Raw genomic sequence first — 129,924 nt, 5'->3', positions numbered from 1 at the left:
AAGCCAAAACCTAATCCAGAGCAAGGCCCTAACTCTCTTTAATTCTATGAAGGCTGAGAAAGGTAAGTAAGCTGCAGGAGAAAATTTTGAAGCTAGGAGCTTGGTTCATGAGGTTTAAGTAAAGAAGCTGTCTTCATAATATATTAGTGCAACCAGGAAGTGGTAATATAGAAGCTGCAACAAATTATCCAGCTAAGATAATTGATAAAGTGGCCACACTAAATAGATTTTCAGTGTAGATGAAATAGTCATATGTTGGAAGATTTCATCTGGGACTCTCATAACTAGAGAGAAGTCAGTGTCTAGCTTCAAAGCTGTGAAGGACAGACTGACTCTCTTGTTAGGGGCTAATGCAGCTGGTGACTTTAAGTGGAAACCCAAGCTCATTTACCATTCCAAAAATCCTAGGGCTCTTAAGAATTATCTTATATCTATGCTACCTGTGCCCTATAAATTGAACAAGAAAGCCTGGATGACAGTACATTTGTTCACAGCATGGATTAATAAATATTTTAAGTCCACTGTTGAGACCTACTGCTCAGAAAAAAGGATTCCTTTCAAAATATTACTGCTCATTGACAATGCACCTAGTCACCCAAGAGCTCTGATGGAGATGCTCAAGGAGATGAATATTGTTTTCAGGCCCACTAAACATCCATTCTCCAGTTCATGGATCAAGAGTAATTTTAAAGTCTTATTATTTAAAAAATACATTTTGTAAGGCTATAGCTGCTATTGATAGTGGTTTCTCTTATGGATGTGGGCAAAGTAAATTGAAAATTTTCTGGAAAAGATTCACCATTTTAGATGTCATGGGAGGAGGTCAAAATAACAATAATAGGAGTTTGGAAGAAGTTGATTCCAACCCTCATAGATGACTTTGAGGCCTTCAAGACTTCAGTAGAGGGAGTATCTGCAGATGTGGTAGATATAGCAAGAAAGCTAGAATTAGAAGTGAAGCCTGAACATGTGATGAAATTGCTGAAATCTCATAATAAAACTTGAACAGATGAGGTGTTGCTTTTTATGGATGAGCAAAGAAAGTGGTTTCTTGAGATGAAAACTACTTCTGGCAAAGATGCTGTGAAGATTGTTGAAATGAGAGCAAAGGATTTAGAATATTATATGAACTTAGTTGAAAAAGCAGCAGCTGGGTTTGAGAGTACTGATTCTAGTTCTGACATAAGTTCTACTGTGGGTAAAATGCTATCAAATAGCATCACATGTTACAGAGGAGTCTTTTGTGAAAGATCCAATCTATATGATAAACGTAATTGCTGTCTTACTTTAAGAAATTGTCACAGCCACTTCAACCTTCAGCAACAACCTCATTGATCAGTCAGCAGCCATTAACAGCAGGCAAGACTCTCTACCAGCAAAAAGAAAACGACTCACTGAAGGCTCAGGTGATCATTAGAATTTTTTAGCAATAAAGTATTTTAAAATTAAGGTATGTGTATGTTTTAGGCGTAATATATTGCACACAAAATAGATTACTGTTTAATGTAAACATAACTTTTGTACGCATTGGGAAACAAAAAAATTCATGTGACTCACTTTACTGAGATATTCACTTTATTGGGGTGGTCCGGAACTAAACCTGCAATATCTCCAAAGTATACCTGCATTTAGTCTGAGATAGTAAAAACTAGCTATTAAAACATCATAATTCTTGCAAATCTATTACATAGCTTAGGGACTGTAATACATCATAAGTTAGGTTTCTGAAATGCAGGCATGTACAACTCAAAAGCATTCAACTCTAATATTGAATTTTATTTTCTTCTGTTTTCTTTTCTGTAGCAGTTTTCCTCCCTTGAGGCAAGAAATATCTAAGGTCTGGTTTGAAGGGAGGAAGAAAAACAGGGAAAGAAGACACTACCAAGAGCAAAAAGCACATAGATAATATACCAAAAATTATCTTGAAACATAGAAAATTTATTGGAAGAACAAAGATAATTATCAGATTAACATTCATAAAAGGGGAATTAAGACATCTTTTTAAAGAAATTAAAAGATTGGGTAGATAAAAAATGAATAAGAACATAGAGTACATGGACAACACAATTAAGACTGATGAAACATTCACATATATGTACAACACTGTATTCAACATAGAATAGTTCTGTCAGCCTCTGAGCCCAAGCTAAGCCATCATATCTCCTGTGACCTGCAAGTATACATCCAGATGACCTGAAGCAACTGTAGAATCACAAAAGAAGTGAAAATGGCTGGTTCCTGCCTTAACTGATGACATCACCTTGTGAAATTCCTTCTCCTGGCTCAGAAGCTCTCCCACTGAATACCTTGTGACTCCCGCCCCTGCCCGCCAGAGAACAACCCCTTTGACTGTAATTTTCCATTACCTACCCAAATCCTATAAAACTGCCCCACCCCTATCTCCCTTTGCTGACTCTGTTTTTGGACTCAGCCCACCTGCACCCAGGTGATTAAAAAGCTTTATTGCTCACACAAAGCCTGTTTGGTGATCTCTTCACACAGATGCGCGTGACAAGTTCTTTTTTGATCACCTCTAGAATGTATTTTTTAAATTGTCCATGTATTACAAAAAACCAAACACCGCATGTTCTCACTCACAAGTGGGAATTGAACAATGAGAACACATGGACACAGGAAGGGGAACATCACACACCGGGGCCTGTTGTGGGGTGGGGGAAGGGGGAAGGGATAGCATTAGGAGATATACCTAATGTTAAATGACGAGTTAATGGGTGCAGCACACCAACATGGCACATGTATACATATGTAACAAACGTGCATGTTGTGCACATGTACCCTAAAACTTAAGGTATAATAAAAATAAATAAATGAATAAATTGTCCATGTATTAGACTACATAGAAGACAACACATTCTCCAAAGTAGACCTCATAAAAGCCACATTTTAAAAATTATTTGTTCTAATTACAATAACTAATTATAAGTATGTGCACACCACAATTTAAAATCTCTACACTTGAATGTTAACAAAAAGTATTCTAAATAATTCCTATATTAAAGAAGAAGAAATCAAATTGACATTATAGATGATCTAGCAATAAGCACATATAAAAACCTGTTGAATTTAGCCAAAGCATTATTCAAAGAAAATTTGTAGTCTTAAATTTACTCCTTGGAAAAAAATAAGTACTACATAAAGTAAGTAAATATTTAAGTCAAAAAAAGAACAATACATAAGCCTAAAAACGTAGAAGACAGAAATCAATAGAAGTTAAAGACTGAAATTAATAAAATAAAAACATATAAAAAAATCCAGTGCTTCAATAAACAACTAGTATTCTTCCAAGAAAACAATAAAATGGAAAAATTTTGCCAAGTCAAAAAACACGAGAAGAGATAAGTCACAAATGTCATTAGAAACAAAAAAGTACACATAATTATATTAATAGAAGAAATAAAATTCATTATGTTAATATATTTGGCAATGTAAAGTGGAAAAATCAATAGAAAAATATAAATAATCAAAATTTAATCACGAACTTGACTTCTGGGGAGGAGGAGCAAATGGCAAAATGGAAGCCTCCACTGATCATCCTCCCTGCAAGAACACTCAATTGAACTGTTGCAGGCTGAAGGAGTGAGGATCGTGATCAACTCAGTATACCACTGGAGGTTATATGAGTAAACAGCAAACTGTTCTCGTGAAAGCAGGATGTTGGAAAACTGACAAACTGTGTCTGTCACCCAGAAGGAATGATGAGGGCAGTCACGCCCCAGGCACAAGTGTTGCTTGTGATTAAGCACATCTGAAGCCTGTTAGCAACAATGTGAACCTCTGATCAATTAAGCAGCTGATCAGTCATTATTTCCTCCTCCCTACTCTTTCTACCCAATAAATACGAAGGGCTGTAGAGATTCAGGTGGCTGCCTTTGCTCACTAGAAGCAGGGAGCCCTCTTCTTCTCTCTTCTTCTTCCACATGTTACCTTTCCTTTAAAATAGTTACTTTTGTCTTAAGTTTTCATTTCTGCATACATCCCCCTTCATTCAGTCTTGTAATGATGGTCTTAAGTAGTAACAGTAGTAACTGTCATAGTGATGGTCTCAAGTAGTAACTGTGGCAGTCAGCCACATTCAACAACTACCTACACATTCAACAACTACCTACACTAAAATATCACCTTCATAAGAACTAAACATCATGTGAACAATCACAGTACCTGGTATTAACTTCATGTCACTGAAAGAGGCACTGAGGAGGGTAGGATAGACAGTCTTGAATTGCTGATGTCACCCTTCCCCCATCCTCACAGTGGCTGTGTACCATGAAGACTCTGTGCACTTGGAGGAGGGAGAGTGCAGCAATTATGGGACTTTGCATTGGAACTCAGTAGTACCCAGTCACAGTGGAAAGCAACACAGGGCAGAACTTAGCTGGTGCCCATGGAGGGAGCATTTAAACCAGTCGTAGCCAGATGGGAACCACTCATCTGAGTGGTTGGAACTTGAGTTCCAGCAAGCCTCACCACTCTGGACTAAAGTGCTCTGGGGTTCTAAATAAACTTGAAAGGCAGTCCAGGCCACAAGGACTGCAACTCCTAGGCAAGTCTTAATGCTGTGTTAGGCTCAGAGCCAGTGGACTTCGGGGACACAGGACCTAGTGAAACACCAGTCAGGGTGGCTAAGGAAGTGCTTGTGCTACCCTTCACTGAACCCCAGGCAGTGCAGCTCACAGCACCAAAAGACTTCTTCCTTCCACATGAGGAGAGGGAAGCATAAATAAAACTTTGTCTTGTATCTTGGTTACCAGCTAAGCCACAGTAGGCTAGGGCACTGGGCAGAGTTGTAAGTCTCCTATGCTTGGCCCTAGCACCTGGACAATGCTTCTGGACACACTCTGGGCCCAAGAAATCTTGCTGCCATGAAGAAAAGGACCCAGTCTTGCCAGGATTCATCATGTGCTGACTAAAGAGCCCTTGTGCCCTGAATAATCAGGGGCAGTAGCTGGGTAGCACATGCCATGGTCCTTGGGTGAGATGCTGAGATGTGCTGGCTTTAGGTATGACCTGCTACATTCCAACATGGCTATGAGGAGAGACTCCTTCTGCTTGAGAAAAGCAGGGGTAAGAGTAAAGGGGACTTTGCCTGTAATCCCAGAACTTTGGGAGGCTGAGGTGGGTGGATCACCTGAGGTCAGAAGTTTGAGACCAGCCTGGCCAACATGGTGAAACCCCATCTCCACGAAAAATATGAAAATTAGTCAGACGTGGTGGTAGGTGCTTGTAGTCTCAGCTACTCGGGAGGCTGAGGCAGGAGAATTGCTGGAACCTGGGAGGCGGAGGTTGCAGTGAGCCGAGATCACACCATTGCACTCCAGCCCAGTGGACAAAAGCAAGACTCCTCAAAAAAAAAAAAAAAAAAAAAAAAAAAAGAATAAAGGGGACTTTGTCTTGTGCTTCAGGTACCAGCTCAGCCACAGTGGGGTGGAGAACCAAGCAGGCTCTTGGGGGTCCCCAATTCCAGACCTTGCCTCTTGGATGCCATTTCTGAGCCTGCCCTGGGCAATCTACAAAAATAACACTTCACCTACATAGACACACATAGACTGAAAGTGAATCTACCCCAGGGGAAGACCAGTGCCTTGAAGGGCGAGTCCTAGACCTGGCAGCATTCACCACAAGCTGACTGAGGAGGCTTGGGCTTTAAGTGAACATTGGCGGTGGCCCGTCAGAACGCCTACTGGACCAGTGGTGGTGGTAGCCACTGGGAGAGGCTCCTCTGACTGTGGAAAGTTAAGGGTGCAAGGGGAAGGGCCTTGTCTTGTGGTTTGAGGGACAGCTTAGATGCAGTAGAATAGAATACCAGATAGATTTCTGAAGTTTTTGATTCAAATCCTGGGCTCCCAACTGCATTTCTAGACCTGCCCAGGGCCTGGGAGAATTTGCTGTGCTTAAGGGAAGAACACAAGCCTGGTTGGCTTCTTCATCTGCTGATTGCAGAGCCCTAGGGCATTGAGGAAACATAGACAGTAGCCAGGCAGTGGTTACATCAGGCCTTGGGCAAGACAAAGTGCTGTGCTGGCTTCAGGTCTGACCCAGCACAGTCCCAATGGTGGTGGCCACAAGGGTGCTTGTGTCATCCCTTCCTCAGCTCCAGGCAGCTCAGCCAAGAGAGAGACTGCATTTGTTTGGGGGGAAGTAAGGGACAAGAACAGGGTCTCTGCCTGGTAATTCAGATAATTCTGGATCTTAATCAAGACCATCAATACTGTACCTCTACGAGTCTCCAAGAGCACTACTGAGTTCTGGGTGCTCACTAATGCAGATATGGCTGTAGTGACACAAAAACATAGATCACAACACTCAGGTCCCTGCAAATACTTGGGAAACCTTCCCAAGAAGGATGGGTACAAACAAGCACAAACTACAGAGACTACAATAGATACCTAACTCTTTAATGCCCAGACACTGACAAACATCCACAAGCATTAAGACCATCCAGTAAAACATGACCTTACTAAATGAACTAAATAAGGCGCCAAGGACCAATCCTGGAGACACAGGAAAATGTGGCCTTTCAGACAGAGAATTTAAAATACTTGATTTGAGGAAACTCAATGAAATTTAAGACACACAGAGAAGGAAACTAGAATTTTATCAGATAAATTTAGCAAAGAGATTGAAATTAAAAAGAATCAGGCAGAAATTCTGGAGCTGAAAAATGCAGTTGACATACTGAAGAATGCAACAGAGTCTCTTAACAGCAAAATTGATTGAGCAGAAGACTTAGTGAGCCTGAAGATAGACTATTTTAAAATACATGGTCAAAGGAGACACAAGAAAAAAGAATAAAAAGGAATGAAGTACATCTATAATATCTAGAAAATAGCCCCAAATGAGCAAATCTCAGAGTTATGGCCTTAAAGAAGAGATAGAGAGGGAGACAGGAGTGGAAAGTTTATTCAGAGGAACAATAACAGAGAACATCCTAATCCTAGAGAAAGATATCAATATTAAAGTACAAGAATGTGACAGAACACCAAGCAGATTTAATCCAAAGAAGACTACCTCAAGGCATTTGATAATCGAACTCCCAAAAGTCAAGGATAAAGAAAGAATCCTAAAAGCAGTAAGAGAAAAGAAACAAATAATGGCTTACTTTGGGAGGCTGAGGCACATGGATCACTTGAGGTCAGGAGTTTGAGACCAGCCTGGCCAACATGGTGAAACCCCATCTCTACCAAAAATACAAAAAATGACCAGGAGTGGTGGTGCACTCCTGTAGTCCCAGCTACTTGGGAGTCTGAGACAGGGGAATTGCTTGAACCCGGGAGGTGGAGGTTGCAGTGATCCGAGATTGCACCACTGCACTCCAGCCTGGGCGACAAAGAAGACTCCATCTCAAACAAAACAAAACAAAACAAAAACACACACACAAAAAATCATACAATGGAGCTTCAATATGTCTGGCAGCAGACTTATCAGTGGAAACCTTATAAGCCAGGGGAGAGTGGGATGACATATTTAAAGTGCTAAAGGGGCCAGGTGCAGTGGCTCACGCCTGTAATACCAGCACTTTGGGGGCTGAGGTGGGTGAATCGCTTGAGGCCAGGAGTTCAAGACCAGACTGGGCAACATGGCGAAACCCCATCTCTACTAAAAATACAAAAATTAGCCAGGTGTGGTGGTGTGTGCCTGTGGTCCCACCTACTTGGGAGGCTGAGGCACAATAATCACTGGAACCCAGGAGGTGGAGGTTGCAATGAGCCAAGATCGTGCCACTGCACTCCAGCCTGGGCAACAGAGTGAGACTCTGTCTCAAAAATAAATAAATAAATAAATACATAAATAAAATAAACAAATAGTGCTAAAGGAAGATGTTTTTTAAACCCTAGAATAGAATACCTGATGAAAACATCCTTTAAACATGAAGGATAAATAAAGACTTTCGAGACACACAAAAGCTATGGGATTTCATCAACACCAGAACAAGAAATGCTAAAGAGAGGTTTAAATCTGAAAGAAATTGATGTTAATGAGCAAAAATAAATCATCTGAAGGTACAAAACTCACTGGTAATAGTAAGTACTCAAAGAAACACAGAATATTATAACACCATAATTGTGGTGCATAACCTACTCATATCTTGTGTAGAAAGACTAAAAGATGAACTGATCAAAAATAATTACTACAACAACTTTTCAAGACATACATAGTACAGCAAGATATAAATAGAAACAACAAAAATTTAAAATGCAGGGGGATAAAGATAAAGTGTAGAGTTTTTTATTAGTTTTATCTTTGCTTGTTTGCTAGCTGCTGTGTTTGTTTATGTGATTAGTGTTAAGTTGTCATCAGTTTAAAATAATAGATTATAAGATATTATTTTAAGCCTCACAATAACCTCAAATCAAAAAGCATACAATGAATGCACAAAACATAAAAAGCAAGAAATTAAAGCATACCACCAGAGAAAATTGCCTTTGTTTAAAGGATGATAAGAACAAAAGGAAGAAGGAAGTGAAGACTGCAACCAGAAAACAAATAAGAAAATGGCAGGAGTAAGTTTTTATTTTCAATAATAACATTGAATGTAGTTGGACTAAACTCACCAATCAAAGACATAAAATGACCAAATGGATAAAAAATAAGACTGAACAATCTACAAAAACAACATGTTACCTATATAGACACAAGTAGACTGAAAATAAAGCAATGGAAAAATATTTTATGCTAGTGGAAATCAAAAAAGAGTAGGAGTGGCTATGCTTATATAAGATAAAATAGATTTCAAGACAAAAACTATAAAAAGGGCAGAGGAAGTCATTATATAATGATAAATGGGTCAATTCAGAAAGAAGATATAACAATTTTAAATATCTGTGCACTCAACTATGGAGCACCCAGATGTATAAAGCAAATATTGTTAGAGCTAGAGAGAGAGATAGACCCCAATACAATAATAGCTGGAGACCGCAATATTCCACTTTCAGCATTGGATACATCTTCCAGACAGAAAATTAACAAAGAAAAATCAGAGTTAATCTGCACTACTGACCAAATGAACCTGTAGATATTTGTAGAATATTTCACCCAATGGTTGCAGAATACACATTCTTCTCTGCAGCACATGAATCATTCTCAAGGATAAACCATATGTTAGGCCACAAAATAAGTCTTAAAACATTCAAAAAAATTGAAATAATATCAAGCATCTTCTCTGACCACAATGGAATAAAACTAGAAATCAAAAATGGGAGGAATTTTGGAAACTATACTAACACATAAAAATTAACAATATGCTCCTCAATGACCATTGGGTCAATAAAGAAATTAAAAAGGGAATTTAAAAATTTTGTAAAACAAATGATAGTGGAAACACAACATACCAAATCCTACAGGATACAGAGAAAGCACTGCTGAGAGGGAAGTTTATAGCGATATGAACCTAGATCAAAAAAGTAGAATACTTCAAATAAACAACCTAACAAGGCATCTTAAAGAACTAGAAGAGCAAGAGCTAACCAAACCCAAAATTAGTAGAAGAAAATGAATAATAAAGATTGAGCAGAAATAAAGGAAATTGAGATACAGAGAACAATTTTTAAAATCAATGAAATGAAAAGTTGGTTTTTTGAAAAGATAAACTGAATTGACAAAGCTTTAGCCAGACTAAGAAAAAAAGAGAAAAACCCAAATAAATAAAATCAGACATTAAAAAAGAGATATACAACAACTATAACAGTAATACAAAGGATGTTAATGGCTACCGTGAGCAACTATATGCCAATAAATTGGAAAACATAGAAGAAGCCAATAAATTCTGAGATACATACATTGTACGAGAAAGAAATTCAAAATCTGAACAGGTCAATAACAAGTAATGAGGTCAAAGCCATAATAAAAAGTCTTCCAGCAAAGCCAAGCTCAGGACATGATAGCTTTGCTACTGAATTTTACCAAACATTTAAAGAACTAATGCCATTTCTACTGTAACTATTCCAAAAAATAGAGGAGGAGGGAATACTCCTGAATTCATTCTACAAGGCCAGTGGTACCCTGATACCAAAACCAGACAAAGACATATCAAAAAAAGAAAACTACAGGCCAATATCCATGATAAATATTGATGCAAAAACCCTCAACAAACTACTAGCAATCTGAATTCAACAACACATTAAAAAGATCATTCATCATGACCAAGAGTGATTTATCCCAGGGATGCAAGGATGGTTCAACATATGCAAATCAATTGATATGATCTATCATATCAACAAAATGAAAGACAAAAACTATATGATCATTTCAACTGATGATGAAAAAGAATCTGATAAAATTCAACATCCCTTCATGATAAAAATCCCTCAAAAAATGGATATAAAAGAAATATAACTCAACATAATAAAAGCCATATGTGACAGACCCACAGCTAGCATAATACTGAATGGGAAAAAACTGAAAGTTTTTCCTCTAAGTCATGGAACACAACACAGACGCCCACTTTCACCAATGTTATTCAACATAGTACTGGAAGTCCTAGCTAAAGCAATCAAATAAGAGAAAGAAATAAAGGGCATCCAAATTGGAAAGGAAGAAGTTAAATTACCCTTGTTTGCAGATGATATGATATTATATTTGGAAAAACCTAAAGAGTCTGCCAAAAAGTTATTATAACAGAAAAACAAGTTCAATAAAATTGCAGGATAGAAAATCAACATACAAAATTCAGTAGCATTTCTATATGCCAGCAGTAAATAATCTGAAAAGGAAACAACAAAGTAATCCTATTTACAATAGCTACAAATTAAATAAAATACCTTGGAATTAGCCAAAGAAGTATAAGATCTGTACACTGAAAACTATAAAACACTGATGAAAGAAATTGAAGAGGACACACAAAAAATAGAAAGATACTCTATGTTCATGGATTGGGAGAATCAATATTGTTAAAATGTTTATACTTCCCAAAACAATCTACAGATTCAATGCAATTCCTATCAAAATTCCAATGACATTCTTCACAGAAATAGAAAAAAAAACACTAAAATTTATATGGAACCACGAAAGACTCAGAATAGCCAAAGCTACCCTGAGCAAAAAGAACAAAACTGGAGGAATTACATTACCTGGCTTCAAATTATACTACAGAACTATAGTAACCAAAACAGCATGATACTGGGAAAAAAAAAAACGGACACATAGACCAACGGAATAGAATAAAGAACCCAGAAACAAATCCATACACCCATAGTGAATTCATTTTCCACAAAGGTGCTAAGAACATACTTTGGGGAAAGGGCAGTCTCTTCAATAAGTGGTGCTGGGAAAACTGGATATCCATACGCAGAAGAATGAAACTAGATCCCTATCTCTCACGATGTAAAAAATCAAATAAAAATGGATTAAAGACTTAAATCTAGGATCTCAAACTATGAAAGTACTAAACAACAACATTGAGGAACCTCTCCAGGACATTGGACTGGAAAATGATTTCTTGAGCATATGCCCCACAAGCATAGGCAACCAAAACAAAAATAGATAAATGGGATCACATCAAATTAAAAAGCTTCTGTACAGGAAAGGATGCATCAATAAAGTGAGGAGACAACCCACTGAATGGGAGAAAATATCTGCAAAATACTCATCTGACTAGGGACTAATAAGCAGAATATATAAAGAACTCCAACAACCTTGGCCAGGCGTAGTGGCTCACACCTGCAATCCCAGCACTTTGGGAGGCCAAGGTGGGTGGATTACTTGAGGTAAGGAGTTTGAAACCAGCCTGGCCAACGTGGTGAAACCCTGTCTCTACTAAAAATACAAAAATTAGCCGGGCATGGTGGTGTGTGCCTGTAATCCCAGCTACTAGGGAGGCTGAGGCATGAGAATCACTTCAACCCAGGAGGCAGAGGCTGCAGTGAGCCAAGATCATGCCACTGCATTCCAGCCTGGGTGACAGAGCGAGACTCTGTCTCAAAAAAAAAAAAAAAAGAACTCCAATAACTCTATAAGAAAAATCTAAAATTTGGTTAAAATATGGGAAAAAAAATCTGAATAGACCTTTCTCAAAAGAAGTCATGCAAATGGAAAACAGGTATATGAAAAGGTGCTCAACACCACTGATTATCAGAGAAATGCAATCAAAACTACAGTGAGATATCATCTCACCCTCATTAAAATGACTTTTATCCAAAAGACAACCAATAACATATGCAGGTGAGAATGTGCAGAAAAAGTGACCCTTGTATAGATTTGATGAGAATGTAAATTAGTACAACCACTTTGGAGAACAGTTTGGAGGCTCATCAAAAAACTAAAATTAGAGCTACCATGTGATCCAGTAATCCTACTGCTAGGTATATATACCGAAGAAAGGAAATCAGTATATCAAAGAAATATCTGCACTCCCATGTTTATTTCAGCACTATTCACAATATCCAAGATTTGGAAACAAACTAAGGGTCCATTAGCAGATGAATGGATAAAGAAAATGTGTACATATACACAACAGAGTATTGTTTAGTGATAAAAATGAATGAAAGTCTGTCATTTGCCACAGCGTGGATGGAACTGGAGGTCATTATGCTATGTGAAATAAGCCAGGCACAGAAAGACACATTTCACATCTTTTGACAATTATGAAACTAAGAATTAAAACAACTGAAATCATGGAGATAGAGAGTAGAAGGATGGTTACCAGATACTGGGAAGGGTAGTGGGGGTGCATTGTGGGGAAATGGGAATTGTTAATGGTGACTGAAAACAGTGAGAATGAACAAGATCTAGTATTTGATAGGAGAACAAGGTGACAGGGTGACTACAGTCAATAATAATTTAATTGTACATTTCAAAATAGCTAAAAGTAAATAATTGGATTGTTTGTAACACAAAGAATAAATGTTGAGGTGATGGATACTCCATTTACTCTGATGTGATTATGCATTGTATGCCTGTATCAAAGTATCTCATGTACCCCATAAATATTGCACCTTTTATGTTACTACAAAAAATAAAACTTTTAAAAAGTTCACAACTTAAAAGAAAAACTTGACTTCTGGAATGGCACAGTAAGGACTTCTGCAATAAAAGTAATTCTTCTCTTCTAAAAAAGCAATTTGAATGCTGGCAAAAAACTGTCGGGTGGGAGCAATGGCTCACGCCTGTAATCCCAGCACTTTGGAAGGCTGAGGCAGGCGGATCACCTGAGGTCAGGAGTTTGAGACAAGCCTGGCCAATGTGGTGCAACCCTGTCTCTTCTAAAAATACAAAAATTAGCTGGGCATGGTGGTGGGCGCCTGTAATCCCAGCTACTCGGGAGGCTGAGGCAGGAGAATCGCTTGAACCTGGGAGGCGGAAGTTGCAGTCAGCCGAGATCGTGCCATTGCACTCCAGCCTGGGAGACAAGAATGAAACTCCATCTCAAAAACAAACAAACAAACAAACAGTCAAAACCAAGTCTTTTAGAACTCTGGAAATTAGAGGTTTGTAACAATCAGAAAAGTATTTATTCAAGAAAACTGGCTGAACCTCAGTAGAAACTGCAAGCCTTGTGGCATTTCAACTTGCTTTAATTCTATTATAACTTCCTTTTCCCAGTTCTGTGTAAACCTTGAAAGCCAAGAGTCATACAATTATGGTCATTATGAAAACCAGCAGCCTTAGAAATCACTGGAGGAAACAGAAGGACTTTGGAGTTCCCCAAATTTTCATCTCTAGAGAATAATTACTGTTTTATTTCCCAAAACACATTAAAAAACTCCATTCTCATGGTTTGTCTTATTCCACTCGACTCATAGCTCACCTTGAATAACTATACACTAACAAAGTGGACAAATTTCTGGAGACATACAAGCTACCAAGATTGAATCAGGAAGAAATAGAAAACCTGAATAGAACAATGAGTAACGAAATCAAATCAGTAATAAAAAGCCTCCCAAAAAAGAATGTCCAGGACCATATGGCTTCACTGCCAAATTTTACCAAACATTCAAAGAATTAACACCAATTCTAATCAAACTCTTCCAAAAAATTGAAGAAATGAGAATTATTCCTAACTCATTCTTTGAAGCCAACATTACCCTGATACCAAAACAAGACAAGGATACAAGAAAGAAAGAAAACTACAGGCCAATATCCCTGATGAACATTATGCAAAAATTATCAGTAAAATACTAGCAACAGCTTATCAAAAATAATAAGAATACACTATGATCAAGTGGGATTTATTCCAGCGATGTGAGGATCATTCAACATATGCAAGTTGGTAAATGTGATACATCACAATAGAATGAAGGACAAAAATCATATGATCACCTCATAGATGCAGAAAAAAGCACTGGACAAAACTCAATATCTCTTCATGATAAAAACACTAGGCCAGGCGTGGTGGCTCACACCTATAATCCCAGCACTTTTGGAGGCTGAGTTGGGTGGATCACTTGAACTCAGGAGTTCAAGACCTGCCTGGGCAACATAGTGAAACCCTGTCTCTACAAAAAACACAAAAATTAGTGGGGTTCCGTGGTGTGCATCTGTAGTTCCAGCTACTCAGGAGATGGAGGCAGGAGAATCACTTGAGCCCGGGAGGCAGAGGTTGCAAGATCATGCCACTATGCTCCAGCCTGGGCAATGGGAGTGATACCTTGTCTCAAAAACAAAAACGAAAACAAAAACAAAAAAACTCTCAACAAACTAGACATAGAAGAAACACACCTCACGTGGTAGTCCATTTCCATTGCTATTAAAAAAAATACCTGAGCCTTGGTAACTTAAAAAGAAAAGAGGTTTATTTGGCTGATGGTTCTGCAGATTATACATGAAGCATAATGAGGGTCTCAGAAAACTTACAACCATGGCAGAAGGTGAAGGGGAGCCAGCATATCACATGGTGAGAGAGGGGGATTGTATGGTAGCTCTAATTTTAGTTTTTTGATGAGCCTCCAAACTGTTCTCCATAGTGGTTGTATTAATTTATATTCTAGTTTTCCAGTTTGTTAGTGTATAGTTGTTCATAATGTTCTCTAATGATCTATTATATTATTGCATTGGAATCTATTTCTCCCTTTGTAGCTAATAATATTTGCTTTATATATCTAGGTGCTCTGGTATTGGGTACATATATGTTTAGAATAGTTATATCATCTTGCTGAATTGATCCCATTATTATATAATGACCTTATTTGTCTCTTTTTAAGGTCTTTGACTTAAAGTTTATTTTATCTAATATGAGTATAGATACTGATGCTTGCTTTGGTTTTTATTTGCTTGAAATAGAATCTTTTTCAATCCCTTTACTTTCAGTTGTCTGTGTCTTTATAGGTGAGATGAGTTTCTCATAGGCAGCATATAGTTGGGTCATAATTTTTTATCTATTTGGCCAGCCTATATCTTTTATATTATATATGTGAGGGCTTATTCCCATAATTTTAGTAACTGATTTCTAATTGTTCTTTTCTCTTTTATTGTTTATCATTGTGGTTTGGCAGTATTCTGTGGTGGTAACATTTGAGTCTTTCCTTGCTTGTGTATTAGCTCTACCAGTGGTTTTTATTTTTGTGTGTGTTTTTGTGATGGTAGATACCATTCTTTCACTTCTGGGTGTAGGTCTCACTTAAACATTTCTTGTAGGTCTGGTCTAGTAGTGATGCATTTCCTCAGCTTTTGCTTGCCTGGAAAAGACTTTATTTTTTCTTTATTCATGAAGGATAACTTTGCTGGGTATAATATTTGTGCCCGCAGTTTTTTTCTCTTTCTTTCAGTACTTTGGATATATTATTCCATTCTCTCCTGGACTGTAGGATTTCTGCTGAGAAATCTGCTGTTCCTCTGATGAGGATTCCTTTATAAATGCCCAGATGCTTTTCTCTTGCTGATTTTAGAATTCTTCTTTTTGTCTTTGGTTTTGACAGTTTGACTATAATGTGCTGTGGAGAAGACCTTCTTGAATTGTATCTATTTGAGGACCTCTGAGCCTCCTGTATCTGGATATCTGAATCTCTTGCTAGACTTGCAAAGTTTTCATCTATTATTTTATTAAATAGCTTTTCTAATTCTTTTGTTTTTTTTTCTTTGCTTTCTAGGACACAAAAAATCCAAATATTTGGTCACTTTATGGTGTCCCATATGTCACATAGGCTTTGCTCATTCTTTTTTATTCTTTTTCCTTTATTTTCATCTGACTGAGTTATTTCAAAAGACCTATCTTCAATTTCTAAGATTCTTTCTTCTGCTTGATCTAGTTGTTCTGCTTGATCTATTGTTGAAGCTTTCATATGTATTTTGTATTTCATTATATACATTCTTCATTTCCAGAATTTCTATGTGGTTCTTTTTTACTATATCTATCTCTTTGGTAAATTTTCCATTCATATCCTGAATTGTTTTTCTGATTCCATTGTATTTTTTTCTCTTGTCTGTCACTGAGTTTCTTTAAAATCAATATTTTGAATTTTGGGGGGGATTTCATAAATTCATAAATTTCTTTTTGATTGAGATCAGTTGTTGGAGAATTATGCTATTCCTTTGGAGGTTTCATATTTCCTTGCTTTTTCATGTTTCTTATATTCTTACATTGATATCTGCACATCTGGTAACAGTCTCCAGATAGCTTCCTGTGTAACAGTTGCTTCTTCCAGTTTTCTGAGTTTGCTTTCAGAGGGAAGGGCATTTTTCTTTCTTTTTTGAGACAGAGTCTCACTCTGTCACCCAGGCTGGAGTGCAGTGGCCTGATCTCGGGTCACTGCAAGCTCTGGGAAGGACATTTTTCTAAAGATGTATCTATAGTGTTGATTGGGTAGGGTGCTTTGGCTTTGATTGTGGGTACATGTGGTAGTCTAGCCTCTGTGTGATTTCTTCAGCTGTAAACAAGGTCAGTGGTATCTATGATTTCCTCTTTGGCTTAGGGTGTGGTTCTTAGTGGAGGTTGTGATGAAGTTTTGCTGGGGACTGGAATGCCATGGCCAGTCCTTTAGCCCCATTGTTGGCAGCAGCAGTCTGAGCATGCCTGTCTTTGGGCACCAGAGCAGCATGTACTCATGCTAGTGTTGGTAAGTCCAGATGGGTTGATTCTTGGACCTCCAGGTGCCTTGCTTGGGTGCCAGGAGTGGCAGCAGCAGTCTGGGTGGTTAGGTAGGTTCTTGGGGCCCCTGGGCAGCAGGAAGTGTGGGTTATGGCAGTAGCAATGGTGGGACAACCCTCTGGGACCCAAGTGTTCTTGGTCTATGTTAAGGTGTGACTGGCTAAGTTGGCCAGTCCCCAGGCCTGCAGGTGGCACATGGGGGTGGGTGCCAGCTGTGGTTGTTGTAGCAGTTAGGGTAGGCCTGACTTCAGAACCTGGGAGGAATGCTCAAGTACCAATGGTAGTGGACAGGGCTGGGCAATTCCCAGGCACCTGAATGGCATGCTTGAGTATTTAGGGGATGAAGCTGGGCTGGGCAGACCTATCCTGAGGCCTCCTACTGGTGCATGCAGGAGCTTGCTCTGCTATGCTGTGGCAGGGTGATCTCCTAGGCACCAGTGGAATGGTTAGGTTGTGGCAGCAGTAGCTATACTGCAGCCCTGCTACTAGGGAGTACAGGATTGCTTTCAGTGAGAACAGCTATAGGCAGCCAGCCAGGGGGCACACACTTTACTTACACTTCAGCCTCACAGCAGCCCGCAGCTACAGAAATTGTGGATTGTGGAATTTGTCCTTGGGGCATGTGAAGATGCTTGGCCACTCCTTTCCTGGGGGTGTGGGGTTGCTGCCAATGGCTCCTGACTCAACCCTGGCAGTAGTGGCTACAGATAGAAAATGTCAACTGGGCTCCGAAGATGTGGAGATGCAAGGGCTGTTGGTCCCCAGGGCAGGAAGCATTCTAATAGATATTGGGCTCCAAAAATGATGCCATGCTACAGCTGCTTAGTACTCAGGGGTTTGTAGGCCTCAGCACGAGCTCCCTCTCTGGAGTAATGCCATTGCAGTCTCCAGACAGCTCCCTGTGTTAGTCTCAGGTCCTGTATGGGTTGAGGTGCTCTCTTGTGGTTAGACTTGTTGGAGTCCACGGTGGGAGTTTGGGCCACTAGGGTCTCTTACTGACCCTTCACGGCATTAGGGAGCCTCTCCAGGCTTCCAGTTGATCCTGGCTGAGTAGGCCGCTGCACTTTCCTCTTCTTCCTTGGATTTGGTGCTTCCCATCAATTCTCTGTTGAATTCCAGTGCTTTCTCCTAAATAAAGTATTCAAAGTGTGATTATCCACTCACCATTTTGGTTTTTCTCCATGGAAGAGGTAAGTAACAGATGCATCTAGTCAGCCATCTTGAGCCCCTTCCTTTTGCACTAACCACTCCTATTCAACATTATTCTGGAGGTTGTAGCAAGGGCAGTTAGGCAAGAAAAGAAATAAAAAGAATTCCAATTGGAAAGAAAAAAATAAAACAATCTCCATGGCATGATCTTATATATACAAAATTCTAATAAATACAAAAAAATTAGAACAAATAAATGAGTTTATCAAGGTTGCAGAATACACAATCAATATACAAAAACCAAGTGACTTATGTACACAAAAAACAATCTGAAAATGAAGTTAAGAAAAATTTTGATTTACGATAGTATCAAAAAGTGAATTACTTAGCAATAAATTGAACAAAACAAGTGCAAGACTTGTATTCTAAAAATGACAAAACATACATGAAAGAAATTAAAGAAACCTGAAATAAGTAAAAAGACATTTCCTGCTCATGAATCAGAAGAGTTAATATTGTTAATATGGCAACACTTCCCAAATTGATCTGCAGATTCAATTCAATCCCTATCAGAAACCCAGCTGAGTTCATTTAGAAATTGAAGAACTGATTAGAAAATTCTTATGAAGTTGCAAGGCACTCAGAATAGTCAAAACAATATTGAAAAAAAAGAACAAATTTGAGAACTCACACTTCTTGATTTCAAAACTTACTACAAAGATATAGTCATCAAGATTATGTAGTACTGGCATAAGGACAGATACATAGATCAATGAAGTAGAATGGAGAGTTCATAAATAAACCTATGCATCTATGATCAACTGATTTTTGACATGGGTACCAAGACCACTCAAGGGGCAGGGGAAGAATCATCTTTTCAATGCATGATACTGGGAAAACAGGATGGCCATATACAAAAAAAAAAAAAAAGATAGACCTCCCACCTCATTCCATATACAAAAATAAATAAATGTAGGTTATAGACATAAATATAAGAGCTAGAACTACAAAGCTCTCAGAAGAAAACATAGAAGTAAATAGTCAACAGGCACCTGAAAAGATGCTCAACATCATTAGTCATTTGGGAAATAAAAATTAAAACCACAATAAGAAATAACTTCATAGTCACTGAGATGGCTGTAATTAAAACAAGAAGTCTTAGTGAAGGTGTGGAGAAATTGGGATCCTCATAAATTGCTGGCGGGAATATGAAATAGTATACCCACTTTGCAAGTTTGGAAAATTTAGCAGTTCCTCAAAATGTTATAGAGTTATCATATGACCCATTACTTCCAGGTATATATAGGAATAGATTTAAGTATGTATATCTATGTCCTACATATATACCCAACAGAACTAAAAACATGGCTAAGAAAAACTTGTACACAAATATTCATAGCAGTATTATTCATAATAACCTAAAAGCAGAAACAACCCAATGTCCATCAACTGAAGAATGGATAAACAAAATGTGACAGTCATAAAATGAAATATTATTTTGCCATAAAAGTAAGTTAAGTTTTAGTAATATTCTACAGCATAGATAAACATTGAAATAATTATGTTAAGTGAAAGAAGCCAGACATAAATGGCCACAGGTATGAATCATGCATAGCAGTATGACTTCATTTATATGAAATCTCCAGGATAGGCAAATTCATAGAGACAGGAAATAGATTAGTAGTTGCCAGAGGCTAGGGCAAGGAGGAAATGGGGAATGATTGCTAATAGATACGTGGTTTCCCTTTGGAGTGATTAAAATCTTCTGGAATTAGATAGCAGTGATCAATGCACATCCCTGTGAATATACTAAATACCATTGAATTATACATTTTTTTAAAAGCGAACTTTATGGTATGTGAATTGTATCCTAATAAAGCTATTATTAAAAATTTAATCAAGATAAGGTGAAAAATTTGAAGATATCAATAAAAATAGAAGAAACAGAAAAGTAGTCCAATAAATCAATAAATGGAGAGTAATGTGATTTTCTTCATAGAAAGATTTAGTATTATAAAGTTACAAAAGCATAATGTGTTCACAAATTAATAGGTAAATTCAGTGTAATCTCAATGAAAATTAATAACTTTGAAAAATAATCCCCTTCAAAATGATTCTAAAGTTCATCTGGAACAATAAATGGACAAGAATAACCAATAAAATTTTGAAACAAGAAAAATAAGAGTAGCTTGCTTCACCAGAATAAAACCTATTATGAAGTTAATGACTAGAGAGTAGAAAATTGGATCCAAGAAGACTATAATTATTTCATGATAAATGAACAATTGCTAAAGTTTTGGGACAAAATCATACCTCACAACATATGCAAAGCTAAATTCCATATAAATTAAATAAATACAAAAAACAAGACTATTAGAACAAAACATTGGAGAATATTTTTATAACCTTGGGATGGTTAAAACCCTCCTAAACTAGATTAAAAACAGGTGTAAAATGGGAAAAACAGATGTATCTAAATATATACAAATTAAAATTTTCTGTCCAATAAAAGGCACTAGAATAAACAAAGAAAATGCGGGAAATATTTGCAATGTACATAATAGGCAATATATTTTGGTAAGAGACCACTTCTTTTCTTTTTCTTTTTCTTTTTTTTTTTTTAAATGGAATTTCGCTCTTGGCACCGAGGCTGGAGTGCAATGGCGTGATCTCGGCTCACCGCAACCTCTGCCTCCTGGGGTCAAGCGATTCTTCTGCCTCAGCCTACTGAGTAGCTGGGATTACAGGCGCCGGCCACCATGGCTGGCTACTGTTTTTTTGTATTTTTAGTACAGATGGGGTTTCACCATGTTGGCCAGGCTGGTCTTGAACTCCTGACCTCAGGTGGTCCACCCGCCTCGACCTCCCAAAGTTCTGGGATTACAGGTGTGAGCCACTGCGCCTGGCCAGCAATAGACCACTTCTACAAATCAGTAAGTAAAATAGGAACAAACTAAGAATAATGAGCAAGATATATGAACAAGCAATTCACAGATAAAAAAACACAGGCGGCTAATAATATGAAAAGACATTTAGCCTCTCTAGGCATTGTGGAAATGCATATTAAAATAATGAGATATTTTTGATATCGGATTGACTAAAAAATGTTATTTTAAGTTTGATACAACCCATGGTTGGAGATAGTGTGGAGGAATGAGTATTTTCATACAAGGTTGATAGAAGTTTAAATGATATAGCCTATTTAGATGGTAATTTGACATTATCTACCAAAAGTTCAAATATGCATACTTTTTGACTTAGTAATTTTACCTTTAAGAATGTAGCCTCTAAAAATACATGTCAATCTTAAGAACATCTCCCTCCAGAGAATAAGTGGTATTTAATAGTTTCCCTTGTGCAGAGAAACTGAGATTCCCAGGTGCAGAGAAACTAGGATCCTTATCAGTATTGATGGAAATGAAAACCATTTTATCACTATTTATCAAAAGTTCAAAAATTTCATGCTATCTAACCCAGTGAACTTCATTGCTGGGAATTCATCATGAGGAAGTTATCCTAACTGTGGTAAAAGCTTTCTGTCTAAAGATGTTCATAACACCATTATCCTTAATAGCTAAACATTTGAATTTATTTAAAAGTCCAAAATAGGGAAACATTAAATAAACCATGGCAAATCTGCTCAATAGACTATTATGACACCACTGAAAATGATGTTTACGATATTATTCACATAGAAAGTGCTTCTGAGATTATATTTTGCAAAATGTCAGCGTATTAGATTACATATGAGTTATCATTGCAGATGTCTTGGGCAAATATTCATTGAATTCAAATGTCTACCACTTGGAAAGCCCTTTTCATATATCAGAACCAAGGCAGTCTACCCCTTTTGGCTGTTTCCCCATTCCCTGCCCCTGTCAGCAAGCTTTCTCCTGTGTCTGCATTTCCGAGTTTGCCCACACTGCCACCTGTTTCTTTGCTGTTTCTTGGCTTCTACCATTTCTTCCAGCATCTGCAGCGGCTCTCCTCTCTCACACCATCTTTGCCTTCATTCCCCAAGGCTTCAGGATACTAGGATACTAGACTTTTACTGAGCATTTAGAGATAATGGAGTGGAGGGTTGAAAATGGCACTGAAAGGAGTATCAGAATGAATGTACATTACTGTTGCTAGAACTCACTGTTCTCTCCCCTCAGTGGGATTCTGGTGCCAACTGTCAAAATAGTAATGTGTTTTTTTCCTCCCAGTGAAAAAAATCATATGCATCTTGAACTGGGGAAGTATATGATGGTTTCAATCAGTCATGCCTTCATGAGTGATTAAACAGCCAACAGCTCTGTTCTCTGAAGTTGGGCCCAGGTTCAGCTAGAAGGATTAGCACTGTTTGCTGTAGCCTGGGGAGCACCTCAAGTCAGCCATCTTAGTCAGATTAGTGTTAACATTCTGTGATTAAATAGGGCTATATGCTGAGCCCATTTCCACAGGCCAGAGAGGAAATCAAATTCTCCAGCCTTAGAATAGGGACAGCTTGTGTTATGCCAGAACCATATTAGACAAAATAAAACAAAATTGTATTCGCTTTTCTGTGAAATGATGCTGCCCTCATATCCACGTGCTAGAAGAAAGATGAGTCTTGTGGCTCTGTGCCCTGGTCAGCCATGTCCACAGGCTGCAGCCAGTGGTCAAGGACAGGACAGGAAATGACCTTAAGATGCCCACCACAGTTTGCTGCTGGAGAGGAGAGCCGCCAGTGTCTTCAGGATATTTAAAGGGGCTGCAATCTTATTAAGCTCCTGTTAATAAGCACAACTTCCTTATTTATTAGGATAAAGTGGCCTGGGATTAGAGAGAGAACCTAGTCTTTAGCACTCAGCAAATAGAAAAATAGAAAAAACATTTTTTTTCTGAATTATCCCACAGCTGTGAACCCAGGATTAACTATTTTACTGTCACAGTATTGACTTCAACTGTGATGTACCAAGCTCATTTCTGAGTGTTTATTTCTGTCTCAATTCTTGATTTTTAAAATTGTTGCCAACTGATTATTGAGAAAACCGTAGTTGCAAATATCAAACTTCCTTTCCAAATTGTGGCTTAGGCACATTTGAGAAGAAAAATTCCACCCTCATTTTTCTTTGTGGTAGAAAGCAAATGTCCTTGGATTTTAGAAGATCTACTGATTGAGTCCATCACATTTTCTAGCCTTTCTAGGATGAAGCTTACCCTTTCAGGTAGAAAAGCCTGAAGAATGTCTCTCTTCTTCCCTGAGAATCCCTGTTTATTCCTTGTCACAGCCTGGTTTGGGACTGAGTGCGAGTCAGAGTGAGACCTCTTTCACCCCAGGGGCCAGGTCCCCGTGAACAGAGTTCCCCTGCAGAGCTTAAATTAGCAGTAAACACTCAGGGAGACAGCCAGAGGTAGTGGCCCTGCAGGCAGGCACCACCCCATCATCGGACAGTTCATGGTTTGGCATATTGTGGCTGGGGAGGTGAAGCAGGTAACAGAATAGAAGAGAGAATTTCTGCAGCTCAATTGGGAGAGGCAAAACATGTGAGCTGACTCAGACCATCAGAGCATGGGATAGAGCTCTGGTCAGGAAAGAGAGCTCCAGATTTGAGTGTGGGGCCTGGTGCCAGGTTGGTGGCCTGCTAGGGAAAGCTAATGCCATGCAAACTTGTGTGCTGAGCAGTTGGTAGTGAAGCCTCTACAGCCAGCATGAGTTTTCCTTTTTGCTGAACATGTCTAAGAAAATACTCATAAGTATTACTTAGTACTTATTTATTTATTTAAACAAAGAATATCCAAATTGCTCTCTACCTAGGAAGGTGGAAGGTCAATAGGTCCAGCAAGGAACTTGGGCCAGGTAAATGGAGGAACTTATTTCCTTTCCATGCCTGGAGGCCTTAGCTGAGCTTGGCTGTCTTGGAATGCCTCCAAGTCCGAGGTGGCAATTTGCAGAACATATTGACAGGCTCAGTGCTGAAAAAATTATACATTATAAAATTATAATGCCCATCATGTGTTAAGCACTCAAAAAGACTCTAGGAGGCCCATTATTTATTCACATTTTACACTTGAGAAAACTGAGGCAGAGACAATGAGGTAAACCACCTGCCTAACATTATACAGCTGGTGGAGCAGAGAGTTAGCTGTAGATGCCAGGCCTCAAGTGCAAGGAAGACAGTGGGAGGCCCGTTCCTGCCTTTTCAGGGTTTCTTCTAAGATCTTGAAACCCTGAGGGTATAATGGCTGATTTTCCAGATGGCAGTGACAGGGAAAATGTGGATTCATTGGCTCCAATATTCTATCTTCTGTTTTTTTCATAGTCCAAATATTATAGTTTGGTTCTGTGACAACATCTCCATTGTTACTATGAGGGCCTTTCTCAAGGTATAGAAGGTATTTACACATCACTCTTTCAAACAGTACTCAAAATGCACTTTTATTTAGTTTGCTATCTGATTGTTCATCCAAGCCCAGAGTATTTATCTGGATCAGGTTCATCTGACAACTCCAGAGTGATTTTTCCACCCCTACGTGCTCCAAATCCCTTACGCTAGGAGTTTTATTTTTCTGTCACCTGTTTGTTGGCTCAGTTTTCTCAGAACTTTGTTTCTCAGAGCAAGAGTGACTCATGCTATGCTAAGTCAGCAGAGCAGCAAGAGAGAGGCAGGCATAGTCAAACCTGGAGTCTGGCCCTGTCAGGGAAGATGGCTCTGGGGAAACTGGTGTCAGACAAACAATGTGTGGGGCCCATGGTATGAAAGCCACAGGGATCGGAAAATTAGAATACAGTATGATGCAAGCTGTCATGGAGGTCAGCTCAGCACAGTGGAAGTTCCAACACCCACTCTCTCATAGCACCCTATGCTTTTCTTTCTTCATACTTGACAGTATGTGATGAGTATACATGTTTAATGATTTGTTAAATGTATGTTGTTTTCATTAGACTGTGAGCTCAATGAGGGCAAAAATCTTGTCTGCTTTATTCACAGCTGTATAACCAAGGCCTAGCACTGTGCCTGGCATATGATAACTAAAGAGTATTAATTGAATAAATAAATGAATGAATGGCAACCATTCTACCCTGTGAAGTCCCAAGGACTGCTTCTCACAGAAGATATGCTAAATGTTGTAGGGTGGATAGTAAAGATCATGTGGATCAGGTGGGAAGAGAGAATCAGTAAGGGATTTATAGGCAAAGGAAGTCACAAGTGGCTTCTGATTTCTGCGCAATAAATTTATGTTTAGTAGAGAGTCTTGTATTTTCAATATAAGATACTAAAATGAAGTAAAGGAAAAGATCAATGAATTTGACTATACCAAAATGAAAAATGTTGGTATTTTACATTGTGCCATAAACAAAAGACACAACACATTGGAAGTAAACGATTACAATGTGTATAATAGGTAAATGACTTGTATTATATATATGTATAAAATAATTCTTAATAAAACAATTCTTACAAGTCAGTAAGTAAGAGACAAACAACTTACTAAAAAAATGGTTGAGAGGCCAGGCATGTTGACAGCACACCTGTAATTCCAGCACTTTGGGAGGCCAAGGCAGGAGGATCACTTGAGGCCAGGAGTTTGAGACTAGCCTGAGAAACATAGCAGGACCCCGTCTCTATAAAAAATTAAAAAATTAGCCAAGCATGATGAAATCAGCTATAAGGCAGGCTAAGGAAGGAAGATCCCTTGAGCTTAGGAATTGAAGGCTGCAGTGAGCTATGATTATGCCACTGCACTCCAGCCTGGGTGACAGAGCATGACTGTGTCTCAAATTTTAAAATAAAATAATAAAATAAAAATAAATTTATTTGAAAACTGAGTGGGAGAGGTAACATTAGTGATCACTGAAAATGGAAAAAAAAAGTGTGTCTTTAGTAATAATCAGGGAATTGCAAATTCAAATAATGAGATACCATTTTCATTTTTTTGGAATAAAAATTGTTAAAAGATTGTTAATGTTCAGTGTTACTGAGGGCCTAAGGAGACAGGTACTGTCATACACTACTTGAAGAAGTGTAAATTGGTGCAATCACTTTAAGAAGTAATTTGGCAGTACCTATTAAAAAATTAAAAGTTCCATCTAGCAATTCCACTTCTCAAAAGCTAATAGTCAAGAAATGCTCCTGTGCCAATGAGGCAGATGCAAAGGTAGTCATTAACAATATTTGTATTAGTAAACAACCTACAGATTCACCTGTGAAAGAAGGAAATAGAGTGAAGTGGATTTATAGGTACTGACATGATTAGAAATCCAATGTACACTGTTGAGTGGGGGAAAAGTGACTAATAGAAATACTGAAATTTTTATATAACGAGCAATTTGTACAAAATAATACTTTATACTAGATATTTTCTATACATACATATGCAAATGCAAAGAAGTAATGAAAGAATGTACCAAATTGCTAACTGTGATCACGTCTGCAGAGGGAAAGAGGACTAGGAATGAAGATGGTAGTCAAAGGAGACTTTTCACTTCTCTATAATGTTTCAGCTTTAAAAAAAATTATATGCATTACTTATGGTATTAAATACTTAAAAATATACTTATCTGCCATCCTGTGTCCATTTGGAAGGGGGATATCCTTACATTAAAGCAGGGGTTTTGATCAGAGTTCTCATCTTTTTAGGAAGATGGCAACATTACTTCCTTTGTTTGGTTGAACATCAAAATATATTCCAGGTTCTTGTGAGAAAATAGAACTTTAAGTTCTTCATCAGCCAATGCTTATTGAAAATTTAATTTTGAGAGATAACAGTCACAGAACATTGCGTAGAAGACATACAAGCCATCTATTCTTCAGATGGTTTGTATTTTATTCTTAGCTCTAGTTTGATTATCAGAGCACTTATCCTGGATCACATTGTTTTTGCCTATGTAAAGTTGCTTCAGTTTTTGTCATTGTTCGGTAGTGAGGTCATGGAATTTATGATTGTATCTACTACTGGGTTGTTATTAAAGACACTATCTGATACACTTCATGATCATCCCCTTTTAAAACCTTGGGAAAATTGTTTTCCTGTCTCAGTAACAAAACCAGAATTTGCTTCCCCAGAGCAGTTGGTTTATGAATATTTTACCTGATTGTGTTCTTAACTTTGCCTTACCAGCTATGAAGCACAGATTTAAATTGTAGCCTTCTTCTGGCACCCAAATTAATTCACATTTGCATGCATTTTGTGAATTATTTTCACTTTTGATTTAAAACTTATTTTGCCTGCCTTGATTTTCCTTTTATTCTAGTTTCATCACCTATAGTAAACTATTCTGTAGACTATTTTAAAAGTGCATTTTTAGAAACTGCTTTAACTGTTTTTGTGTTTTTAAAATTAAACAGAAGGATAAAATGAATAAAATAAAACCTCTCTTTTATTGGAACCATAAAAATAATCTAAAAAATTAGCACATTGCTGTTAGACAAAACACACAACCACAAAAAACACCAATGTGAATAGGAACTGATTTGATAACTTTTCAAAGATCTCACAATTTTGTGTTCATCCACATATACTAGTTATGGGTCTTGGTTTCTGTTGGAAATAGCTCAAATCCAGTAGATGTTCCTCTTCCTCAATACAAGTTTTTTTTTTTTTTTTTTTTTTAAGGAGGCCAATCACTGGAGAAGAACAACGATAAGTGTAGTGGATTGAATGGCAGCCTCCAAAAAGATTGAATGGCTGACATAAATGGAAATGAAGAAGAGACACTAAAACACTGACTCAAGGAGCTTAATAAAGCCCAAACAACATTAATAAAAAGAAATCCATATCTACACACATTATCATGTAACTTTAGAATTTCAAAGACAAAGAGAAGATTTTAAAAGAAGCCAGAGGCCAGGCGCGGTGGCTCACACCTGTAATCCCAACACGTTGGGAGACTGAGGCAGGCAGAACACGAAGTCAGGAGATCAAGATCATCCTGGCCAACATGGTGAAACCCCATCTCTACTAAAAATACAAAAATTAGCTGGGCGTGGTGCGCATGCCTGTAGTCCCAGCTACTTGAGAGGCTGAGGCAGGAGAGTTGCTTGAAATGGGGAGGCAGAGGCTGCAGTGAGCCAAGATTGCACCACTGCATTCCAGCCTGGGTGACAGAGCGAGACTCCATCTCAAAAAAAAAAAAAACAGAGGGTGGAGCCAAGATGGCCGAATAGGAACAGCTCCAGTCTACAGCTCCCAGCTGTGAGCAATGCAGAAGACGGGTGATTTCTGCATTTCCAACTGAGGTACTGGGTTCATCTCACTGGGGAGTGCCGGACAGTCGGTGCAGTGCATCGTGCATGAGCTGAAGCAGGGTGAGGCATTGCCTGTCCCGGGAAGTGCAAGGGGTCAGGGAATTCCCTTTCCTAGTCAAAGAAAGGGGTGACAGACTGCACCTGGAAAATTGGGTCACTCCCACCCTAATACTGGGCTTTTCCAATGGGCTTAACAAACGGCACACCAGGAGATTATATCCCGCACATGGCTCGGAGGGTCCTACACCCACGGAGCCTTGCTCATTGCTAGCACAGCAGTCTGAGATCAAACTGCAAGGTGGCAGCGAGGCTGGGGGAGGGGTGCCCGCCACTGCTTAGTCTTGAGTAGGTAAACAAAGTGGCCAGGAAGCTTGAACTAGGTGGAGCCCACCACAGCTCAAGGAGGCCTGCCTGCCTCTGTAGGCTCCACCTCTGGGGCAGGGCACAGACAAACAAAAAGACAGCAGTAACCTCTGCAGACTTAAATGTCCCTGTCTGACAGCTTTGAAGGGAGTAGTGGTTCTCCCAGCACGCAGCTTGAGATCTGAGAATGGGCAGACTGCCTCCTCAACTGGGTCCCTGACCCCCAAGTAGCCTAACTGGGAGGCACCCCCCAGTAGGGGCGGACTGACACCCCACATGGCCGGGTACTCCTCTGAGACAAAACTTCCAGAGGAACGATCAGGCAGCAGCATTTGCGGTTCACCAATATCCACTGTTCTGCAGCCATCGCTGCTGATACCCAGTCAAACAGGGTCTGGAGTGGACCTCCAGTAAACTCCAACAGACCTGCAGCTGAGAGTCCTGACTGTTAGAAGGAAAACCAGCAAACAGAAAGGACATCCACACCAAAAAACCCATCCCTACGTCACCATCATCAAAGACCAAAAGTAGATAAAATCACAAAGACGGGGAAAAAAACAGAGCAGAAAAACCGGAAACTCTAAAAATCAGAGCACCTCTCCTCCTCCAAAGGAATGCAACTCCTCACCAGCAATGGAACAAGGCTGGACGGAGAATGACTTTGACGAGCTGAGAGAGGAAGGCTTCAGAAGATCAAACTACTCCAAGCTGAAGGAGGAAGTTCGAACCAATGTCAAAGAAGTTAAAAACTTTGAAAAAAAATTAGACGAATGGATAACTAGAATAATTAATGCAGAGAAGTCCTTAAAGGACCTGATGGAGCTGAAAACCACGGCACAAGAACTATGTGACGAATGCACAAGCCTCAGTAACTGATGTGATCAACTGGAAGAAAGGGTATCAGCGATGGAAGATGAAATGAATGAAATGAAGTGTGAAGAGAAGTTTAGAGAAAAAAGAATAAAAAGAAACAAACAAAGCCTCCAAGAAATATGGGACTATGTGAAAAGACCAAATCTACGTCTAATTGGTGTACCTGAAAGTGACGGGGAGAATGGAACCAAGTTGGAAAACACTCTGCAGGATATTATCCAGGAGAACGTCCCCAATCTAGCAAAGCAGGCCAACATTCAAATTCAGGAAATACAGAGAACGCCACAAAGATACTCCTCGAGAAGAGCAACTCCAAGACACATAATTGTCAGATTCACCAAAGTTGAAATGAAGGAAAAAACGTTAAGGGCAGCCAAAGAGAAAGGTCGGGTTACCCACAAAGGGAAGCCCATCAGACTAACAGCTGATCTCTTGGCAGAAACTCTACAAGCCAGAAGAGAGTGGGGGCCAATATTCAACATTCTTAAAGAAAAGAATTTTCAACCCAGAATTTCATATCCAGCCAAACTAGGCTTCATAAGTGAAGGAGAAATAAAATCCTTTACAGACAAGCAAATGCTGAGAGATTTTGTCACCACCAGGCCTGCCCTAAAAGAGCTCCTGAGGGAAGCATTAAACATGGAAAGGAACAACTGGTACCAGCCACTGCAAAAATACGCCAAATTGTAAAGACCATTAAGGCTAGGAAGAAACTGCATCAACTACTGAGCAAAATAACCAGCTAACATCATAATGACAGGATCAAATTCACACATAACAATACTAACCTTAAATGTAAATGGGCTAAGTGCTCCAATTAAAAGGCACAGACTGGCAAATTGGATAAAGAGTCAAGACCCATCAGTGTGCTGTATTCAGGAAACCCATCTCATGTGCAGAGACACACATAGGCTCAAAATAAAGGGATGGAGGAAGATCTACCAAGCAAATGGAAAACAAAAAAAGGCAGGGGTTGCAATCCTAGTCTCTGATAAAACAGACTTTAAACAAACAAAGATCAAAAGAGACAAAGAAGGCTATTACATAATGGTAAAGGGATCAATTCAACAAGAAGAACCAACTATCCTAAATATATATGCACCCAATACAGGAGCACCCAGATTCATAAAGCAAGTCCTTAGTGACCTACCAAGAGACTTAGACTCCCACACAATAATAATGGGAGACTTTAACACCCCACTGTCAACATTAGACAGATCAACGAGACAGAAAGTTAACAAGGATATCCAGGAATTAAACTCAGCTCTGCACCAAGCGGACCTAATAGATATCTACAGAACTCTCCACCCCAAATCAACAGAATATACATTCTTCTCAGCACCACACCACACCTATTCCAAAATTGATCACATAGTTGGAAGTAAAGCACTCCTCAGCAAATGTAAAAGAACAGAAATTATAACAAACTGTCTCTCAGACCATAGTGCAATCAAACTAGAACTCAGGATTAAGAATCTCACTCAAAACCATTCAACTAATGGAAACTGAACAACCTGCTCCTGAATGACTACCGGGTACATAATGAAATGAAGGCAGAAATAAAGATGTTCTTTGAAACCAACAAGAACAAAGACACAACATACCAGAATCTCTGGGACACATTTAAAGCAGTGTGTAGAGGGAAATTTATAGCACTAAATGCCCACAAGAGAAAGCAGGAAAGATCTAAAATTGACACCCTAACATCACAATTAAAAGAACTAGAGAGGCAAGAGCAAACTCATTAAAAAGCTAGCAGAAGGCAAGAAATAACTAAGATCAGAGCATAACTGAAGGAAATAGAGGCACAAAAAACCCTTCAAAGAATCAACGAATCCAGGAGCTGGTTTTTTTTTTTAAAAGATCAACAAAATTGATAGACCACTAGCAAGACTAATAAAGAAGAAAAGAGAGAAGAATCAAATAGATGCAATAAAAAATGACAAAGGGGTTATCACCACCAATCCCACAGAAATACAAACTACCATCAGAGAATATCATAAACACCTCTACGCAAATAAACTAGAAAATCTAGAAGAAATGGATAAATTCCTGGACACATACACTCTCCCAAGACTAAACCAGGAAGAAGTTGAATCTCTGAATAGACCAATAACGGGTTCTGAAATTGAGGCAATAATTAATAGCTTACCAACCAAAAAAAGTCCAGGACCAGACGGATTCACAGCTGAATTCTACCAGAGGTACAAGGAGGAGCTGGTACCATTCCTTCTGAAACTATTCCAATCATTAGAAAAAGAGGGAATCCACCCTAACTCATTTTATGAAGCCAGCATCATCCTGATACCAAAGCCTGGCAGAGACACAACAAAAAAAGAGAATTTTAGACCAATATCCTTGATGAACATTGATGCAAAAATCCTCAATAAAATACTGGCAAACTGAATCCAGCAACACATCAAAAAGCTTATCCACCATAATCACGTGGGCTTCATCCCTGGCATGCAAGGCTGGATCAACATACGAAAATCAATAAATGTAATCCAGCATATAAACAGAACCAAAGACAAAAACTACATGATTATCTCAATAGATGCAGAAAAGGCCTTTGACAAAATTCAACAACTCTTCAAGCTAAAAACTCTCCATAAATTAGGTATTGATGGGATGTATCTCAAAATAATAAGAGCTATCTATGACAAACCCACAGCCAATATCATACTGAATGGACAAAAACTGGAAGCATTCCCTTTGAAAACTGGCACAAGACAGGGATGCCCTCTCTCACCACTCCTATTCAACATAGTGTTGGAAGTTCTGGCCAGGGCAATCAGGCAGGAGAAGGAAATAAAGGGTATTCAATTAGGAAAAGAGGAAGTCAAATAGTCCCTGTTTGCAGATGACATGATTGTATATCTAGAAAACCCCATCGTCTCAGCCCAAAATCTCCTCAACCTGATAAGCAACTTCAGCAAACTCTCAGGATACAAAATCAATGTGCAAAAATCACAAGCATTCTTATACACCAACAACAGACAAACAGCCAAATCAAGAGTGAACTCCCATTCACAATTGCTTCAAAGAGAATAAAATACCTAGGAATACAACTTGCAAGGGATGTGTAGGACCTCTTCAAGGAGAACTACAAACCACTGCTCAATGAAATAAAAGAGGATACAAACAAATGGAAGAACATTCCATGCTCATGGGTAGGAAGAAGCAATATCGTGAAAATGGCCATACTGCCCAAGGTAATTTATAGATTCAATGCTATCCCCATCAAGCTACCAATGACTTTCTTCACAGAATTGGAAAAAACTACTTTAAAGTTCATATGGAACCAAAAAGGAGCCCACATTGCCAAGTCAATCCTAAGCCAAAAGAACAAAGCTGGAGGCATCACACTACCTGACTTCAAACTATACTACAAGGCTACAGTAACCAAAACAGCATGGTGCTGGTACCAAAACAGAGGTATAGACCAATGGAACAGAACAGAGCCCTCAGAAATAATGCTGCATATCTACAACTATCTGATCTTTGACAAACCTGACAAAAACAAGAAATGGGGAAAGGATTTCCTATTAATAAATGGTGCTGGGAAAAGTGGCTAGCCATATGTAGAAAGCTGAAACTGGATCCCTTCCTTACACCTTATACAAAAATTAATTCAAGATGGATTAAAGACTTACATGTTAGACCTAAAACCATAAAAACCCTAGAAGAAAACCTAGGCAATACCATTCAGGACATAGGCATGGATGGGCAAGGACTTCATGTCTAAAACACCAAAAGCAATGGCAACAAAAGCCAAAATTGACAAATGGGATCTAATTAAACTAAAGAGCTTCTGCACAGTGAAAGAAACTACCATCAGAGTGAACAGGCAACCTACAGAATGGGAGAAAATTTTTGCAACCTACTCATCTGACAAAGGGCTAATATCCAGAATCTACAATGAACTCAAACAAATTTACAAGAAAAAAACAAACAACCCCATCAAAAAGTGGGTGAAGGATATGAGCAGACACTTCTCCAAAGAAGACATTTACGCAGCCAAAAGACACATGAAAAAATGCTCATCATCACTGGCCATCAGAGAAATGCAAATCAAAACCACAATGAGATACCATTTCACACCAGTTAGAATGGCAATCATTAAAAAGTCAGGAAACAACAGGTTCTGGAGAGGATGTGAAGAAATAGGAACACTTTTACACTGTTGGTGGGACTGTAAACTAGTTCAACCATTGTGGAAGTCAGTGTGGTGATTCCTCAGGGATCTAGAACTAGAAATACCATTTGACCCAGCCATCCCATTACTGGGTATATACCCGAGGGATTATAAATCATGCTGCTATAAAGACACATGCACACGTATGTTTATTGTGGCATTATTCACAATAGCAAAGACTTGGAACGAACCCAAATGTCCAACAAAGATAGACTGGATTAAGAAAATGTGGCACATATACACCATGGAATACTATACAGCCATGAAAAATGGTGAGTTCATGTCCTTTGTAGGGACATGGATGAAGCTGGAAACCATCATTCTCAGCAAACTATGGCAAGGACAAAAAACCAAACACCGCATGTTCTCACTCATAGGTGGGAATTGAACAATGAGAACACATGGACACAGGAAGGGGAACATCACACACTGGGGCCTGTTGTGGGGTGGGGGGAGGGGGGAGGGGGGAGGGATAGCATGAGGAGATATACCTAATGGTAAATGACGAGTTAATGGGTGCAGCACACCAACATGGCACATGTATACATATGTAACAAACCTGCACGTTGTGCACATGTACCCTAAAACTAAAAGTATAATAATAATAATAAAAAGAAAAAGAAAAAGAAAAAAGACAGATTGCTTTCAAAGAAGTAACAACTTGTCAGTTGGCTTCTTCATAATGAGGAGTTCTAAAAGACAGTGGAATAATAACCTTCAATGCACTGAGAAAATAATTGCCAACATACAATTTTACACCTGTCATGAATAGGGTAAATACAAACTAAGAGATTTTTCCAACAGCAGACCCTCCCTAAAAGAATTTCTAACGTGTATACTCCGTATATAGGCAGAAAATAATCCTACAGAGGAAGGCTGTAATGTAAAAAGAAATAAAGTGCAGTGAAGAGTAAATATGTGGGTAAATCTAAGGGAAATGAATCAAATCAAGGAATAATGATGTTGTTATTGTTAGCAGAAGAAAAGATATTTAAATACAGGAAAAAATAATATGTAAGTTGGAAGGAGTTTAAATGATATTAAAATGTTCTGTGGACCTTGTTCAATAAGAGATAGTGATTAATTGTAGACTTCCATAAGTTAAGCTTGTATGTGGTAATTTCTATAGAAGCCTTTCAAATAATGGAAAGAGCATGTTTAATTTCACACCTAGTGGAGGAAAAAAACTAGTATGTTTTAAAACAATCTAAAAAAAGGCAATAAAAAAAGAGAAAACACACATGGAACAGGTGAGACAAATAAAAAGCACAAAATAAAATGATAGATTTAAGCAGAAATGTATCTGCAATTATAATAAATATAATAATAACTAATAAACAGGTGGTATGGTTTGAATATGTCCTCCAAAGTTTATGTGTTAGAAACTTAATTATCAATGCAACAGTGTTGAGAGGTGGGACCTGAACTTTAAGAGGTGATTAAGTTATGAGGGCTCTGCCCTCATAAATGGATTATGTCATGATTGCAGGAGTGGGTTCATTATTGTGAGAGTGAGTTCTTCATAAAAGCAGATTTGCCCCCTTCTCTCTCTCTCTGTCTCATGCATGTTTGTGCCTGTGTGCTTGTGTGCTCTCTTGCCTTTCCACCTTCCACCATGGGATGACACAGCAAGAAGTCCCTTGCCAGATGAGGGCACCTCGGCCTGGGACTTCCCAGCCTCCAGAACTGGAAGAGATAAATCTCTAATTTTTATGAATTTCCCAGTCTCAGGTATTCTATCAGGTATTCAGTACAAAACAAACTAATACACTTATCCCATTGATACTGTAAAGCCCACTTCTGACATAGAATTTGATACTGTCATTCCTGACTATAGATAACAGATATTACTGGATTTTCAATAACCCTTATTCCCCTCTTACCAGCTCCTACAGCTCCTTTGTCATATTTTCTCTCTCTTCCCTTAGCAAGCCTCATACTTCCTCAATCAGGTTTTGCTGATTTTTTTTTTCCCTTTCTAACTTTTATTTTAGATTTGGGGGTACATGTGCAGGTTTGTTATATGGGTAAATTGCATGTATTGGGGATTTGGTGTACAGATTATTTCATCACTTTTTGCATCATTAATAGAAATGATGCAACTATGTGCATCATTTCTATTAATGCACATAGAACCTGATAGATAGTTTTTTGATTCTCACCCTCTTCCCACCCTCCACCCTTAAAAATGTTTCTGGAGGCCAGATGAAAGGTTAGAGCAGATCCTGAGTAGGGTAAGTATTACCTTATAAATAGGGTTGCCAGATTTAGCAATAAAAATACAGGATACAGGAGATTATGATACTGTAATAATTCATGAAAATTTAATAATTATTCACAGTTTATCTGAAATTAAAATTTAACTGGGCATCTTGCATTTTATCTGGCAACTTTATTTGCAAAGCATTGCCTCGTTTGATACCTCTTAATAGCCTTCAAGGAATAGAAGGTCTCTATCTAACCAGGGAGAGTTGGTCACTTCTGCAGACCAAGGGATTTAGGCAACTAAAAATTCTTATTAAAATCCTCAACCTGATCTTCAGCTGTGCAGCTCTCCTGCTGCAGGAAATGAGTGTCTTTAAATGCTTCCAAGGAGATACTTTGACTCTCACAGTTTGCTTAAACTTTTTTTTTTTAATTATTATACTTTAAGTTTTAGGGTACATGTGCACAATGTGCAGGTTAGTTACATATGTATACATGTGCCATGCTGGTGCGCTGCACCCACTAACTCGTCATCTAGCATTAGATATATCTCCCAATGCTATCCCTCCCCCCTCCCCCCACCCCACAACAGTCCCCAGAGTGTGATGTTCCCCTTCGTGTGTCCATGTGTTCTCATTGTTCAATTCCCACCTATGAGTGAGAATATGTGGTGTTTGGTTTTTCGTTCTTGCAATAGTCTACTGAGAATGATGATTTCCAATTTCATCCATGTCCCTACAAAGGACATGAACTCACCATTTTTTATGGCTGCATAGTATTCCATGGTGTATATGTGCCACATTTTCTTAATCCAGTCTATCTTTGTTGGACATTTGGGTTGGTTCCAAGTCTTTGCTATTGTGAATAATGCCGCAATAAACATATGTGTGCATGTGTCTTTATAGCAGCATGATTTATAGTCCTTTGGGTATATACCCAGTAATGGGATGGCTGGGTCAAATGGTATTTCCACTTCTAGATCCCTGAGGAATCGCCACACCGACTTCCACAATGGTTGAACTAGTTTACAGTCCCACCAACAGTGTAAAAGTGTTCCTATTTCTCCACATCCTCTCTAGCACCTGTTGTTTCCTGACTTTTTAATGATTGCCATTCTAACTGATGTGAGATGGTATCTCATTGTGGTTTTGATTTGCATTTCTCTGATGGCCAGTGATGGTGAGCATTTTTTCATGTGTTTTTGGCTGCATAAATGTCTTCTTTTGAGACTTCAAACTATACTACAAGGCTACAGTAACCAAAACAGCATGGTACTGGTACCAAAACAGAGATATAGATCAATGGAACAGAACAGAGCCCTCAGAAATAACGCTGCATATCTACAACTATCTGATCTTTGACAAACCTGACAAAAACAAGCAATGGGGAAAGGATTCCCTGTTTAATAAATAGTGCTGGGAAAAGTGGCTAGCCATATGTAGAAAGCTGAAACTGGATCCCTTCCTTACACCTTATACAAAAATCAATTCGAGATGGATTAAAGACTTAAACGTTACACCTAAAGCCATAAAAACCCTAGAAGAAAACCTAGACATTACCATTCAGGACATAGGCATGGGCAAGGACTTCATGTCAAACACCAAAAGCAATGGCAACAAAAGCCAAAACTGACAAATGGGATCTAATTAAACTAAAGAGCTTTTGCACAGCAAAAGAAACTACTATCAGAGTGAACAGGCAACCTACAAAATGGGAGAAAATTTTCACAATCTACTCATCTGACAAAGGGCTAATATCCAGAATCTACAATGAACTCAAACAAATTTACAAGAAAAAAACAAACAACCCCATCAAAAAGTGGGCGAAGGACATGAACAACCTTTTTTTTTTTTTTTTGAGACTCACTCTGTGGCCCAGGCTGGCGTACAGTGGCGTGATCTCAGCTCAATGCAACCTCTACCTCCCAGGTTCAAGCGATTCTCCTACCTCAGCCTCCTGAATAGCTGGGATTACAGGCACCTGCCACCACGACAGGCTAATTTTTTGTGTTTTTAGTAGAGATGGGGTCTCACCATGTTGGCCAAGCTGGTCTTCACCTCCTGACCTCAAATGATTCATCCCCCTCGGCCTCCCAAAGTGCTGGAATTACAGGCGTGAGCCACTGCACCTGGCCTTAAAGTTGTTGATTAATAGATCTGAGCCTGAGATTTTTCTTTCTGCCATGAATCAATAATAATTAACAATAGCTATCCAATTCCACAATCCTTTCTTGCAGGTACTATTACCCTACAAGCCCCAACTGCCTGAGGCAGTAGTTTCTAAACTTGTCAGCACATAGGAATAAACTGGGAGTGTCTAAAAATACCGGTGCCAGTGTCCTAAACCCAGAGATTGTAATGTAATTAGTCTTAGGTGTGGTCTGGGCCTAGGAATTTTTAAGTTTCCCAGGTGACTTTAATGTGCAGATAACTGGAACCACTAGCCTAGGATATTGTACCAGTTAGCGCATCCCCTTGCACCTGTATCCCGTTAAAGCTCACTACAGGTAAAAGCCTTAAAAATCCACTTTCACAGTGTCTTAGTCCTTTTCTGTTGCCACAAAAATGCTTTTTGGTGTGTGGCACGCAGCATCCAGGCAGTATCAGCACCTGGTCCTACTGTTATCCAGCTGGTGAGTAATCCAACGACAAAATCCTCCACTTACTGTCTGCTTCCTAGGACCCTTCCTGGTATCAACTTTCTTAGGTAGGCTTCCCTAGAAGCAGAACCTAAGGCAGGTAATCTTATCCAAGTGATATGTGTGGAACACTCTCTAGAAAAGAGAGTGAGGAAGGCAGGACAGGGTAAGGATGAAAGCAAGAATGTGGTCTTAGCTGGTGACTAGCTTTAGTGCCTGATCCTGGGGCAACTCTGGAACACAAATTCTACTACAGAGTTATCCCTACCTTGAGGCAAGGGGGTGACCTTTTGTACCCCTACATCAGTTAATCATTGGCTGAGGTCTGTCCCTAGAGGGGTGATGGAGGGCTGGAGTATAGCTTCTTAGCCAGGGCCAGGACTAGGGTGAAGTGAGCAGGGTAAAATTTGAAAGAAAGTAAAAAAACTCAACAATCAAGATTAATACGATTTTAATGCAATATATTAAATAAATAAAAATGAATTTAAAAATTCATGATGAACACAATAAAGTTTTAAATAAAGATAGAATTAGGGGAAGGGGTTCTTATTTTGTCAAGGACAAGTCTTACAAAGAGAGCAACTGTAGGTTGTTAACAGTCAACACAGCATCTGGGGGATGGATGCCTTGGCCAGGTAAAGGTGGGGAAACAACAATATCTATTATACCACCTTTCCCCCATTCTATTTATTTAATTTTGGGTTAACTCTATTCTCCTAGGATTTGGGGGAGGGAGCAGAAGAGAAAAATACTTGGTCTTTTTAATAAAGTCAAAAATCTCTGGCCATGGTGATTGCTTTAGTGATGAACTTGTGACCCAAATGAGCCCAATCTGCATCCTCCTCAAGGATGTTTTTGCTGGAGGTAACAGAAAAGATGCTGCAGACAACATACACTGGAGCCATCTGTGGTCATTTTTCTCAGCTGCACAGAGGAATCTTCCTATAATAGGAGAGACAGAGATCAACATGAAAAGAAAATCTGAGCCAAGAACAAAACCTGAGAGAGAAAGAGGGTGGGCTGAAAATATTGATTGTGCCTTTGGACTCAGCAAGGTCAACACTTTTCCATTCTATAATTTATCAATTAGGAATTATTTTTTGTATGGAATAGAAAGCTTGAATTGAGGAGCAAAACCAACTTGGGGAATAAAAAGGGGGTTGAAGGAGAGAAGGAGAGAGAGAGCAAGAAGAAAACAGTCTATTGGCTGACATAATGGAAAAGCCCAGGAGTAGATTTGTTTCAAGTGTGGCTGGAAAAAGGTTGTGCATGACATCACAATGATCCATGGATCTTCTTTCTTAGAACTGGCTCCATCTTCAGGTCAAATATGAATCAGACAATAAGCTGAGTGACAGATATTCTGGTTTCCTCAAAACTCTACTTATCCACTTTTGACAATGGTTCCATGATTCCTGAATCAAACATCCATGCCTGGATTCTGCTTTCTTCAGGATGGATTATTTCCTAGCATCCTCCTTTTCCCCACCAGTTTTCTCCTCATGATCACTTATACCTGAATTATAGTAGAGGACAACGTGGGCTCAAATCACACCTCTTCCTCCTGCCACAATACGACAAAACACTAGTTCACTGTTTTGCTGCTCTCATAATTTTTTTCTTCTCTAAATTCTCAGAATATCTCAATTCACTCGTCTTTCCATTTGATTCCCCCTTCTCTTCTTAAAACAACTTTTTAGACTTTTGCAAGATAGCCTTTTTTTTCTTCCCAAGATAATGTATGTAAACTATTTAACACAGTACCTGGCATATGGTATGCTCAATAAACAGCACTGCGGAGGAGAAGGAGGAAGAAGAGGAGGAAGGGGCAAACAATAATGTACCTTACGTAGGTTTAAGAAGATATAAAATTTTTTTTGTCTTTGCAACTTTACTACATTTTCTTTATTCAGTCCACCATTCATGGGCATCTGGGTTGATTCCATGTCTTTGGTAATTGTGAATAGTACTGTCATGAACATATGTGTGCATGTATCTTTATGGTAGAACAATTTGTATTCCTTTGTATTCCAATTTGTATTCCAGTTTTATACCCAATAACAGGATTGCTGAGTCGAATTGTAGCTCTGTTTTAAGTTCTTTGAGAACTCTCCAGACTGCTTTACACAGCAGCTGAACTAATTTACACTCCTACCAGCAGTGTACAAGTGTTCCCTTTTCTCTGCAACCTTGCCAGCATCTGTTATTTTTTGGCTTTTTAATAGTAGCCATTATGAGTGGTATGAGATGGCATCTCACTGTGGTTTTGATTTGCATTTCTGCAATGATTAGTGATACTGAGCATTTTGTCATATGCTTGTTGGCTACATGTATATCTTCTTTTGAAAACTGTCTGTTCGTTAATGTCCTTTGCCCACTTTTAAATGGGGTTGTTTGGTTTTTGCCTGTTGATTTAAGTTCCTTTTATATTCTGAATATTAGACCTTTGTCAGATGCATGGTTTGCAAATATTTTCTCCCATTCTGTAGGTTATCTCTTTTCTATGTTGATAGTTTCTTTTGCTGTGCAGAAGCTTTTTAGTTTAATTAGGACCCACTTACCAGTTTTTGTTTTTGTCGTAATTGCTTTTGGAGTCTTCATAATGAAGTCTTTGCCAGGGCCAATGTCCAGAACAGTATTTCCTAGGTTTTCTTCTAGGGTTTTACAGTTTTAGGTTTTACATTTAAGTCTTTAATCCATCTTGAGTTGATTTTTGTATATGGTGAAACGTAGGAGTCCAGTTTCAATCTTCTGCATATTGGCTAGCCAGCTATCCCAGCACCATTTATTGAATACAGAATCCTTTCCCATTGTTTGTTAATGTTGATTTTGTCAAATATCAGATGGTTGTAGGTGTGTGGCTTTATTTCTGGGTTCTCTAACCTGTTCCATTGGTCTATGTATCTGTTTTTGTAACAGTACCATGCTGTTTGGGTTATGATAGCCTTGTAGTATAGTTTGAAGTCAGGTAATGTGATGCCTCTGGCTTTGTTCTTTTTGCTTAGGATCACTTTGGCTATTTGGGCTCCTTTTTGATTCTGAAGTAGGAGGCAGGATTGGACTCTGGGCTCAGACATCAGACCAAATTGAGGACTAGCTCAATTGAGACACGCCCTAGGGATGGGGCACAAACAGCTTTCCGTAAGACATACCCACCAGTGTGCTGTGTCAGCTTACAATTTCCATGGCAACACCTGCAAGTTACTGCCCCTTTTCATGGCAGTGACCTGACAACCCAGAAGTTACCACTCTTTCTAGAAATTTCTGCATAATCCACCCCTTAATTTGCATGTAATTAAAAGTAGATATGACTGCAGAACTGCCTTTGAGCTACTGCTCTCAGAACACTGCACATGGGGTAGCCCTGCTCTGCAGGAGCAGTCACAGAGCTGTAACACAGCGACCTCAGTAAAGCTGTTTTCTTCCACCACCAACTCACTTTTTTTTTTTTTTGAGACGGAGTCTAGCTCTGTCACCCAGGCTGGAGTGCAGTGGCGTGATCTCAGCTCACTGCAAGCTCTGCCTCCCAGATTCACGCCATTCCCCTGCCTCAGCCTCCCAAGTAGCTGGGACTACAGGTGCCAGCCACCACACCTGGCTAATTTTTTGTATTTTTAGTAGAGACCTGGTTTCACCATAGCCAGGATGGTTTCTGTCTCCTGACCTCGTGATCCGCCCGCCTCGGCCTCCCAAAGTGCTGGGATTACAGGCATGAGCCACCAACTCACTTTTGAATTCTTTACTGAGCAAAGCCAAGGACTCTCCCAGGATAAGCCCCAATTTGAGGCTCATCTGCCTTGCATGAATTCCATCTGAATTTTAGAATAGATATTTCTAATTCTGTGAAAAATGTCATTGGTTGTTTGATAAGAATAGCATTGAATCTGTAAATTGCTTTGGGCAGCATGGCCATTTTAACGATACTGATTCTTCCTATCTATGAGCATGTGATATATTTCCATTTGTTTGTATCTTCTCTGATTTCTTTCAGCAGTATTTTGTAACTCTCATTGTAGAGATTGTTCACTTCCCTGGTTTAGCTGTATTTTATTTTTTTTTGTGGCAATTGTGAATGGGATTGCATTCTTGAGTTGGCACTTATGTACGATGTTACTGGTATATAAAAATGTTACTTTGTACCCTGGATACATTGATTCTGAGTCCTGAAACTTTGCTGAAGTTTTTTATCAGATCCAGAGCCTTTTGGAAGAGACTATGGGGTTTTCTAGATATAGGATCATAGCATCTGAGTGTTTCTAATGCCTAAGACCCTGATGATCAAGAGTTTTCTTATATCATAACGTTATTTTCTGCTGCAAATAAACTACTCCTAATAAGTTCTCCATATAAGTAATTTCTCAGGGAGAATGAAAACTCTTAAAATTCTCATTGCTATGCCATCTTGTTTCTTTAAGTCTTCTACAATATATTTTTTCCCAGCTAAAACACTTTAAACTCTGAGAACAGTCACACACGTTAATATGCATGGCTGGTTTAGACACAGGAACAAGATTTATTGTTTTTTAAAAAAGCATTCCTTCCTTTTCTTTTCTTTTTAAATTGATAACAGGAGTCTCAAAAATACTCCCAGACTGTAACTCCAAGAGAGTTCAATAAACACATTGAAAATTGGAGGAAAGCTAGTAAATGTGTTTTTTAAAAAATGTGTAAAGGAACTTATTTGATTGGATGGGTTGACTTTTTGAAACAAAAAGTGTAATAGACTTGTTTTTCCATCAAGTGGACACAGCTCAACTGTTCTTACAGGGGTTGAGACCTGAAACCTGGGGGCAAATACTTGATGTGTGTAGTTAAAAAGTGGCAGATAGACTGGTGGAAACAGCATGTAACCAGTTTGTGTCACCAGTTAGCATTGTAACTATACCCTAATATGTTCTAATAATAAGCTTCAGGTATATGTTCTGGGTTGCAAAATATGAATTTAAGAAAATGTTTTAATTATTTGGCAGTTAGTGATCTGAAAGCAATCAGCTCCTGCTTCTTGCTCCATACTCTGTGCCTCTGGTCTCTCATGCCAGAAATTAGCCCCTACCTCACCCCTGTGCTGGGTCTATGCTAAAGAAAAGGATCTTTTCAACATGGTGACTAAATAAAAAACTGTGATTCCTAATACTATTTCCAATCTGCTAGCTATGCCTGGGCTATCCAACTTTTCCAACATTATATTTTAGGATTTCTTTTTCCCCATATCATTTGAGTGCAGAAAGCTCCTGTGGTCCATCTCCAATAAAGCAGCTCCTGTTAGTTTCCATTTCCCTCTGATTTGAGTTTACTTTTGTTATGGAGTCTACATTGCCCTGCTCCTGGTCTGATAAGCTTGGGCACCAGGGTCTAATCTAGAAATTTCAGGAGGCTTCTGCTAGTTCAGCTCCTTAGAAATGCCAAACTTGTTGAGGCTAACTATGCCTGTTTCCTAATTGGTTTATCTGCCTCCAATTTGCACGGCCCTCCCTGATACAAACCATCCTCTACATGGCTGCTTCTCAAGACAAGGGCTTTCCGAAATATTAACTGGGAGCCTTTAGTCCTTTTTATTCTCAGCTTAACTGCTTAGAATTTCATGTTATATTTAGTAAGGAATGAGCTTCCTGTTATCTTCACAAAGAAGTAGATATTATTGATTGTCTGGAAATAATCTTGACAAAGGAAAGATAAAGGTCCCAGGAACTTGGCTTTGGTCTCAGAAGGTAAAGTTGGAAAAGTTCCACGTGCATAAGGTGAGAGCATGAATCATCTCAGTCCCTAAGTTGAGTTCCTGAGAGTGGGACTTCATGTGAGGCTGATGCAGGAGGAGTTGTAGGAGCATTTCTGGCTTTCAGCAGGGTGTTTGGAAGACTTCTGGGCTGAGTGTTATATGAAAGAATCCAAGCCCACGCCTGTTAATCCATGTACAGCCCAACCTACAACTCCTCCTACATCAGCCTCACATGAAGTTGCCATCCTCCCACTACTAATTCTCACTCACCATCCTCAAGCCCACCCTGTTGAAACAAGCTACCCAATTGCTTGTTTGTTGTGGCTCTTTTATTTTTCTTTCCTTTCCTTTTTTAAACAGTATAATCCTTATCTTTTGGATTGCCCTTGATCCTGTAAGGTAGGTAGATATTATTATCCCTATTTTACAAATAAGAAAACTGAAAATCAGAGAGATTAAGTAATTAGCCCAAGGTCACACAGTCAAGTGTAGTGGTGTCAGGTCTATCTGACCTAAAGTCCATGATCTTCCTTCATTATGCTCTGTTGACACCCATTTTCCAGCTCTTCCAGTTAACAAGAAGTTTAGAGGGGCACAGTGGGGTGGGAAGAACCCTGGACTGAAAAATCAGGAACCTGAGTTCTGGTCATGGCTCTTTTTGGTGTTGGGTGAATTACTCCCTTCTCTGCCCTCATGTACCACATACAATGGGAAGGTTCTCCTCATTGCTTTCTGAATTTCTTCCATTTCTAATAGACTGTTAGGACAATTCAGTGACTTTTTACTTTGTACTTGGTATATTTAGGAAACTGAGTTCACAATGTTTAATCTGAGTCAATGTTATAATCAGGTCATGGGAAGAGAAACCACTTTGCCACATGCTACAAGTACGATAGGGCTATCGTACTAAAAACACATGGAGTAAGTACATTTATGCATACTGAATAAGGAATGCAGAGATTCCATCACTACTCACACCCACCCCTCTTCTCTCACTTGGCTCCCAAAATACTAGCAGCTATACCTCCACCTTCCAAGCAAGATACTGAAAAATTACCAGCTCAAAAAAGAAGATCTAAAAATGATTTCCTAAAAATGTCTTGCTCCAGATCCCTCTACCATGAAGCTAAATTTGACAAACCCATCCATAAACTCAGATCCTCCGAACTTTTAGTTTTTCACTCTTAATTGTGAACAGACAGTCAAGTATCATCAGACAGCTGGGAATCCTTTAACATGGATGATATAGATCAAAGCAAACAAACAGGAAGAAATAACTTGGAATATAAAACTTTAAAAATAAACAACCTAATCATTAATATCCTAAGAGAGTTAAGAGATAATATTTCAACCATTAGGAACAGGCTCCTTGCAAAAAGAAACATTCAGAAAACAAAAAGGAGCTCTGAAAATAAAACATGATAGCAGAAGTAAAAAGTACAACAGAAAGGCTGGAAGATAAACTTGAGAAAATCTCTAGGAAATGGAACAAAAAACAAAATATGGGCAACAGGAGAGAAAATAACAAAATTGGAGGATCAGTCTAGGAGATTCAACATTCAGGAATCTGACATTCTAAAATGAGAGACTAGTGAAATAGAGGGGAAAAATAATCAATGAAATAATTCAGGAAAATTTCCCTGGAGGGAAGGACATGAGTTTCCAGAAGAAAAGTCCATCTGAGTGTTAATCACAATGGACAAACAGGCATTTCATGACAAAATCTTAGAACACTGAGCAGATTCTAAAAGCTTTCATGTAAAAAGATAAGGAGTCAGAATATTTGTAGATTTCTCAAGAGCAACACTGGAAACTATGGACAATGAAAATAATTTCCAACCCAAATTTTTATACCAAGCAAAATTATTAATAGTTAAGCAGGAAAGTAAGATAAAGACATTTTCAGATACATAAAATTTCATTAAATATATTTCCCACAGATCCTTTCTCAGAAAGCTGCTGGATCAAGCTACTGAAGGATATGCACCACCAAAGTGAGGGAGTAAATCAAGAAAGACAACTATATGGACATAGGAATTGGGAGATCCCTTCAGGGTAACTGTTGCTCACCAGACCTAGGGTGTAACTTGTTCAGATTGGAGCAGGTTTTAAACTTTGTGACTAAGGACAGTGAAGGATTCTATATCTGTAAGTATCTTTTCTTCTGAAGTGAACAGGTAGACATAGTAAAATCCAATGGAATCTCACTTTTATTATAAGATCCACAATGATGCTAGAATATTGGTGAGAATGAAAACTTATACATACAGATGTATGTTTTTAATATGAAGGATTACACTGAAGACTGATGTCAATCATCCTAGCAAGAGTATTCTGATTTCTTTAGACTGTAGTGTAAAGTAAAACCAAATCTGCCTGAATAAGGGGAATATGTGTATGTGTGTGTACACACACTTAAAAATAGGCATACTGTGACTATGAATGGATACCCAGGAAGCTGGAGATCAGAGTTGTGTGGCTAGGGAAAGGGAATGTGAGGGAGACCTTTTCGCTATTTACCTTCTTGTTTCTCTTGGTGTGTTGGACAGAATGCAGGGTAAGAGAGATAGGAGACTGGGATCAGTTGGGAGGTGACTGACATGTTTTTGGTATGAATAAAAAAGGTCCTGAATGAGAAAATAAGAGATGGGTGTGAAAGTGGGAGGAATGCTTTCCTGGCCTAGTGATGACTGATAACAGAATGAGGCAGGAGCGAAGGGGTGAGCAGTGGGTGCTGAGGGAAAGGTTGAATGCAGTCATCAGAGATGACTCTTTGCTTTCAAGCCTGGGTTAATGTATTAGTTCCTTCTCACACTGCTAATAAAGACACACCCAAGACTGGATAATTTATAAAGGAAGGAGGTTTAATTGACTCACAGTTCAGCAGGGCTGATGAGGCCTCAGGAAACTTAAATCATGGTGGAAGGGGAAGCAAATATATCCTCTTTCACAGGATGATAGGAAGGAGAAATGCCAAGCAAAAGGCAGAAAAGCCTCTTATAAAACCATCACATCTCATGAGAACTCACTCACTATCATGAGAACAGCAGCATGGGGGTAACTGCCCACATGATTCAATTACCTCCCACTGGGTCCCTCCCACAACACGTGGAGATTATGGGAACTACAATTCAAGATGAGATTTGGATGGGGACACGCCAAACCATATAATTTCACCCCTGGCTCCTCCCAAATCTCATGTCCTTATATTTCAAAATACAATCATGCCTTTCCAACAGTCCCTCAAAGTCTTAACTCATTCCAGCATTAACCCAAAAGTCCCAAGTCCAAAGTCTCATCTGAGACAAGGCAAGCACCTTCCGCCTATGAGCCTGTAAAATCAAAAGAAAGTTAGTAACTTCCTAGATACAATGGGGGTACAGGCATTGGGTAAATATACCCATTCCAAATGGGAGAAATTTGCCAAAACAAAGGGGCTACAGGCCCCATGCAAGTCCAAAATCCAGTGGGGCAGTGAAATCTTAAAGCTCCAAAATGATCTCTTTTGACTCCATCTCTCACATCCAGGTCATGCTGATGCAAGAGGTAGGCTCCCATGGCCTTGGGCAGCTTGGCCTCTGTGGCTTTGCAGGGTACAGCCCCCTCCTGACTTCCTTCATGGGTTGGCATTGAGTGTCAGTGACTTTTCCAGGCGCATGGTTGGTGGACCTACAATTCTGGGGTCTGGATGATGGTGGCCCTCTTCTCATAGCTCCACTAGGCAGTGCCCCAGTGGGGACTCTGTGTGGGGGCTCCAAACCCACATTTCCCTTCTGCACTGCCCTTGCAGAGGTTCTCCATGAGAGCTCTACCCCTGCAGCAAACTTCTGCCTGGACATCCAGGTGTTCCCATACATCCTCTGAAATCTACGGGGAGGTTCCCAAACCTCAATTCTTGACTTCTGTGCACCTGCAGGCTCACTGTGCTGAAGCTGCCAAGCCTTGGGGCTTGCACCCTCTGAAGCCATGACCTGAACTGTATCTTGGCCTCTTTTAGCCATGGCTGGGATGCAGGGCACCAAGTCCCAAAACTGCACAAAGCAGCAAGGCCTCAGGCCTGGCCAGGAAACCATTTTTCCCTCCTAGGCCTCTTGGCCTGTGATGAGAAGGGCTGCTGTAAAGAGTTCTGACATGGCCTGGAGACATTTTCCCATTATCTTGGCAATTAACATTTGGCTCCTTGTTACTTATGCAAATTTCTGCAGCTGGCTTGAATTTCTCCTCAGAAAATGGGTTTTCTTTTCTATCACATTGTCAGGCTGCAAACTTTCCAAACTTTTAAACATAAGTTCCAATTCCAAACCATATTTTTGGGAATACATAAAACTGAATGCTTTTAACAGCATGAAAGTTACATCTTGAATGCTTTGCTGCTTAGAAATTTCTTCCACCAGATACCCTAAATCATCTCTCTCAAGTTCAAAGTCCCACAAATCTCTAGGGCAGGGGCAAAATGCCACCAGTGTCTTTGCTAAAACATAGCAAGAGTTACCTTTATTCCAGTTCCCAACAAGTTCCTCTTCTCTATCTGAGACCACCTCAGCCTGTATTTCATTGTCCATATTACTATCAGCATTTTGGTCAAAGCCATTCAACAAGTCTCTGGGAAGTTCCAAACTTTCCTACATCTTCCTGTCTTCTTCTGAGCCCTCCAAACTGTTCCAACCTCTGCCTGTTACCAAGCCCTGCCACTTACAAAGTTAACAATGTTGGGTAAATTACTCTGACTTATCTCTGTGTTTAGATTTTCTCATCAGCATAATGGGCATAATATTCCATTACTTACGTCACAGGGTCATTGTGAGGATTAAATAGGATAATGAGTTTAAAGGTTTAGATGAGTGACTGGTATATGGTAAATGTGAAATAATGTTAGCTAGTACTATTCTGCCTAATGACCTCTTTCAACCTTCTTTTTCTTTCCCCTAGTCTTAGAATACAGCAGTTCAGAGAATTTAATATACAAAGGAGGGATGTTCTCACCAAAGGGCATGTTAATATTTCATTCAATCTTTAAACAGATATGTTTTGAGAGAACAAAAAAGAATTCTGAAAAGAATACATGATAGCAGAAATAAAAATACAACAGAAGTTAGAAGATAAAGTTGAGGGAATCTTTAAGAAATATAACAAAAGACAAAAAGATGGACAATAGAATAGACAACTATCTTAGTTGTCTGAGGATCCATTGGTGAGAAATTAAACACATTCCTGCCCTCACAGTGTCTAGGTAATTTTCTTTTTTCCAGAGTTTTCCTGGCTCCTCTCACATGCTGTATGTATATATGCATTTATTTTATAATCATGGTGTTTTCAAGGAATATTTTTACATTAAGCTTTTGTTTAATGTACATGTAAGTACATAATTAAAAATTACACACTACAGGTTACAAACTCAAAAGTAAGCTTCCCTTCCTTATTCCAGATTTCTTAGTTGTCCTCAAAAACAACCATTCTTACTTGATTTTTTATGACTCATTACTGAGATAAACATATAGAAGTATACAAGCCTCCTTTCTCAAATAATGGTAGGGGAAAGGGAGGAGGAGAAGATACAGGATGCGTGAGAGGCTTCTAGCCATAGAGATGTAAAGAGAAAGGAAGTACATTCAGAGGACAGAGCGGGGAACATCAGACCACAAGGGTTGAGTAGTACTCTTGAAGCCAAAGCAGAAAATGTAGACTTTTAAATGAATGTAACAAGCATTTATTAAAAACTGTGCTGCACAAAACATGTTAGAAGCTAGCCAGGTGCTAGGAGTCTAATCAAGGCAGGGGCAGGGTACAAACATGGGAATATTACATGGACAAGCTTGTCTAGCATGGCAGTCTATAACCCTTGAGGGTTTACATAAAATAAAGGAACATTTTTGTGGCTCAGGCTCCCCAGAGTTCTCTTTATGTTTGGGCAGAGACTGCCCCATCCCTTACTGATCCCACCTTAGAGCCAGGTTTTCAAAGTCATTTCTCCCAGTATATCTGTCTCTGTATGCAAGTTTCCTCTGGTTGCCTTGAGCAAAAACAATCATCCAACTCAAATTTGCTAGCCCTATGCTGGGCCAGCCCACGTTCCCGTAGGACATCTGTAGGCTAAGTAAGCCCCTGGGTGATCTGCGTCTTGGTCTTCCTAATTCCGTTGCAGCTCTTCCTCTCTCAGCCAGGAGTGGAAAGTCCTAAGCCTCCTTCCATTCATCCCATTATCAAGGTGATGGCTCTCCCTCCCCAGCTCTGCTTCCAGGAAGATGACATCCCAATAACTTAGGTATCACCAAAACCCCTCCCTGACCACCAGGGAAACTGCTGTCTTATGTCCATTTGGACAGACTATCCATCTGTTGCTTGTTTCAAGACTTGTTGATGGGGTGGACAGACCGGACATTTCATGTATTTCTGTGGATCAAGATCTCTCTTTTTTTTCTCTCTCTCTCTTTTGAGTATTGTGATCTCTTTTGGTTCTTTCACAGCTTCCCCAGGCCATCTCACTAGTCAGTTCTTCAAGAGAAACAGGGTTCACAAGCTCCGGCATTTTCCTGTTTATTCAGTTCTCTCCACTAGGGCTTGTTGGGTGGGGCAAGCCTCCTCAATATTAGCAACAGCCCAGATAGAAGTGGCTCTAGGTTCTATCTCTGCCTCTCCTAATTTCCCCAAATTTAGGTTGGTCTGCTCATTGTTGCCTGTACCCTAGGCCACCGTTTTCCTTACTGACCCTGACAGAGGGATGAGAACTCCTTAGCAGGGGTAGACTTTTCTCTAGAGCATAGTAATCACACTGTTACAGTACATAGATCTCTATGTTTCAAGATATTAACACTATAAGGTCATAAATACATAAGTCCCACCCAGACTGAGGAGGTAGTTGTTTAGTCACAGGTACACAAGATTCAGTGGGGCACCAGCTTAGAATTCTGGGCAGATAAAAGGCAGTTTTCCAGAAATTGAGAGGTCTATTTAAAAAAAACACAATCTATGAAATTAAGAGAAGAATCTGATCTGGAGGAGGTATTGGTCCTAAATTTTATTTCCAGGTCATGAGCCATTAAGCTGGGCTTGGCCCATAAGTGTGCTCTGAAGTGAAAAGAAGCAGTAAGAGAATTAAGGTCTTCTCTTGGCATACGGAACAGAGTCGGAGTTACAGGGAGGCTATTCCACTTAGAGGGAGTCCTGGAGCCCCCTTATTACTCATGGTAATGTCTTTTTGCCTTCTGGAAGAAATCAAAAAGGTTTCCCAGGAACTTACAAAGGAAAGGGTAGAAAAAATGAATACTTGTATGGGCTTTACTCTTTAATTAAAAACATGTATCACTTTTGTCGCATGAAGATGTCTTCGAACTTTTAAAAACACGCTGGGCTTCATCAGATCTTTCAGGTATATGGATTTTTTCTCTGGAGAAATAGAAGAAAAGATTAGGTGATATTTCACATTTGAGCTACTTTCTTTTTCTAGATTTCAATGATAGGGCAGAATAGAGGTTGCCATTGGAACAGCAATGAGGAGAAACAAACTATTGAAGAGAAAGGTGGAGAAGGCAAGAGAAAAGAACCACGGTCTACACTGTCATCTATGCTTCAAGAGCTACCCTTTATTTCTGCCTGGCCCTTCCCATGCCCTCTGCTGGTTCTCTGCTGCCTGCCCTCTGCAGGCTCTTCCAGACCATTTCTGAAACTGAGTGTGACAGGGTAGGCAGGATTTCAGCACCCTTTCTCATTGTCCAAGGGTGCCCGGAATTATTAGTTTTGTTGCTAGAATCACAGTGGCTGGTATATCTGGATTAGTGCTGGGTACTCTCGGTTGTCTCTGCACCCTGGGGGTTATGACCCTATCTCTGAAACCAGGCTTGTGACTGAGGGTTGCTTTGATCCTATGGGTATGCAGTCAGAGCCTTGATATTCCTGAGAGCTTAATTTCTCAGGAGGGATAGAGGTACAGACTATCTGATAGCTTCACGTTGTGAAAGGACTGATCACCATGAACTTTTATGTATTCATCATGCATCAATCATTCTTTCAACATTTATTGAGAACCTGCTATATGCCAGGCACCATGCTAAGTGCTAGCAGCACAATGATGAGCTTAACTGGTATGGTCTCTGCTCTTCATAGGATTTAGTTAAGTCTAGTTTATAGAGTTTAATAAGATAATTACACAAATATGTAAGCATAATCTGGTGTTATTAAGAAAAAGCCAAGGGATCCACATGACACTGTAACAAGTTGACATTTTCTAGTTTGGGAAAGGGTTTTTAAGAAAGTGCTGCTTGAGGCAAGATCTGAAGAATGAGGTAAAGAAGTGGCAGAAGAACATCTAAACAGGGCCATAGCAAATACTAAGATGCTCAGGCTGAAGCAAACATGTTATCATTCCCCACTTCTTCATTTATTCATTCCACACATGTAGGATGCCCACTAATCTAGGCACTGTGCCAGGTACTGGAGTTACTGTGGCAGATCAGATGCAGCCCATGTTCACCACCTCTGAAGTCTTTGGTATTGACTTTTACTTGACCATGACAGAGCTTGTCATGCTTTCTGGGCATTGTGCATTGGATACCCTGTCATCCATTATCAGGTTATTTTCTTCTAGTTCTTAACTAGTTTTATTTTCCTCTCCCTCTCCATTAGTTCAGGTTTGCTGAGGTCTCAACATACGTTAGGCATAAGCCTATTCAAGTAACAGGCACTCTGGGGATTATACCTCTCTCATCAATGTCTCAGGGTCAGGATTTACCTTTTCTTGGTCTGTTCACTCTCTTCCCTCTCCATTGTGTTGGTTCCTGAAAGACACCAAGAACAATCTTCAAAAACGTATTCCTCATAGATACCAAAAGAAGGAAAGTTTGAAAAGGCTTCAAAGTTCTGGGACTCAGAGAGAAATTGTTGTGACTTTATATATGGAAGAGATAGTTACTCAAATGATGCAATTTCAGGGGGATTGGGAAGAAGTTTCTTGCATTCAAAAAGTATATGCCTTCCCTTTCTCACTGTGCCTTAAATTCTAACACTGGAAATAGATTTTTCACTTATATCTCTATGCTGGCTAACCAAAAAATACCATTGGGAGGGGTAATATATTTAGTTTTAGCAATCATTTTGTGATTGGAAGAGCTTCTAATCCTTTTCTGAAAGCAAGGTTTATAAGGAGGAGGAGAAGAAGTCTTGAAGATGTTGATGCCTAAATCGGCTAGCCAGATGGTGCTAAGAATATTACACAATGTTGCATGGGCAAGGCCAAGTGGGAAATTTCTAGCCAGCTAGACCTCACAAAGCCTGAGCTGCTATTGATAGGGACTTGCTACTGACACAACTTGGGATGTAAATTTCTCTAGGCTGACTGTTGTGATGATGCTATTGTCCCACGTAAACCCCAACAGGTTGCTAACCTGGGTGTCCATGGAGGTATTTATAGACCACAAGAATCCACTCAATAATATCTCTGATGGTTTTGTGATTCTGTCTTTACTAAATAAAGCATTCTTGAACACTTCCTGTCACTGGAAGTTCTCTTTTATGTGTGTATGTGTGCATTTAAAAGCAATCAGCTTTTATGAGGCCACAAAGTCATAAGAATGATATAATGGACTTGGGTACTTGGGGGGAAGAGTGAGAGGTGGATGAGGGATAAAAGACTACACATTGGATACAGTGGACATTGCTCGGGTGACAGGTGCATCAAAATCTCAGAAATCACCACTAAAGAACTCATCCATGTAACCGAAAACCACCTGTTCCCCAAAAACTATTGAAATAAAATAAAAATAAAAGATAAAAACAATCAGCTTTATGGAGGTATAATTAATAAATAATAAAACCCAATCATTTTCAGTTTAGAGTTTGGTGATTTTAATGAATATATATAGTCACGTAACCACCACCACAATCAAGATCGAGAACATTTTTATAAGCCAAAATAGTTTGCTTTTCAGCTGATTCCTTTCCCCCATCCCATGGATAACCATGAATCTACTTACAATAGTTTTGCTTTTTCTCAAATTTCATATACATGAAATTGTATAATGTGTATTCTTCTTGTGCCTGGATTGTTTCACTTAGCATAATGCTTTTGAAATTTATCTATGTTCTTGTGTATTATTAGTAGTCCATTCCTTTCTATAGCTTTGCAGTATTTCATTGTATAAATATACCACCGCCAACTGATGAAAATTTAGGATGCCAGGTTTGGTATTATGAAGCAAGCTGCTATGAACATTTGTGTATGAGTCTTTATATATTTTTAAATTTTTTAAAATTTCTGTTTGGTAAATGTCTAGGATTTCTGGGTTGTATAGCAGTACATGAGAGTTTCAGTTGCTTCATATCCTCTCCAACACTTGATGTTTATCAGACCTTTTAAATTTTAGCCATTCTAGAGGTTGTGCAGTGGTATCTCATTATCGTTTTAATTTGTACTTCCCTGATGAGTAATGATGTTGTGACTGTGCTCATCGACCATTTGTATATCTTCTTCTGTTATGTATCTGTTCAAGTCTCTTCTTCCTGCCTTCTATTAAATGGATTGTCTTCTTACTAATGAGTAGCAATATGTAATTATATACTGGATACAAGTCCTTTATCAGATATATATTTTGCAAACGTTTTCTCCCTGTCTGTGGTTTGACTTTTCGTTTTTTAAACAAAGTCAAAGAACAAAAGTTTTCCGTATTGATGACATCCATTTTATCTTTTTATGATATGGTTTTTGCTTTCTGTGTCCTATCTAAGAAGACTTGCCTTACTTAAGGTTACAAAGATTTTCTCTTCTGTTTTCTTTTGGAAGTCCTTTCATTTTAATTCTTAATATATAAGTTACTTTGTGTGTGTCTAGGTTCATACTTTTTCCATGTGCATATCTAATTGTCCCAACACTATTTGTTGAAAATACTATCCTTTCTACATGGAATTACCTTGGTACCTTTGTCAACAGTGTGAATCTATTTTTGACTCTCTATTTTGTTCCATTGACTGATATGTCTGTCCTTTTACCAATATCACACTGTATTAATTATTATAACTATATAGTAAATATTGAAATTAGGTAGGTTAAGTCCACCTTTGTTCTTTTTTTTTTTTTTTTTTTTTTTGAGAGGGAGTTTCGCTCTTGTTGCCCAGGCTGGAGTGCAATGGCACGATCTCAGCTCACAGTAACCTCTGCCTCCCGGGTTCAAGCAATTCTCCTGCCTCAGCCTCCAGAGTAGCTGGGATTACAGGCATGCGCCACCATGCCTGGCTAATTTTGTATTTTTAACCTTTGTTCTTATTTTTCAGAATTGTTTTGGCAATTGTAGATTCTTTGCATTTCCCTATAACTTTTCGAGTAAGATTTTTAGTATCTATTAGAGAGCTTACCAGGATTTTGATTGTGATTACATTTAATCCATAGATCAACTTGGAGAGAATGGATATCTTAACATCTAGTCTTCTGATTCATAAACATGGCCTATGTCTCCATTTATTTTGGTTTACTTTAATTTCTCCAGTCGTAATATTGTATAGTTTTCAGTATATAGACCTTGTACTTGTTTCGTTAAATTTATTTCCAAGTTTTTAATATTATTTGAGGCTATTATAAATGCTATTAATTTTTTTCAATGTACAATTGCTTTTGTTAGTATATAGAAATAATTGATTTTGTGTATTGACTTTGCATCCTGTGTCTTTGCTACACTCACTTATCAGTTTTAATAGGTTTTTGATAGATTCCTCAGGATTTTCTACAAGCATGAACATTATCTGTGAAAAAAGACAGTTTTACTTCCTTTCCAATCTGTATGTCTTTTATTTCTTTTTCTAGTCTTGTTTCTCTGGCTATGACCTCCAGTACAATGTGGAACAAAAGTAGAGAGAGTGGACATCCTCCCCACATTCGCCATCTTAAGGTAAAAGCAATCAGTCTTCTATCATGAAATATTATGCTAACAGAAGAATTTTTGGTAGATGTCCTTTGTCAGGTTGAGGAAGTCATCTCGTATTCCTATTTTTATGAGAGCTTTTCTTTCCATTTAAAACTATGAATGGGTATTAATTTTGTCAAAAGTTTTTCCTGTATCCATTGACATGATCATATGTTTTTTTCTTTTTAGTTTATTTATGTAGTAGAGGTTATTGCCTGATTTTTGAATGTTGAGCTTACCTGTGTTTCTTGAATAAACCCCACTTGATCATGATGTATATAGCTAGATTTTAGTTGCTAATTTTGTTAAGCATTTCACGAGAGATGTTTGTAGTTTTCTTTTCTTGCAATGTCTTTTCCTAGTTCAGTATCAGGGCTCCCCTGCCTTCAGAGGGGCCTGGACACTGGCTCCAGGCAGCAAACTAGAGCAATCATAGGGCTTATCTCATTTTTTCTTTCCTTCACTCAGGGACTACAATTTTCTGCTGTCTGTCATCCGATCTCTGAAAACAGTTGTTTCATATATTTTGTCTGCTTTCTAGTTGTTTATGGAAAGAGGGCAATTCCTATAGCAGTTAATCCTTTGTTGGAGGAAGCAGAAGTATACTTCTTCTATACAATTTTAAAGACTATTTATTTATTTATTTATTTAAATTTTTTAAGACGGAATCTTGATCTTCTGTCACCCAGGCTGGAGTGCAGTGGTGTGATCCTGGCTCACTGCAACCTCTGCCTCCCAGGTTCAAGCGATTCTCCTGTCTCAGCCTCCCGAGTAGCTGGGATTACAGGTGCCCACCACCACACCCAGCTAATTTTTGTATGTTTAGTAGAAATGGGGTTTCACCATGTTGGCCAGGCGGGTCTCGAACTCCTGATCTAAGGTGATCTGCCTGCCTCAGCCTCCAAAAGTGCTGGGATTACAGGTGTGAGCCACCACCCCTGGCCTAAAAGACCTTTTAATTGTTAGAAAAGTCTCTCTTAATTCCTTATACCCTCTCATAACCTTCATTCATAGAGATGCCCTTCAGAGTCATACCATCAAGCTCAATCTTTGCATCCCATGGTAGCTCTTCAGATATTTGAAGACAGTATCTCTGTTCTCTCCAGGCCTTCTTTCAGGTGAAGCATCATCAGTTACTTGAGCTATTTCTTAATTGACTGAGTTCCCAGATGCTTTATAAATCTGGTTATGTTCTATTTTTGTAAAGTTTCTTCTTAAAAATAATGGTGTTTATAAAGACATGAATAGACAATTCTGAAAAGAAAATATACAAATGGCCAACAGACATGAAAAAAAGTTCAATATCACTAACTATCAGGGAAATGCAAATTAAAACCACCATGAGATACCACCTTACTCCTGCAAGAATGGCCATTATTAAAAAATCAAAAAATAATAGATGTTGGCATGGATGTGGTGAAAAGGGAACATGTTTACACTGCTGGTGGGAATGTAAACTAGTACAAACACTATGGAAAACAGTATGGAGATTCCTTAAAGAACTAAAAGTAGAACTCTACTATTTAATTCAGCAATCCTACTACTGGGTATATACCCAAAGGAAAATAATTCATTATATGAAAAAGACACATGCACACGCATGTTTATAGCAGCACAATTTGCAATTCCAAAAATAAGGAACCAACCTAAATGTCCATCAACCCATGAGTGGATAAGGAAAATGTGGTAAATATCCCTCATGGAATATTACTCAGCCATAAAAAGAAACAAAATAATGGCATTTGCAGCAACTTGGATGGAACCAGAGACCATTATTCTAAGTGAAGTAACTCAAGAATGGAGAAACAAATATTGTATGTTTTCACTGATAAGTGGGAGCTAAACTATGAGGATGCAAAGACATAAGAATAATATAATGGACTTTGGGGACTCAGACGAAAGGGTGGGATGGGTGAGAGATAAAAGACTACACACTGGTGCAGTGTACACTGCTCGAGTGACAGGTGGCACCAAAGTCTCAGAAATCACCACTAAATAACTTATCCATGTAACCAAAAACCACCTAGTTTAGTTCAGTAGTTCCCAAAAAACTATTCAAATAAAAATTTTGAATAAGAATCTTATAAATGTAAAAAAAAGGTACTTATAGTTGAATACAGTATTTCAGATGTCTTCAGATTAACACAAAATAAATTATCCTTTTATACCCATGACAAAATAGTCACCATATCAAAAAAAGCCACTGTCAAAAAAATGAAAGCAGAAAATTAAAAGGTAGATTCTAAACTTTTAAATTTGCTTACAAATTTAGCATTTTGAAGGGGAAATGTGATATCACTAACTTTCAGTCTTTAAGCCTGTGAATATTTCTGTTTAAATGTTGGTTAAAAACGGATCACGAGGTCAAGAGATTGAGACCATCCTGGCCAACATGGTGAAAACCCATCTCTACTGAAAATACAAAAATTAGCTGGGCTTGGTGGCGCGTGCCTGTAGTCCCAGCTACTTGGGAGGCTGAGGCAGGAGAATCGCTTGAACCTGGGAGGCAGAGGTTGCAGTCAGCTGAGATCGTGCCACTGCACTCCAGCCTGGTGACAGAGTGAGGCTGTGTCTCACACACACACACACACAAAATTTAAAAAAAAAAATTTCTTTTGAAAAAGGTGCTTTACCTTTAAGAAATCATTCCCGAAACAGCTGAGACTCCTAGGTTTGTTCTAGGGAGGCAAGTTGTAAAAACCGTTGTTGCTAGGGCATTGTATACAGATTTCAGTCACACAAGACCCAAATGAGGAAGTAAAATTTCAGGGGGAGCTATTTTAGTTTTTCACCCAATGGGTAACCTGATAGGGTGATTTCTGTTTGGGAAAAGACAGTAATTCATAGTTATAAATTCTCATGCCTTATCTGCCCTATTTGACAAAACAAAAAAAGAGAAGAGAGATTGGAAACCAGCTAGAATAACTATGGCATTTCCTTTTTATTCATTTAAGCAGCCTAAACTGGGTAAATATATACAGTTGAGGCATAGAAAAACTATAATGAGAAAACACTGGATAGGACTTTTGGTGCCAAGTTAGTTAGTTTGAGGACTCTCTCCTCTGAGAAAGGTATTAACACTGGAGTAGGAGGAAGCTCCACTTTTGGAGAAATTCCTACCAGTTATCAGTAAGCTTGTGTCTCTGTAGAGGGATCTGCTGTTTCCACATTGGTCTCTTGGCAGAATTCAGCTCCTTATAGTTGCAGAACTGAGATCCTAATTTCCTTAATGGCTGGCTGTCAACTGAGAGCCACTTCCAGCTTCTAGAAGCTACTTACATTCCTGGGCTCATGGCTTCCTCCTTCCATCTTCAAAGCTAGAAATGCTGGGTTGAGCTTCTCAAGTTTCAGATCTCTCCTTCTTCCAGTTCATTTCTCTATCCCGGCTAGGAAAGGTTCTCTGACTCATGTGATTACATTGGGCCCACCTGGATAATCCAGGTTAATCTCACCATCTCAAGCTTGGTGCCTTAATCACCTATGTGAATTTCCTTTTGCCATGTAAGATAACATATTACAGGTTCTGGAGTATAGGAGGTGGACGTCTTGTGGGGGGCATTATTTTACCTATCACATAGCCAACGCCAGGAGTACCCACAAAGCAACGGTAGATATTGCTGAAGTTACAGAATCCAAATTTACAAATATATCATATCTATAATGGCATAGTTATACCTGTTGCACCTCCCTCCCTACAGTGATAGCAAGGCTTCTCTCTTTGATCAAACTCAGTGGCATGGATGACTGTCTGAATAAATAACTTTTTCTTACCAATATTCTTCATTACATTCTTAGGGGTCATGTATGTGCCACTCAGCCCAATCTGACCATCTCATCTGTACCTACAGAGCTTATTTAACCACCTTCTAACTTCTCTCATGTGAACACACATATCCTCTTTATCTCCCCTATCTAGTCTCCTGATTTTTTTCTGATTGCCTCATGGAGGAAGAAACATCCTTAATCTTTTTCTCCAACCCTTCTTTGTTTCATTTGTAAGCTGATCATTCTAATGTGAAGAAAAATCTAGCAAACAGCTAATTCCCAAGATGTAAGTCACTTCTTCATATTTGACTAATTTTAAATGGCAATGAGGTTGAAAGAAAGTGAAGCTCAAAACTCTCACCTTGAAAAGTCAAAGCCTGGACAAGCATGATATGTCTTTACATCTGTGCTATGAATTTTATACTTTTATATCATAGAAATCTCGCAGCACACTCCATATATTGGCAGTTTGAATGGCTCTGCCACATGCTTTGTGTTAATTTATTTAAATTCGATCATTGCTCCCCAATTTCTTATTTTTAAAGTACAGCAGGATGCATTGAATGACTGCTAATGTCATCCATCTATTTTCTAGATAGATTTTAAAAGCAGTATACTGAAAAACAAGATGCTGGCCAGAGGCAATACTCATCTTGTGCTTTCTACCATAAGTGAGTTAGAAGGTTACCTTAATTATTAGCACCAATCAAACTAATTACTACTGGAGGCAATTACTGAGATAAAGTCCAATCTTAGCTTAGAACCAGACCAAACTACAAAAAGGCATGGCATTATTATAAAGTTAGGGACCACTTTGTCCCCATTAAACATTTTTATAACAGAAGTCAGTGGGGAGGGTGTTTGTAATAACAAAACTATTGGACTAACTCAAGTGTCCAAAAAATGAGGTTGGTTAAATAAATAAATTATGGTGTATCCACAAAAGGGAATATCTTGCAGCCATTTAAAATGATGCTGTAGAATGATATTTATGACATTGAAAATTGTCTTGCTACATTTAGTATAACAAAGTTAGAACACAGTACATATATTATCCAAATTGTGAAAAATAACCCTTATGATAATCCTAATTACGGAAAACAACATAGATTGATACATAGAAAAATCTTAAAGATAGGCATCAAAAATGTTTGTGTAATCATTTTTTCTTATTAGTGGAGTTATAGATGATTTTATTTTTGGTATATATGATAATGGATATGTATTACTTAGAAATTAGTTAAAGTTAATATTGTTTGTTATAAGTCAATGGGCAATAATTCATCTAACTTATTTCATAAGAAACCTAGATTTTTTTAGAGACAAGAAGCTGATTCTTGTGGTCATTTAGCAAATATCCCTGCTTAAACACCACCAGGTCCACAATCTTTAACATTTAGGAGTGGTTTCACCATTTTACTTTATGTATATGTCACAGTAACCTCATGAAGTGAGGTAGATAAAGCAAGTAATAATCAGTTTTCCCTGGAAACCAGAAGTACATTTGTAAACCAGAGGTTAGAAATGTCGCCTTTCTTTGAAGTCCAAGAGCAGCATTATCTGCTACTGCCAGTCTGTATAGGCTCAAAACTCCAAGGGAAAACCTTTTTTCCCAACAACTTCCTGACTTTTTGCCAGTCTAGGCTCAGCCAACAAGCTCCAGAAGGCAGCCAGCCGATTGGGAAGTAGGTGCAAAGTGACAGTCTGTGGGGAGGACAAGGACTCACTCACCACATTTATAAGAGTTGCGAGGCCGCTTCTTCTTCTTCCATTTCCATAGAATTAGACAGAAAACCATCACACATATAATAACTGTTGGAAGTACAGCTGTAATCCAAGGAATGTGGTCTGGGGGAGGCTGAGGGTCCTCAAGCTCTACAAATGACCACAAATTTTCAATCAGCCAGGAGAGTCATTTACAAAAGGTTTCTGCTAGCTGCTCTTCTCTTTATTTACCTGCCAGCCTCTCCCCAGGGCTCTAAGGCCAGAGAAGCCTGAAATCCACAATAGGAGGCCATAGAAAGTCCCAGTCTCAGGGCCTCAGCAGCGACCTAAGAATCGAGCTCATGCCTCTGGCCAAATGCCTGGACTGAGCTGCCATGCCTTCATGGAGGTGGGGATAACACCGACCATGATCAGGAAGAAGAGGGTCAGCCTGGCCCGTGATTCTGGAATCTGGGTGAGGTGTCTGTGCTGAGGCTCTGCACGTGCAGTCATTTGTGCCGTGCCTGCTATCCTGCCCCCCTCTGCAGTCAGTTCCCAAGCCCTGAAGTTCCTCTCGTGATGATTCTTCTGTCCACTATAATCTCCAGACACCTCTCACTTGGACAAATGGAACAGCTTCCACAGGCCCCTAACTCTAGTTTTCATTTGCTTGTTTGTTTAGTTTTTTCCTACTGAGGTCACAGCAGGTTTCCTCTGCATGGCTTTCAGCATATCTCATCTACTGAAAAACCTTTGATGTTTCTTCATGCCTTGAGGAATCTTCACGCCTTCAGGAACTACTTCCTTACATGAGAACTCCTAAGTTTCTGGGGAGTTGGAAAACAGGCTTTGTGGGGAAAACTTAGAATGGAGTCGCCCACTTTAAAGACATTTTTGGGAACAGTTCTGGTAGCTAATCCCAAATTTCAGGAAAATTAGGACCAGCTGATCTATTAGCTTAGCTATAATTTGTAGACACATGCCCTGTTTCTGGGATGTTAAGAAGTTGTTGGCATTGCAGGCCATATTTAATCCCTTTTGAGTCTGTCCCAGTCTATTCCACTTGAGCCAGTTTGGCACTCCCAGTAAAGGGGGTTAGGGGTTATACTTACTAACGTGGAGGCTGCTACCTTTTAACATGCAAAAAAGGCCCCTTGACTCAGGGTCTAACCTATCTCTGATCAAGCGATAGAATGGGAAACCCAGAGAGACAAGCCCCATCTTCCTGAGGCAGCTAGAGCTGAAACATTTCTGAAGATGGGGGTACCTGTTGAAGTTTGGCAGAACAGTAGTTGAGAAGCAGCAGGAAGGTGAGCCATGATGAGGTTATAGTGGTGGCAAGCCCCTGTTAATTTGTAGACTATGGGAGCCGTAACAGAGGGCCCTGGGGCATGTCACATATGGCCATCTTGTGGCCACCAATCAAACTAATTACACATTGAAGGAGGTACTGAACTTCAGGCATAGCTTGGAGAGGCTTCTATCTGGCCAAGAGAGGATACAGGAGAAGCAACTGGGACAGGATGAGTGGCTCCACCATTTACTGGATTCTCAGAGGCTGAAGTGTCTGAATAGGAAGAAGTCAGTAGCAGGAGATGAGACTGGCCCAGTTGTAAAGTTGGTTCATGGGGACTGGCCCCGTGGGCTGTTCACAGACCAAGTTATATCTGAACAACAAGACACTGGGAGAAAGGAGGTGACAAAGCCAGGGTATGGAGCAAGGAGTTGGATGGATGTCACTGGAGGGGGCAAGCCAAGAAATCATCGCTGGAGAAGGGGTCAAGGTAAGAAGAAGGCAGATGTGGGTGTCAAGGTCAGCACAGGCAGTGATGGGACAGGGTAGATGCAGACCACCTTTATTCCAGGAGGGAATCTTGCAGTTACAGCTTCTTAAAAGAGGAGTCAAATATAGACACATGCCCTCCTGGGTAAAGCCAGGACTTTAAAATGTCAGGCTCCTATTAGTGGCTACTGCTTAGTTTCAATCCTTTCCTCCACTGAACTTGTCCCTGAAGAATACTTGTGAACACACAAGCATTTCTGCCTCCAAGGCTTTCTTTGACATACCTCCTGCACTTATGTCAGATACAGCTAATCCACTGTGGTCCTCTCACCTGCTTAGCCCAGATACTGTCTCAAATTTTTTCAGCTACGGAAGTCACCACAGTTTTGGGAACCTGTCATCCAGAATGCCCTCCCCTCCTCACCACATTTATTAACCCCAATAATTTATTTTACATGTTACAAGGTACCCCTTCCTTTAGGAACCATTCCCTGACCCTCAGGGATCTTGCCTACCCCTGAATGCCCATAAAACTCATTACCAGTCACTTTTATTTTAAATTTAGTCAGATATTTCCATGGAATAAAATTTAGATTCCAATTCAACCTTTTAAAAATCCAGTTTTTCATGTGTGCACATTACAGGGTTCTGATTCTATTGGAAGGTCCTCAAGGGCAGAGGGGGTGTCATATCTTTTTGTTTTCACTCCTGTGACCAATAATGTCCCAAATGGTTCTATACTCACAATAAATATCATTTGTATGTCTGCATGTATGCATGGTGTGTGTGTGTGTGTATGTGCAAGCGCATGTATGTGTTGTAATCAAAGAAAGAATTCTAGCCTGGAGGAATCCTGTATTTTTTAATCAAAACTTCAGAATCCTCCATCCAAAGGTAAACCAAGAGACTGAGTCAGTTTCAGGGCTAAAAGCATATTTCTTCAAGTGCAACATAGGCTGGTAGCCTCCTGGACCCTGCATCACTCAGGAGAAGCAGGAGACCTCCATCTGGGTCCTTCCTAACAGCGTCATAAAATGGCCCAGTTGGAGGTTTCCTAGCAAGTCGGGGACACTGGATGATCTGCCTTAAGCATTTGTGTATAATACCTGCTGAAAGAAATAGTCTTGGAAAACAGCTTTACCTATAGAGAAAGGTGAAGATAAAAGCCGCGTCTTGTCAGTTTCCAGAATACAGAAGATGGTCATATTGCTCGTAACATCAGGGAATGAAACAGACAAGCTGATGGAAACGTCGTACAGTTCTGTGACATTATCTTGAGATTTCTGCATAACACCATCATACTCGATAGTTGAATTCTTGGTTCTTAGCAAAACACTCATCTTCTTAGGTTCTGGGTAACCGTGTATAGATGAGCAGGTCAAATTTATGTACACATTTTCTGTTATATTAGAAATTGGTACTATTTCAGGTTGACTGAAGTTAGCTGAAAGCAGAAGAGAGATACAAAAAAAATCAATCTAAGTTTAGATGTATCTAGGAGGGAATAGCAAATAACTGGGTACTTGATCTGGGGCTCATTGGGGCACACCTGGGAGCCTCAGGGTGTCTAAAATGTGACCCTCAGCCCAAGGTGAGTGCCACATAATGACTTCATGTTTATTTTTCAACAATAGAGTTTGCGGCCATGCTTACTTCCTGCTTATCCAAATCAAAGGGGTGCTCTCTAAGTGACAGGAGGGCTGTAATTGAGTCACCAAAGATTTACAATGAAGCCACTGTTTCCAGGGAGTACAGTCTTTGGAAGGAGAAGTGGTCTGACTCTAGGGCCCAGGTGTCCCATGGGGCACATTCCAGCTCCCCAGACTAAGAGAGCAGGAAGGGATTGAGCTGGAGTCTCACCAGGAACTGACAGAGTTCATGGCGCTGAGATGCCCTGCGTCATATCTTTCAGAAACCCAAGCAGGATTGTGGTAAGTGAGTGGGTGGATATTTTGGAATTCGAAATTCAGAACACTGATTTTTGGCATGAGCATCAAAGTGTCTTCATAACATACTCTAAGAAGAAGGCCAAATCCAGCTATTTTAGGGAAAAATACATGATCTTAATAAACACAGTGTTTCTCTTGCCTTTGCCATTCTCACTTTTCTGGCTGTTCGGGATCACTGGCATGGAGTCCCTAGACCTGTGTCATGTGCCTTCTGTCAGAAAAAATCGGTTGTTCTTTTATAGTTACTAGGTAGTTTGCAGGTTCTACAAACTAATTTATAATTTAGTGTATTCTTACTAAAAGGTCTGTCATTTGCATGTCATTTTTATAAGTTTTGCTATATCAGTGTACTATTTGAGCACTCTTCTTGGACTCTATGTGGCCTATACAAGGTGAATTGCCAGACCGTGTTTAGCTTCATTAACAAGATCTGTGAAATCACATGTTGCGTAAGTTAGAGTTTTTCTAATATACATTAAAACAAATACAACATGGCTTTTCAAAATGCTTATCTGTGTCCCACCTAAAACATTTCCAATGGTACCTGACCACATTTTGAAAACACGGATTTAGCACTTGGTTAACTATTCCTAAAGACCTGCAGCCTAGTTTAAATCACACAGGGTTCAAAGGGAGCAGCTCTCCATTCTATTTTTACTTTTGCTTCTGTTTTACTCTATGGTTTTAGAATAGGTGTTGATCTGCCTTTTCAAGTTTCATCAAAAATTAACCTGGATCCAGTAATACCACACCTGGGTATTTCCTCTAGAGAACTGAGAACTTATGTTCACACAAAAACCTGTACATGAACGTTTACAGCAGCCTTATTCATAAGAGCCCCAAACCAGAAACAACCCAATGTCTTTTACTGAGTTGAATGGATAAACAATAAAATGCTACTCAGCAATGAAAAGGGACAAGCTCGATATGTGCAACAACTTGGGTGAATCTCGAAGGCGCGCTAAACGAAAGAAGCCAGGCTTAAAAGGTTACATACTGTGTGGCTTCACTTATGTGACACTGTCAAAAAGACAAAACTATAGGATGCCCAACAAGGGTTATGAGTGCAGACAGGGTATGACTCTATGAAGGGATAGCCTGAGGGAAATTTTTAGGGTGATAGAAATGCTCTATGTCCTGTGGCGGTTACCTAAATCTATACAAGATCTATACAATCAGTAGAACAGTATACCAAAACAAAAAAAAAATTTTACTGTGTGATAGTTTTAAAAAAATCTGTAGTGGCATTTAGGCCTTCCAAGGTCTCGTGAAGCAGAGGAGCTGGTTTGTAAGTTTGTGGGTTATGTTTGTTGGGTTTTTTTCCCTTCTGTCTACCAGGCTCATGGTTGTGGCAGCAAACAACTCATAAGCAACCTAGAGGAGGCTGAAGGGAAAACCCAAATGTGTCAGCTGTCCGCTTTGCTAGGAGCTCCAGGCAAAGATTTAGTAGGTGAAAAATCTTGGACCCAAGGAAAAAATGAATGTAAGACATCTGAGGCCTTTATGGTTATATAAACTTTGTGATGGCCAAATTATCCATGGTTTTTACTATAGGTAATTAGCCATATTATCTTTGTTCAATTAGCTCTATTTTTTCCCCAAAGTAGATTTTTACTGATCCTTCAGAAGCAGACCATAAAAAGTACAAAAGACTTTCAGTTCCCTACTCCCAGACTCTACACTCCCTTCAAATGCACTTCCCAGAAGTGGCTGTCCTCTGCCTTCTCTCTATAGACCCCCCTTTTCCCCTGGGCCCCTCAAGTCCCCCTCCAGTGTTTTTCTAACTCATTTGCAGTCTCATCTGAGAAGGCTAAGAATGTGAACACACACCATTGACCACATACCAAGCACTGACAGTTCAGAATTCATCTGGTGGATGCGAATCATTCCTGTGGGCTTTTTGTGATGGATGATACATTGATACAAGCCCTTGTCCTTGATCTGAAGATTGTGAAGTCTCAGGGTCCAACTGTCCGAATCAAAACTTGTGCGGCCCATATACTTGGAATGAACACTGTCAAATTTCTCTTTGCCTAAGTATACCTCATTCAGAACCAAGTTTTCCTGGTCCTGCCAAAATACTACTAGCTCACTCAGTCTTTGGTTTTGAGAGTTTGCAAATTGGCATGGCAGGTCTGCAGTCTCATTGAAATAAGCTTGAATCTTCAGGGGAGCAGCACCTAAAAAAGAAGGTTAAGGATTAGGGAGGGAGAAACAAGAGGAAAGGGGAAAAAACCTCCATTTCTCTTTATACGATACCCAGATACTATCTTATCAGTAATCATGCTGAAGAATAAGATATTAAGCTCTGGAACTGTGCACATCTGCTTGGCATCTGGAGATTAGGACCTTTGTCCTTGCTTCACTGCTGACTAAATGTGTGGCCTTGTACAAACTGCAATCTTTATGAGCCTCAGTTTCCTCATCTGATTAATGAAGTGGTTGACTAAATGTTCCAAGGGTCTTTCTAGTACTGTGGTTCTGTGAATTTAAATTGCAGGACAGGGAAAAACCAGTAGAGTTAGACAACCCATTCACCCACCAGTTACCTTCCTATAACCTTAATTTTAGTTCTCATCACTGTAGCTGTTACAGGTTCCATAACTTCTACACCATCACGAAAAGCTTTCCCCTCCCCTTCCATCCACATATTCCTTGGTCTGCTATGGTGAAAAGATTGCTGATAATGGTAATAAATTATAGCCCCCCTTTATTATACTTCATTAGTTGGGGAATCACGTTGAGTAACATCTTTGAAGTTCAAATAGCTCCCTTTACAGAACTTCCCCTATGACTGCTGCTCCCATGGCCAGCACTTCCAAGGATGTCAAATGCTTTAGAAATGACTTCGATAGTGAACCAAGGCCTTTATTTTCAGTGACCTCTCTAAGCTCTTTCAGAGATCAGAAAGAGAACTGGGCAAATTTGATGGTTGTTTTCGGATTGTGGTGGTCAATGACCATTTAAGGCACATGAGTGAAATGCTGAAAATGAATCATAGATGGGCAGGTGAGGATGTGCTTTGGGAGTATTGGGGAAACCCCAGGCACCACAAACTTGCTGCTCCCAGTATGCACTGACCCTGGACAATTTTACAACCATAGACATCATGCTGGAAGGGTTGAGAGAAAGGCTTTAGTCCTTGAGGACACTTTGGGGTTTGTGGGAAGGATGTGGGCCACCCAACTACTTAAATGTGGATGATCACAGGGTTTGTGTAGGACCTTTTCTAGGTTACAGAATTACTTGAGACTTGGCAAAAAAAAAAAAAAAAGTAAGCAGTGGTGGGTGAGAAGTGCGGGGGTGGAGAGTGGGAAGGCTGTTTCTTACTTAATATGAAGTTAGATGCCACCTTGGAGAGGAAGTTAGTGTAAGTTCTAAATAAAATTTCATCATTCAGGATTTATGTGAAGGCATGTTGACATTGAGGAGGAAAGGGAGGAGATGGGTTGATGAGAGAGATGAGAGGAGCTTCATTTGAAGAGTTCTTAGTGGGGGAGTAATTAAATTGATGTGGTTTCTCTTGAAAGAGGGAATAGAAGGACAGATAACAGTGACATGCACTTGTCAAACTAAACTGTGTACAGAGTGGCCCAGTGAGAACACATAATCAAGGGGTTGGTGGTGGTCTTGAACTCTTAGGGAAGCAGACAGCAGGCATCAGTGGGAGTTTGCACAAATATGAATCACTGCCTATTTCACTACACTCACTAGGACCCTGTGAAGTACTTGAGGTATAAAATGCACCACCTGTAGAGGATGCGTACCGGTATTGGAGGGAGGAAGGAAAATCTATATGCGTACCCTGACAGTGAAAGGGAGACCTAAGGAACATTTAGTGTGTTTATGAATCACCTTACAAGGCAAACCTGAGGCTTCTGCATCTTCTTTCCTGAGCTCTTAATGTAATGCAAGAGTGCCCCCTACTGTAAAAGCTTCTAGCATTGTCTCTGAGGAAATACTGGTTTTAGTCTAAATTGTCATGTAATATAGGACAGATGACCTGATGGAGAAACCAAACACACAGTTAAAAATTCTGCCAATTAACAGTCAATGTTATGTTATTACTCAGCTGTCAGTTGTGCCTTCTGGACCTGGAAATGACTTCGTCGTTAGCTGCTTCTGTCTTCTTGATTTACATATATATATATATATATATTTCTTTTTTTTTTTTTTTTTCTGTAGAGCCTCACAGTATCTACTTTCCTTCCCATCCATTCTGTCCACTCACAGACCAGTCTAACTCCGCTGACCCAGGCCCCTTCTCCCAAAGATTACAACGGCTTTCTCTTCCACTCATCGAGTGCTCCCTTCTTCACCTAGCAACTGAAAGTGTGATGTATGGACCAATGAGATTCACGTCACATGTGGGCTGGTCTGAAACACGGAATCTCTGGCCCCACCCAAGACTTACTGATTCAGAACCTCCATTTTAACAAGAGCTATAGTTTGAGCAGCTGTTGTAGAGAATCTCTGCCTCTGTCTCCAGAGTGGATCACAGAAAATGACATGAAAATTTTTTTTCCATCCATCCCTCCTCAGACTCCCTCTCCTCCCCATGGGGTGGAAATCACTTTGAAATCCATTCTGAGTGGAACTGAAAGTATTTTGCAATTTATACTCCATAGCACCTCACCAACCACTGGCTTCCATGATCTCACACAGAGCCAGGCATGGGGGATGCTGCTAATCCTTTCTCTGACTAAATGGGGAAAGTTTGGCTCAAGGTCTGTGATCACCAAATGACTTCAGGCCTTCCATTTTATGACCCCAGACCTCAAGCCACCTAGCAACTGGACTTACTGGAACTCCATAGGTGGGTAAGCATTGAGAATCTCTCCCTTCCCCAGCACTTGGGTAAGAGGAATGGTCGAAGTCTAGTTACAATGGGTTGCTATGATGTCAGGAACAAGTCGCTCAAGAATCCAGCTAGATGCCTTCGTAATCAGCTGAAGGAAATTGTTTCAAAGGATAATTAAGGACTTCCTGAGCAATACACTCTACTGTTGGAATGCCACTCAAAAACTGTAATTTGCTAGCCTTACGAAGTCTCTGACCCCACTGGGACTTCAGTGTTCCCTGGCTGCTATCCCCAAATGCATATCTTATATGTTTAAGAATTATCCTTCTTTATATTCCTATGCTTATCTGTACTAAAAAAAAATTCCTTCTTTTACTAAACTTCCTCCAAAGTTTTACTTGGCCCTTTGGAAGCCTCATTCCATTACTTACTACAAGGAAACTCTCCCACATCTTTAACCCCTTCATTGACTGTTTCCCTGAGGTTATTATTTCAGTGAAATCTGGCTTCACCCAAAGGAAGCCACTTGCTCCAGCCCCAGCTACTGTTTGTTTTATCACACTTTGTGGGGACTGTGAGCAACACCCTCCCCTTTTGAGGTGTCTGACTTTCTCATTGCTTGTAGCTACTAAGTCACTACCACCTTGCTAAATGAGGATTTTGGCATTAAATGCAAGGTCTTGCTAACAATTTGGGTGACTTCTTCATGAATGAGTCTAACAACCTTGTCTCAAATTTCTTTGATCTTGTCAACTCCACAGGTCTACACCCGCAGACTATTTCAGCAGCTGCCCCCCACCCTCTTATGACATAACCCTGAAACTTTTCACCTGGAGCAGTTCAGTCCCTAGAATCTTAATCTCAGTATACTAATCTCTGTCCACAACCTCCTATTCATCCAGGTTTTGCTCTTGCTTACTCCTTCTACAACTGTTGTTCAACTTAATCAAGACCTCAGCTTTATCCAGACCCTGTAGTGCAGTGTTTTCCACAAGAACTCTTAGTGATAATGGAAATGCTCTGTCTCTGTGCTGAACAATATGATAGCCACCAGCCCCTGTGGCTATTGAGCAATTGATACATAGCTAGTATGACTGAGATGAATTTTTAATCTTATTTAATTTTAATTAATTGAAATTTAAGTAGTCACATATGGCTAGTGGTTATTATATTGGAAAATGCAACAATAGTATGTCTTTGTAATTATTCCTTTCCACAACTTCAATAAACACACCCCTTTGTCTCTATAAAATTTACCCTGGGGACACTCTACTTTTGGTCTACATATCTGTTCTTACAACTGGGCAATTGAGCAGTTCTGGAGGAAATTATTCAGTTGTGCGGACTGGTGACATTCCAAATCTGCAGTGTCCTGTCTCACTTCACTCGGCCTCCAGGCTATTCACCTGGTTCACCACCATTACTTCAAACACAAACCTTGTGCTACTGCTTTTAGTTTCTCTTTCCCTTGGAGTCAAACTCCCTGAAAGAGTAAGCAGCAATTGCTGCCTTTATTCCCAGCCTCCCACCCCCACCTCTCTACTGAAACTCCCTGACAAAGGTTGTTGGTGACTTCACACCATGGCCAAGGCTTGAGCTCTTTTCAGATCTCAACTCATTTGACCGCTGTGTCAAATGTAAGTGTTGGCATCTCTCCTCATTGAAATGCTCTATTCTTTCCCAATCTCTGATTTCCTTGTTAATTTTCTCAAATCACTCTTTAATTTTGGTAACCTTGAGTGCATGTTCTTGGTCTTCTTATTCTCCATACTTTCCTGGTTTTTCTCCTCTAGCCCCACGGATTCAACTGTCAAGTAAAAGCTAATAACTCCCAGGTGCTTATTGCCAGCCTATAACTTTCACTAGAGTTTCAGATACCTGTATTCAACTTCCTGCTGGATGTCTCTATCTAGATAGCAACAGGTACTGTCTTCCTCCCCTTCAGCCTTCCTCTACTCTATCTCAAGGAATGCTTCCCTGTCTGGGAATGACCAGACAACCCTCTTCTGTCTATAATCATCTAAATCATCTGTATAACCAAGATGAATCATTTGTGTACCCAAAATACCCAACAGAGGCTCTACACAAGTGTGTCTGAGGAGATCTAGAACTACTACAGCCAGAGCTGAACTCCAATATGTTAAGAAAAGGGTGGAGGAGACTAATGTAATTGTCTCCTAACTCATCTGCCTGCTCCGTCCTTGTCCCCGGGTCTAGTTTCTCAAGCCAAAATGATCCCTTAAAAATACAGCTCCAGTCACATAATCCTCCTGTTCAGAAGCCTCTGATGCCTTCCACCAAACTGAAAAATATATCCAGATCCCTTCCCCTCACACTGAGAACTACATCCAAAGTCCTTCCCCTGGCCTTACAAGACCTCATGTAATTGGGTCGCCAGTACCTATCAGGCCTCTTTCCCCTGCTTACTCTCCCCAGCCACACTGCCTCCCTCGACATTCCTGCAAAAGATCACACACTATGTCTCAAATCCTCTTCTCATGTTGTTCCCTCTGTCCAGAAGGTTCTTCCTCCAGACAGTCTCATAGCTTCTCCTTCACTTCATGTAGGTCTTTCATTAAATGCTACCTCCCAGGAAGATTTCTCTAACCATTCTATTGAAGATAGCATCCTTGGCATTCTGTCCCTCATGCTGACTTATATTTATTGTGGTACTTATCATGACATGACATGACACGGTATGTTTGGTTATTGTCTGTCTCTCCTGAGATGTCTGGTTTCTGATAAAAAATCTATGTGTGAATTTTCAGACCTGACCACAGGCAATTAAAGAGGCTTAATCTGACAAGCCTTGCTGAGGAAGTTGCCCTTTCTACAGCAGACTTGGTGCACAGTCAGTGCATGGCAGTCTCTGAAGGGGGCTGCAATCAAGATCTCAGCCTCCCGCCAGTCATGCTTTTTCACATACTTGCAATCTTAGCCCAGGCACCCTCATTCTTAGGTCTCTTTATCTGAGGCTCTGGGTGAAGTCTTCAGGCACCTCTGCTGAAGCCTCCTCATCATAGAGAAGACACTTTTCTCCACTCGGACTCAGTACCTAGCACTTTTCCACTCCCTGCCTTGAAGACACTGTTTTCCACTCTGACTCAGTACCTAGTATTTTTTCCACTCCTAGCCCTAAAGACACTATTCCCCACGCTAACTCAGTACTTTGTACTTTTCCACTCCTAGCCCTCTCACCTCATTTTCCTCATGAATTCTCCCCACCCTTGGATTCCTCCACCCCCAGGTCCATAAAACTGCTAGAGCCTTTTATTTGGGGCTTCTTCAATGGTAAGGCGACCCCCTAAGTCTGCACTGATTACCTGACCCTCGACTGGTATACTCACTCTATGTGGGGAAATGGAACAGGCAGAGTCTGCCCTTCCTCCCATTTTAGCCTCTTGATTATACCGTCGTAGTAAGAGATTAAAAGCTGAACTATTTTATTTTTGTTTTGCTGCTATAATTGGCTCCTCTGACACCTGACAACTCAGCTCTCTCTCTCCCAGCTCAGCTGAGCACCTGACATCTCCCATTAGAATAAGCTCCATGACAGCAGGGGCTTTGTCACTTTTCCTCACTGTGACATTTCCAGTACCTGCAATTGTCCCTTACAAATATGAAGCACTCAATAAGTAATTGTTGAAGAAAGGAAAGGAAAAATCTCAAGAATAACTAGGGAAATGCAATTTAAACCTCAGTGAGAAACCATTCTTTTTGCCCATTTGATTGGCACGTATTAAAAAAAATACTGGTAATACCCAGTGTCCGCAAGAGTGTTAGGAAAATGGGTCCTAATTGCTGAATTTACTGCTGGTAAAATTCTAAATTGGTACAACCTTTTTGGAGGACAGTTGGTAATATGTAAGAAAATTAATTATGGGCTTAAGCATTGACTTAGCAACTCAATTTCTTAAGAACTCATTCTACAAAAAGATACATGTGCACAAAATTAGAGGTACACAGGTATTCATTGTTTATAAGAACAATACACTGGAAATAAGTTAAATGGTTTAACAAATAATGATACATCCATACAAAGTAATGCCATGTAGCTGTGAAACAGAAAGCTATAGGGCAGTACACTATTATAACTAATAGTATGGATTCTGGACAGCGTGAGTTCAATCTCAGCTCAACTACTCACTGCCTGTGTTACCATAGGCAAATTACTTAACTCCCCTGTGTCTCAGTTTCCTCTTGCAAAAAGCAGGAACAATAATGGTACCTACCTCATAGGTTTGTTGTGAGGATTAAAGAAATGAATATTTGAGTTAGTGTTGGATCAAATACTGGCCTGTGGTAAGCATTAATTGATTTACTTGGTTTTTTTTATTTATTTTTAACATTATTGATGATAGAGAACAATGTCTACCGACATAAAATCAATAATTTATAGATAAATTTACTAAAAAAAATTTAAATAAGTATATTTAGGATACTTAAAAGGATATTTGAAGTAACATCAAAAAGTACAAGAAATTATAAAACATAAAAATAGATAGGCCATGCCTATAATCCCAGGACTTTAAGAAGCTGAGAAGAGATAATCACTTAAAAGGAGTTCAAGACCAGCCTGGGCACAAAGCGAGACCCCGTCTCTAAAGCAAAACAAAACAACAACAAAAAAAACTAGCCAGGCATGGTGGCACGTACTTATAGTGCCAGCTATTCAGGTGGCTGAGGCAGAAACATCTCTTGAGCCTGGGAATTAGAGGCTGCAGTAAGCTTTGATAGCACCACTGCACTCCTCTAGCCTGGGTGACAGAGTTTTTTGCTTCCATAAATCTCAACAGTACTTCTGGGGACAAAATACCAGGTTACATATTTTGGAAATGGTATTAAAACTCCCCTCTCACAAAGGAAAAATAAGCCACAGTCTCTCAAACACTTGCTTCTTCGAAAAAAAATGTCTGCTTGCCTTGGGAGCCTCTCTGTTCCATACCAATTTCACTCTTGCTCCCAAACAACCCTACACACATCCTATTCAGTGACTGTCTTCCACTAAATCAACTTGTCTGATTGCTCATTTTCTCTGGAACCCACTAAACGCCCTCCTGAAACAATCAACTAATTTGGGGGTAAGATACTCCCTACTAGATAACATATATCTATTTTTAAAAACACTGAAATGGTGGCTTAACATAAAGGGGTGAATCCAATAGAACTATTAGGCTCCATGACAATTCTTTGGGAATGATAGGTCTCGACTGTCTATTCACCTCCAGGTGATGGTTTTAATGAGGGCTATCAACAACAGCAGGAAATGGGAGTCCAAAGTAACCATCCACGCAGATATCTGCAAAAATCTGAGGGGGAAGACAGTGGACCTTTCCACAGGAATGAGCTTTTGAGCCAATCTTACATAAATCTTAAAGTGGGCCGGGCGCAGTGGCTCATGCCTGTCTGTAATCCCAGCACTTTGGGAGGTCGAGGCGGGCAGATCACCTGAGGTCAGGAGTTCGAGACTAGCATGGCCAACATGGTGAAACCCCATCTCTACCAAAAATACAAAAATTAGCTGGGTGTGGTGGTAGGTGTAATCCCAGCTACTTGGGAGGCTGAGGCAAGAGAATCACTTGAACCTGGGAGGTGGGGGTTGCCGTGAGCCAAGATCATGCCATTGCACTTTAGCCTGGGCAACAGAGTGAGACTCCATCTCAAAAAAAAAAAAAAATCTTAAAGTGAAGAAATATTCCAACTACCACTCCAGGTACATGAAATTAACTAGAGGTGTTGTTCAAGAGAAATGAGAAAGCCCTAGGACCCAGAGAACCCTCAGACAAAAAGAGAGCAGCTACCAAAACTCAAACTGGAAAGATACTTCCTCCTGATGTGGGAGCTACTGATTTTTCAAAAACCTCTCTGGCTCCAGCCTAAAAGTGTGATGGAGGTGCCAGGACAGTGGCAAACAGAGCTTGAAAGTTAGAAGTGCCTCTGCAGGTGGCACTAGGAATTCCTTTCGCTTTATAAATACAAGGCACAAACTGTAACCTAATTCTGCAAGGCCACGGGTGCCCGTTTCAGTCTTAAACTCCCATCCAATTTTACCCTCAAGAGCAGGGGCAGCAAATACTACTGTGTCAAATTTCCATGGCAGAGGACACAAAATATAAGGGAGGGAAAAGTGAAACAGAATTGCTTCACTGTATTGCTATTTCTATGCCATGAAATGAATTATTCAGCTCTACATTTTGAGGGTGGATTATGTGGGCCAATTGCATCTCCTTTCTCCCTTTGGAAGCCGGCCCTGTGGCTAGGTCACTGTTCACCAGCCCAGTAAGCAGAGGTGTGCCCTGAGAAGAAAGAATTCAAATAGAATCTGATTTTTTGTTGCTTTTCATCGTGTGTGAATTACTGGCAATGTTATTTTCTGATCTGATGTCATGGGCTTTCTATTCCACTTTAAAATTGTACTGCCAAAAATATAGTCACTTATTCTCTCACCACCATAAAACTTAAACGGTTACCATTTGAGGTTGTTGCTTTCAATATTGATAACTCTTTTCTCAGGAGCTAAGAAACTTCTAAGAAGTGTCAATGGCAAGTCAAGGGCAAAAGTGACACCTGAACTCAGTTTTCATAGAGTGTCTCGGCTTTACTTTCTCACTTTCAGTGTGCGGAGTCAGAAAATTTGGTGGGAAATGGTGTTCCAGTTTAGTGTTTTCTGGAAATGTGTTTCCAGGGCATTTTTCTTCCTTCTCTCCCAGATCTTGAGAGCTGGGCTGGTCACTTTGATGAGAAGGGCTTGGGCCCAAGCTCTTGGGTCAACTGAGGTGTCAGCTGCAGGTGATGGGGAGGAGGCACTGGATGAACATGGATGAGGCGGAAGCTATATTATCCACCAAAGCTGTTCAGGCCCCATGGAAGAAGTCTTACCACTTATTCATGGTTTACCACAAGAGTTAGGAGAAGAGTCAAGTGAACAAATGCTAAATCTACATTGCTGGGTGTGAATCCAAGCTCTGCCACTTAGTAGCTCTGTCGATCTTGGGTAAATTACTTCACCTCTCTGGGCTTTAGTGTCCACATCTTAAAATGGGAAATAACAACAAGACCTAAAGCAGAAAGTTATTGTGAGGCTCAAATGAGTTAATATTTATGAGGTACTTAGAACAGTACCAGGCACAAAGTAAGGGATATATATATATATGCATATACAGTCATGTATTGCACAGCCACATTTCAGTCATATACAATGGTGGTCCCATAAGATTATAACACCATATTTTTACTGTATCTTTTCTATGCTTAGATATGTTCAGATACAAAAATACATACCATTGTGTTACAACGCCTACAGTATTCAGCACAGTAACATGCTGTGCAGGCTTGTAGCCTAGGAGCAATAGGCTGTGCCAGGTAGCCTAAGTATGGAGCAGGCTATGCTATCTAGTTTTGTGTAAGGACACCCTATGATGATTACACAATGACAAAATCGCCTAATAATATGTTTCTCAGAACGTACCCCTGTTGTTAAACGATTCATGACTGTGTGTATATATGCATTTATCAAATAAATAAAATAAGTCATGTGCGATGGCTCATGCATATAATTCTAGCACTTGGGGAGGCTGAGGTGGGAGAATTGCTTGAGCCCAGGTAATCGAGGCCACAGTGAGCTGTGACTGTGCCACTGCACTCCAGCCTGGGTGACAGAGAAAGATGCTGTCTCAAAAAATAAAATAAATAAAATAAATAAATAAGAAGTGGGATGAGAAGGGAATCTTATTGGATAATGTTCTCTAGAGTCTTCTTGCCTTGCTCTCTGACACACACGTACCTCCCACATCCCCAGGAGCTAAGGTAGCAGGTCATGGGCCCTGGGGGTTGGAAGCTGCTGTTGTTACCTAAGTCAGTGATCAGCTGGCACATCTACAGACCTCGCACTCAAGGACTCCACAAGCTCAAGGTGCTAAGCAGAAAAACAGAAATCTGAAAAGGCTTATCCCAGCCAGCATGGATCTGAGGGACCATCTCTTTGTAGTTCCCTGACTCCTCATCATCCACAGCAGACATGGGGACAGTGGCCAAGGGCCTGGTGTGTGGCCATCTGGAGGAGGTGAACTCATGGCTGGTGGCCTGTGGGTGCTGTAGCCAAACTTCAGGCTCAGTTCACCTCCCTGTCTTAGTGGGGTGGCATCCCTCTCAGGCCTGCAGGTGGAGACAAGGAGCAGCAGGAAGGGGTGGGCCAGGAGTAACTACGAGATACTGAGTCACAGGATACATGGCAGGGACCGCAGCCAACTCCTGTTTATAGATGAAGAAACTGAAACTCAAAGTGGAACTGTAAACAGGGAAGATCTGAGTTTTGTGAGGCTGGATGCTGTTAAAATTTTGAGGGGAGGTGGTGGATAGTTAAGAAAAAGAATGTAGAATTCAAATACAAAATGCCCCTGACTGCTAACACCACCAGACAGGAGGAGAATGGCATGGAGGGAAAAGTTGCAGAGGAAGGAGACAGTGGTCATAACTTATTGTGGTTAAAATATCTTACTTATTCAAATTTTACCAAAGCATAAGACATGTGACCACACTGCTAGGGGGCCCTTCACAGGGTCTTGAGGGGGATTTAGAAAGGGTTGTGCAAATGGAGGGCTCTGAAGCTTCAGCTTCATTGGCTCCACTATAAATCAGCTGACACAATTAGCTGAACATCCATAGTTGTCAGGAAGCCGTGGCAACCATGATGTATGTGCATGGGCTATAGGGAAGGGAGTGAGAGAGGGTAGGGAAGTCAGGGACGTGAAAGCCAGTGCTCCGAATGAAGGGAGACTTTTGGAATTCTGTCAGTTGTTTCCTAGGAGCCTGAGAAAGACAGAAACAGGGTCAGAGAAGACCAGAAGAGAATATGTGTGGAACAAAAGAGTCAAGTCTCAGGGGCCTCAGTGCAGCAGCCTTCCCCCATCCCCATGGGATGGGCCAGGCTACCCTACTCTGAGCATCTAGGCTCACTGATGTGAGACTGCAGAGGAGGAAGAAGCACACAGGGGGGAGAGCTCCATCCCAGCTGCCGGCCATCAGCTGCTCTCAATCATAACACTTCCTTCTTCTCCAGGAAAGTCTTTTTTGCATGTGGTCTTGTACAATGCTCAGTAGAAAGTGAGTAAAACCCACCAAGTCTCAGGCCTGGGCTTGCTGTGGTCAGACTCATCAGGAGACAGTAGGATTCCAGGACTTAACAAAGCTGAAAGGTTCTTACCAGAGAGCAGGAAGGCCATCACAAAGAGAGTGTTACTCAGTCCCATAGTGCTAGAGTCAAGAAAAAAAAGGTAAAACTTGATTAGAAAAGGAAACTGAAAACCGATGTTCACCAAAACATGACCTGGACGTGGAGTTTGGGATTCACTTGGGTTCTCGGGTGTGCAGAGACAATGCCAGGGCTTCATCAAAGCCATTTCCTTTTGCTCTTAGCTCCATCGATAGGTCACATTTCCCAGCCTCCCCTGCAGTTATACAGGCCATGAGACTGGCTTCTAGCCAATGGAATTGTGGGCAGAAAAGATGTTTCTTCCATATCTGGCTGCTAAAGTCTCCTCTCTTTCCTCCCTTTCCTGCCTTCTTAGCAGCAAGGGATCCAGAGGAAATGTCCAAGGGCCTAGAAAATCGCAAAGTCTCACAATGGAAGAGATCTGGTTTGCTTAATAAACTAATAAAGCAGCTCTCTTTACACCTCTCCCACAACTGATCTACAATGGATTGTGATATTGGCAAAAAATAAAATTTGAGGGATTCATTATTGCAGTAGCTAGTATTATTTATCTTGACCAACATAACAGGCATGATGGGGGCAATCGGTTAGTATTGCATTTACGCTTAGAAATCAGCCTTCCTTTTGTTTTCCTGTGGTTCTCAAACTTGAAAGTGAGTAAAAATCACCTGGAGAGTTTCCTGGGCCTCAACCACAGAAAGTCTGGCTTAGTAAGTTGGGATGAAACCCATGAATTTTTATGTTTAACAACATAAGGTGATGACAATGCTGCCGGCCTAAGGACCACGCTTTGAGAGCAATTCACTTAATCTACATGATGAAGCCAAGAAAAAGGATATGCTTTGCTTTATAACCTCTATCTTCTTTCTTCCTCTCCCTCCTCCCTCCTTCACTACCCACGCACTTACCCTAACTAGCACCAAAAAGGCTGCTTAGTGGCTTATAAGGAAGCAAAGAATAAGGAGAGGTGACCAACATTAGATGCGATCAGGCACATTCAGGATGGTATGGCCATACACAGGAAAGATGACCAACATGAGAAACAGGTGGAAAAGCAAACCAAATACAGGAATATGATACAGAGCCAAGGACAAGGCCAGTGCTAAATGCTTGCCCTAGAAATCTGCCCAATTTGCACTGAGGGGGACATAAATTTGGCTTATAGCTTTTTAACAGCCAATGTAAAAAGGAAAACCTAACCAGTGAATTAATTCACAGGTCTGTCCACTAAATTCATAGGTCTGTTGATAAAAACAAATCAATTCTTTCCAGGAAAAGATGCACAACTATTCTTGATCGAATAGCAGAAATGTATGCCCCAGACGGTGTTGTCTAGAAGCCATCTGTATTTCTTTCCTCTGCTCTCATAGCACCCAGTGCAGGACATTGGGCTAGAAGTGTCTGTTATGTTTTTTTTCCTTCTAGACTATACCTTTTCTTTTTTTAATAAATATTTTTGAATAGATCATGGTACTAAATGTAGATGGTACTAAATTTGAAAGATAAAGGTGATAAATAGTGGAAAGCAAGTCTGCCTCCCAGCCTTGTCCCCTAGCTGTCTAGTTTTCTTCCACAGAGGTAACAGGGGTGATCACTGTTACATGTTACCAGTTTCTTGCCTCTACTTAAAGTTACTTTAGACAAAACTAAACAAAAACATTGACCCATATTCTGTTTTCTTTTTATTTTTAAGCACAAATGGTAGCATACTATGTACGGTTTTGCACACATATGACTACCTTGGAGATTATTCTGTATCAGCATGTAACGAGTATCCTCATGCTAAAAGTTGCATATTAGTCTATTGTATTCTATTGGATGACAATAATATATATATATATTTCCAGACCACTAGTGATGGATACTTAACGTTGTTTCCAATCTTTTGTTGCAATGGAAAACCTTGATTATATGCCATATCACACAGGTGGGAGTAAGCTATATTCCTAGAAGCAGAATTGTTTGACCAAAGGGTTGAAGAATAGTTGCAAATTGTTCTCCCCTGAGATTATACGTTTATGCTCTGATCAACACGAGAGTGCTTATTTTCATGTACCTTTTGCCAACATGTTTTCTAATTTGTGATCTTTAGCAATAGGAAACGGTGAAATTACATCTCATAAGTTTTAGAAATCTTTATTATTTAGAAATCTTTATTAGTTTATGAGATTATACGTTTATGCTCTGATCAACACAAGAGTGCTTATTTTCATGTACCTTTTGCCAATGTGTTTTCTAATTTGTGATCTTTAGCAATAGGAAACGGTGAAATTAGATCTCATAAGTTTTAGAAATCTTTATTAGTTGTGGCATAATACACATAAAATTTGCCATCTTCACCCTTTGAGTGTACAGTGGTATGAAATACATTCACATTGTTGTGCAGTCATCACTACATCCATCCTCAGAACTCTTTCATCTTGCAAAACTAAGCCTCTATACCTATTAAAAAATAACTCTTCTTTCTCTCCTCCTCTCAGCTCTTGCCAACCACCATTCCACCTTCTGTTTCCATGAATTTGACTGCTTAGGGTATAAGTAAACTCATACAGTATTTGTCTTTTTGTGAGTGGCTTATTTCACTTAGCATAATGTATTCAAGGGCCATCCACATTGTAGCATGTGTTTGAATTTCCTTTCTTTCTAAGACTAAATGATATTCCACTGTATGTACATACGACATTTTGTTTATCCATTCATTTTTGATGGACATTTGAGTTGCTTCCACCTTTTGGCTATTGTGCATAATGCTGGTATGAACACGGCTGTATGAATATCTCTTTAAGACTCTGCTTTCAGTTCTTTTGGGTATATACCCAGAAGGGGAATTGCTAGATCATGTGGTCATTCTATTTTTAATTTTCTGAGGAACTGCTACACTATTTTCCATAGCAGCTACATCACTTTACATTCCCATCGACAACTGGAACAAGAGCTCCAATTTCTCCACATCCTTGCCGACCCTTGTTCAATTCTCATATTCTGTGATAAGTAGGTTGCTGTTGGTGATTTAGTATGAGAAAGCTCACAGGAATCAGACAGAGAACTCTGTTCCCATGCTCTGCGCTTGTGTGGTGTCAGCTTTGGCTCAATAGGTAATGCCCAAACTCTGAAATCTATTGGCTGGAAGGGAGGGAGACAGCAATCAGGAACCAGCTGTTCAGCTCTTACATGGAACACCTACTGTGTATTTCAGCAACTGAAAATATTTGCAACTAGTCACAAAGCATTAATTTTCTATGTATAAAAGAGCTTCTACAAATCAATAAGAAAAAGGCCAAAGACCCAAATTAAAAGCGGGCAAAAGAAATGTACAGATAGTATGTGGAACTGGAAATAACTATCTCATACATTTGAAAAGATGGTCATACTCAAAATAAAAGAAATTCAATATAAAATGACAGTGAGAACAACTTCCTACTCATTAGGCTGGCTACTACAAAAAAAAAAAAAAAAAAAAGAGGGCCCTTTGAATCTGAACTCCCACCTAATATGGGAATCGCTCATGGTTTGCAAACCAAAAAACCATTATGTTCGACCTAACCAAAGACAATTTTTCTTCTGGGGTGGCATGACAAACAGGGACACAAATCAAATTATATTTTACTATAAATTTAACAAATCACCTTTCATTCAAATAATTACATGAAATCAGTATTGCTCTGAGGAATCTTGGACAAATGGCCCCTGTAATTCACACAGTGGGGAGAAGCACTGACCCTGACAAGGAATCAGTACCATTTTTGATTTCTCAGTTTGGAAACTCTCTCTTCCCCTGGGTTAGAAGCTGCTTCTCCTTACCTTCCTTCCATCAATACTAGTTTTGTCCTCTGAAGCTATCCAGAGTAAGCCTAACACACTTCTGCCAAAGTCTGTCAAGGATTTGGTGACAGCAAACACATCTCTCCTCAAAATCCTGGCCTGGCCCAGGAGTAACAATCCTTCCAGTAAGCTTCACTAATGTTAATTTGGAGACCACACACCATCCTAGAAAATACTCTGGACACTTAGTTTATCAGTGACCCTGCTGTAATAGGATGTTAAAATACTCAAGATTGATATGATTTTCTTTTATGAAGTACAAGTGCCCCATATGAAGAATTTCTCTCCATTCTAGCCATGATGTGTGATGTGTGTGTGCGAGGGTGTGGGCTGGGTTAGGAAGCCAGTTTCTCCAATGTCATTGGCCATGAAGAAGTGTAGAAATGTCCCCACTCCCTCAGGAATGAACCTCCAACCACAACCAGAAGCCATAACTTTCTCCAGTGGGCCTGTAAAGTGGAAACTCTTGCCTTCGGAGGGAGAGAGCAATAAGGGGAATGGAAGAGGAAAGAACCTAAGAATTTACCGGGGGGATTCTCTGAGAGGAGATTTCTGTCAGCTAAGCACAGAATAAGGTCTATGAATAAGGTGGGTGAACTAGTCAGAAATCTAAAAAGAGGAGCCTCCATGTAAATGGAGGTTCACTCCAGAAACCAAGAAGAGCACCTGCCGTAATCCACTTTCACTTACTTTGTATGTCTGGCCCATCAGAGAACATGAATAAGAGTTGGCTAAATGATTAATCATACTATTACTGCTCACAACAGGGTGAGATTATTTGTCCCCATGTTACAGATGAAGGAATGGAGTCTCAGAGAGGTCACAGTACTTGCCCTAGGCTGCCCAGCTAGTAAATGGTACAGCTGAGATTTAAACCCATGCAGCCTCACTGTGTTTCTCTCACACTGGTGTAGCACCTTTAAAAATGCCAACCAGTTTTTGCTCTGCCACAGGAGCCAGTGGAAAGGACTCTGATGTTATCTAGCCTCTGAGACAGACGGGAGCAGCACAGCCTAGGGCCAGGTGTGATGGTGGCTCCTGGAATCGAGAGGACTCTCAGAGAGACAGACTGGGGTGGGAGAAGAAGGGGCCCCAAAGCATCCCTTTGCATCAAGAGGGTTTCTGCCCTGAGCTGCTGTTCATTCTGCAAACACTGCTCGAATACCCACTGTGTGCCAGGTACAGAGAGTTCTTCTCCACTTTAACCTGGACAGGCACCAGCTTCCCAGCGTGGATTTAGGCTTCAGGTGCACACTATTGTGGACCGTCTAAGCCACATCTAGAAGAGCTCTGGGGAAATATGACTACTTGGGCAGAAAAGGAAGGAACTAAGAAGGGGTATCTTTGTATCTGAGGTCTGAAGGAGCGTGTGGGCTCTCATTCAGGCAAAGGGCAGGATGAGGGAGGTGGAATGGCAGCAGCCAGTAATGGGGTGGGACAGGGGAGTGCAGAGAGGATGAAACAGGAAGTGAGAGGAGGGGTCCACAGTAGATGTTGGAGAGCAACAAAGAAAAAGATTTATTTCACAACTTTGTCTAGAATGTTAGTGGTAACTGGAGTATCAGGAAAAATGCTGAGAAGTTTGCTGGTGCCTCAGAAGGTTATTTATTGAGGTAGTCTTTCAGGCAAACATTTGCTACATCTACTCAGTGTCAGACTTGTTCTAGAGATTGAGGGGTTGTAAAGACATGTAGGCCTTGGTCCCTCACCTGGCACTAAAAAGAAGAAAAAGTGTCCACAAATAACTACAATGCAGGCTCCAGGGCCAGTGTGGAAGGTGGTAGGTAGTCCTTGGCTTCTCGTGAGGTATACAAGAGTTCTTACCCTGAGCAAAGCAGGGGACACCACAGTCTCTGTGGAGGAAGGATTAGGTCGGCCTCAGCCCAGCAGCACTCAGGGCCCAGCTCATTGCCTTCTGCCGATTCATACTTGTGGTTGGATAAGCCAGGCCTGCTGGACTGGCACGTCACCAGCTCGCTGAGAGGAGAGTAGAGCTCCAGTGCAACATCAGCTCCCTGGGGCCTTGGTTTGCCTCTGGGTGTGACATGCTGCACAGCGTTACTTCTCAGAGCACCAGGACCTGAAGTTCCATCCTCTGCATTCCCCTGTCCCACCCCATTACTGGCTGCTGCCACCCCACCTGCCCTCATCCTGCCCTTTGCCTGAACAAGAGCCCACGCTCCTTCAGACCTCAGACACAAAGATACCTCTTCTTAGTTCCTTCCTTTTCTGCCCAAGTAGTCATATTTCCCCAGAGCTCTTCTAGGTGTGGCTTAGATGGTACACAGTAGTGTGCACCTGAAGCCTAAACCCACGCTGGGAAGCTGGTGCCTGTCCAGATTACAGCAGAGAAGAACTCTCTGTACCTGGCACACAGTGGGTATTCGAGCAGTGTTTGCAGAATGAACAGCAGCTCAGGGCAGAAACCCTCTTGAGCAGCTCAGGGCAGAAACCCTCTTTGAGATACTGGGAGGAGTAAGATAGGCTTATTTCCTTCTTTATAAAGTTTCTGAACTACAAAATAAGAAGGTTACTGGGAATCAAATATATTTGAATTTTAGCAAGGCTTCTGACAGAGTATCTCATGATATACGTGACAGCAATATGGAGAAATGTAGGATTAATATTGATACAGTTATTACTCATTCATTCATTTGCTATTGGTTCATTCATTCATTCGTTTCTTCCACAAATATTTATTGAACCAGGCATTGTGTTTGGTGCTAGGAATATAATGAGCAAAACCAGAAACAGTTCCTCTTCACGTGGTTGCCTACAGTTTAGTAGAAAAGCAAGATAGTGATCAAGTAATCATACAGAGAAATGTAAAACTAGCTATGACAAGTGCTACAAAAGAGAGGTTCATGGTACTTTGAGAGCCCATAACAGGACCAGCCTAAACTGAGATCTGAAGAATGATATAATAGATTAAAAAGAAACACATATCCTTGGCTACTCCTCCTCCCATGAAGAGGTAGAGTTGGATCTCCTCTCTTTGAATCTGGGCTAGCCTGAGTGACCTGTTTGACCATAGAATACAGTACAAGGGATATTCTGGGACTTCGAGAGCTTGGTCATAAGAAGCCTCACAGCTTCTACCTGTCTCTCTGGGAGTACCTTATCTGGAGTTCTGAGCCACCACGTAAGATGTCCCACTACCCCGAGACCATCATGCTGGAGGGGACTGTATAGCTGTTTGGGTCAATGGTCCCAGGTGAACCTTCCACCTATCCCTGCCAAGCCACCAGACATATGAATAAAATCTTGGATCTTCTAGATCAAGGGTCAGCAAACTACAGCCTGTAGGCCAAATCTGGCTACTACCTATTTTTATTAATAGTTGTACTGGAACACTGCTATGTCTATTGTAAATTATTATCTATGGCTGCTTTTGCAGTACAATGGAAGAGTTGAACAGCTATGACGGAGACTGCATGGCCTGCAAAGCTGAAAACATTTTCTATGTGGCCTTTAATAGAAAAAACTGCTTGACTCCTGCTCTAGATCAGCACTGTCCAATAAGAATATAAAACAGGCCAGGTGTGGTGGCTCATGCTTGTAATCCCAGCACTTTGGGAGGCTGAGGTGGGCAGATTACCTGAGGTCAGGAGTTTGAGACCAGCCTGGCCATTATGGGGAAACCCTGTCTCTACTAAAAATACAAAAATTAGCTGGGCATAGTGGCGGGCACCTGTAATTTCAGCTACTCAGGAGGCTGAGGCAGGAGAATCACTTGAACCTGGGAGGCAGAGGTTGCGATGAGCAGAGATCACGCCACTGCACTCCAGCCTGGGCAACAGAGTAAGACTCCATCTCAGAAAAAAAGAATATAATACAAGCCACTATTACAAGCCACAGATATAAATTGAAAACTTGTAGTAGTCACATTAAAGAAATTAAAAAGAAATAGGTGACATTAATTTTAATGACATATTTTATGTTATCTGATGTATGTGAAATATTATAATCTCAACATGCAATCAGAATACAAATTATTAACGAATATTTTAAATTTTTTTGGTGGCACCAAATCTTCAATAATCATGTGGGTGTTTTATAGTTATAGAACATCTCAATTAGGACTGGCTGCATTTCAGGTAACCAGTGGCTACCAAACTGGACAGCGCATCTCCAGATCAGCCCATCCATCAGCTTAATAACATCAGGTGATATCAATTGATGGCATGAGGAACAGAAAAATCAGCCAAGGCCTGCTCAAATTCCTGACCCCAAACATTGTGAGAGAGGGTAAAGGATTCATTGTTCTAAGCTGCTAAGTTTGGGGACAGTTTGTAACGTACCAATAGGCAAACAGAACAGATTGAATAGGTAGGTGCTAAGTAGGTGAAGGGCTTGGGAGTTGACAGGAAGAGTTCTCGGCAAAGGGAACAGCATATGCAAAGGCGCTGAGGCAGGAGGGCACATGAGAGAAGGTACGAGGAGGTCCCTGTGGCCAAAATGAAGAGACAGGTGAAAGACAAGGCTGAAGAGGTGAGCAGGGGCCAGATCACATGTGTGTTATGGGTCAGTTAAAGATTTCAGTCTTTATATGTGAACCACCAAAGAAATTAGAGCTGAGACTGATATCATCAGATTTGCATTTTGAAAAGATGACCATGGTTTCTGTGTAGCAAATGGATGATAGGGAAGCCAGGACAGATGCAGGAAGACCAATCAGTTGGCTACTGCAATTGTTTGAGTGAAAGAAGATGGCTGTTTGGTCTGGGATAGTAGCAGGTGAAGTAAGGGAAAAGTGGATAGATCAAGAAATATTTAGAATTATAATTAACAGGATATGGTGATAGATCAATATGGGAAATGAGGACAAAGTATTGTTTGATTTATTCATTTATTCATTTGACTCAGCAACTGCATCATTCTTGTCTAAAAGACTGATCCCACAGTGGATGCTACAAGACTCTGTGTTTCACTATTTCACTTTTATGTATTTAGTAAAACTACTAATAAAAGCAACAGAAATCAAACTTATGCTGTGCAGATGGCACAAAATGAGACAGATAGCTCAAAAATGGGTTAGCTGAATTAACATTCATAAAGCCTGAAAAGAGAGACTAGTACTAACATGATGAATTTCCTGAGGGTAAGTGTAAGAATCTGTACTTCAGTTTTGAAATAACAACTGTGTAAGAGGAAGAAGTGGACACAGGAGAAATAGTCTATCCATAGTAAACATAAAAATCACATAAGTGTTAGTGTGGTATGGCTAACTAAAATTTCATCCAATCCTAGTGTAGGATTCATTCACTGAACTCTGTGCTAATCAGACCACATCGCTTGTGGTATCACGTTCTGTGAAGTCAGTTATACTTGAATGACACTGACAAATTCGGTTTATCAAGGGGAAGGGCAGCAAGGTTCACTAGTGAATAATGAAATTATGTCAAATGAAGAACAACTAAACGGACTAGGGTAATGAACCTGAAGAAGAAAAGATTGCAAGTATATGCTGGGTGTCTGCAAATATGTAAGGGCCCTTCCATGGGAGGATACATACACTGTTGCTGAAGGGCAAGTAGTTCCAATAACTAAAAGTTACAGGGAGCCAGATTTCAGTTCCAGATGATGGAAAACTTCTAATAGAGAGCTACAAGCAATGACTGGATTTTCTTGTGAGGTGATAAGCTCCCTGTCACAAGTACTATTCAAACAAAAGTGGGGGTGATAACACAGAAGAGACATTTTAGGAGCGAATCTCGAATTGAGTAAGTGGTTGAACTCATAACTTTTCAGTTCACCTCTAAGATTCTCATTACATTTCCAGGAATAAGGAGAAATAAAGGAGAACATCTGGACACTCCATCGCTCTCACCCTGAGTCAGTTCCTCTCATTTTTAACGCAGTAGACAATATGGTACATTTAAAGGATCCCTGTCTGGGTAGAGTCTGCTGAGCTGGCTACAAGTGATCCAGGGCTTCAGAAGACATGGAGAACAGCAAGCACTCCTACAGCTTGGAAGGGTGGTGTAAAGGTGGTAATAGTTGAGCTGAGCTTTGACAGGTGAGTCAGACTTGGTCTCAGAACTGTACCCTGCATGTTAGAACTTGCACGAGTTAATTTCTGTTATAGCAGATGAAGTTCCACCCTGTATTGGTTTTAAGTAATTAAGTCCACTCATTCTGATACTCCCACTTATGAGGGCTGTTAGCCTGGGCCACTGCACTGTTTAACAGTCTTCCTCTGAGAAACGCTGTCTTCCTTTAACAATAACAATTGTTAATTTCCTAGAACTCAACGTGGTAGCTATCTTCTTCTGTCCTTGAAAGGCTTTGCAAGCTTCCAATAATTCTTCTGTAGACAGATTCCTGATAATATAATAACCCTGCATCCGAGGCATCTGTTTAATGGGTCTCAAAGAACTGATGCTTCCAAAAGAACCACTTTTTAGTGTTGATTGAGTTTCACTGGATAAATATTTCAGCCATATTTTTGATACACACATAACATCAAGTATAACCTTTTTGATGCTTTTCATTGGTATATATTCTTTGACAACTTTCTGAGACACAATCAAATAACAGTTTTTAAGGACACATGGAAATGGAGGAGTGACCGTGGAATTTTTATAGGACAGTAAGAAAAGCTGACTGGACTGCAGCAGAGGTTGTCTTTGGATAAATAATGGGAGATTAGTTTCTATAAGTAAAGCAAGGAGCAAGATAGCTTAATAGGGCATGGAAAGTCAAATAAGGAATTCATATTTAATTTAACAGAAAATTGGAAGTTTGGAATTAATAGTTTGGGAACAGAAAAATGGTGTAATGACAGCTTAAAGAAAATAAGCCTGTCAAGAGGTGACGGCTGGTATCAGGGTGATCAAGAAAGCCAGTATTACAGGCTCGTCGACTTGAGATGGTGAGCCTGAAGCAGTAAAGAGGCAGTCGGCATGATGAGGAAGGGATGGGTGTGAGGGCTGCCTCGATGGAACATGAACACTTCTTGGTGTCTGGTGGACAGAGGACATGACTGGAGGTGGAGACGTCCTCCATCCTGAGCTCTGTTTTCCTCAAGCTCCCACCAGCCATGTCTCCTTCTAGCTTAGGCTGGATTTTATGTCTGACTTGGTTTCCAGTCTCTCCTTGGAGCAAATCCCCCTTATCCCCCATTTGTGGAGATTTTTCTGACCGAATGCTTGTTTTCTTTCGTGAGTTGTTCTTTCTGAAACTCATTTGAGAGCACAGTGTTTCCATACAGACATGAGGAGAGCTGCATCAAGGATGAGTAGGTGCAGAGAAGAAATGTCTTCGCAGATTTAGAAGGAGCAGAGGGTGCTTTTATCCACCTTCCAATATTGTAGGCAACTGAAATATTAAAATGAAGAGTGTGTTCCCCTCACTGGCCTAGAAGAAGGAGCATAGCATGGCGATAGCATTTAGCTTTTCCGGTTCCCCAAGAGCAAATCTGTGTACAAGACACGCCTAGTTCTCCAAGTTGTATCTAGAATTGAAACTTTCTGAATCAAGGCACACCCTATTTCACACTATTGATGAATTTGAGAACGATTTTTTTTCCTTTTTGCCAAAAAGGTAAGGATCATGCAAAGTTTCACAGTGCTTCTTCTAGTCTGTGCTCATCCACTCGAGGGCTCTGACTGCCAGGTATGAGGCTCATAGAACTCACTAAAAGGGAGCCATGCCCATCCTGGTCCCCTAAGGTAGCCTGATTCTTGTTTTCTCAGAAACGGCATCATGGTCAAAGAGAGGAAGCCAACATTTCAGGGCCACAACTTGAGGGGCCTTCTCTCCCCATTCTGTGCACCAGTCCTACCCTGCTGCTTGGAATTCCCACATTACTCATTCCTTGGGCTAAGGCATTTTTTGAAAGCCCCTGTTAAAATGCAAATGCTAGCTGGAAGGAAGAGGGTTTTTTTTTGTTTGTTTTTAAGCCATTAGGCATTAGGTTCAAGTTAATTTATCTAAAAAGGACATGGAACTTAGAAAGGAATCATATCCATCCATGAATAAAGGAGGACCGATAGGGAACGAGATGCTTCCCGGTGTTGAGGTCTCAGGGCCGTGATGGGGAGGTGGAAAGTGCTGAAGACACACTTTTCTTCCTCCACACATATTCAAAATGGCGCCTATTTCCCAAACCTCAGCCCGAGTGTAAGCCAATGTACAGTTCGGAAACAGCACTGTATAGGAGAAGAGAGGAGAGATAAGGGCCAGTAAAGGGCTGTGTGCCCAGCCTACGGCCCTGTCCTTTCTCCCACCCCACAAATACTCTTACCTGCCTGGCCATGAAAGGTGGATTGCCAGCACTAGAATGGACTGTGGAAAAATGCCCAGGGACCTCTCTGCCACTCTCTGTGCTTGCTTTTGCTCTAGTTTTATCTCTTTGAAGCTTCAATCCCCTGGCCCAGGGACCCCTAACCTCAACTCCCACCTCAGTCTGATTTTTGAAACATGGTATTTCAACCTTGATTTTTCTGCTGAAGAATCTGGCTTGGCTTATCTCTTCATCTTTCTCATGTTTTCTCCCTACCTGCCCTAGCCTCAACTCCATAAAATCCCATCCTCACCCCCACCCAGGAAGAGGCATATGAAATTCAAGAAGAATAGACTAACCAAAATATCAAATGCAAAGGCTTAGTAATTAATCAGCTGATATAGTCACATAGAACAATTTCCTTCCCTTTAAAGCACTATTGCTATGTAGTCATGTTTAGTGTGATTAAATTAATGTGATTTCCCCACTGGGCTAGAAAACAAGAGTGCAGCTTTTCCTTATGTCTTTTATGCTACCTGTTAAGTCCCTAGTACCTGGAACATAGCAAGCACTTAATAACTATATTAGGAATAAATAAATAGAGATTTATAAAAGCTTCCATTATACACAGGATAGCTCACATAAATAATATTAATGGTATCTGCAGCAGCAGACATAACACGAACTGCAAGTCTGAGCACATAAATAGCCGCATTTTAGTACAGGGCCTTAGTCCCAAGATTGAGGTTACATGTAAGATAAACAGTTCATTTCCTTCATTGTTACAGTTTAAGGAGAGTAGGAAGTTCCCTTTGTCAAAAACTATTTTCACCTGGCTCTCCAGAACCTTAAATTACTATTAATAGAGATGATATTTTAAGCCCGTTTGCAAATGCAAATGCAAATAGGTTCACCGTATGTGAAACACGGTATGTTCAATCACTTGCTTGGGCTCTTTTTTGACCCAAGAATATTTCTTTTTAAATTAGATCTTGGTCTCTGGTGCCAAGTGGGGCTAATATTGGGATGGGGCACTTGGATGGGAAGAAATATTGGGCAAGGGTCTCTGGACCAGAGAAGGGAAAGGTCAAACAGGAAAGCCAAGTAAGTCCATTGCAGAGAGGCTGCAAGAGGAGGAAATCCCCCTTCTCTGGATTTCCCACTGGCACAGGGGACTCAGGCGAGACGAGCTGACATCTTTGGACTGCTTCTTCTAGAGCAGAGGCTGCTCGGAGACCCCAGCACCCCAAAGCCAAGAACAGCTGCCAATTATTTGGTAAGTGGCACCTTCTATTTCCTGCCTATTTTGTCTCTTAGCTCACAAAAAACAGATGAAGGGATCTGGCAGGAAGAGACAGATTTTTGTAATATCCCACCTCCAATGTAGTCAATCTGAGAAGCAAACCTGATGGTCAGAGGTTTTAAGCATGCTCTCTGCAATCCGTTTTACTCATTCTCTGGCTGGCCATTAGCACATCAGCATTTCTGCCCCAGATGCAGCTTGCAGCTTTATCTCATGCCACTCCCTAGGCGTCTAAGCCTCCACAAACATACCTGTCACAAATGCCTGTCCACTGCAGCTCCAAAAAGAGACCAGATGCATAAGCACAGCAGCATTCCCAAGGAACACAGAAGCAAGGTGGTAAGAATAAACCAAAAGGAGTATTTGCGAGCTCCCCGTACCTCCTAAGGCTCCTTGTAGAGAGAGAAATAATGCCAGGACTGATGGTTGAACTCAAATACAGAAAGGGGAACTGACTAGAGAAACAACACCACAGCCAGGGACAGTGCTCTTGCTTGGTTCCAAATAACTTCTGCCGGCAGGTGGGCATTTCCACTGATGAGAATGACTACAAACGTACCCTCGGAGCATGAGTGTAAAGCCCTGGGAAACCCCCAAAGGGAGCCCCATCCACAAACATGACAAAGACACCTTCCCTGACAGATTCCCAGAGATCCCAGAGTACCCACAGCCTTTGAAGCCCATAGATGAAAATGCAGTTCAGTTCAACAAATGTGGGCAACCATGTGGCAGGCACTGAGCTCCACAGGGCTTCAGAAGACAGCCTTCAATGAGTGAGGGCAGAGAGGCCATGTGCTTCACTTCTAGCCCTTCCCCAAAATCATTCATTAAGTACATCTCTCCACCCATCCTGTTAGAAGGCAATTGACATACACAACCTTCATTTTCAGATGATCCTAATCTAACCCCAATTGTATGAATCTAGAATGTGTCTGTTACCTTGGTACACTATTCCTGGAAGCGGGTGGTACTGTTGAGTTTGGCTACAAGTCATAAGCAGAAGTGGGAAAGGTGTGTAAATGCCCAGTAGATTTCTCCAAACCTAGTGCTTCAGCGGGGACAGCTTTCACTCGTATGTGATCCTCCCCCAGGTGCATGCCTCCTTTTTCTGCCCTGATCAGGCACTGCAAAGTCCTCTGCTCAGTGTGGGGGACATTTATGTGCCTCTGAGGTCTGTGGCACTTGAGCTTAAAAAAAGAGAAGCAGCACCCTCTGGGCATGCCTCCCTGATCTCTTGGAGGCTAGCTGTGTCCTGTGAAGCAGGAGACATTAAAAGTGACAAAGTGACAGTTTGTTGTTGACAGGGTTGGGGAGGCTCATCCACACAAAAGCGTGTGGTGCAAGGGAAGGGATGTGGGTTTGGAACTGGTGGTCCGAAGTCCAGTCCTGGCTTGACCACTGGACCCTGGGCCAGTTATTGAACATGTTTGAATGTCAGTCTTCTCACTTATGAAATGTGACTCGTAATCACTTCTTTGCTGCATTGTTGTGAAAAACAAAGGAAACCTTGCCTGTAAATCATGTGGCAGAGTATGCCAAGTAGTTATTTCATCTTCATTATTACTTTCCTGTTTTCTTTTCAGACTTTCCCAATTCTTACTTTGACCTTTGCACAAAGACCTCCCTTCTGTCACTACAGAGGTCTGTAAACAGGCCTGTAAAACCCTTCACCTTTCACCCAGGGCTTCTCAAACCCACATGGCTCCCCCAGGGTGCAGGGTCTTGACTCACAGGGTCATCACTTCCTCTCAGCCATTCTATGTTCAGACCTTGGAAATTTCATCCTTCATACAGATAGATCCCACCTGGGGTTTTCCTCTGGATTTTACAATCACAGATTTTGCTGTTGTTTGAAAGGGTTCATTTGATTTTCTTATTGTGACATATGATCAATTACCCACCTATCAGAGCACAGGGGAAGTAACTCATATTTCACTTAATTTTCATGTTTCCTTCTTTTCCTTGTACTCAGCAGTCCGAATATAAGACAGGCTAAATTGAAAGGCTAGCTATCAAAATATTTGGAGTAGTATTCCCCAAACTTTCATCATTCTAGCTACTAGTACCACTTCATACTCATGTAAAATCTGTTTCATTATTTATATAGTATTTTTATAACATACTTTAAGTAAATCTATTTAGAAAAAAATCTTTGTGTTAATACTAAATTAGAAAGCAGTATCATTTTCCATAAACAGATCAGTAAAAATAACATATCACACTGCACTTTGGAGTCATAGAGACCTGTGTTCAAACCCTGCTCCACTACTTAATGCCTGTGTGTTCTTGGGGCAGTTATTTAACCTCTCTGAGCTTTGGCTTCCTCACAGAAGTAATACTAAATATCTCATAGGCATGTCATGACGGTTAAATAACATGGCATATATATGGTGCTTAGCACAGATCCTGGCAATAGTAGGCTCTTAAAAAACAAGTTGTTTTATTGTTTTCCCTTCCATAGCACTTCTTTAATCTACTTATTTCAGTTCCTATTTAGAGCAGCCTCCTCCAATGCTGTAACGTAGAATGATATTAAAAGGAGTAAAGAGAGATGAATGGTGAGGCAGGCAGCAGAAATGAGGGGGTGATATAGTGTCATGGAATTCTTTTATTCTCCAACTTAGCTAGAGTTGCTGGACTGTAAGGGACCTCAAAACTCATCATTCCAGTCTCTCACTCAAGCAAGGACCCCTTCAGTGTCATGACAGATGCGTGTCTAGCCTGTGCTTTCTTACTTGTCAGGTTGGGAAATTCACTATTAGAAAAGAGAGTTAACAGAAAAATGTCTTTTTAAAAAATAATCCCCAAACTACTGCCACTCACTCCTCCAATCCATAAGTACCAGCTACTTGTCTCTGTCCTGTTTTCTAGAACTACCAGAACATATTATTTTATCCTTTTATATAAACCCTTCCAAATAGCTGAAAGCTGATTTTGTAAATTTTATTAATAGTCTCTCCTCTCAGCTAAATACTACAGTGTTCTCAACTGCCCCTCATGTCGATAGTCTCTAGGACCCTCACCCATTGGCAGCTCTGCCACCAGCACCCTTCTCCCTGAGTCAGTCAACCTACCTCCTAGCAGAGAAGGCTCTCAGGGCAGAACAGGCAGTGAACAAGATCACTTTTGTTAAAGAGTCAGAGATTGAATTAGCCTTTCAACAGTTGCAGGGGGTTGCTGACCACGGCTTTTTTTTTTTTTTCACATGTCAAGTCAGATCGCAACCCCCTTGCCCCATCTTGTTTGTGTGACAGGCCAGCAGTCAGCCAATCAAAATTCCTCTGACTCCCACATATGTCATCAGAGCCAAGGGTGGAGTGGGGCCAACCGTGATGGTGGTCAACAGTGTTGTCCTTGGCTAACCAGAGGCCGAGCCCAGTGGAGAAGACCAGTTCCTTGTGTTTGGTGAGGAGGAAGTTGCTGAGGTTACTTCAGAAACTGCTTTCTGTGTGGGGCTGCTTCCTCCACTGCCTCATTCTCCAACGCTCTCAGGACTGAAGAGGCCAAGGCTGCAAGTAGAAGCAACCAGAGGAGGACAGGCTACACACAGTAGCTGGTGTGTGTGGGTGTGGAAGTTGACCTCACCAAACTTCACCAGAGAGAGTCCCCTGAGGACCACACAGTCAGGATCTACTCCATGTGCCACAGCCAGAAACCCGTGGGAGTCTAGAAACATCTGAACATTTAGCTGAGTTTTCCAATTTCAGCCATCTGTTTGTTGTTATATGGAAGTGGCCTCCTGCGGCCAGTGGTCAAGTCTAAAAGCACTCTAGGAGGCGGTGCTGATGGTAGTTCTAATACAGAATAGTTTCCACAAATAATTAGAGCAGCATTATTTATTGAAACGTTAATTAGTGGTTGTTTTCTAAGCTTTCTTGATGCAGAGGTTTGTGCAAGGGGGAAAGCAGAAGAGATACAAGTTCAAAGGTTCATCCAGACTTTTGTGAAAGCCCATGGAAGAGATGATACCGGTGGCTTAGAGGTGAAAGGAGAGGAAGAGAGTGCTTTTGAAGTGCAAGAAGAAGGGAGGGCAGGGGATGGTTGTCTGGGTCCTGTGAGCAGTAGAAACCCAACTGCCCCTCTGTCAGTGCTCCCGAGGGGGTAGCAACCTCAGGTGTGATGGCTCATGCCTAGAAAGGCAGCATGCTTTGCTCATGGGGCCCAGCATCAGTAGATATTCTCATTCCCCACTGTGGCATGGGGGCAGGGAGCTGCCGGACTTCACAGACCACTATGGGCTCAGATAGTAAGGGTGCCAATGGCAACCAGGACAGACTAGGGACTTGAGGCCCTTCCATCATTTTCCAGTTACCAGGTGAACTTCTTGAATTCTGACTGGGCTGCAGGAAAGGAAGGAGACTCCTGCATGACCCAGTTACAGTCTCTTGTTCAACTGGCAGAATTGAGGCTCACCTGTGGGATTAAGTTGAGTTAAAGGAAATTTTCAAAGTGATGATTTCATATGTACTTGGATTCATGGACAGAAATTCATATCCTATGCATAATATAATCTATGTGAGAAGGGCCAGGATTTCACTGTAAACACAGTTCCTGAATTATTCTTAATTTAGAAGTGATGCAGCTCAGGACTGGGTTGTCTTCTTACTCCCAGCCCTGCTGCACAATTGCCAACAAAGGAGGATTGTCAGCCACAGCCCCCAGGACTTGACACTCCCCTTTAATTAAACCCTGCTGGGTCCATAGTTCCCTGACATCACCTGAGAGTGAACATAAGACATTTGCAATAAATTTTTATTTTTACTGCTACTGTAAATTGTATTTTTAAAACCCTTCCTCCTTAAAGCAGAAACATGTATCAACCATTATATGAATAAAAAGACACGCCAAAGATTGGGGAAAAAATATTTGCAAAAGATATATCTGATAAAGGGCTGGTATCCAAAATACACAAAGAACTCTTATAACTCAAAGATAAAAGAACAAACAGCCCAATTTAATAAGGAGCAAAAGATCTGAACATATACCTCACCAAAGAAGGTACACGGACAGCAAATAAGCATATGAAAAGATGGTCAGCATCATACCTCATTAGAGAATTGCAAATTAAAACAGTAAGATACCACTACACATCTGGTAGAATGGCTAAAATCCAAAAATCTGACAATACCAAATGCTGCTGAGGATGTGGAGCAATGAGGCTTCCTGTTGCTCCACATCCTCAGCAGCATTTGGTATTGTCAGATTTTTGGATTTTACCCATTCTAGTAGATGTATAGTGACAGAGCCCTCAGAAATAAGGCCGCATATCTTCAACTATCTGATCTTTGACAAACCTGAGAAAAACAAGCAATGGGGAAAGGATTCCCTATTTAATAAATGGTGCTGGGAAAACTGGCTAGCCATATGTAGAAAGCTGAAACTGGATCCCTTCCTTACACCTTATACAAAAATCAATTCAAGATGGATTAAAGACTTAAACATTAGACCTAAAACCATAAAAACCCTAGAAGAAAAACTAGACATTACCATTCAGGACATAGGAATGGGCAAGGACTTCATGTCTAAAACACCAAAAGCAATGGCAACAAAAGCCAAAATTGACAAATGGGATCTAATTAAACTAAAGAGCTTCTGCACAGCAAAAGAAACCACCATCAGAGTGAACAGGCAACCTACAAAATGGGAGAAAATTTTTGCAACCTACTCATCTGACAAAGGGCTAATATCCAGAATCTACAATGAACTCAAACAAATTTACAAGAAAAAAACAAACAACCCCATCAAAAAGTGGGCAAAGGATATGAACAGACACTTCTCAAAAGAAGACATTTATGCAGCCAAAAGACACATGAAAAAATGCTCACCATCACTGGCCATCAGACAAATGCAAATCAAAACCACAGTGAGATACCATCTCACACCAGTTAGAATGGCAATCATTAAAAAGTCAGGAAACAACAGGTGCTGGAGAGGATGTGGAGAAATAGGAACACTTTTACACTGTTGGTGGGACTGTAAACTAGTTCAACCATTGTGGAAGTCAGTGTGGCGATTCCTCAGGGATCTAGAACTAGAAATACCATTTGACCCAGCCATCCCATTACTGGGTATATACCCAAAGGACTATAAATCATGCTGCTATAAAGACACATGCACACGTATGTTTATTGCGGCACTATTCACAATAGCAAAGACTTGGAACCAACCCAAATGTCCAACAACGATAGACTGGATTAAGAAAATATGGCACATATACACCATGGAATACTATGCAGCCATAAAAAATGATGAGTTCATGTCCTTTGTAGGGACATGGATGAAATTGGAAATCATCATTCTCAGTAAACTACCGCAAGGACAAAAAACCAAACACCGCATGTTCTCACTCATAGATAGGAGTTGAACAATGAGAACACATGGACACAGGAAGGGGAACATCACACTCTGGGGACTGTTGTGGGGTGGGGGGAGGGGGGAGGGATAGCACTAGGAGATTTACCTCCCAATGCTAAATGATGAGTTAATGGGTGCAGCACACCAACATGGCACATGTATACATATGTAACTAACTTGCACATTGTGCACACGTACCCTAAAACTTAAAGTATAATAAAAAAAAAATAAAGAAAAGAATGCAAAATGGTAAAACTACTTTGGGAGATAGTTTAGCAGTTTCTTAAAAAACTAAATATACTCTTACCATATGATCCAGCAGTCACACTTCTAGGTATATTTACTCAATTGAATTGAAGACTTATGTCCACACAAAACCTACACATGAATATGTATAGCCACTTTATTCATAATTAGCAACTAAGATGCCCCTCAGTTGGTAAAGCTGTGGTATATCCAGACAATGGAATATTATGTGGTAATAAATAGAAATGAGCCATCAAGATGTGAAAAGACATGGAGAAAACTTAAATTCATATTGCTTAATGAAAGAAGCCAATCTGAAAAGGGTACATACTGTATGATTCCAAAGATAGAACATTCTGGAAAAGGCAAAACTGTGGAGACAGTAAAAAGATCAGTGGTTTCCAGGGGTTGGGGAAGGGTGGGAAGGGTCAACAGGCAGAGCACAGGGGATTCTTAGGGCAGTGAAGCTATTCTGTATGATACTATAATGGTGGATACATGACATTGTGTATTCGTCAAAATCCATAGAACTGTACAACCCAAAGAGAGAAACTTAATGTAAATTATGGGCTTTAAATAATAATAATAATGAAGCAACAATGGCTTAATCGTAAGAAATACATCACACTAATGCAAGATGGTAAAAATAGGGGAAATTGTTTGCCACAAAGGGAGTAGATGGGAATTCTCGTACTATGTGCTCAATTTTTTGAAAATCTAAAACTGTTCTAAAAATAAGTAAAGTCTGTTAATTAAAAAAAACACACACATGCTAACCACATACACGGATTTCTGGTAAAGTAACTAAATTAATAATGTGGCATTTTAGAGGGCTGCTAGACTGGTGGGAAAGAAAATTAGCATCAATTTCACAGTCCACATGTTCACTTCCCCATGTTGCACCCTTGGAATCAAATGCTATACATAGAACGTTGCTGCAAAAAGTCTCCTTTTGTATTTCTGCCTTTTATTTTGACACTTTCTGCATTTTTCTGGTGCAGAACCCTAGACTTTTATGTCAATTCCTTAGGTAAATTAAAGAAAAGGCCCCAGTTTTCTAAGGGCCAGATCAATTTTTAAAAATAGCTTTCAGTTCCATGTTTCTGAAGGAACATTCTTAGAAATGTAATGAGTTTCTTGTTTCTTTGAGGGGCGATACAATTTTAACTTGTACTTTAAAAGCAAATTTTACATAGTTAAGCATTAGAAGTTGAGTATTTTTCTTTGTGTGAGCCAAAATTTTGCATTTATACCATACCAGTGAGTTACCGAGGTGGGGTAGGATGGACCCTCACTCTCATAACCTCTAACACGTCCTCCACTCCCATCCTAGGCTGGCTTTTTCTGCCTCCCTAGCCGCCCTGGGGAATCTTCTTTTATTTACTTTCTCATGATGCAAATTCACACCTACCATTCATGCATGCTAAGGAAGAGGCAATGTGTATTGTTTTCTTGCATTCGATCAATTTCTGAACCCAGAAACTAGGACCTAGGGACACATTTTTGTCTAGATGTCTTCAAGCAAGAAGTCAGAAAGGCAAGGGACACCAAGAGGTATTTTCAGGATTCTACAAGTGAATGCAGAAGACTGTCTGTCTTCACTATCTCTCAAAATCACATGGTGGCTTCAGCAGCAAAATACACTTATTTGGATTGAAGACTGAATTTGCTTATATTAAAAGGTAGGTTCATGAAAAAATTGTCAAAAGGGTAAGCATTAGGGTGTATGCATTTTAGAAAAAGTACCATTGTACTAGGGATAAGTATAGCCTTCAGATGTGCAGTTGCTTTAGCAGAAAGGGCAATGAGGAAGATGAGAAGGATGGACAGAGCTCAGGATAGAGCTCAGGCTAGTGACAACCGCAGCAAGTGGAGAACCAACAACCCCATACCCAGGGTCTAAGTGATGTCTCTGGTCTGATGGAGACAGGGCAGAGTGGAGTTGAGGTGTTCTGGGGCATGCCTAGAATCAGGAGCTCCTGAGAAGGTGTGGAGGAAGGTCCATCCCTGGAGGAAGGCCACAGGGGCCAGGGTTAACCTGGACCACAGGACAGGGAAGGAAGGCTAAGCCAGAGAAGGACTGTAGTGTGGGAAACTGATGGGCTCACAACTCACCCCATGGACTTGGACACTAAAGACCACAGTCTAGCGGCAAGACTACATCCAGAGCACCCCTCCTTCCTCACCTGCCTGTTGTGTATCTCAACACCTAATGGCAGGGGTTGGCCAAGGTTTCAGAGGTGGTGCCAGGGCTGCATAGGAACTGGCAATCACTATTGACTCTAGCAACACACAAATATGCACATTTTCATGCTTTACCTTTGTTCCTATCCATCTTCGAATCTCAGTAATTTTTCCCATTTTCCAATAACATCTTAAAATTCACAGATGTAATTGCACAATTTGGAATTTCTAGTTTTTTGTTTTTTTTTTATTTCCTTCATTCAATTAACAAATGCTTAACTAGCTCTGACTGAATGAAGGCCTTGGACTGGTCTTGAGATCCAAGGTGAGCTAAGAAGTGTGGTCCCTGCCCTCCTAGAGACCATAGTTGAATGCAGGAGACCTACACTGATTTAATAAAGTCAAGGTACTTGCCACCAAAAGATTTTCAACATTATACAATTTCAGTTATGTATGATATCCTCATGATTAAACACCATCTTAAGAGCACGAGGTAGATTCTAGCTAGTTGTGTAGGTTACAACTAAGAAAAGTTTTCCCCTGGTCTCTTGCCTCAGGAATAGTTTTCTCGATATATCTGTTCTCCTTCTCTTCATATTTTAAATGGTTAGGGTGCCTGCATAAACATTTGTCATGGATAACACTGTAGAGAGGACTTCCTGGGGGAAGGATGGTCTAAGTGATTTAACTTCCTTCCCAATTTAATAATTCTGTATTCTAGTTATTCAATAGGATTTACAATCTAATCTTACAATCTCAGAACTTCTTCTGATAGGTTATACAAAAGATGGTCTATTATTTAACAAATAACATAACTATGTAACATATTTCTAATCAAATGAAATATATACAGCAGCACATTTAAAAATTAAATATCAATAAACTACCAACACCTGTGATGTCACCTTTCAGAACTCAAAGTAAACACCTGATTCCAAAACTTGTTATCTTTTCAATCTTTATCTGAGAATATTAAACCAATATTCAAAAGACTGTGATTATGAATTTAAGTGGCCTATTTGTCTAAGGGTGTGCATTTACATATTCTGAGAAACTGTCATTTCTTTACAAAGCACATGACATTTGCCATTTTCTTTATAACCTCAGTTAGAAGAAATAAAATGAGGTAATATTCTAAACGTAAAACTTGCTTGAAGGTTAAGTTCATATTTTTTTTTCTATGTGTGCAGGGGAAGGGATATAATACATAACAAAACTAACACATTTTAACAAATGGGCAGCATATTTAATATTTAGGGAAGCATGAAGATCCGTGAAAGCACCTTATGTAAAATATTTATTTGAGTATAAATTAAATGTACACTACAAAGTAAAATAAAATAGATTGGGGTATATAGAACACAGGCAATATGACTAAACTTGTTAAAAAACAAAACCAGTGGTTTTTTAAATCAGTGATTTTTTTTTTAAAGTTTCCATTTCACAACAGAGCTGGGGACGGGGCACTGCACATTCAAAAACTTACTTCCCTGTGGCATCTTTGTGACCAAAGCAAGGCACTTAAGACTTCTCTGAACACTTAAAATGTACATTTGTCAACCTGGGCTTGTAGTTTTCAAGTCGGTGATGCAGAATCATAGAGTTGCAATTTTTGCAGCTCCCTGCTACTTCCATCACATGCTTTATCTGGAAGACTTGAAGGGTCTGCCACCACACAAGAGGCATTACTCCCTGAAAGAAATTTTCTGATAAAAGAAGGTGTCATTCTTTCTACTCTTCAGCAATGTGAGTAAGGGATGGCCTCTTTTGAAAAGTGTCTCAATTTCAGCTTTACTCAAATCTTATTTAAGATTGCAAACAATCTTAACTTGCACTAGCTGGCTACAGTTTCAATGTGAGGAGTTGGAATTTTTAAGAAGGACAGCATTTGTAAACCAATTTGATCTTTGCATTTGGTGGACTGCAGATAAAATATTGCATTTGAGTTGCATTTTCACTGTGGATGGCCTATTTGCATACAAACAAAAGAGATTATTTTTAAAAGAGATTTTCTGTGTTTTTGTTTTGGTCTCTTGGGATGACTGTGGTAAGGACGAAGGGACCAGGCCATTTTCATACCTTGGATTTTACATATTGTGTTTATGTCACCCTGTATTCTTTCTTCCTCACCATCCACTTTCAATTCATTGGTGGCCAGTTTTAGAGTCTTTGTCACCTCTTGTTTGGACGATTGATTGCAACAGCCTTGTGGCTGGCTCCCTTCATTATCGTTCATGGAAAACAATTTGATTATGAAACTTCCTTCCTTTAAAGACCCATGCCTTACTCCTCATGAGTTAGTGTTCACGCTTCTCAGCAAGACACACAAGGCCTTTCAAAGCGTGAATTCAATTTTTCTCTTCTGATTTTATCACCCAACCCATAAAACTGCCCTCACAACCCATACAACAGTTTCACTTGAACCATTCACTATTCCGTGACCATCTTCCCCACCATCCCCCACCCCTAGAACCTTTGAAAACGTTTTGCCTTCTTTACCTCTGTGGAAGCTGTTTCTTCTGCCTGGAATGTCTTCCCTGCTTTCTCTACTGCAATTCTCTACTCTTCCTTGCAGATCTAGATCATGCCACAGTTGGAGCCTGAACCCTTCCCTCTTTTTTTCACCATATCTTTATCTTCCTTAGTCCCTCTTCACACTATTTATTTTTCCATTATAACAGTTTCCTCATCGTGTTAAAAATCTACTACTCATATAGTTGGCCTGCTCTGAGTTCCACAAGTTTGGGGAACGTGTTTCATTTCCCTTTGCACTCCTGGTACTTAGCATAGTAACAGGCCCAGGGTGGAGGCTCAGTTAAGTATCTATTTATTAAAGTCAATATCTATTAACTGATTACTATGAGCTACGAACTGTGCTGGAACTCTAAGGCACCCTAAGTATTTTAAATGCATTACTTCATTTAATCTTCACAATAAATATTTTTTAAAAATTTATAGGTGAGGAAACTGCCTTTCAGAGGGTTTTGGCCAGCTGCCAAAGATCACACAGCTAGTGCGACCCTCAAGCTTTTAGCAGGATATAGAATTGAATCTGTTTTCATTTCTAGCTGATAATGCTATGTGACTGCTGTTAGAATGCTGGAGAGATGTCAGTGTCCCTTTTTTGGACAGAATGCTGAGCAGCTGGGCACCTTTTGAGTAAGTTCTTAGCCTTGTCCCTGGTCACTTCTTTCTTCCTGCTCTGAGCTATGCACTTGATATTTCTTCATTCACTCTCGTATTCCTTACCCTCAGAATGTGGAAACCATTGAACCTTCTAAGTGACAAAGAAACTGAGGCTCAAAGAAGGTAATAACCTGTCCAAAGTTCCTTTAATCGTAGGAAATATTTTTCTTAAGGCCCCCAAAACTGAATGGTTCTTGACTGGGACCCTCAGCCAATGCCTGAAGAGTGTGTAAAGGGATTACTCTGCCTGATTGTTTGAAAATAAAATTAGAAACATTTAAGGAGCTGGGTTTTGGCTTGTTTTTCTTTTTTTCTAACTTTTCCCCTGCAACCATGAACACTTAACAAGCCAGAGAGGTCTTCTGGAAACAGAATCTTGGGTCAGCCATAGAATGGACACATTAACTTTTCTACTGCCTGTCATCTAAACTCTCTCTTTCCTTCAAATTTACATGTCTGTATTGAGCCCCCAGTCAAGTTTCCCCCTCTCCCCCAATTCAGTTTCTTCCAACACCCAGAGATCTTGGAGAGCAGAATGCAAACGGCCTTTTCCTTAGAATCTTATCTCCTCAAAGGAGTGGAATGGCTGGGTCCAGACTTACAAATAACCTTCATTTCTGGACTCCCAGTTCTCCTTGATCCATAGGTTATTCCTTCTTCCTTGTTAGGGCCTCACTTTCCAGACCAAAGCTCTTAGATTCAAGCATCTGCAGCATCCAAGCAGCTCATATAAATGAGGCAGGCAGGTTGCATAGGAAGAGGAGAGCTTATACACCATTGGAAGCTGGGCAGCCTCTGCCAGATTCACCAGTTGTTACCATGTGGGATTATTAGCACACTGTTACTAGATATTCTAATTCTCCAGAAGAGCTGGAAATCTAAACTTATGTGAATTCTCCAGACTTTTGAAATATTGGCAATTAATTATGATTAAGGTTTTTGTTTTGTTTTGTTGTTTTGATGACTCTCTGTCTATGGACCATTTTTAGTCCACCAGCTTTTACTTTTCAATCTCTGGCTTTTACCTTTATCGTATGGTTGCCAGAAATTGTTTTGGACATGGCTCAACACAGCTCTCTCCAAGCTCAAATCTTTTCATCCACAAATGTTTCTTGCTGCTAGAAGTAATGTCTTCCTTCCCTGATCTGCCATAATATATAGCATGGTTGTTCATAGCTTGGCTCTGGAATCAGACTGGCATTTGGAATCCTGGTTGTGTTGTCAGCTATGTAACTAAGCGAGACTCAGTTTTCACTTATGGAAAATCAGGGATAATACTACTTACCTCCTGCAGTTATGATGATTAAATGAGATCATATATGATACAATATAGTTTGCCATAATTCCTTTTAGAGGCTAACACATATTAGCTATGGTGATATCTCTTCCCATAGAAGCTTCTAAACAGGATTTCTATCTGATTCATCTTCATCTTTCCAACATTAAATAAAACTTTATTGAATAAATTAATAGTCAAATAGTTTCAGCCCCCTACTTTCTCGCTCTGACTCACTACAGCCTGGGCCCCAATATAATAGTCCTAAAATATTCCATTTACAATTTTCTCACTCTCTCCTGAACCTCTGATGCACTAACAGAGGTCAGAGGTAAAACTGGTGATTTATACCAAACCAGCCCCTCCAGATATTGAGCTATTATATAAATATTAGGATTTCACTGGTAAGTTTGTCTTTCTGGCTCCTCTTGAAATATAAGACTTGGCTGTTCTGAACCACTTCCTTATACACAGGACAACAGAGTGGTGACCAGAAGCACTTCTTGAAATGGGGCTCGCCTGTGGACATACACAGCTTCTGCCATTCATACGTCATGGAGCTGTACATAAACCACAGGCCTGCATCACTCACTTCTGTCATCTGAGGATCTATGTTGGCCATTTGTGGCATACGGGCTATACCTCACTACTAGATTACTTTTCAACTTGATTTCATCCTGCTCAGCAGAGCAATGTAATTGTACTGAAGATCTGGCAATTTTAGTCAAAGAAATAACCCTATTTCCATAATCCCACCAATCAAGAGGTAACTACTATGACTATCTTATTTTTTACTATGCTATCTTATTTTTATGCTTTTTTTTCCCTCTTGGTGCTCCCCCTTGCTCCAGCATCATCCCCACCTTAGGAGCAGCTACCTTTCGTTGTCCTGCTTTGTCAACCCTGTGTCACAACTGTCTGGTCTGGATGGTGGAGAGGCATGGTTTATGCACTGCCTCAAAAGCTGCCTGTGAAAAGACACTTTCCCTTCCCCTTTCTCTCTTGTTTGGCTGATTCATCTGTCCTTGGATGGTTTTGCATGAGCTGACTTTTTGGAGTTGTTGGGCAGCTCCTGATCCAAGATTAAAGAACATTACTTTGTTTGTTTGTTTTGTAAACCAATATTTATGCCAAGATTTTTCTGTGCAAATATATTCTCAATTAAAACACCAGCTTCTCAATTCCTGATATGGAGCTTTCTTTCTAAAATTCTTCCTAGGCCAGGTGCGGTGGGTCACACCTATAATACAGCACTTTAGAAGGCCAAGGTGGGCAGATCACTTGAGGTCAGGAGTTTGAGACCAGCCCCATGATGAAACTGTGTCTCTACTAAAAATACAAGAAAATTAGCTGGGTGTGGTGGCGTGTCCTGAACCCGGGAGGTGAAGGCTGCAGTGAACTGAGATTGCACTACTGCACTCCAGCCTAGGTGGACAAAGTGAGTGAGACTCTGTCTTAAAAAAAAAAAAAAAAAAAAAAATTCTTTCTATGTACTTACTTAGTTTTAGGAACCATTTACCAAAATAAAACACACATTCTGTGGATTATTTTCTTTACAATTCTGTATGTAGCCTTATGTTGTCTTCTCTCATTAAGGAGTCATTATTAACTTCATTTTTAACTTACTTACCTATTCTTCTACTTATTTAGGTTGATTCTTATTTTTCATTACATTAAATAATGTAATAAACATTTTGGTGCACAAATATGTTTCCGTAGCTCTTGTTATTTAACTAGCTAGATCCCTAGAGGTGAAATTATTAAAGCAAGATATATAAACATTTTTATAATTAAAAAATGGTAGTTTATATATCTTCTAGAATTAGAAGTGTAAGTTTGAATACAGTTCATGATTACTAATGAGCAAAAAAATCTTTGTAAATGAAAAGCAAACTTAAAATATTTGAAGTCCAGAAAGCGAAAAAGAAAGATTTCATAGACAACTTCATGAAAGCACTTACATGATTACTATTATAGAATAGAATTTTATTTTAATGATTTTGGCACCCTACCTTACATAAAATTTATTTTAGGTGGCTTTGTTGCTTGACTTTCACCTGATTCAACTGCATTTGGCATGCCCTTCTCTTATCTATAGTTAGGAGGTCTACTATAGCAACTTCTAGGTTATAGGTAAGAGTCCATCTGCTGGAAATCAATCAGAAAAGGCAGAGCTAAAGAACTCTGACAATTAAAAATATAGGAAATAATAGATTTTAAAGCAAAGAATGCAAGTCCTAAAATATCTTATATCCATAGGACTTCCTGTCCATTATAAATTGTTATATTCCTCATGGCATTGGCAAGTGCTTGGTAGCCTCATCTTACAGAGGACACTGAAGTTCAGGAAGCTGATAGGTTTCCCAAAGTGATATCACTAATAAATAGAAGATGATTTATTAACTACTTATTATTTGATACCAACCAAACTAGCTCAAAACCCTGGCATTTATCTAAGACATCATACTGCCTACAGACAAATAGGAAACAGCTACCTTCATGCTCCTATGAAACGTCACACCCTGTTATAAAAAACTCTTATAAAAAATCACCTTTGATATATTTACCACAAAACTGAAATTCTTGAGAACAGAAATCATGTTTACTCATACTCATCTTTGGTGTATTTTTAATGTTTAGCACAGTGCCTGGAACAAAGATGCTGAATGAACTGAAAAAAAATGTACTAAGGACATGGAGAAATTGGCAGTGCCCAGAATGGGTGTCTGCTTGTACAACCATTTTTAAGACTCTTGATATTGTTGACATATTGCTTTCCAGAAATGTTCTCCCCATTCATATTCCCACAATCAGTAGTATATGAAAGTATCCTCTTATTGCATACTTATTAGCATGATTACTCCCAACCCTCCCAAAATCCACATAAATTGTTAATTTGTAAAAGGAGAATATCTTGTGTTTGAATTGGCATTTTTTTTAATATTTAGTGAAGACGAACATTTTTAGTTTTTTTTTTTTTTACTTTTTATACTTTTCATTTTTAAATAATTATTGATTCAAAAGAAGTTGAAAAAATGTACAGGGAAGTCCTGTGTACCTTCACCCAGCTTCCTTCAGTGGTAACATCTTGCGCACAGAGTTTGTGTTACGATTCACCCACTGAGGGACTTTTTTCCCCAGTTTTTTACTATTATGAATAAAGCTGGTATAAATATTCATATACTGATTTTTGCAGGAGCATAGGCTTTTATTTCTCTGGGATCAAAACCCAAGAATGCAGTTGCTGGGTCATATACTAAATGCATGTTTGGTTTTATAAGAAACTGCCAAACTGTTTTCTAGAGTGGCTTGACCATTGTACATTCCCAACAAGCAATGTATGCATGATCCAGTTTCTCTGCATCCTGCCAGCATTTGGTGTTGTCATTATCTTTTATTATTTTAACCATTTTTATAAGTAGGTAGTGGTTTAATTTTTTCATAAAGGCAAATGATGTTGACTATCTTATATGGTTGTTCACCATCTGTATATTTTCTTTGGGGAAATGTCTTTTTATATCTTTTGCCCATTTTTCTGATTGGATTGTTTGTTTTACTGTCTAATCTGATACAGGAAAATATCTCATTGGTGTTTGAATTGGCATTTCTTTAGTATTTGGTGAGAATGAACTTTTTGTCATGTTTATTTCTTTTTAAAACAATTACTGAATTATTAACTGCATTAATTGTTTTTGTCATTTCATAATTGTGGGTTTCTATTTCTAAATAGACTTTAAAAAAGTATCAGCAATTTCATTTGTATTCATCACAGTACCTTAAACTATCAGGCTCTTGATAAAGATTTATTGTTTAGTTGGTTGAAAATAGTTGTAATATTGGGGTGATAATCTAGGTTGGCCTTGATTAATCTAGGTAGTTGAGTATTTTAGGTTTATCCAGTTTTACCATTTTCTGGTGTGTATTGACTAATTGGTTCACTTAACCAAATGTTCATTCCTTTTATTTTTACTTGATGTTTTAGTGCAAATCTGATTCATTTGACACCTAATAATATAGAGCTGTGACATTAGGGTTGTTTGGCTTATCATATTCCTGCCACTACAGAAAGATTAATTTCGACTCAAAGCTTTCTAAGAAAGTGTTTTAATACTTCTCTATTCCAAACTCTAATGGGTTTTTTTCCCCATTCTGTTTATTGATGTAAATTATAAATGATCCCTGAAATTCCTCTTGGGCTTGTTTTCTTCTTTATCTCACCAGATTCACCAGAGGCTTTACCTCTGCGAAGCCTCAAATCTCAACTTGCCTCTGAACTGACAATACAGAATAGAATCTGTATGTTATGTGCACTCAAAATCCAACATGTAAAATGACTGCAAAAAATATTTTCTTCCAGAAATCCTTCCCAAACTAGTTTTGGGTGGGAAAAATAAAGTATTGGATTTTATTTTGGGTTAGCCTTTTTTTTTAATTTAAATTAAAATTTTTTTAGGAATGGGAGTCTCGCTATGTTGCTCAGACTGGTCTTGAACGGAACTCCGCGCCTCAAGCCATCCTCCCACCTCCGCCTCCTGAGTCACTGGGATTACAGGCATGAGCCATTGACCTCAGCTCTGTTTAACCTTTAAAATGGAGGAAGGAAGAACTCCGGGTCTGGCTGGCTTGGCTCCAGATTATTTCCACCGACAGCAGAGGTGAGTTTACTCCCGTGAGGAGGTCTCATTTTATCACCAGACTTTCTGCAGGAGACCATCTGTGCTGCCTCCATTTTCCAAGCTCTCCAAAGTCTACTGCCTCCACTCAACTGGGAGTGTTCTGCAAAGGTCAAGGTCACTGAGGGCCTCTGGACTGACATTTTCAGTCATTCTCCTACTTCGCCTTTCTGCAGAATTTGACCTGTGACTACACTCTGCTTTGTGAAATGTTTCTACTCTTAATTTAAGTGATGTAATCCTGTTTTGGTTTCTTTCCCTCCTCACTGATGCACTTATTCACAGCTTCTTTCTCTGGCTGTATGCACTCTCATCAAGTGTATTAGTTTGCTGGGGCTGTGGTAACAAAGTACCACAAACTGGGGTGGCTTAAACAACAAAAATTTATTTTTTTTCTGGAAGCCAGGAGTCCAAACTTAGGGTTTCCACAGGGTTGGTTCTTTCTGAAGGTTGTGAGGAAAGAATCTGTTGCGAGCCTTTCTCCCTGGCTTGTATGTGGATGGCCGTCTTCGCCCTGTGTCTTCACACCACTTTTCCGCTGTGTGTTTCCCTTCCTTACAATAAGCACAACAATTGTCTTGGATTAGGACCCACCCTAATGACCTCATTTAAATTTTATTATCTCTGTAAAGACCCTATCTCCAAATATGATCAAATCCTGAAGTCCTGGGAGTTAGGATTTCAACATATGAATTTTAAGGGAGCCACAATTCAACGCTTAACATGTAGTCACTACAGTTACCTTTCATGTCACATCTCATGTGTTCAACATGGAAAGCTTGGTAAATATGCTGTTTCCATGAATGCATTCTCCTCTTTCTTGCATCCATCTCCCCACTTGATTTCTTTCTTTTTTTTTTTTGAGACGGAGTCTCACTCTGTCACCCAGGCTGGAGTGCCGTGGTGCCATCTCAGCTCACTGCAACCTCTGCCTCCCGGGTTCAAGCTATTCTCGTGCCTCAGTCTCCCAAGTAGCTGGGACTACAGGCCCACTTGATTTCTATGACACCACTTTTCTCCTGGGCTGCTCCAGTCTCTCTAGCCCCTCCTTAGTATCTATTGTAGATTCTTCTTCCTCATCTCCCTCCTTAGATGTCAAGGTTTTCCAGGTTCTGTCCTTGGCTTCCTCTCAATCCTCCATCCTCTCTGCTACTGAATTGACCCACAATGAGAATTTCAACTGTCAACCATACTTATGCAGAAGACTCTTCATGTGCATTCCAGGCCATCCCTCTTTTTTGAACTTGCACCTAAATATCTACTTGTCTGCTTGGACATCTCTATCCAGCTGCTGCAGAGGCACCTCAAACTCAACATGTTAGAGAAGGAATTCACCATCTGTCTTTTCTCTCTGCCTGGCGCAAACCCACTCTGTTTCCTATACCTTCCATTTTGTGAAGGATGCCACTATGCACTTAGATCTCTCCTCCTCTCCCAGTGTCTACATCTGTCAAAAACCAAATTCTGTCAATTCTGGTGCTAAAATATCTCTTAAATGCATCCTCTCCTGTCTGATCCCACCATAACTGCCCTGGTTTCATGCCCTCACCATTTCTCCTTGGCTTACTCCAATAGTCTCCTAAATGATCTCCTTGTCACTCCAAATCAGTTTTCATTCTTCTGCCAGGGGATTTTTTTAAAGTAAATTTTATCATGTCTCTATTTGTTTATGATTCTTCAAACTTAGGCTTTTCCTTTAGGATGATCATAGCTGGATGCCTGGACTGTGGGCTCCTTGTTCTGGCCCCACCCAGCTTCATTCTCTATTATTACTCCCCATTAGGCATCTTCTCAAAGCTATACTTAAAATTCCCCCATGCACCTAGACCCCATTTGTCTATTTAATTACCCAGGCCTTGAGACTTTAAACCACATTAACCTCCCATGAAGCCCATAGCTGGTGGCCTACAAAAGCCCCAGTGTCTCTGAGTCATCTGCTCTCTCTTGCACTAGCTCTTTGCTCCAGGCTTCATTCCTGCTCCTAAGTTGACTCTCAGTTTCCTTAACTTCACCTGCCTTTCTACCATTTGGCTTCCCATTGTCATCAGTCACTCCCTGGAGGCTGGCCTTGTCCTGGGTACTGCTTGTTTTAGATCAGCTCCTCCATCCCAAAAGCACAACTTGGGGTTGTCCTGCCAGGCTCAGAGGATACTGAACATTTCTGCTGGAAAAAACCTTCCTCCATTCTGTTCTTAGTAATGCCATTAAGTGGTTGTATAATCTTGGACAAATCACTTTTCCTCTGTTTCTTAATCCAAACAGTAATAGTAGTAAAAACTACTAACAATTCCTGAGTACTTAGCAGGATATGGATTATCTCATTAAAATCTCACAACTACTTTACGACATATTACCATACTCCCATTTTACAGACATGAAACTGGGAATTACAATGGTTAAGCAACTTGTCCAAAATCACATAGCTAGGAAGTTGGGGAACTGGTATTCAAACCCCAGCAGCCTGGCTTCAATGTGCGGCCATTTAGCCACTGCACTGTCCTCCCTCTCAATATGCAACTCACCCTAGAGAGCCATGCAATCACTTCTGTAAAATAAGGAAAGAGTGCTCCAGCCTGTTCTAAATATAAAATTCTATCAGAACATGCCTTTCAAGATCTAATGAGTTATGGGTAGAGTGGGTGTATTTTGAAGAGGATTCAAGAGATGAAGAAAGATAAATGCAAAGGGCTAAAGCCCTAACTATGGAATCTCACAACTTATAAATTATCACACATCACTAGATGGTTACTTCTCTGAAAAAAACCAGCTATTGTTTTTTTTTAATCTTAAATATTTAACTTTATTTTTCTGCCTACAGATGGGATTCAAACTGAAAAGCACACAGTAGAAAATACAAACTACCTATATTTCTGATTAATATTATTTGTATACATGTATCATGTATAAAAGTGATAGCACTGTTCGTTCTGCATTTTTCCCCTTTAAACACATTATGAATTGTTCTACAATGGAATTTTAAATAATTACATGGTATTCCATTATGGATGTTCCATAATCAACCAATCACTTGTTTTTAAACATGTAAATTGTTTCTAAGATTTTCCTTATTAGAAACAATAGCAAGAAAAATATCCATCACTAAAACTTTACAAACATGTATTATTATATCTTAGGATAAATTCCTAAAAGGTGAATTGCTTGGTTAAAGGGCATATACATTTTAAAGGCTTTTGATATGTATCACTAGATTATTATCCAGAAAGATGATATCACCACTAGTGCGCAACTAGGGTACAAATAATCCTCCCTTCTTAGCAAGATAGAGGATTCTTGATTGCTTGCTTTTTAAAACTTAATATTTATCTCTTTGATAGAGAAAAAATGATACTTCACTGTTGTTTTAATTTGCATTTATTTCATCTCTTATGAGAGCAAACATTGTTTAATGGCTATTACTGGTTCATGACCAATCTTCAGGCACTGTGAAACAAAAGGAATCTTAACAAGTTCAATATAGACAGCAGCCTATGGTTTTTTAGACCTTTGCAGACAGTGCTAGCATAATTAAGTAGTATCCCCTCTATGGTACCACAAAAATTATAAATTTTGAAATTCTTTTTTTCTTCATACAAGTATAACCCTTCAAAATTCCACTGGAGCAAAAGGAATCTTTACTGGAAAATTAAATTTTAATCTTCCGAAATAAAAGCAACAAAGCTTTTTCTCAAACCAGTAAGCGCTGGGTAGATGAATGTTACTTCGATTTTCAAAGAACAGTAATTATAAATACATAGTGACGGCCGGGTGCGCGGTGGCTTACGCCTGTAATCCCAGCACTTTGGGAGGCCAAGGTGGGCAGATCACAAGGTCAAGAGATCGAGACCATCCTGGCCAACATGGTGAAACCCCGTCTCTACTAAAAATACAAAAATTAGCCGGGCGTGGTGGCGCGCGCCTGTAGTCCCAGCTACTCAGGAGACTGAGGAAGGAGAATCGTTTGAATCCGAGAGGCGGAGGTTGCAGTGAGCTGAGATTGAGCCACTGCACTCCAGCTTGGCGAAAGAGCGAGACTCTGTCTCAAAAATAAATAATTAAAAATAAATAAATAAATAAATAAATAAATACATAGTGACTAGCGCCAGCTGCCACCACCCAAGAGAAGGGCGGGTGTGACTCCTTCCAGGAAGTCTCCACAGCATGGAGAAACCTTCTGGCGCACCACGAAGCGGGCAGGAAAGATTTTAGCTCTACCCCTTATGAATAGTGTGAATTAGGGCAAGTTTTTTAAGCCACAGTTACCCCGTCTGTCAAAAAGAATGATGATGTCTTTCCAAAAGTCATTGTGAAGAATAAAATTCAGTGAAATAACACTAGTAAAGTACCCAGCACATCATGCATGTTCAATACATGGTAACTAATTTAATCACTCTACCTCCTTCCACTACCCAACCCTGCCCAGAATCTCCCATGGCCTGACTATGACATATTAACTGAGTTTTGCATTTTCTCCTTATACCTCTTTTTTCTCTTTCTTTTTCTTCATCTCTCTCCCTCTACCTTCTCTATCTCATTCCTCCACCCTCAGACCAAACTGACCCTGGTAGACAAAAAACGTATTCCCTGTTATTTGTCATTCTTATGCAGATATTTTAAAAATTCCTGATTCTTCACTAAAATCAATGACTGTAACATTCAGTATTTGAATAACAGATTTACAAAACCAAAATTAGGCACCTAAAAATATATATAACTACCACCAATGAACTGCTTTGGGCATTGCAAATAATTCTTGCCTTCATGTGCCAAAGATCTTTTGTAGAAAAAGAAAGCTTCTCCACTTAGGAACTAAGTGAAGGACACACATCAAAGCACCGTCTTCAACCTCAGCCTTTCACTGCAGTCACAACTCATAACTTCTCTGCAAAGAATAAGAATTATTACTCACCACTGGGGATCCATTTTGGCTGCTTCTGCTGTGACCTAATATCTGGAAATAACCCCACTCATCCGTGCGTCTGTGCTAGTCCCTGTTACAGCAGCAGAGAAGCAAAGCTTTCACCCTGTGCAAGCCTTCCTCGGCAATGACTGTATACCTACCCAGCTAACTTTCTTTAAGAGAAGCTGTTCCTCTTTTCTCTACAGATTTTGACCACACTTGAGGAAGAAATTTAACCCTTTCCTTGCAGTTTAAATTCATTGACGTAGGTCTACATGTATTAAAGAATATATAATTCAGTAGCTTGAGTTCCAGACATGACGTTAAGATGAGCCTGAATAAAAAATCTCCCCTCTTGAAATTCCCTCAAAAAACCTAGAAAATAAAATAATTAGAAAGAGAAAACAAACCTCCGCAGCAACAAAATAGAATAAAGAGGCATTCTACAGATTTTGGTAAGATAATAAAAAGTGATTTATTGTGGTTGTGGATTGGGAGTGAGTAGCCACCTAACCCTGCCAATTTCCACAACCAAAGTGTGGAGAGTTTCACTGAGCTGGGGTGGGGGGTGGGAGATGGGGAGATGTTCTGTAAGGACTGCATAACCAAGGAGGGCAGACAGAAGCTACTGCTTTTATTATTTCATTCCTACTATAGCCAAGGATTGCATTGATGAAAGCGAATATTCTGAAACAGAAGTCTGAAAAAAAGGCAGCATTATAAAATTAATAGATGTCCCTAAGAGACAAATATAGAATTAATCAAGCAGAAACTATACTAGAAGATATTTCCTCGTATGAATTAAAATGGGCATCATCCAGGAACTCAAACTGTTTAGTGTATCAAAGCAAAAGTTATGAAAATCGATTCTCATCCAGACAAATCACTGTGAACATTTTAAATTCCAAAGGCAAAGCTAAAAACAAAATGAAAACAGAATGACTATAGAGAAACAAAAAACAACTTGGCATCTTATTCAACCCTAAATGGCAAAAAACAACAGAACAATATCTGCAGAATTTTGAATTAGCATTATCCACCTAGATAAGATGCCAGTTAAGTGTGAAGTCAATAGAAATATGTCACCAAGCAGGCAAGAAAACAACAACTGCAACAGAAATACCACCACCAAGACAGCCTTCCTAAATAAATTATTTAAGGATATATTCCAGAATAATAAATGAATTAAAATAGAAAGCCTTAAAATGGAGAAGCCATGGCTTAAAACACCAGTGCTGAGCTTTAAAGCAAGTTAAACATGGAGAAATAAGGCTAAATAATTATAAATTAGTTTAGACCAAAATGCTAAATAAGAAAAACTTATTAGAAGTAGATTACATATATTATTTCAAGGAAGTTTAAAAATAGCAGATGACATCACTGCTAACTAGAGCAAGGAAGCAAAATCAACACAATTAATAATCTTCAAATAAGAAGATAGAACAATGATTATTTTATCAACTTTGATAATTTCATCTGGATTTGAGAATTTTAAAAAATGAAGACAGCAATAATATAAGTTATCTATCTTCAAAATTATTGCAGAGCAGGAGTGCAAATAAAATAGTATTTATAAGTACATGACACATCAGAAATAAGATGAGATAAAAAAATCCATGTAAACCTCATTTGTTATAAATATTAAATATTAAAGGTATGGGATGTCATTTTTCAGTTTCTTGGTAGCAGTATACACACTCAAATTTCCATTTCTTGGTATCAATGCATACACTCAAATTTTTATTTAAGATAGCATAAGAATTTTCTCCTGTTATCATAAACTTTTTAGTAGTCATTAAATAGTACATTAATAGTACATCAAGTATACACTGTGAAAGCTGGCTGTAATGGCACATATCTGTAATCCTGGCTACTCAGGAGGCTGAGGTGGGAAGATTGCTTGAACCCAGGAGTTTGAGACCATCTTGGGCAACATAATGAGACCGTGTCTCATACACACAAAAAAGGTATATATTGTAGTGAAATTATCTTCCTAATATCAGACAGTTTTAGCTTTTAATATTTTTATATTACAATTTTCTAATTAATATATTTAGTATATACATTTAGGAGTTTTTAGTATTTATTAGTTATCCATTGCCATATAACAAATTATCTCAAAATTTATTTCCTTAAAACAATAAATGTTTAGGGATTGATATCCAGAATATATGATTAAAAAAACTCCTACAACTTTGCAGAAGAAACAACAAACAATTAAAAAGTAGGCAAAAGAGTTGAACAGACATTTCTTCAAGGAAGATATAGAAATGGCCAATATCACATGAAAATGTGCTCAAAACCACTACTCATTAGGGAAATGCAAATCAAAACCACAGTGAACGTCAGCAAGATGGCAGAATGAGAAACCCCAGCCTGTGCTCCCTCCCACAGAGACACTAACTTAACTATACACAGACCAATTCCTTTTGTGAGAAATCCAGAAGCTGGCTAAGAGGCTACATCACACTAGGTGAGCAAAAAAAACAACTGCACTGAAGCCAGTAGGAAAATTCATGGTATACCCTCACCATAGTCTGTCCTCTCGGCACAGGGCCACATGGTTAGGAGGAAATTCCCAGTTTTTGGCTTCTCCCTGAAGAAGAAATGAGAAGACTAGACCATATATCCAAAGTTCTGACTTTTTGGCCGGGCGCGGTGGCTCATGCCTGTAATCCCAGCACTTTGGGAGGCCAAGGCAGGCGGATCACTTGAGGTCAGGAGTTTGAGATCAGTCCGGTCAACATGGTGAAACCCCATCTCTACTAAAAATACAAAAATTAGCCAGGCATGCTGGCACATTCCTCCCGGCTACTTGGAAGGCCGAGGCAGGAGAATTGCTTGAACCCGGGAGGCGGAGGTTGCAGTGAGCCGAGATTGCGCCATTGCACTCCAGCCTGGGCGAAGAAGCGACACTCCGTCTCAAAACAACAACAACAACAAAAAACCAAAGTTCTGACTTTCTTGGGGGCTGCCTGAGGGACTAGCTTCTGTCTTACCTGTCTTAGAGAGTTTATAGGACCCACCATACTCTAGATGCCTGGGGGACACTGAGAACAAAAAAATACTGGGTAATATATTGCTGTCCTAGAGGGTTCTTGCTACAGCAGATTCAGACTGATACAGTTCAGTGGCCTATCCCTAGGGGACATGGAAAAGAGTGAAGCATGCAACCAATATTCCTGCTTTTTGGGGAAATGGGGAGATGCCCATAGGATTGGTTTCTTTCTTGTCTGTCTTGAATCACTGGCATACTCTAGATGCCTGGGGCCCCATGAAAAGAAACCAAAGAGCTATATAGCATGATGCTATTTCAGAGGACCTGTGGCACAGCAGAGGCCAATACAGCTCAGTGCCCTCTTCTTCAGGAGGGCAAGAGAAAAATAGAACATGTGTCCAGAATTCTGGCTTTTCAAGGGGCTGCCAAAGGGACTGGTTTCCACGTAGCCCCACTTAAGGCAGAGAAGGTCTAACATACTCTAGAAGACTAGGGGCTGCCAAGAACAAAAAAAAAAGAGCTGGACAGTGTGCTGCTACTTTGGAGGACACACACTATAGAAGATAGACAACAGATGGAGCAAGAGATAATGAACTCTTAAAAAAGAGAAGCCAGAAAATCTCTCTACTTAGGAATCTACGTGCACAAGCCCAGAGAAAACGTATCCACAGAAAATGTTTGAGAGGTCCCCAGAATCTTTAGCCAGGCTAAAGATTATGAAGGTCTTTCCCAGTACAAAGCCAGCTGGTAAAGACTGGAAGAAGTGGCTGGTTTGTTGTTGTTGTTGTTGTTGTTTGTTTGTTTGTTTTGTTTTTTAATATGCAGATACCAACACAAAGTTCTAAGAAATATGAAGAAACGAGAAATGGTCAAGTCAAAGAAACAAAATAAGTCTCCAGAAACAGATCCTAAAGAAACAGAGGTATATGAATTATCTGACAAAAAATTCTAAATAGCCACCATATTGATGCTCAATGAGTTCAGGAAAGTGATGCATGAACCAATGAGAAATTCAATAAGGATAGAAAATATTAAAAGGAACCAAATAGAAATTTTGGAGCTGAAGAATGCAATTTTAACTGAACTAAAAAATTCACTAGAGGGGTTCAACTGCAGACTTGATCAAGCAGAAGAAATAATCAGCAATTCAGTTACAAGTCATTTGAAATTATCCAGAGGAGTAAAAAGGAACAATAAAAATAGCAACAAAGAAAATAAGTAAAGAAAGCCTGAGAGACTTATTGGACACCATCAAATGTACCAATATATCTATTAGAGCAGTCCAAGAAAGAGAAGGGTTGGAGAGCTCATTTAAAGAAATAATGGCTGAAAACTTCTCAAATCTGAGGGAGAAAATGGACTACAGATCCAAGAAGCCCAATAGGCCTAAATAAGATGAACCCAAACAAATAGACACTGAAGCACATTATAATCAAATTGTCGAAAGCCAAAAAGAGAATTTTGAAAGCAACAAGAGAAAAGCAGTTCATTACATACAAGGACACTCCTATAAGATTAGCAATGGATTTCTTAGCAGAAACTTTGAAGAACAAAAGGGAATGGGATGAGGTATTAAAAGTGCTGAAAGAAAAGAACCAGCCAACCAAGAATACTCTCTCTGGCAAAACTAGCCTTCAAAAATGAGAAATAAAGACTTTCCTAAACAAACAAAAGCAGAATAAGATCATCACTAGAGTTGCCTTTCAAGAAATGCTAAAGAGAGTCCTTGAAGTTGAAATGGAAAGATACTAAACAGCAATACAAAAACATGAAAGTATAAAGCTAACTGGTAAAGATAGATATATAGACAGGTACAGAATACTGTAATAGTGTAACAGTATTGTGTAAATCACTTAATTCTGGTATAAAAGTTAAAAAAACAAAAGCATAGAAGTAATTATAATTATAAAAATATATTAATGGCTGTACATTATTAAAAATATAATTTGTGACATCCATAACTGTGTGGGGGGGAAGTAAAAGCAAAGTTTTTATATGAAGCTGAATTTAAGTTTTATCGGCTTTAAAAAGATAGTTATATCTATAAGCTGTTTTATGTAAGTCCCACGATGAGCACAAAGAAAATACCTATGGAATTTCCACAAAAGAAAGTAAGAAAGGTATAAAATCATGTCACTATAAAAAATCAATGAAACACAAAGGAAGATAGCAAGAGATAAAAAGAGCAACAGAATAGCTACAACACAAAAAACAAATTTCAAAATGTTGATAGTAACCCCTTTTCTATCAATAATTACTTTAAATATAAATGGACTAAGCTGCCCAAATGACATAGCACAGTTGAATGAGTTTTAAAAGAATAAGATCCAACTATGCACTGTCTACAAGATTCACTTTAGATTTAAGAACACACATAGGCTGAAAGTATAAGGATGGAAAAATATTCCATGCGAATGATAACCAAAAGAGGGCAGGAGTAGCCATACCTACAAAAGATAAAATAGACTTTATCTTCGTCTGTTTGTGCAACTGTAGTAAAATATCTGAAACTGGGTAATTTATAAATAACAGAAATTGATTTCTTACAGCTATGGAGATTGGGAAGTCAAAGGTGCTGGCATTCAAGTCTTGTGAAGGCTTTCTTGCTGTAACCTCACATGGTGGAAGAAGGACAAAAAGAGATGAATTGCTGTGTCCTCACATGGTGGAAGAGTAGAAGAGCAAAAAGGGCCTAAGCTAGTTCTCTCTAGGCATTTGATGAGGCTATAATCCATCCATGAAGGCAGATATTTCATTATTTAATCACGTCCCAAGAGGCTCCACCTCTTAAAACCACCACAATGGGGATTAAGTTTCAACCCATGAATTTTTGGGGACATTCAGACCATAACAGACTTTAAATCAAAAATTGTCAAAAGAAACAAAGAAAGACATCATATAATGATAAAAGGTTCAATTCACCAGAAAGATATAACAATGATAAATTTATATGCACCAACATCAGAACACCTAAGTATATGAAGCAAACATTGGCAGAACTGAAGGGAGAAATAGACAGCAACATGATAATAATAGAGGATTTTAATACCCTAGTTCCAATAAAGGTTAGAACATCTAGACAAAAGATCAATTAGTTAACAAGGGGCTTGATCGACACTATAGACCAAATGGACCTGATAAACATACACAGAACATTCTACCTAATAGCAGCAGAATTCACATTTTTCCCAAGAACACACAGAACATTTTTTTTAATAGATCACATGCTGGATCACAAAACAAGTCCTATCACATTTAAGATTGGAATCATACCAAGTACCTTTTCCAATCACAATGGAATGAAACCAGAAATCAATATTAGAAGGAAAATTGGAAAATTCACAAATATGTGGAAATGCAACAACATACTCTTGAACAAATGGATCAAAGAATGAATCAAAAGGGAAATTAGAAAATATCTAGAAACAAAGAAAATAACATACCAAACTTTATGGAATGCAGCAAATGCAATACTAAGAGGGAAGTTGATAACAATAAACATATTAAAAATATCTCAAATAAAAAATCTAACTCTACATGTTAAATAACTAAAAAAAGAAGAACAAGCTAAGCCCAAAGTTAGCAGAGAAAGGAAATAATGATTAAAGCATAATGGTGGCTTATGCCTGTAATCCCAGCACTTTGGGAGCCCAAGGTAGGAGGATCACTTGAGGCCAGGTGTCCAAGACCAGCCTGGGCAATGTAGCAAGACCCTGTCTCTATACAAAAAAAAGAGAAGACTCAGATAAGATGAAAAATGAAACAGGAGACATTGCAATTGATGCCACAGAAATTAAAAAATATTGTAAGAGACTACTGTGAACACTTACATTCCAACAAATTGGATAACCTAAAAGAAATGGACACATTCCTAGAAACAGAACCTACCAAAGCTGAATCATAAAGAAATAGATAATCTGAACAGACCTGTAACTAGTAATCAGATTGAATCATCAATCAAAAGCTTCCCATTAAAGAAAAGCTCAAGACCAGATGACTTCACTGGTGAATTCTATCAAACATTTAAAGAAGAATTAACACTAATTCTTCTCAAACTCTTCCAAAAATTTGAAGAGGATAGAACACTTCCAAACTCATTTTACAAGGCCAGTGTTAACCTGACAGCAAAGCCAGAAAAAGACACTACAAGAAAAGAAAACTACAGGCCAATATCCCTGATGCAAAAATCTGCAATAAAATACTAGCAAACCAAATTCTATAGTACATTAAAAGAATTATACTCTATGACCAAGTGGGATTTATCCCTGGAATGCAAAGATGATTCAACATATGAAAATCAGTATGGTACATCATTAAAATCATATGGTCATCACAATAGACACAGAAAAAATACTTGGTAAAATTTAACACTCTTTCATCATAAAACCCTCAACAAACTAGGAATAGAAGGAAAGAAGGAATTTACCTCAACTTAATAAAGGGGATATGTGAAAATCCCACTGCTAGCATCACACTTAATGGTGAAAAACAGAAAGCTTTTCCTTGATGAGGAACAAGGTAAGTGTGCCTACTTCATCACTTCTATTCAACACAGTGCTGGATGCCCTAGCCAAACAATTGGGTAAGAAAAAGAAATAAAGGGCATTCAAATTGGAAAGGAAGAAGTAACATTATCTGTGTTCACAGATGATGTGATCTTATATATAGAAAACTCTAAAGATTCCACCAGAAAAAAAAAAGTTAGATCTAATAAATGAATTCAGTAAAGTGGCAAGATACAAAATCAACACACAAAAATCAGTTGCTTTTCTATACACTAACAATGAACAACCTGCAAAGGAAATTAAGAAAACAATTCAATTTATAATAGCACCAAAAATTCTTAAAAACTTAGAAATAAACTTAAACAAAAGGTAAAAGACCTATATGCTGAAAACTGCAAAGCATCAATGAAAGAAATTAAGAAGACAAAGGTAAATGGAAAGATAGCCGTCTTAAGTCGGTTTTGTGCTGCTATAACAGACTACCTGACACTGTGTAATTTATAAACAATAGAAATTTATTTCTCGTGGCTTCACATGCTGGGAAGTCCAATAACAAGTTGTCAGCATCTTTCAAGGGGCTTCTTGCTGCATCATCCCATGGCAGAAGGCAGAAGGGCAAGACAGGGAGACAGTGAGAGAGAACAAAAAGGGACCTAATTCACTTTTATAACAAACTTATGGCAGTGATAACAAACCCAATCCTGTGATAATGACATTAATCCATTCATAAGGGAGGGAGTCCTCATGACCTAAAATTATCCCATTAGGCCCCATCTCCCAACACTGTTACATTGGTAATTAAGTTTCCAACACTGGCTTTTGGGGGGATACATTCAAAGCACAGCATTTGCCATCTGCATATCTTCTTTGGTAAGGTGTCTGTTAAGGTTTTTGGCCCATTTTAAATCAGTGGTTCATTTTCCTATTGCTGAGTTTTAGGAGTTCTTTATATATTTTGGATAACAGTTTTTTAAAAATTAAATATGTCTTTTGCAAATATTTTCTCCCAGTCTGTGTCTTGTCTTTTCACACTCTTGATGGTGTCTTTCACAAAGCAGAGATTTTTAATTTTAATAAAGTATAACTCATCAATTCTTTCTTTCATGCATTGTGCCTTTGGTGTTGTACCCACACAGTCATGAATGGACCCAAGGTCATCTATATTTTCTTTTATGTCATCTTCTAGTATTGCAGTTTTTCATTTTAAATTTAGGCCTATGACCCATTTTGAGCTAATTCTTTTTTTTTTCTTTTTTTTTTTGCATCTGGATTTCCAGTTGTTCTAGCATTATTTGTTGAAAATGATATCTTCTTCATTGTATACCATTTGCTCCTTTGTCAAATATCACTTGACTGTATTTTTGTAGGTCTATTTCTGGGCTCTCTATTGATCTATAATCTATTCTTTTGCTAATACCACACTGTCTTGACTACTGTAGCTTTATAATAAGTCTTGAAGTTAGGTGTATCAGTCCTCCAAGTTTACTGTTTTTCTTCAGTTTTCTAAGATATTATTTTTTATATTTTCCTTTCCAAACATGTTTGCATTAAGACATTTTTTTAATTCAGATATTTTATATATTTTGTAGTAAAACTATGGATATTTTTTATGCAACTTCTTCCAATCCCTTTGAATCTGACAAAACCCATTTCCCAACTTGAAATAAAACTTTTCAATTTTATCTTTTTTTGGTTTCCAAGATTGCAGTTTTACATGTAACTTTATGTAAAATTGACTTTACTAAGTTGGTGAGGTGAGAATGTAAATAAATCCTTTCCCTCATTTTAAACCAGTTGTTCCCTTGTTATTTGTTTAATTCTGGTTTACTCCTCCACTGATTTGTGATGTTTTCTTAGTAATATTGTAAAATCTTTCATGTATGTGAAATAATATACAGCTTGGGGGCAATTATGTATCATACTCTTAATTAACATAGATTTAAAATATCTTATAATAATTTTAGTATCCATTAAGGCTATCTCTTATTAATTTATTTTCAAAATCTTCAAAAGTCATAGTAATTATCCTTTCTATTTACATTCTGAAGTAATTTTATCGTATTTTAAAAAGTAGTCTCTCTTTAACTGAGTCTGTTAAGAACTTGTCAGCAAATTTTACAATTGTGCTATTGTCATTTATTTTATTTTTACCCATGTTATAAACACATAATACATTGTTATAATTTTGCTTTAAACAATCAATTCTTTTAGCACATTGAAATATAAGTAACAATAAATTTTATCTTACCCTCATTTATTCTGTTTTCAAATCTCTTCATTTCTTCGTGTATATTCTAGTTTCTAACCCATATTATACATCATATTTCTTCTGCCTGAAAAACTTTTTTTCTTTTAAAATTTCTTGCAGTGTATGTCTGCTGGCAATGAATTTTACCAGTATTTGTCTGAAAAAGTCTTTATTTCTCCATTGCTTCTGAAAAATATTTTTGCTGCATAAAGAACATGGGGTCAACAGTTTTCTTTCTTGTAGCACTTTAAATATATCCCTTCACTGTCTTCTTACTTACATGGTTTCTGGAAGAAAATGTCTGCTGTAATTCTTATCTTGTTTTTCTACGTGTAATATCTTTTTTCCTCTACGTGTAGTATCTTTTTCTCTCTGGCTACTTTTAAAATTTTCTGTCTTTGGTTTTTAGTGGTTTGAATCTAACGTGCCTAGAAGTGAGTTTTTTGCTTTTGGTTTTTGGTATTTATACTTCCTGGTGTTCTCTGAGCTTCTTAGACCTGTGGTTAGAGGTATGCTATTAATTTTAGCAAATTCTTGGTTATTATTTCTTCAGATATTTCTTATGTCTTATATTCTGTCTCTCTGATCCTCTTAAATTTCAGTACATGTATGTTATATCACTTGATGTTTTCCTCCAGCTCTTAGTGGTTCTGTGTTTTATTTTCACTCTCTTTTTCCTCTCTGCATATCTGTTTGTGTAATTTCTGTTGACCTATTTTCAAGTTCTCTTTCTTTTTAAAATTTTTTCAAAATTTTATTTTTTAATTGGCAATTAATAATTGTACACACAGGGTACATAACAATATTTTGCTACACATAATGTATGGTGATCAGATCAGAAGTTCCCTTTCTTTTGCTCTGGTCTGACAGGCTGGTTTAAGGCATTATTTATTTCTGTCCATGCATTTTTTTTATATCTAGCATTTCTATTGATTCTCTCTTATAGTTTTTGTCTTTCTGCTGAAAATATCTGTCTGAGCTTACATGCTATTTACCCTTTCCAGTAAGTCATTTGATATATTAATTATAGCTATTTTAAATTCCATGTCAGTTAATTCCAACATCTTTGTCATATCTGTATCTGATTCTGATGATTCCTTTGTCCCTTCAAATTTTGTTATTTCTTGCCATTTTATGTGCCTTATAGTTTTTTGTTGCAAGTTAGATGTGTTGTATAAGATAGTAAATACTGAGGTAAATATATTCTATGCTGCAGATAAACATGCCTTTCCTTCTGCAAGGCCTTTAGTAGTATGAGGATTTACATTAATTTAGCGTGGAGTTCAGTTGGATTTGAAGTTTGTTGTTAGTATCATTGACCTCAGTGCACTATAGGCTTCAGATTTCTTTAGTAATACCTATGCTAGGGTATGGGCTATTTGCCAGAGTGTTTCTCTAAATGTCTGCTCCCCACTTGGCTTTGTGTTTCCCTGCTTTGTTTTGGATCTTCCCTTCACACTGCTCCACAGAATGAATTTGTCTCTTGCAACTCTCTGAGCTATATTCTGTTCTTATTTTACTTGGTTTATTAGAGTGGTTATGATGGTGGGGGACAGTTCTCTGATGTTCTGATCAGGTTTTGTAGTAGTCCATTCTCACATTTCTATAAAGAACTACCTGAGACTGGGTAATTTTTGAAGAAAAGAGGTTTTATTGATTCACAGTTCCACAGGTGTATAAAAGCATGGCTGGCAGGCCTCAGGAAACTTACAATCATGGTAGAAGGTGAAGGAGGAGCAAGCACATCCTACCATGGTGGAAGAGGAAAGAGAGAGAGAGACAGAGACAGAGAGACAGAGAGACAGAGAGAGAGAGAGAGGAAGTACCACACACTTTTAAGCCATCATGCATCATGAGAACTCATTCAATATCATGAGAACAACAAGGAGGAAATCTGCCCCATGATCTAGTCACCTCCCATCAGGCCTCTCCTCCAATTCAACATGAGATTTGGGTGGGGACAAAACACCAAACCATATCATTCTGCCCCTGGCCCCTCCAAAATCTCATGTTCTTCTCACATTGCAAAATACAATTATCCCTTCTCAGCAGCCCCCTAGTCTTAACTCATTTCGGCATTAACTCAAAAGTCCACAGTCCAATGTTTCATCTGATACAAGGCAAGTCCTTTCTGTCTACGAGCCTGTAAAACCAAAAGTAAGTTAATGACTTCCAAGATACAATAGGGGTACAGGCCTTGCGTAAATGCTCCCATTCCAAATGGGAGAAATTGGCCAAAACAAAGAGGCTACAGGCCCCATGAAAGTCTGAAACCCAGCAGGGCAGTCATTAAATCTTAAAGCTCCAAAATAATCTCCTTTGATTCAATGTCTCACACCCATGGCACACTGATGCAAGGGGTGGGCTCCCACAGCCTTGGGTGGCTCCACCCCAGTGGCTCTGCAGGGTACAGCCCCTTTGGCTGCTTTCATGGGCTGGTGATGAGTGCCTGAGGCTTTTCCAGGTACACGGTGTGAGCTGTTGGTGGGCCTACCATTCTGGGGTCTGGGAATGATGGCCCTCTTTTCACAGTTCCATGAGGCAGTGCCCTAGTGGGGACTCTGTGTGGGGGCTCCAACCCCACAATTCCCCTCTGCACTGCCCTAATAAAGATTCTCCATGAGGGCTCCACCCTTTCACCAGACTTCTGCCTGAACATCCAGGCGTTTCCATACATCCTCTGAAATCTAGGCAGAAGTTTTAAAACCTCAACTCTTGCCTTCTGCACACCCGCTGGCCTAACACCATGTGGAAGCCACCAAGGCTTGGGGCTTGCACCCTCTGAAGCCATGGCCTGAGCTGTACCTTGGCCCCTTTTAGCCATGGCTGGAGCTGGAGCAGCTGGGATGCAGGGTGCCATATCCTGAGGCTGCACAGAGGAGTTGGGCCCTGGGCCTGGCCCATGAAACCATTTTTCCCTCCTAGGCCTCTGAGCCTGTGATGGGAGTGGCTGCTATGAAAGTCTCTGAAATGCCCTAGAGACATTTTCCCCATTGTTTTGGTTATTAACATTCGGCTCCTCTTTACTTATGCAAATTCCTGCAGCAGGCTTGAATTTCTTCCCAGAAAATGGGTTTTTCTTTTCTACCACATGGCAAGGCTACAAATTTTCCAAACATTTATGCTCTGTTTCCTCCCTTTTTTTTTTTTTTGAAATGGAGTCTTGCTCTGTCACCCAGACTAGAGTGCAGTGGCATGATCTCGGCTCACTGCAAGCTCCACCTCCCGCGTTGACACCATTCTCCTGCCTCAGCCTCCTGAGTAGCTGGGACTACAGGTGCCCGCCACCTTGCCTGGCTAATTTTTTGTATTTTTAGTAGAGATGGGGTTTCTCTGTGTTAGCCAGGATTGTCTTGATCTCCTGACCTTGTGATCTGCCCACCTCAGCCTCCCAAAGTGCTGGGATTACAGGCATGAGCCACCACGCCTAGCATCTGCTTCCCTTTTAAATATGAGTTTCAGTTTCAGATAATCTCTTTATTCATGCATATGAATGTACGTTTTTAGAAACAGCAAGGTCACCTCTTGAATACTTTGCTACTAAGAAGTTTCTTCCACCAGATGCCCTAAATCATCTCTTTCAAGTTCAAAATTTCACAGATCTTTAGGGCAGAAGCAAAATGCCACCAGTTTCTTTGCTAAAGCATAGTAAGGGTGACCTTTACTCCAGTTCCCAATAAGTTCCTCATCTCCATCTGAGACCACCTCAGCCTAGACTTCATTGTTCATGTCACTATCAGCATTTTGGTCAAAACCATTCAACAAGTCTCTAGGAAGTTCCAAACTTTCCTACATCTTCCTATCTTCTTCTGAGCCCTCCAAACTGTTCCACCTCTGCCTATTACCCAGTTCCAAAGTCACTTACACATTTTCAGGTATCTTTGTAGCAATCCCCCACTTTCCTGGTACCAATATTCTGTATTAGTTCATTTTCACACTGATCTAAAGAACTACATGAGACTGGGTAATTTTTGAAGAAAAGAGATTTAATTGACTCACTGTTCCACAGGCTGAACAGAAGCATTGGTGGGAAGCCTCAGAAACTTACAATCATGGTGGAAGGCAAAGGGGAAGCAAGCACGTCTTACCATAGTGGAGCAGGAAAGAGAGGGAAGAGGGAAGTGCCACACACTTTCAAACCATCAAATCTTGTGAGAATTTACTCACTATCATGAGAATAGCAAGGAGGAAATCTGCCCCCATGATCCAATCACCTCTCACCAGGCTTCTCCTCCAATTTGACATAAGATTTGAGCAGGGACACAAATCCAAAACATATAAGGTGTCTTTTTTTTGGAGAAAAGGCATACAGATTTATTAATGTATACATAGGGAGAACCATAGAGTGATTATCCTAGGTTTCCATTCTAATCAGGCATTGTGAACCTGCTTCATGGGGGGCCTTCACTGGTGTTACAAGCCCTCCTCTAGCTCTAGTACTAAGCCTAGAACCTATACTTGCCCTTCTCCCAGGGATAAACTTTTTTTTCTTGTTTTCCTCCCCCAGTGGCAATGGGTT

At 39.7% G+C, this 129,924-nt stretch overlaps 1 protein-coding gene across 5 annotated transcripts; it reads right to left on the bottom strand.

The window, feature by feature from the left end:
• Window positions 1–51,386: 51,386 nt before the first annotated feature.
• CD86 (CD86 molecule) lies at window positions 51,387–115,805 on the bottom strand. 5 transcript variants are annotated; one of them, XM_526283.7, is made up of 7 exons: window positions 115,664–115,805; window positions 79,478–79,527; window positions 67,319–67,654; window positions 64,667–64,969; window positions 61,770–61,913; window positions 53,114–53,159; window positions 51,387–51,771 (listed from the first exon to the last, which is right to left on the bottom strand). In XM_526283.7, the coding sequence occupies exons 1-7, from the start codon at window positions 115,675–115,677 to the stop codon at window positions 51,675–51,677; spliced, it is 990 nt and encodes a 329-aa protein (XP_526283.2). In that variant the 5' UTR covers window positions 115,678–115,805; the 3' UTR covers window positions 51,387–51,674. The 5 variants fall into 5 exon arrangements, with proteins under 5 accessions (XP_526283.2, XP_009444552.4, XP_001166230.4 ...); XM_009446277.5 differs by lacking the exon at window positions 115,664–115,805 and adding an exon at window positions 93,219–93,378; XM_001166230.8 differs by lacking the exon at window positions 115,664–115,805 and adding an exon at window positions 93,090–93,362.
• Between the last annotated feature and the right edge of the window lie 14,119 nt (window positions 115,806–129,924).

This window comes from Pan troglodytes, chromosome 2 (genome assembly GCF_028858775.2).
Source record: "Pan troglodytes isolate AG18354 chromosome 2, NHGRI_mPanTro3-v2.0_pri, whole genome shotgun sequence".
In the NCBI taxonomy this organism is placed as follows: Eukaryota; Metazoa; Chordata; class Mammalia; order Primates; family Hominidae; genus Pan; species Pan troglodytes.
Note: the sequence above shows the minus strand (reverse complement) of the source record. Positions and strands in the feature narration are given on the sequence as shown.

Coding starts and splice junctions, on each gene's coding strand:
- CD86 (XM_009446277.5), bottom strand. CDS start 93,367: ATGCCCACCTGCCGGCAGAAGTTATTTGGAACCAAGCAAGAGCACTGT. Junction 67,655..79,477: donor GATGGCCTTCCTGCTCTCTG/GTAAGAACCTTT, acceptor CTTCTTTTTTAG/GTGCTGCTCCCCTGAAGATT. Junction 64,970..67,318: donor TTCTGAACTGTCAGTGCTTG/GTATGTGGTCAA, acceptor TTCTGCTTTCAG/CTAACTTCAGTCAACCTGAA.